Genomic DNA, 144,179 nt, shown 5'->3' with positions numbered 1-144,179 from the left:
AGAGACACATACAGACTGAAAGTGAAGGGCTGGAAAAAGATATTCCATGCAAATAGAGACTGAAAGAAGCAGGAGTAGCAATACTCATATCACATAAAATAGACTTTAAAATAAAGGCCATGAAAGGAGACAAAGAAGGACACTACATAATGATCAAAGGATCAATCCAAGAAGAACATATAAAAATTTAAAATATATATGCACCCAACATAAGAGCACAGTAATATGTAAGACAAATGCTAACAAGTATGGAAGGGGAAATTAACAATAACACAATAATAATGGGAGACTTTAGTACCCCATTCACACCGATGGATAGATCAAATAAACAGAAAATTAACAAGGAAACACAAACTTTAAATGATACAATAGACCAGTTAGATCTAATTGATATCTATAGGACATTTCATCCCAAAACAATGAATTTCACCTTTTTCTCAACTGCACACGGAACCTTCTCCAAGATAGATCACATCCTGGGCCATAAATCTAGCTTTGGTAAATTCAAAAAAAATTGAAATCATCCCGAGCATCTTTCTGACCACAATGAGGTAAGATTAGATCTCAATTACAGGAGAAAAACTATTAAAAATTCCAACATATAGAGGCTGAACAACATGCTGCTGAATAACCAACAAATCACAGAAGAAATCAAAAAAGAAATCAAAATATGCAAAGAAATGAATGAAAATGAAAGCACAACAACCGCAAACCTATGGCACACTGTGAAAACCATGCTAAGGGGAAGGTTCATAGCAATACAGGCTTATCTCAAGAAATAAGAAAAAGTCAAATAAATAACCTAACTCTACACCTAAAGCAACTAGAAAAGGAAGAAATTAAGAACCCCAGGGTTATTAGAAGGAAAGAAATCTTTAAAAATCGGGCACAAATAAATGCAAAAGAAACAAGAGAGACCATAGCAAAAATCAACAAAGCCAAAAGCTGGTTCTTTGAGACGATAAATAAAATTGACAAACCGTTAGCCAGACTCATCAAGAAACAAAGGGAGAAAAACCAAATCAATAAAATTAGAAATGGAAAGATCACAACAGACAATACAGAAATACAAAGGATCATAAGAGACTACTATCAGCAATTTTAAGCCAATAAAATGGACAACTTGGAAGAAATGGACAAATTCTTAGAATAGTACAACTTTCCAAAACTGAACCAGGAAGAAATAGAAAATCTTAACAGACCCATCACAAGCACAGAAATTAAAAGTGTAATTAGAAATCTTCCAGCAAACAAAAACCCAGGACTAGACGGCTTCACAGCTGAATTCTACCAAAAATTTAGAGAAGAGCTAACACCTATCCTACTCAAACTCTTCCAGAAATTTGCAGAGGAAGGTAGACTTCCAAACTCATTCTACGAGGCCACCATCACCTTAATACCAACACCTGACAAAGATGCCACAAAAAAAGAAAACTACAGGCCAGTATCACTGAAGAACATAGATGCAAAAATCCTTAACGAAATTCTAGCAATCAGAATCCAACAACACATTAAAAAGATCATACATCATGACAAAGTGGGCTTTATCCCAAGGATGCAAGGATCTTTCAACATCCACAAATCAATCAATGTAATACACAACATTAACAAATTGAAAGATAAAAACTATATGATTATCTCAATAGATGCAGAGAAAGCCTTTGACAAAATTCAACGTCCATTTATGATAAAACCCTACAGAATGCAGGAATAGAAGGAACATACCTCAACATAAGAAAAGCTATATATGACAAACCCACAGCAAACATTATCCTCAATGGTGAAAAATTGAAAGCATTTCCCCTAAAGTCAGGAACAAGACAAGGGTGCCCACTCTCACCACTACTATTCAACATAGTTTTGGAAGTTTTGGCTACAGCAATCAGAGCAGGAAAAGAAATAAAAGGAATCCAGACTGGAAAAGAAGAAGTAAAGCTCTCACTGTTTGCAGATGACATGATCCTTTACATAGGAAAACCTTAAAGACTCCACCAGAAAATTACTAGAGGTAACCAATGAATATAGTAAAGTTGCAGGATATAAAATTAACACACAGAAATCCCTTTCATTTCTATGCACTAACAATGAGAAAACAGAAAGAGACATTAAGGAAACAATTCCATTCACGATTGCAATGAAAAGAAACAAAAGACCTATATATAGAAAACTATAAAACACTGATGAAAGAAATCAAAGAGGACACAAATAGATGAAGAAATACACCATGCTCATGGATCATAAGAATCAATATAGTGAAAATGAGTATACTACCCAAAGCAATCTATAGATTCAACGCAATCCCTATCAAGCTACCAATGGTATTTTTCAGAGAACTAGAACAAATAATTTCACAATTTGTATGGAAATACAAAAAATCTCGAATAGCCAAAGTAATCTTGAGAAAGAAGAATGGAACTGGAGGAATCAACCTGCCTGACTTCAGCCTGTACTGTAAAGCTACAGTCATCAAGACAGTATGATACTGCCACAAAGACAGAAATATAGATCAATGGAACAAAATAGAAAGCCCAGAGATAAATCCACGCGCCTATGGACACCTTATCTTTGACAAAGGAGGCAAAAATATACAATGGAGAAAAGACAATCTCTTTAATAAGTGGTGCTGGGAAAACTGGTCAACCACTTGTAAAAGAATGAAACTAAAAGACTTTCTAACACCATACACAAAAATAAACTCAAAATGGAATAAAGATCTAAATGTAAGACCAGAAACTATAAAACTCCTAGAGGAAAACATAGGCAAAACACTCTCCGACATAAATCATAGCAGGATCCTCTATGACCCACCTCCCAGAATACTGGAAATAAAAACAAAAATAAACAAATGGGACCTAATTAAAATGAAAAGCTTTTACACAATGAAGGAAACTATAAGTGAAGTGAAAAGATAGCCTTCATAATGGAAGGAAATAATAGCAAATGAAGCAACTCACAAAGAATTAGCCTCAAAAATATACAAACTGCTACTCCAGCTCAATTCCAGAAAAATAAACCACCCAATCAAAAAATGGGCCAAAAAACTAAACAGACATTTCTCCAAAGAAGACATACAGATGGCTAACAAACACATAAAAAGATGCTCAACATCACTCATTGTCAGAGAAATGCAAATCAAAACCACAATGAGGTACCATTTCATGCCAGTCAGAATGGCTGCTATACAAAAGTCTACAAGCAGTATATGCTGGAGAGGGTGTGGAGAAAAGGGAACCCTCTTCACTGTTGGTGGGAATGCAACCTAGTACAGCCACTATGGAGAACAGTGTGGAGATTCCTTTAAAAACTGGAAATAGAACCGCCATATGACCCAGCAATCCCACTGCTGGGCATACACACTGAGGAAACCAAAATTGAAAGAGACACATGTACCCCAATGTTCATCGCAGCACTGTTTACAGTAGCTAGGACATGGAAGCAACCTAGATGTCCATTGGAGACGAATGAATAAGAAAGCTGTGGTACTTATACACAATGGAATATAACTCAGCTATTAAAAAGAATGAATTTGAATCAGCTCTAATGAGGTGGATGAAACTGGAGCCTATTATACAGAGTGAAGTAAGTCAGAAAGAAAAACACCAATATAGTTTATTAAGGTATATATATGGAATTTAGAAAGATGGTAACAACGACCCTATATTCGAGACAGCAAAAGAGACACAGATGTGAAGAACAGACTTTTGGACTCTGTGGGAGAAGGTGAGGGTGGGATGATTTGAGAGAATTGCACTGAAACATGTATATTACCATATGTGAAATAGATTGCCAGTCCAGGTTTGGTGCATGAGACAGGGGCTCAGGGCCAGTGCACTGGGATCACCCTGAGGAATGGTGTGGAAAGAGAGGTGAGAAGGGTTTTTAGGATGGGGAACATATGTACACCCATGACTGATTCATGTCAATGTATGGTGAAAACCACTACAATAGTATAAATTAATTAACCTCCAATTAAAATAAATAAATGTTTTGCCATATATCAACATGAATTGTGAAGTTAAAAAATAAAATTAAAAAATTAAAAATAAATGTAAAATTTTTTAAATCTGCTATTGTTATTTTAGTTCTTCTGTCCTTGTCTTTTTTTTACCTCCTTCTCACTATATTTCTTTTATTACTTGTTTTAAATGACTGAATTATGATGTGTCTGGTGTAGTTTTCATATTTCTTGTGCTTTAGTTGGTTGAGTTTTTCTATATGTGGGTTTAAAGCTTTCATCAATTTTGGAAACTTTTCAGTCAATAGTTCTTCAGCTATTTTCTCTGTTCTCTTGTCTCTCACTTCTTTGGGGACTCCAGCTACATATATTTTAGTATTCTTAAAGTTGCTTCAAAGCTCTCTGATGCTGTTTATTTTTTCCCCACAGTTTATTTTCTTTTTTTTTTAACTTATGGGTGTTTTGCATAGTTTCAGTCGCTATTTCTTCAAGTTCACTGATTTTTTTCTTTTGTTGTATCTAATTTGCTATTACATCCATCCAGTATACTTTTATCCATTTCTAGGTGTTTGATGTGGATCCTTTTATATTTTCCATGACTTTACTTAACATGCTCAATATTTTTTAGCTTCTTGAGTATATCTGCCATGGTTGTAGTAAACATTTCAATGTCTTTGCCTGCTAATTCTGTTATCTGTATTTTTGTGTGTGTTTCTACTGATTGATTGTTCCCCCTCGCTATGGAATATATTTTCCTGCTTCTTTGTACATCTGGAAATTTTTAATTGGATGTAGATTCTTAAGCGTCTGAGCCACCAGGGAAGCCAAATTGGATGTCTGATGCTGTAAATTTAACCCTGTTGAGTGCTTAATATTTTTATATTTTTATAAATATTCTTGCTTTGTTTGGGGACATTGTTAAGTTACTTGAAAGCAGTTTGATCCTTTGAAGGCTTGCTGTTCAGCTTTGTTAGCTGAGATCATACCAGCCTTTAGGCCATAGTTAATTTTCCCCACTACCACAGCAATATCCTCGTCAATGCTCTATTCATGTCATCTGAATTAGGAGGTAACTCCAATGGCACCCCACTCCAGTACTCTTGCCTGGAAAATCCCATGGACGGAGAAGCCTGGTAGGCCGCAGTCCATGGGGTCGCTAAGAGTCGGACACGACTGAGCGACTTCACTTTCACTTTTCACTTTCATGCATTGGAGGAGGAAATGGCAACCCACTCCAGTGTTCTTGCCTGGAGAATCCCAGGGACGGCGGGGTCTGGTAGGTTGCCGTCTATGGGGTCGCACAGAGTCGAACACGACTGAAGCGACTTAGCAGCAGCAGCTACTCCAGTAGGTGAGGACACAAATTAATCTTGGCTCAGTTTGAGGGTCAAGGATTGTTCTCTCTAAACCTGATCAGTATTGTCAACACTCAGCAGAAACTTGGAGGGGGTTGTCATGAAGATTTCCAGAGTTCTCTCTGTGTAGCTCTACCCTGTGACCTCTGGCTACCCAGGCCCAACTCTCTCTTCCCAACTTGGGAAGACTGTTGGGCTCTGGTTGGATACCCTGTCCCTATGCCATGTCCTGGAAATTTTGTCTAGAGTTGAGACAATCATAGAATTCACCTACAATTGAATCCCCAACACACACACACCAGAAATTCATCCTCTACTACCTGATGTCCAATGTCTGAACACTGTTTCATTTATTGTGTCTGGTTTGCAGTTGTTTGAGGCAGGAGAGTAAATCTGGTTCCTGCTCCTCTAAGTATGCTAAAACATGAAGGTCCCCCTTGCTGTCAGCACTCACTGAGCACCTCATGCATACTAGGCATTGACCTCAGTGCAAGGATGCTGACATACATGAGACATGCACTGGGTCCCTGGGGATTTCTCAGTCTTGCTGGAGAAACACGACGATTCCTATGTAGTAATTTTCATGTGGTGCTTACAGAGCATCACTGAAGAGTAGGATGAAGACTTTCAGAGAAGGAGCAAGTAACGCTTTCCGGATATCTGACAATGAAGGGTCAGTAGGCATTTTTCAAGTTGGAGAAGGTGTGGGGAAGAAATTGTAGCCCAGGTAGAGGAAATGGTAAGAGCAAAAACAGAGCAGCAGAGTGGTGAGCTCCCAGAGGACAGGATCCCCATTATATTGATCTTCATAGATGTGAAATATTTGTCAGGTGATTGGAAGTATGTTGTTTGTTCTGGGAATCAGTAGAACAGAGTGCTGGTGGAGTCCACAGCTCATAGGAGAGTAGACGGAGATTTCACTGAAAGAGTCAGCTCTGGGTACACGGGTGTAGAGTTTTGAATGCCAAACCAAGGAGTACAAGATTGAATGTGATACTAAACACTGGGTTTTAAAAAAATATTTTTCAGCAGTGTATGAGAGCTCTGACTGACTGTGTTCTCTGGATATTTCTGGGGGGTGTGGAAGAGGGCTGGAGAAGGCTGAGTCTGATAAAAGCAGGTGGGCAGCTGCTGGAGAGCCTGGCTTCTGGTGGATATTCTGCACTAGGAGCCCAGAGCTCACTGCAGCTCTAATACAGAACTGCCCCCTCTCACCTGTGTGGTAATGGCCTTTGTAGATTTCTGCCTAAGTCATGAGATTTGAGGAGGTTCTGGTCTGGTTTTCTCTTTTTCTGTAGCTACACTGTTGCCCCAACACACCCGCCTCTCCTGTACCTACAAGTTTATAGGGTCAGACATTACTAGCAGGTGTAGGATCTGGAGCTGCCCCCACTCTATAGCAGCCTAGAATGACCCCAGGTCAGCAAGAAGAGCAGTCTCATGATCTTGAACTTTGAACAGATACACTTGAGTGACCCTATACAGACTCCTGTTATTTGTCCTGACTGTGTCTTTGACTTGACCTTTGTATTGATACTTCCTTAAGGACGGTTGAATCTATTTCCTCAACTTGGTCTGCAGATGAGAAAGCGTGGTGTTGGGTGGAGACTGCCAGCTGCAGAGTGATATCCTTTCTGGGTCATCTCAACAGTTGGGATGGGATAAAAAGAAATGAAGTTCCACATGTAGTAGCTTAAAATGGCTTTTAAGTCAGAGCCAGAGGCCAGACAATGAAGAGACTTCTCTTAAATGGTGGAAGTGCATTTTACTCTCAGGAAGTTTCAGGGAGGGCTACATGTTAGATGACCTGTTTCTTGGCCTCTGTAGTGATTAAAGCTGAATGCTATGGATCTGAGTTCCATCCAGCCATCTGAGTCCTGTCATTCTCTTGACTGATGTGGTCTCTGAAGAATCTGAAGTTTTTTCTCCTTAGTGTCCATGTGAGAAGGGCTTGAGTTGCAGAGGTAGGAATGGACTGAGTGTGGAAGCTCAGCCATGGTGATGAAAATCATGACCCTTTATTGAGTCTGGCCTGAGAGCAGGGCATTAGTCTCCCCCAGAACTAACTCATTTCCTCCTTATAAACCCCCTACCAAAGAGAGTGACTGGAAAAAAAAAGAGAGAGAGAGGTATGCAAAGATGAAGTAAGCTGCCTCTGTACTTCCTTGCTCCCTCTCCCAAAGATTCCTCCTGCCCTCCCAGGTTCTCTGTAAGGACCACATAGCATTTACTATGCAGAGCCCTCCCTCCATCCCTCTGTGCCCTGCAGGTGAGGCATCACAACTGCAGGTGAGGAATCCTAGCTGGAGATGGGGGTGGGGGGTTCGAGCAGGAGGGAGGAGGAGGGTTGGAGTCAGCAGAGGTGAAGGATTAGGGCATTGGATTTCCAACTGCTCTTAGGGAAGGTCCCTTGGGAGCCCCCTTGTGGTCAAAGGAAAGACTGAGCTGGGAGAGAAGGGCTCTCCCCCTCCCCAACTCTCCCTCCTCCTCCCCCTAGAGCATGGCCTCTGTGATGTGTCCTGAGTGCTGAGGGGTTCAAAAGTTTGGAAAACAACAAGAGTAGGCACAGCATACACGTGGAAAAAGAGGATGGAGGGGCAGATCCTGACAGCACATCAGGCTGTGCTTAGACTGCTACCAGGTGGAGGGTGAAGGGAGTTTTAAGCAGAAGAGGGAGGGAGGAGATGGTGAGCTTCAAGAAAGGGTGGAGATGTGCTCTGCTGAGTTGCTCAGTCGTGTCCAACTCTTTGCGATCCCTTGGACTGTAGCCCGCCAGGCTCCTCTGTCCATGGAATTCTCTAGGCAAGAATACTGGAGTATGTTACCATTCCCTTCTCCAGGGGCTCTTCCTCACCCAGGAATCAAAAGTGGATCTCCTGTATTGCAGGTGGATTCTTTACCGGCTGAGCTACCAGGGAGTTAGCTGGAAGTAATTTTTTTTAATTAATCCTAAGTTTAGTGATTGTAGCCATGAAATTAAAAAACGTTTACTCCTTGGAAGGAAAGTTATGACCAACCTAGACAGCATATTCAAAAGCAGAGGCATTACTTTGCCAACAAAGTTCCGTCTAGTCAAAGCTATGGTTTTTCCAGTGGTCATGTATGGATGTGAGAGTTGGACTGTGAAGAAAGCTGAGTGCCAAAGAATTGATGCTTTTGAACTGTGGTGTTGGAGAAGACTCTTGAGAGTGCCTTGGACTGCAAGGAGATCCAACCAGTCCATCCTAAAGGAGATGAGTCCTGGGTGTTCTTTGGAAGGACTGATGCTAAAGCTGAAACTCCAATACTTTGGCCACTTCATGCGAAGAGTTGACTCATTGGAAAAGACTCTGATCCTGGGAGGGATTGGGGGCAGGAGGAGATGACTAAATGGCATCACCGACTCAATGGACATGAGTTTGGGTGAACTTCAGGAGTTGGTGGTGGACAGGGAGGCTTGACGTGCTGCAATTCATGGGTTCGCAACGAGTCGGACACAACTGAGTGACTGAACTGAACTGAACTGAAGTTACCTGGATATTGCAAGTATGAAGACCCATTTGGAGTTTGCGGAAGGGCAATGAAAGATGCATAATAGTTACCAAACCACAAGTTCATGTGCCCGATGTTCAGTGAGGCCAAACAATACCAAAACATCAGAGTTTGGAGCAGAGAAAGGTTTATTTCATGGCGCTGCAAGAAAATGGATGGCTCATGCCTTAAAAACCCCAAACTCCCGCAAAGCTTTCAGGAAAGCCTTTTCATAGGAAAAGGGATGGAGGGCCCTGGTTAATTGTTGCAAACTTCTTGATGTCTGATCATTTGTTCTTGAGGTCAGGGCATAGCAAAGTAATGACGTTCCTGTAAATCTCTACCAAAGTAATGTCATTATCTGTTCTGACAAGAAAGGGCAAGGTCCCAAGGTACCATTTTCTCCCTCTCAGGTCCCAGTCCTGGATGAAGAAACAGGTCTCAGTTGGCAGCTTCTTTAGGGCCAGGTTCTCAGACTCAGCCCAGCTGTTATTGCTGACAGAGGCAGGTGCCCAGGACCTAACCGGCCCTCAGGCTCCTCAGCCCACCAAAATGAATATGGTAGGGGGAGCGATGTGTGACTGGTGTCCTTCAGACTGTGACCCAGGCTAGCTACTGCTGCCATTAGGTTGAAGAGACAGGAATGGGGGAGAGTTTCACCATCACCTGAAAGTCTGGCCCAAGACTGCTGGGAGATGTTGGTGAGGGCTCTGGAGCCCTGAGGGATAGAGCACTTAACCTCTTCCCTGGGCTACCAGCTCATCTGCTGGCCTAAAGCTGGGGAGCCAGAGGACCCTATGTAGAACCGCAAGATCTGCCTCATACACCACTTCAGTCTGAGGACCACACTTGGGCAACTGTTGGCTGAATGGTCACTCACTGACAGTTGGTTGTTCAAGGGAGGGGCCCACTGTGGTACCAACCAGTGGCTGAACAGAACCCCTAATGGTCCAGGGGTAACTGATGCCTGATAACTACCTGAGGAGCAATTACTCACAGCAATGCCACCTCCTAAGGACTGTACTTCACAGCATTCTGTTACAAAATTAGTCCCATTTTACCATCAAGAAGCAAAGTTAAGAGGCTGAATAATTTGCCCAAGGTCACAGAGCCAGTAAAAGGTCAAGATAGGATTTTTTTTTTAAGTTAATAGTCTTTTTATTGGAAAAAAAAAAAAAGACTAGCATTTACAACTTGGAATGGACGTAAATTGTGAATTTCTTGAACAGCAATGTTGATGGTTGTGCTGAAGTCCACAGCCACAGCCTGCTCTGCCGGCTTCAAGTCATGGTTCGGAAGGTTTTAAAAACAGAGTCCAAAGATGCTCCCTTGATAAAAGTTTCTTTTTAAAAATTTGTATAAATGGTGATAGCCTGACACCCATTCCACTCAGCACAACGCGGACAACGCCGCAGACACAGACGGGCGCACCGCCAGCGCGTCACGGTCGCCAGGGGGCGGTAGAGAGGCCCACCCTGCAGCAGGGGCGCTCCGCCTGGACAGTTACCCACACGGCATCCTGAGGCGAACCAATTTTAAACGCCTCTTCTCAGTAAACCGGCTACAATTTACACTAACAATTTGAACTGGAACCCCTCTGAGTAGGTTTTGAATTTGTTTTTTCACTTTTTCATTTTTAATACAAACGCCTGACTGTGCTCAATTGTCAAGCTGCATGCATGAAAAACTGGCCAGCCCGAACAGTGTGATTAATCATGAGCAGACGGGCCTGCCAGGAGCCCACTAAGTGCTTCCTTATCCTTAAGGTAGGACAAGTATTTATATCGGAAAACTCATGTGTAGCTTGATCTTTAGGGGACAGGACCACCAACCAATACATGCAGATTTTGTGTGTGTGGACAGAAGGTACTTTTGACATTCAGTTTTGCTATATAGAAACAGAATGAGTAAATGAACTTTTTTTTTTTGCAAGAGGTAAGTAAAAGATTCAATTTGATTCTTCTAGAGGGGGGGGAAAGGAGTTGAAAGTAGGTCTTCATTTTGCAGTCATCATCTGTACGAATTCTTCGTAGTTGACCTGCCCGTCTCCGTCGATGTCTGCTTCTCTGATCATCTCATCTACTTCCTCATCTGTTAGCTTCTCTCCCAGGTTTGTCATGACGTGGCGGAGCTCTGTGGCGCTGATGTAACCGTTGCCATCCTTATCAAAGACTCGGAATGCCTCGCGGATTTCTTCTTCACTGTCGGTGTCTTTCATTTTTCTAGCCATCATAGTCAAAAATTCTGGGAAGTCAATGGTGCCATTACCATCAGCGTCCACCTCGTTGATCATGTCCTGCAATTCGGCTTCTGTTGGGTTCTGGCCCAACGACCTCATGACGGTTCCAAGTTCCTTGGTTGTGATGGTGCCATCACCGTCTTTGTCAAAAAGGGAGAAAGCTTCCTTGAATTCAGCAATCTGCTCTTCGGTCAGCTGATCAGCCATGGTGCGAGCGAGGCAGGGAGGCCGAGAGAGCGAGGGTGGCCGTGCAGGGGCCGGGACCGCAGGGCGCCTCCGCTACAGCTGCTGCCGGGGCCCCGTGTGCGCTGAGCGCTGTGCCGCCGCCGACCGCCGCTGCCGCCAACTGCGCTAACGGCTCCGCACCAGCCAGGCTCCCAGCACCGCCGCCGCCAAGATAGGATTTAAATCTAGAATCAGATTTAAATTAAATTTAAATCCCAATTTAACTGTTCGTTAAATTGGGCTCTGAAGCCCTGAACTCTTTACACTGTCTTTCAGACTGTCTTAACTATTTATCACTGGGGAGTGTGGAGGAATCTCCAATTTTAATCACAACCCCAGAAATTTGTAGAAAGAAAGAAAACTAAAAAAATTCTCCCTTCTGGAGTGTACTGGGCAACTTTTCAGATTGTCGAGGCAGGTCAATTGCATGGTGTTTGGGGGCAAGGGAAAAGCACATGATGGGTGGCTTGCTTTTGTCAAGTCCTGTGGAAAGTTAGGTTACTGAATATTTGGTTACATTTTTTTTAATTTTTACTTATGTATTTATTTTGGCTGTGCTGGGTCTGTGTTGCTGCGTGGGCTTTTCTCTAGTTGTGGAGATGAGGTCTGCTCTCTACTTGTGGTGCACGGGCTTCTCATTGCGGTTGCTTCTTTTGTCGTGGAGCATGGGTTCTAGGGCACGTGAGCTTCATTGATTGCGGTTCCCGGGCTCTAGAGCACAGGTTCAGTAGTTGTGATGCCTGGGCTTAGTTGCTACACATCATGTGGGACCTTCCCAGATCAGAGATGGAACCCATGTCTTGTGCACTGGCAGGTGGATTCTTCACCACTGAGCCACCAGGGAACCCCCATCTCTGGTTACTTGACTGAATGTTCAGAATCACCCTGGGGGGGAAAAAAAGCTAGATCAAGTCAACACATATCATCCTTAAGCAGCAGGCTTAGGAAGGTTTCTAAGACAGCAGTGAATGCTTTCAACATAAAGGGCAGAATGAGGTCAGTTCCACATAACCCTTGGAGACTGAACTGTGCAAGTTCCCATGGTAACAGCTTTTTGTGCTACCCTAAGGAGATGTGGGAAACTGACAAGAAACTGAAAGCCTTTACAACTCTCCTTACTGTGTGATTTCTGGCTTGAAGTACTTGGCAAGGAAAGGTTGGCTGGTAAGGGCGAGGAGGAGAGTAGTAGGAGCCAGTGTTTTAGCTCCTGGTGGAGTCAGGAAAATGGGAGCATCAGCTCAGTCAGAGGTCTGGTTATAGTTCAAAAACAGCAGTCACTATGCTTGACTCAATATTGAGGACTGGGGATGTCAGGAGTTACCTGTAATCACCACATTGACTCTGATGAGGCAGAATAATTAATATTTGTTCTGGACTCAGGAGCTCAAAAAGCCCTCTCAGGGTCTCTTGCTCCTCCCAGGCACACACCTCCCCAAGGTGGGATTATCGTCATGGTGCCCATTTTCCAGATGAGGAAACTAAGCTTAAGGGACTTGATCATAATGACACAGCTAAAGAGCTGAGGAGCCAAAGTGCAAACCCAAGACACTAGTCCCCATGTTTGTGTGTTTCTGCTATGCACTCAGTATGAGGGGAGAGCTGGCATTAACTGGTTATGCAGAAGCGAGGGAGGAGGGACATTACCAGCCATCTCCAGTGCTGCACACCTTACTCTGATCTAAGGGCCCTCATGCTTAGAAAATTCTGTGTTTTGCTTTCAGTCTTTCCTTCTTTTCCCCCTGAGTTTATGGTTGCAGGATCTGATATCAGTTGAAACTATTTGTTGTTGAGCTGAATAGTCCCAGGATAGATCCTTGTTGAGCAGGAGCCATCAGTACCTTCATTTTCACCCCAGTGATGTCAGATCTGGAGAGTTATACTGAGCTGAGCCCTCACCAACAGCCCCTTCACCTCCGGGATATTCTGCAGCCTCCCCTTTGAAGGTGGTGACCAAGGGCACCACACTGACCTCCATTCACCAGGGGTAGTATAGTCTCCTCTGAGCCTCATCATCTTCCACTAGATTGAGTTTCCTGTGTTCGAGGTATGTGAGCTGGATTTCATCAAGATAGAAAATAGTGGAAAGAAGTTGAGGGCAAGAGACAAAAACGGCAGGGGCCAGTGGCTGTATACTCCTCACCCCCTCCCCCATGAAGTGGGACTCAACAAGGGCCAGGGGCCACCTCTTGGTTTCAGCTGTCACTGCTCCAGTTTTGTCAGCCCCCACACAGGGCTCTGTGACAGAAAGTGGGCTCCCGGACACCTGAAAAATGTCGGTCTCCCCACCCCCTCCCCCCTCACCCCTTCCTCCCATAGACTCTGTCCTCCTCGCATGTGTCTCACATGGTGACAAACCACAGCTCACCCTGTGGTTTGGACAACTTGAACTGGTTACTGAAATTTAAAAATGGGGAGACAATCACGGCGATATGGGTTTCTAGCCTCCCTTGGAGACCAGGCAGGTCTGGCCACGCTGAGTCCACCTCTTACCTGCAGAAGGTGCCCGAGTCGGGATGGAGCTTTCAGAGGACATGGTTTCTGACCCTGTGTCCCTGTATGGCCTGTGTAGGCATCTGGGTTTGAGAGCTCTGTGGGGGTGAAAGCTCAGAGGAGACATCAAAACAGTGGAAAGAAGGAAAGAATGAGGGAAGGAGGAACGAAAGAAGGAAAGAAAACGTTTTTGTCCCTGGATTTGTCAGTGAGGAAACAGTGATGCGTTGTCTCTACTCGGTGGAGGGAATGCAGATCCGCACCTGTTCCTTTCCTGCCTTGGTCCCAGTCTGATCTCCTTAGAGTGGGAGGCATCACCCCGCAAAGAGCTTCTGTCCCTGTACCTGTGGATGCTGTGTGAGCACCTCCCCACTCCCCAGCCCTCCCCACCCTGTCTCGGGCCTCGTGGGTCTGCAGTGGCTCCTATGGTGGCCTTGCTGTCACCTGCCTCTGACCCTCTGACTCTTGTCCTGGGATTTGAACCCAGAGAGAAAAGCTTTAGCATATACATGCCTGGCGAGGATGGGTCACTGTCTTCCATGTGCTCTGCAAACCTGGGATCATGCTATTTTGTATTCTGTTCTTTGCTCTCAATGTCCTATTGTAATGATTTCTTTTAACACTAAATACAATTTTCAGGTGGTTGGTTGCATGATGAACTGTCTATGCTGTGGACACTTTACGTTGAATGGGCCTTGGGATGTCCCCAGATTTTCACTTTTGTAGGAGACTCTGAGGACTACATCCTTGCTTATTCATGTTTGCGGGTGCTTCTGATCATAGCATTAGCATAAAACTTAGAAGCAAAATTACTGGAACCAAGGCTATACATTTATTTAGGACAAATCATCTCCAGAAGATTGTATTAATTTGCACCCTTACAAGAAGAATTAAAGATCTTTTTCCTGTTTTTTCCACCTTTCCTTCTCACTAAAGGCTATAAAACTCTGGTTTACAATTTGCAAAGGATGAAAGTGGAAGGTAGTGGAAGATTGTTTCTTTAAAGATTAGAGTTTATCCTCATGTTGTTGGCATAGGCTACAAATATGAAGCCTCTAGACTGGGAGGAGGGGGTCCTATTAACAGACTCCAGCTCCATCCCCAGCCTTAGGCTGGTCTAGGGGAGCAAAGCTTGAAGTTTTCCAGTTCATATGATGGCAGTAGCTGTGCTGAAACCATGCATGTCTCCCAACATGGATGCAGCAGTGTGTTCTAGGGGAGGCATCTACTAATCCATGCATTAATTTACTCAATATGTATTTCTTAAAGGCCTACTATGTGTCTGTCACCAGTGCTGGAGCCAGAAGATCAGGGGAGACCTTTCACCCATATAGTGGGAGGTCATGCCTTGCCAGGGTTCGTGGGGAGACAGAGAGATAGCATATCAGATCAGATTAGATCAGATCAGTCGCTCAGTCATGTCCGACTCTTTGCGACTCCATGAATCGCAGCATGCCAGGCCTCCCTGTCCATCACCAACTCCCGGAGTTCACTCAGACTCACATCCATCGAGTCAGTGATGCCATCCAGCCATCTCATTCTCTGTCGTCCCCTTCTCCTCCTGCCCCCAATCCCTCCCAGCATCAGAGTCTTTTCCAATGAGTCAACTCTTCGCATGAGGTGGCCAAACTACTGGAGTTTCAGCTTTAGCATCATTCCTTCCAAAGAAATCCCAGGGCTGATCTCCTTCAGAATGGACTGGTTGGATCTCCTTGCAGTCCAAGGGACTCTCAAGAGTCTTCTCCAACACCACAGTTCAAAAGCATCAATTCTTCAGCCCTCAGCCTTCTTCACAGTCCAACTCTCACATCCATACATGACCACAGGAAAAACCATAGCCTTAACTAGACGGACCTTTGTTGGCAAAGTAATGTCTCTGCTTTTTAATATGCTATCTAGGTTGGTCATAACTTTCCTTCCAAGGAGGAAGCGTCCTTTAATTTCATGGCCGCAGTCACCATCTGTAGTGATTTGGGAGCCCAACAAAATAAAGTCTGACACTGTTTCCACTGTTTCCCCATCTGTTTCCCATGAAGTGATGGGACCGGATGCCATGATCTTTGTTTTCTGAATGTTGAGCTTTAAGCCAACTTTTTCACTCTCCACTTTCACTTTCATCAAGAGGCTTTTTAGCTCTTCTTCACTTTCTGCTATAAGGGTGGTGTCATCTGCATATCTGAGGTTATTGATATTTCTCCCAGTAATCTTGATTCCAGCTTGTGTTTCTTCCAGTCCAGCGTTTCTCATGATGTACCCTGCATATAAGTTACATAAACAGGGTGACAATATACAGCCTTGACGAACTCCTTTTCCTATTTGGAACCAGTCTGTTGTTCCATGTCCAGTTCTAACTGTTGCTTCCTGACCTGCATACAAATTTCTCAAGAGGCAGGTCAAGTGGTCTGGTATTCCCATCTCTTGAAGAGTTTTCCACAGTTTATTGTGATCCACACAGTCAAAGGCTTTGGCATAGTCAATAAAGCAGAAATAGATGTTTTTCTGGAACCCTCTTGCTTTTTCCATGATCCAGCGGATGTTGGCAATTTGATCTCTGGTTCCTCTGCCTTTTCTAAAACCAGCTTGAACATCAGGAAGTGCACGGTTCACATATTGCTGAAGCCTGGCTTGGAGAATTTTGAGCATTACTTGACTAGCGTGTGAGATGAGTGCAATTGTGCAGTAGTTTAAGCATTCTTTGGCATTGCCTTTCTTTGGGATTGGAATGAAAACTGACCTTTTCCAGTCCTGTGGCCACTGCTGAGTTTTCCAAATTTGCTGGCACATTGAGTGCAGCACTTTCACAGCATCATCTTTCAGGATTTGGAATAGCTCAACTGGAATTCCATCACCTCCACTAGCTTTGTTCGTAGTGATGCTTTCTAAGGCCCACTTGACTTCACATTCCAGGATGTCTGGCTCTAGGTCAGTGATCACACCATTGTGATTATCTGGGTCGTGAAGATCTTTTTTGTACAGTTCTTCTGTGTATTCTTGCCATCTCTTCTTAATGTCTTCTGCTTCTGTCAGGTCCATACCATTTCTGTCCTTTATCAAGCCCATCTTTGCATGAAATGTTCCTGAAAATCTCTGATTTTCTTGAAGAGATCTCTAGTCTTTCCCATTCTGTTGTTTTCCTCTATTTCTTTGCATTGATCACTGAAGAAGGCTTTCTTATCTCTTCTTGCCATTCTTTGGAACTCTGCATTCAGATGTTTTTATCTTTCCTTTTCTCCTTTGCTTTTCGCTTCTCTTCTTTTCACAGCTATTTGTAAGGCCTCCCCAGACAGCCATTTTACTTTTTTTGCATTTCTTTTCCATGGGGATGGTCTTGATCCCTGTCTCCTGTACAATGTCACGAACCTCACTGAGGCCAGAGGCGGTGGGCGGGAGGAGCTACCCCACACCCCCATGTCCGAGGCCAGGGGCGGTGGCCAGGAGGACCAACCCCACGTCCAAGGAGCCGTGGCTGCATGGGAGCAGGAGGGCCTAGAGGAGCTATCCCACGTTGAAGGTCAGGAAGGGCGGCAGTGAGGAGATACCCCTCGTCCAAGGTAAAGAGCAATGGCTGCACTTTGCTGGAGCAGCCGTGAAGAGATACCCCACGCCCAAGGTAAGAAAAACCCAAGTAAGATGGTAGGTGTTGCAAGAGGGCATCAGAGGGCAAACACACTGAAACCATACTCACAGAAAACTATTCAATCTAATCACACTAGGACCATAGCCTTGTCTAACTCAATGAAACTAAGCCATGCCCGTGGGGCAACCCAAGATGGGCGGGTCATGGTGGAGAGATCTGACAGAATGTGGTCCACTGGAGAAGGGAATGGCAAACTACTTCAGTATTCTTGCCTTGAGAACCCCATGAACAGTATGAAAAGGCAAAATGATAAGATACTGAAAGAGAAACTCCCCGAGTCAGTAGGTGCCCAATATGCTACTGGAGATCAGTGGAGAAATAACTCCAGAAAGAATGAAGGGATGGAGCCAAAGCAAAAAGAATACCCAGCTGTGGATGTGACTGGTGATAGAAGCAAGGTCCGATGCTGTAAAGAGCAATATTGCATAGGAACCTGGAATGTCAGGTCCATGAATCAAGGCAAATTGGAAGTGGTCAAACAAGAGATGGCAAGAGTGAATGTTGACATTCTAGCAATCAGCGAACTGAAATGGACTGGAATGAGTGAATTTAACTCAGATGACCATTATATCTACTACTGCGGGCAGGAATCCCTCAGAAGAAATGGAGTAGCCATCATGGTCAACAAAAGAGTCTGAAATGCAGTACTTGGATGCAATCTCAAAAACGACAGAATGATCTCTGTTCATTTCCAAGGCAAACCATTCAATATCACAGGAATCCAAGTCTATGCCCCAACCAGTAACACTGAAGAAGCTGAAGTTGAAAGGTTCTGTGAAGACCTACAAGACCTTTTAGAACTAACACCCAAAAAAGATGTCCTTTTCATTATAGGGGACTGGAATTCAAAAGTAGGAAGTCAAGAAACACCTGGAGTAACAGGCAAATTTGGCCTTGGAATATGCAATGAAGCAGGGCAAAGACTAATAGAGTTTTACCAAGAAAATGCACTGGTCATAACAAACACCCTCTTCCAACAACACAAGAGAAGACTCTATACAAGGACATCACCAGATGGTCAGCACCAAAATCAGATTGATTATATTCTTTGCAGCCAAAGATGGAGAAGCTGTATACAGTCAGCAAAAAACAAGACCAGGAGCTGACTGTGGCTCAGACCATGAACTCCTTATTGCCAAATTCAGACTTAAATTGAAAAAAGTAGGGAAAACCACTAGACCATTCAGGTATGACCTAAATCAACTCCCTTATGATTATACAGTGGAAGTGAGAAATAGATTTAAGGGCCTAGATCTGATAGACAGAGTGCCTGATGAGATAGCATATGTAGTCAAGCAAAGAATTACTCTTACTCTTATTGGTGTTTTCTCACCAACAGAAACATTATGGTTCTATGAAGACCGTTGGGAAAATAAGTTTGAGATAATGTTCAGTTGAGTCTCCACTTAGCCCACTTCAAGATTTTTTTTTTTAATATTTTGCATTTCATAAACATTCTATACATCACTGATGCATTAATATATTATTAATTTGTTCCACAATAACAGTTTATCAAGCCTCTTGTAATTCTTTTTCATTGCAGCTCTGATGAAGAAATTTAGACACACATCACTTCCGATATTTACTGTTGAAAAAAAGAAACAGTTACTTCTACTGTCACCTTGCCCCCTATATCAACTCTGCAATGGGTCCTCTTCCAGTCTCCTGAAACTGCTCATAATCCAGTGCCATCCCAAAGGGGCCAGGCACACGTAACCACACCCATGTTGCTGATTTGCACATGGATGGTAACTGCAGGGTGTAGAGATATGTTTCAGTGTGGGGTGGCAAGAGTGAAGTCAGTTCCCCTCCAACAGGCCTATGCCAGCCTTTCCTCGTCTCCCTAAAGAGGAAATCCCTCACTCCTTTGGCCTCCCACCAACATCTCTGTTGGTTTCTCCACCTGGGCCTGTCCTTTGGGGGTGGTCTCTTTATTGATCTCCATGACTTGGTGGTGGGTTCCTAAATCAGCCCTCTGTCTTGTGGGTCCACCACAGCACCTGGCATATAGTAAGTGCCCAGTAAATTTGTACTGAATGAATAGATGAGGAAGGAAAGAAAGAGACATTTCTTTTGCTGATGTATGTCTTGCCTGAGTAAAGGCCCATAGTATGCATTGTGTTGGGCTGTGTTTCCCCCTGATTCATTCATTCTTGCTCCTTTTCTCCTCTGGGCCTGCGTTCACCTCTGATTCTTGCTATACCCAGCCTAGACCTCTGTCTAGGGTCTCCAGGTAAGAACCTGTGATGCTTCCACTCCCAAAGTGCCAAACCATGGCAGCTCAAACCAAATGGTTTATACCTCTGCCCCTGGAGGAAGCCCAGAAAGGATGAAGGCTCTCTGTACCCTGGATCACCCGTTATATGAGTGGCATCCTCCCCAGAAGCATTGAAAAGGGTGCTATATGACAGGTGCTGTGGTAGGCCCACAGGATAGAGGGCTGATTTAGGAACCCACTACCAAGTCACGGAGATCAATAAAGAGACCACCCCCAAAGAGGGAAGGGAAGGGGCGTGCTGGTCCCTGGAAGAGGGGGATGGCTCAGGAGTCCACATGGGCCTGCCACATGGGAAATGGAGCTGGAAAGGACACAGTGGACGTGGGTGGAAGAGAGCTGACAGCTGGGATGGGGGACAAAAGGGAACCATCTCAGTGCGAAACTCTTCAATCAGAGCCCCCCGAGAGCAGAAGGCCACTGCCAATATGCCTCTGAGTTGGAAGGAAGAGAATCTATTTTTATTACCCTTTAACATCCCTCTGAATGAGGAGGTGGTGGAGTTGGTGGGGTAGTCATAAACTCTCCCATGGTCTAGAACATCCCCCAGCCACTACATTTGTTGACATTTCTCTCTGATTTCAACGTCATGGTTCTGGAGTAAACTGGAAATCACATTGCCTGTGGGGGCAGGGCCAAATGACAGTATAAAGCCAATCACAAGACCCTATGCCCTCACCAGGATGGTTGGTCCAGGGCTGGACACAAGATCTGAGGTAGACCAATCAGAGACCTCCAAGGTAAACTAATGTTTTCTGAACTTCTTTCCTTCCTGGTTAAATGCCCTAGAGATATAAAACCCTGGGACAAGATCCAGCCTGGTTATGATGCACCTCCCAGACCCAAAGAGAGGTACCCATTCATATCAACACCACTGAGATAAAATCCTTTATTCTTTACTGAGAAAAGGGTTTTGCAGAGCAACAAACACAGTTCCTCAGCATTCCTGGGAAGGAGTGCCCTACATGTGACTGAGTGTGTGCTTGGAGTGGGCCTGATTGATTTCTGTAGCAGGCCAGCATTTACACTGCGGGAGCCAGGCCAATTCTGTGGTTTCCTCGATCAAAAACCGAGAAATACCGCCTCAGGAAGGCGTCACCCAGTATCCAGGTCTCTGATTTGGTCACTTTCTCTGTGCCTCCTAGAAAAGCGCTGAAGCAGAGGTTGCAAGTACTCTGAGGGAGAAAGAAATGCACACCAGTCAGCTTGAGCCCTTACATGCCACCCCCCTCAATATGCAGAGCTGGTAGGTTCTCCGTTTTATTTCCCTCCTTGGTAAGAAACAAGTGGCTTTCTCCACAGCTGCAGAAAAGGGCATACATCCAAGACTAAGAAGGGTCAATACCTGTGATTTTCCTGAGGGAAGGGAGTGGAAGAGGGGAGGATTGGGAGTATGGGATTATCAGATGCAAACTGATAAAGTGAGGATGGATAAACAATAAAGTCCTACTGTATAGCACAGGGAACTGTATTCAGTATCTCATAATAAATTGTCATGGGAAAGAATAGGAAAAGTGTATATGTACACACATATATGTGTATGTGTGTGTGAAACTGAGTCATTTCTCTGTATGGCAAAAACTAACGTATCATTGCAAATCAACTATACTTCATTAAAAAAATTTTTAAAAGAACAAGAATGGTCTGTGGTTCCCCTTACACTGCTGTTTTCCTTCTGTCTTCTTTCCTTCTGACACTGGCTAGATGTTTTCTCTGCACAGAGCGCCTTTTCTTCTCCCCTTTCCCCACAACCCTTTTCTTTTAAGACTGTGCTCAGGCCCTCTAGGAAGCCTTCCTGAGCCCACAATCACTATCCTTGGCCACTCCAGGCTGGGTCGGGTGACTTACCCTGGTGCTCCCCTAGTCTCTAGGCTTCATCACCCCTAATCTGTCCCTGTCCCACCTTTGCACAGCCCCTAGGGGTGCCATGTGCATGGAATCCAGTATAGAGTTGTCTCAACACAAGCAGGCTTCCTCATTACTCCCTGAGGCTGATGGTTAGCCTTCTTTGAGCCCATCAGCCTGCTCTGAACTCCCGCAGGGAGCTGATGTGAAGCCTCCACCCTGTACCAGGACTGAGCAGTCACTGTGCACCCTTTATTCACCTTAGTATCCATCCTTCCCACAGAGGGGTCAGTACCCCAACTCACAGAGGAGGCCTTGGGGCTTAGCAAGGGGAAGTTGCAGCCAAGGATTAAGGCAATCATGTAATTTATCACCCCAATCTGGACACTTTCGAGATAGGAAGGGAGACTGCTAAACACTATGGTGGGACAGCACACTGGGACTGCCCTCAGCCAACCCACCTTGTCACATGGTCTATTTCAGGGGTTGCTAGAGCTGACTTTCCGTGTTTCTGCATCTGAGCTCTCTGGTTGAACTGAAGGTCTGTGAGGCCAGAGACCCTTAGTGTTCTCCTCTCCTGTAACTCCCACCATGCCAGCTAGTGTCTCTACATTTATTTCAGAAGGAGGGAGTGCCAGACTGCCCTTTACTCTCACGTGGTTGGTTTTGAGGGAGGCATTGGCCCAACCACAGGGCTCAGCAGCATCTGTAATGGTGCAACTGGGCCTGCAGAGGCCGCTGTCCTCTCAGCAGCAGCCCAAGGGTTCCTGCAAGTCCCAGATTTGAGAACTGGCCCCCAGGGTTGGCCCCTCACCGTCACAATGTAGTCTTCAGGGTGCATTGGGTAGTCAATGCCATTGATGGTGAAGATGATAGGAGGGATTGTAGTATGGACATGACATGAAATCAAGTACTGTAAGAGAAAGAGGGAGAGGGGTCAGCCCAGAAAATCCCTGTTGTATGGGCAGCCCTGGAGTGAACCTGTGGCATGATCCTTCACCTGGCAACCGTGGTAAGGCCTGGCGCGGACGAGTCTCTGAATGTTGGTGATCAGTCTTGTCGGGCCATGAACGAATGCGGTCCCGGTGTCCAGAATGGCCTGACATCTACTGGAACAACCAATCACCTTCCCATTCATGGAGATGCTGGGAGGCAGTGGAACAAAGCAGGCACCAGGGTCACTCTGAAGCCTCCCCCAGGAATGCCTCCTCTTTGACTATCTCCAGAACAGTCCTTCAGCTCTTGCCCTGACTCTGTTTCCCTTTGCTCTGCTCACATCACCTTCTTTGACTTCCTTTCAGTTCTTGGATGCACCAGGCTCTTCCTACCTCAGGTCGTGGGCTTGTGCTGGTGCCCTTCCTAGAAGATCCCCATCACCTCTGTATAGCTCATTTGTCCTCATCTTCCAGGTTCCACCTTAACTCTCCCATTCTGAAGGAAGTCTGAACTAGATCAGGCTCTGGTCTTGCTCAGTCTCTGTGGACTCTTCCTCATGTCTAGCATGTACCAAAGTGGTAAATCACTATATATGTAAGTTGTTTCATGTATGTTTGCCGTACTAGATGTAGGTCAAATTGTATCCTCAGTGCCTCCCTCAAGAACCTGGCATTTGTGGAATAAATGAATGAAAAATTTCAACTGGATACAGAGACCTGTATCTGGCCAATAATGGGTCAACTCACACATTGAAGATAGAGGTTCCCCCGGGTAGCAGATGCTCAGATTGTTGGTGGGGGAGACCAGACTGTCCTGGGAGTGAGTGTCTCCAGCACCACCCCTTTACCCAAATCAGACACTGAGGGCCCTGCCAGGCAATGCCTGAGTTAGCTCAGGGGACCTCCAAAGGGTACCCAAACTTTTTTCTGAGGATATCACCCAGAGTCCCATCATTATTGCCACTTGTTCTCATGCCTCTCCTGGATCCCAGCTTCCTGATTCTCTCAGCCCCTGCCCCACTGTGTGCCCAGGGTTGGGGGTGAGTAGGTGGTTTGTTTCTTTCTGTGAGTTGCTTTTAGGTCTCAAGAATGCAGACAAGGATTTCCCTAAACACTAATTCTAGTGGTTAGGAATTGCCCTTCCAAAGCAGGGGACATGGGTTGTTGGGGAACTAAGATCTCATATACCACCAGGCAACTAAGCTCAAATAGCCCAAAAAGAGCCTGCGTGCTGCAACTGCTGAGCCCAAGGCCTGCAAACAGCGAGCTCAGGCACTTTAGAGCCAGCAGTCCACAACAGCTGAAGCCCTCGCACTGCAACTAGGGAAGCCTCCATACGCCACAGCTAGAGAAAGCCTGTGCTCTGGAAAATGCAGCCAAAATAAAAGACACAAGGGAGCCAACCTCCCTTGTGGAGGGCAGCCAATCTCTCTCCACAGCTAGGTAGCTTCTCCCTAAAGAGACTAGTTTTTCCAGGTTTGTCCAGGACTTTGTTTCTGAAAATGAAAATGAAAGTGAAAGTCGCTCAGTCGTGTCCAACTCTTTGCGACCCTATGGACTGTATAGTCCAAGGCTAAACAGGCAATTTTGTGTACTGAGAATCCCCTCGGTCTCAGATAGCTACGGGCATCTTATCACAACCCTGTTTAGGCTGGTGAAATTCTCCTTCATCCTCTGTTCACTGCACATTAGGGTCCTCAAACCATGCTCCCTACCTCACAACATGGTAGGTACACCCCTCCCAGGGCTACACACATCTACCCGGACCCTGTTCAGGACCCTGGTCAGAGCCCTGGTCAGGAGGCCTGGGGCAATTATGGGTGGTGTGTGTATCTGTATTTCTGTGTCTGCTCATGTGCATCTGAATGTGTCTGTGTTTCTGTGTGTGTGTATCCGTGTGCCTTGTGCATGTTTATATGTGTGCCTATATGTGTGTTTCTGTGTGTGTCAGTGTGGGTCTATATGTGTGTCTCTGTGGGTGGAGAATAACTGTGTGTGACTAAGTGTCTGTGCGTGCATTTGTGTGTGTCTGCCTGAGTCTGTGTGTACATGTGGTAACATCACTTGGGGTGGCCCTTAGAGAGAGAGGCTTACCGATCCACAGTTATCTGCCAGTAGAGAGATTTGGACACTGGTACCCAGTTGAGTTCTCCTTTGTAATAGGAATGGTCCACCCCACCAAGCATCACCACGCTGCCATTCTTCTCCTTGCTGGAGAAAGAAGGGGGAGTGTCATTGGAGAAGAGTAATGCCAGGCAATGACTGGCATTATCCACACAATGACTGTGCTTATCCACACATCAGAGGCGCTGCTACTGTCCCCATTTTACAGATGCAAAAATTGAGACATGTAGGGACTGAGAACCTGACTAAGGTTGGTCATGGGCTAATCAGAGGCACAGAAGTGGTTAGAAGCTGGGCAGCTTGGCCAGGCTTTGACCACCCAGCCTTCTGAAGAGAGCCTGGTCCCCTCTAGTGCCATGGGTGCTCAAAGATACCATCAGAAGACTCCCTGCAGGAGGGATCTAGCTTACCCTTGTCTAAACTATCATTCTTCAAAAGAGCTCAGGCCAGGGGGTGCTAAAGGTGTGGGTTCAGGCTCACCCAGGGTTGGATTCACTGGCCTGTGACCTGTGCCATCCATGGGGCCCACACTCACAGATCCCACATTTTCATTTTTCACTGGTTCCTGCAAATTGTAACTAGCCCTGGGTTCCCGGTGAAATGTTATGAGTGGGGAAACATTCCTGCCATCCCTCTCCTTTTTCCACATCAAATCTATCAGCAAATCCTGTTGCCTTTTTCTCCAACCCATTTCCTGACACCTTCGGTTGCTCTCCCTCTTCCCTCCATCTCCCTGGACCAAGCTGCTGCCCTTGAGCCAATGAGCACGGCTCTGTTCCAATAAAACTTTATTTACAAAACACCAGTGTTGGGGATAGGTGGGGCCCTAAGGACATAGTTCTCCTGGGCCAGACTATCAGGAAACCTCTGAATCAGGTGGTCTATAATTGTTTATGCAACTGCAAGTATCTTAAAACTAATCTAAAGAGAGGGCTTGTCCAGCTAAGACTTACTTGTTCAAGTAGAAGGCAAACACGGGCTCAGAAATGACTTTTTGTAGCATCAGGCTGTCAAAGACAGGGATGATCCTGGAGGTGGCGAGGCTGGGGTAGCCCAAACCCAGGACTCCCTCAAAAGGTACAAATGGCAGGATCTTGCTAATCTGCCTGTAGGTCAGGGCAAAAGTCTGGTTCATGATGACAAGGTCCCCGATCTGTGAGAGAGGAGAGTGTTCCCACATAAAGTATTGTGAAGTGGGGCTGGGGAGGAGATACCATTAGTACTGCAGAGAAGAACTGAGGCCTGGCTGTGTCTTGAGTTGATCTCAGATAGTTAGACCAATCTGGGACAGGAACTTGGTTTCCATTGGTGTGGGGATGTGGATTTTAACACCACCTGCTTGTCCTGCAAACACCATCTGAGTGAGTCAAATTGGCCTCATGCCTTCTGTACAGGTTGGGTAACCAAGACTCAGGACAAGACCAAATGGTTCCCACCTGAGGAAAAAGTGGGTAGAGAGCAGGGTAGTCTTCTCTTTGGCATCACTGTGATCTGATAACAGAAGTGGACTGAATTCATTGCAATGCATCATGGATTCTGCATCTGCCCAGGAAGATGTAAGCCCATTATACAAGGTCACTGGCTAGGTTCTTATGAAAACTCTGCTTGGAAAACAGGCTTTGGGGGATGTGGGTGTATGTGTATGTGTGTAAGTGAGAGAGAGCAAGCTAGAGAAGGAAAATACTCAGGGACTTTGGTGGAAGTGGGCCATAGTTTTTATTTGACTCTCAGAGGCCCCCTAGAGTGAGAACCCTAACAGGCTCCTCCAATATGTGTGCCCACCTGCTTTCTCTGCCTGGATACCTGAAGCCCTCGGCTGCCCCTAGGGGCTCCAGATCAGTTTTATCCTCTCCCCAAATATCCAACACATGCTTGAATCCTGACTGACCAGCCCAGCTCCACCACCTACCACATGTGTGAACTTTGCAAGGCCCTTGCTTTCTGCACCTCAGTTCCCCTACCTGTATCATGAAAATAATACAAGTACCTGCTGCATGGTGTTGTTGCAGGGTTAAATAACTATTACCATGAAAGTGCCCGGCACATTCTGAGAAGATAAAAGTGATGATCTTCCCCCTTCTCTCCCTGCTCCCAGCAAAATAAACCTTGAGCTTCTCAAGGGCAAATGAGCTGCAAGGCCACACCCCAAGCCGCTCTCTGGGTTAGCCACTCTGAGAGATTCTGTTAGCAAGGATGCTCTCTCCCTAGGGACAGGGTTATTTGGGATGGCCTCAAATATCTAAGGGACTTTGGGGAGGATGGGTCCTGTCATCTAGCCCTGCATCTGTTTTATAAGCAGCAGTTGCTCCCAGGGCCGGTCCTGACTCTGCTTCTGTTTCCACTTTACCCGAACAATGTCACGGCCAAAAAACCCAGTGATGTCCCCAAGCTCATTGCAAAAGTGCATGTGACGGTCTGTCATCTGGAAGGTGGTAGACCCACGAGGGTTGAAGAGTCTGTGTTTACCTGCAGACACAAAAGATGAGGGTCTGTCATGTGCCAGGAACCAAGAAGGAAGTGCAAGGGGGAGTACAAGATGGGCAAGGGGAGGGAAATGGTACTCACTACAGCCTGGATCGTGGCAGAAGACAGAGGACACCCAGAGGTCAGAGGAGCCGGTGTCAAAGAGGACGCTGAACTGTTTAGGGGGTGTTCCAATGCTGATGTTTCCAAAGTAGAACATCTACAGGACCAAGCAGGGAAGGTTAGGGCAGGCCTGGCTGCAGTGTCCACCCCCGATTCTCAGACACTCCTACCCTCTGGGTGTTCCTTGTCTCCTGACATCATGTTATCATGTTCCAAACACCCCACATCACAGCCTCTGCTCAGACTGGAGCCTTCACTTTAGAAGCTCTCCAGTCTCCTCTTTGTATCCAGTATGAACACCTCCTTCTCCAGATGACCCTCCTAGGTCACCCCAGACCACTCACTCTAATCTCAGACCATGTCCAATCAACAGCATGCAGGTGACCCTTTCATTTGATGTGTGCTTACTCTTGCTCATTCTTGAAGAAGAGATGATACCTCTTTTTCAAATCAGTAATAGTAACTATAGTGTTAGATTTTTATGGCATCACATGCCATGGTGGCTCAGTAACTTTTTACCGCTGTCCTTCTTGGATCCATGGAAGCTGAACATCCTCTTCCTAGGGTTTCACACTTGACTGATCTTCTGATCAGCCATGATTGAGCCTTCATCTGTAACTCAATGGCTCACTTCATTCAGAAAGAAAAATCTACTTAAACTAATATCTTTAGCACAGAACTGGGGGTTTAATGGTCACCTGGTCATTGCTGGGCCCAGTCACCACAGACCAAGAGTTGAGGATGAGAATGCCTTCTCCTCTGGGAGTGGGGTCCCTGTTCCCACAGTGTTTCTGCCTCCTGCAGGAGCCCCAACCCCAACATCCTACCTGGTACCTCCAGATGAGCCCCAGTGCTAGGCCAGAGCACCAGGGGTGCTGGGGAGCACCATCCTCCCAATATACTTACATCCTTTAAGTTCCTCAGGGGATGTGTAGAGAATTTCTGGTCATTAGCAGAATTCTGGGACAGGCTGTAAGCGTGTTCTTCCAGGAAACTGTTCATCAAGTTTTTTCCCTTGAGAGTTTTTTGCATGGTGCTCATCTTCATTAGCGGGATTCTTTCACAGAGCAATGAGGAAGAGAAAACAAAGAGGAGGCTGCAGTCAGATGTCCATGTTAGAGTATAACTGTCATACCTGGCATTGTAATGACACTGTGTATTTTCCAAGCATTTTTGTGAGTGTCATGTTATTATCAAGATGCCATGGAAATACCATTGCAAAGACCTAGGTCTGAATACAGGTTCTGTCATGTAATCTTGGGTAAGGCATATGACCAGTAGAAGTCTCAGTTTCCTCATTGGTAAAAAGGTAGAATGTAATAATCCACACCCCCCATATAGAATGTTTTGTGTACTAACTGAAATTATATGATAGCTATATCCATTATATAGATGGATATAATGTACTTGATATATAGGATGTCTCAACAGTGACAGTCATTAGCATTGTTGTGGCCATCCCAGTGTATCTTTCTCAAAAAAATCTCTTGAGAGGGAGGCAGAAGAGGGATCATTATCCTCTTTTCACAGGCTAGAAATCTTAAATGCAGGGAGTTTGTGACTTGACTGTGATCACACTGCTTCTTGGAAGTAAAACAGCTTAGAAATAATCTTGCTGATCTTCCTTCCTCCAGGGTTCAAGCAGAAGAGTGGGTTGAGAGAAGACACCAGGAGATGGAGAACAAATTAAGGAAGTTAAGAGGCTAGAGAAGGAAGGAAGAATCAAAATAGAAAAGAATAAAAGAAAAGAAAAAAACGCAGAGTTCTGCATGCACAGAGACATCCAAAGAGATGGAGAGATAAAAAAGAAAGATGCGGTGATGAAGAAACAGACACATATATGCACAAGTAGAGAGAAAGCAGAGAGAAGACTGAGAAGCAAATGCACGAGAAATGCTATTACGCAGGACCACACCTACAGTTGCACAGGTTGTCTACTGAACAATTCCAAGGAGTGCCATTTTCATCTAGGTCATGATGTGACTGAACCCCCCTAGTTGTTAAACCCTGAAGGCTTACCCTAAAACCCTTGCGCCCCACGGTGCCCATGGCAAGGTACTCATCAATAAGTGAGAATTGAACTTTAAGACTGCCAGGAAAAAATAAACAGAAAAGAAACAAGAAGGACTGTCAGGGATTGATTTCATTCCCTTCTAACCCTGATGAGTGGAAGCGGAAGACAAGAAAAATCCAAGGAAGAGAGATGATGCCACATACGATCTCTGTACTTACATGACTATGCACTCTGAGAGGGCCACCAGCCCAAGGATCCCAAGCAATTTCATGCTTCCGTCTTGGGTCCAAGCACTCAGAAAAGATCAGGTTCTAAACAAGCAGTGGTGGTGATGATCACCTAGTTTTATATATTCTAATCTGTTGGAAGAGTCTCTATATGATAAGAAAAAAAAACCCTTGATAAAATCTTTAACTCCCTCAGTGTCTGTAAATTATGGGCTTGGAACATTCTCAGAATACAAGGGTTTTCACTGTAATCACTTCCTACGTGCTGGACTAAAAAACCAAATTGAGCTGCATAGACTAACTAGGAATGTGGAGACTCTTGCCATCTGGAGAGAAAAAAGAATACTAAGATTTTGATAAAAATTAATTATAGGGGCTCTGCTAGACATTTGTGATCTGATGTGGTCTTCATAGCAGCTTCATGAGATGAGATGTGCATTACTGTCCTTATTTGGAGAGGAGATTGCAAGAGGGAAAGAGGTTATATGGCAAAGTGAAGAATTTGGGGGCAGTGCAATGACTTACAAGTGGCTTTAGGTAGTGAGGCACAAGCACAGATCAGGGGCACCTTTGATGTCAGTCTGTGTCAAAGTTCTAGCCTGGAGCATTATTACAACTTCATGGTTTCAGTATTGGAAGTAATGTGATGTTGGCATTCACAAATACTTTATATCATCCAACAAACATATACGAAGGCTGGGGTCTAGATTCAGTTCAGTCAGTTCAGTCGCTCAGCCACATTCAACTCTTTGAGACCCCAAAGACTGCACAACACCAGGCTTCTCTGTCCATCACCAACTCCTGGAGCTTGCTCAAACTCGGGTCCATCGAGTTGGTGATGTCATCCAACCATCTTATCCTCTGTCATCCTCTTCTTCTCCTGCCTTCGATCTTTCCCAGCATCAGGGTCTTTACAATGAGTCAGTTCTTCCCATCAGGTGGCCAAAGTATTGGAGCTTCAGCTTCAGCTTCAGCATCAGTCCTTCCAATGAATATTCAGGACTGATTTCCTTTAGGATGGACTGGTTGGATCTCCTTGCAGTCCAAGTGACTCTCAAGAGTCTTCTCCAATGCCACAGTTCAAAATCATCATCATTGTCACTGACATCATTGTTATTCAAACTGCAAGCAGGGATATGTGTGATATTTGGAGATTTTAATTTACTACCTGTGTGTCCTTGGGCAAGTTACTTACCCTATCTGGTCTTCATGTTCCCCATTTTTAAACAGGGGATAATAACCCAACTACCCCATGAGTTAATATGAGTAGGGTGCTTCTATTCATGGTAAATGCTATATCCATTTTATAAAAAGTTGTCAAGTGAAACAAACAAACAATGTGTGAGTTGGGAGTTAAGTTCTATTTGGGACAAACAAGCACTATAGCCTGGGAGACAACCTCTCATGTAGCTCTGAGGAACTTTGCTGAGGAGGTGAGTGTGTGGGGGAGGTCAGTGGCTATGTGATCTGTTGAAGTGGGTAAGCAGTCAAGCACACATTTTGGCAGAGGTTTAGTGTTTGTTATGAAGAACAGATGTCTAGATTAACGATTCTAGTGCTTTTCTAGATATGAGAAGAAGAAAGAAGTAGGGTTCATAAAATCTGTTGAAAATATTTCTTTGAAGGCTCATTCTGTCAGTTTCACCAGAGCACAGAATACTGCATTCCTGACCTCCACCCTGAATTCTTTGCAGGATGTGTTGGAAGTCAGTGACATCTGTGTCTAATGACTGCATCCAGGGAGTGTCAGGTGGTGAGGAATAATGTGTAATTAGCAAAAGTAATCAGGTGTTTTGGATTCAAATTCATGCCTGTTCCACCTGCTGTATGTGAGGAACTTGTCTGGGCCTTGGGAGCTGCCTTGGGATCATGTCATGATGTGAGGGACCATCTGGTTCCATCTCTTGTTTTCAGATGAAGAATCAAGACCAAGAGAGCAGAAGGGGCTTGGCCAAGGTTGCTGTAGACCAAGGGAATTTCATGACAAGCCGGGGCCTGGAACTCAAGCAAGTTGGAGTTGGGGTATCAGTCCCTCAGGAGTTGTGTGATCTCAGTGTGAGGCTGTCCAGCTGTGGAATGAATCCTTGTGGGCCTCCAAGCCTGAGCTGGGTGAGTGGAGGCTTTCTGGACTCCAGCTGCTCTAGGAGCTGCTTTGGCACTGCTGCCTGGAGGAGAGGCAGTTTGCTCCATCTGACATGTAGCTGGCCCGAGGGCTTGAGCAGCTTCATTTGACCTCCTGGAATCTTATTACAGCTGATGCCAAGGTCAGCGGGGTCAAGTGTGAGGGGCTGCACTGTGACACCAAAGGGGACCCAAACTTGAGTTGGAGCTTGGCCTGAGAAGTTTAGAAACAATCACACCAGTCCTTGCATCTTCCTGATAACAATGTGTCTGTGTGTAATGCTATGGGGAAATGCTCTCTGTTCGGCTGAAATGCATTCCTCTCCAGGGAGTGGCCTGTCCAGGTTCATCAGAAATGCTTTCCTCAAAAGAAAGACAGATTCACAGACTTCAAAAACAAATTTATTGCTTCTAAAGGGGAAAAGTAGAGATCAGTTGAGAGTTTGGGATTAACCTCATTTGCCATTTCCTTCTCCAGGGATCTTCCCAACCCAAGAATCGAACCAGTGTCTCTTAGTTCTCCTGCAATGCAGGCGGCTTCTTTACCACTAGCACCACCTGGGAAGCCCCAACATATACCCATTATTAAATAAAAAATGGGGCTTCCCTGGTGGCTTACACAGTAAAGAATTTGCCTGCAATGCGGGAGACCCAGGTTCAATCTCTGGGTCGGGAAGATCCCCTGGACAAAGTAATGGCAACCCACTTCAGTATTCTTGTCTGAGAAATCCCATGGACAGAGGAGCCTGACAGGCTACCATGCACAGCCATGGACAGGAGCCTGAGAGGAACCTGACAGTCCATGGGGTCTCAAACAGTTGGACACAACTGAGCAAATAATGCACGCACGACGCACACACACACACACACACACATACAATAAATAATCAACAAAGACCTACTGCATAGCACAAGGAACTATGCTCAATTTTCTGAAATAACCTATAAAGGAAAAGAATCTTTATGGATACAAGTATATGTACAACTGAATCACTTTATACCTGAAACTGAAAAAAATGATCATAACTCAACTATGCTGCTACTGCTACTAAGTCGCTTCAGTCGTGTCTGACTCCGTGCAACCCCATAGACGGCAACCCACCAGACTCCACCGTCCCTGGGATTCTCTAGGCAAGAACACTGGAGTGGGTTGCCATTTCCTTCTCCAATCCATGAAACTGAAAAGTGAAAGTGAAGTCGCTCTGTCGTGTCCAACTCTTAGTGAACCCATGGACTGCAGCCCACCAGCCTCCTCCGTCCATGGGGTTTTCCAGGAAAAAATACTGGAGTGGGGTGCCATCGCCTTCTCCCAACTATACTCCAATGTAAAATTAAAATTAAAAAAGAATGCTCTAGAAACCAGAAGGAGCTCTTTGTTTGTGGAATTCGGATATGATCCTGGAGCAGGCAAAGGGGGTGTAGAGCACCTTGATATGATCTGAGGTTGCATTTTCCAAGGCTTTGGTGTGCTTAGGTTCTAATATCAATTTTGATTTGTCTTTGGAGGATCTAACACAAGGGCCCATAGATACCAGGTGGCCATTGGTTGAAGGCTGACAGGTAGGTGCTGGTGGGAGTGTAGAAGCCCAGCTCCCCCACCTTGGGTTGGGGCACTTTTGAGGCACAGCATAGGTTTCAGAGTTGCCTGTGGGAACAGGCTGAAGCTTCCCTCTCCAAGACTTGCATGAAATCACACCCAGGGTTGTGTTAAAAGGACCAACTGTCCAGGGCTACCCAGAGTCGAGGGTGTTCTCAGTACACAGAACAGCCAGTTTATAAACAAGGAAAGTCCAAAACAAACCAGGAAAACTGGTCTCCTGAGGAAGAAGCTACCCAGCAGTGGAGACAGGTTGACTGCAGTCTTGAGACCTCAAAGCAACTCCTAAGAAGAAACATTCCCCTAACCATCGTTCCCCACCCCCTATCCTGGACACACAGTGGGGCAGGGACTAGGACTGAGAGAATCAGGAAGTTGGGATCCAGGAGTGGCCTGAGAAGAAGGAACAATAATTGAAGGGATTCTGTGTGATAGCCTCAGAAAAAAGCTTACCTGCCCTTTAGAGTCCCAGGAACTAGCTCACGCTCCCCTTCCTGGGGCCTCAGTGTCTGAGCCAGGTGAGGGGACCATGCTGGGAGATGCCCTCTCCCAGGGCAGCCTGTGTCTCCCCCACCACCATTCTGAGCATCTGCTGCCCCAGGGAACCTCCCTCCTCACTGTGTGGGTTGACCTATTATGGGTCACATGACAGACACAGGTCTCTGGGTGTCTCTCATTCATTCAATCAACAAACATACACTTGCATCCCCCGTGTGCTTGGCGCTTGAGGGAGGCACTGAGGATACAAACTCCCCTCACATCTAGTGAGGCAGACGTGCATGAAACGACTCACACACACGGTGAATTCTCACTTTGGTACATGCAAGGCGTAAGGAAGTACCTACAGAGAGTGAGCAAGACAGGAGCCTGAGCTAGTCCTGGGTGAAGACTTACCTGACAAAGTGACAATTATACTAGAACCTTGAAGATGAAGACAAAGTCTCTAGACAACAGGCGGGGTCTTTTAGGAAGGACAACTATCCTTTGTCAAGGCCCTGAGGCACAAAGAAGCCTTGTACATTCAAGAATTGCGAGGAATTCAAAGAAGGAGATGTAACTAGAGCAAAGGAAAACAGAGCAAGAGCTGAAGGGCTGATCTGGAGATAGTCAGGGAGGGGGCAGTCGTGGGGGAGACTTCAGGTTGACCCTGGTGGGTTTTGTTTTGGTTTTAATATAAATTTATTTATTCTATTTGGAAGCTAATTACTTTACAATATTGTAGTGGTTTTCTCATACATTGACATGAGTACGCCACGGGTGTACATGTGTTCCCCATCCTGAACCCCACTCCTACCTACCTCCCCATCCCAACCCTCTGGGTCATCCCAGTGCACCAGCCCTGAGCATCCAGTATCATGCATCGAACCTGGACTGGAGATTCGTTTCATATATGATATTATACATGTGTCAATGCCATTCTTCCAAATCATCCCACCTTTTCCCTCTCCCACAGAGTCCAAAAGACTGTTATATACGTCTGTGTCTCTTTTGCTGTCTCACATACAGAGTTATCATTACCATTGTTCTAAATTCCATATATATGCATGAGTATACTGTTGCTGTCTAGGTTGGTCATAGCTTTTCTTCCAAGGAGCAAGCACCTTTTAATTTCATGGCTGCAGCCACCATTTGCAGGGATTTTGGAGCCCTCCAAAACTGTCTTTCACTGTTTCCATTGTTTCCCCATCTATTTGCCATGAAGTGATGGACTGGATGCCATGATCTTAGTTTTTTGAATGTTGGGTTTTGAGCCAGCTTTTTCACTCTCCTCTTTCATTTTCATCAAGAGTCTCTTGAGTTCTTCTTGGTTTCTGCCATAAGGGTGGTGTCATCTGCATATCTGAGGTTATTGATATTTCTCCCGGCAATCTTGATTTCAGTTTGTGCTTCATCCACCCCAGCATTTCGCTTGATGTACTCTGCATAGAAGTTAAATAAGCAAGGTGACAATATGTATCCTTGACGTACTCCTTTCCCAATTTGAAACCAGTCCATTGTTCCATGTCCAGTCCTGTTAGAACTGGAGTCTAAGTTAGATGCTCAAAAGTCAAAGTCCAGTAAGACACAGTTGGCCCTTATCTTCAGGGAGTTAGCAGTTTAGAGGAGTTCTCCAAAACTTATGACCCCGGAGGCAAGAGAAATGATGGGAGGGCTGGGCAGGTGTCCTGCACAAAGGGCAGCACAGACCCTACCACTTAGGGCAGCCTCTCCTCAGCTCCAACCAGAGGATGCCATGCTGGAAAGCTGGCTAGTTGGCCAAGTTTCCAAAAGAAGTCAGAAGTCTGGACATTTATATAAAATCCCCTGATGTTAAATTTTAGTAAGGATTACTAAATTGGTTTTTTGTTTGTTTGTGTTTTTCAAAAACCGTAGTGTGAGCCAAACTATTGGAGCCAAGCTCCAACATCTGTGTGATGGATTCATTCACCCTGCAGGCTGTGCAGGTTTTTATTTATGGCTTCGAAGTAAGAATAGAGAGCAGACAGAGAGGGGATTCAATTCATGTCAGTTGACTGAAAAAGACACTGAATGCATCTCAACTATTTATTTTTCCATCCATTTGTGAAGAAAGATCACCAGGGCCATAGAAACCAACAAATGTATTGATGTTCATTGGCTGAGCATCTGATGTAATTCCCCAATAGGATCAATGCCTTCAAACATCTTGGCTGCCAAACCAAACCTGCAAAGAAGTCTTTTTGAAGTGTGCTATCTGTCAAAGAAGACTATGAAGACTTTTAGAGCTTCTTCTCAGCCTGAGGTGAACAGGGCTACCTATTAAGCTGTTATTCCAGCCAAAGTACATAGAGTGGAGTTTCAAGGCTCCTTCCAGGACTCTAAGGGCCTGGGTGCTCCTGCATAAGATCCAGTCAGGCCTATCCCCTGGGTAGATCATCAGGAGACTTCATGGTCACCAGTTGTGTATAGATGGGACACTAGGCCTTATCTTTCATTTTGCACATTGTTAAAATTCTGTTTTCTTGGTTCAATCCCTAGGCAAGGTATTTGAAGCATCCTTTAGTAGTGCAATGTCAGTTTTAGGGATCTATCTCAAAGATACAGTGAAAAGAATGCAAAAAGCCAGATGTACAAGCTGTTAGAGGCAACATGGTTTGTAAATGCAAAAGATTAGAAACCTATCTGAAGTGACCAAGTGACCAAGACAGGGGAGTCTTGAATAAGGCACAGGGCATCCAAACAACTGGAAATAATGCAAATGGAAGGAGGAGTGGAAGAGAGGGGGAGATCTTCAGGGCACCCTGTTTAGTTTTTAAAAAGAAGGACCAGAAGTCTGCCTATAGCTGCTGCTCTTGCACACACACATATATTTTCTTTTTAAAAAATTATTTATTTATTTATTTATTTAACTGCCTCTGGTCTGAGGGGTGGCACATGAAATATTCCTTGGATCATGCAGGATCTTTTTTGTTGTGATGCACAGACTCTCCAGCTGTAGTGGGTGAACTCAGTAGTTGCTCAGTGGCATGTGGAAACTTAATGCCCCAACTGGGAATCGAACCTGCATTCTCTGCCTTACAAGGTCGATTGTTAACCAGTGTACCACCAGGGAAGTCCCAATATATGTCTAGGGCACCAACTCATCATTCTGGCCACTGAGAAAGGGAAATAATCATCAATATTTATGCACTTTTTGTTTGCATGAGGAATATTCCACATAACTATCAGTATTTGATGAAAGTATGTTCTTTCAATTGAATAATTCCAGGAATTAAATTCAGAAGCATTCTGAATTTAGGAATTCAGGAAAATACTGTTTTGCAACAACATCATGAAACAACGGATCTAGGCAGAAATCATCACTGGATGACTGGATGATAACACCACAAGATGAAAGGTCAAAGGGGAAGTTTACAATGGAACTATGTTTGGCAACATCAGCACCTGCAGATCAGTCTCTATCAAATAGCAGCAGCTATCAAAGCAGGACAGCTAGACATCATGAGTGTCTTGAAGGGGTGCCATAAAAAATCTGTGAAACTACATGTGAAATATTCCAATAATAAATTTGGGGCTCATATCTAGATCTAACTAATTTTCAGGAAAGAACCAGATTCCAGGAAATATATAAAGGAACAGAGAAGCCAGAATCTCCACCGAATATTTGGGACAATCTTTAAGACAAATGATCCCATCTCCTCTCATTTTTTAAACAAATACCTGTGACAAGAAAGGTGGGTGAGACTTACTTATTTAAAATCTTAAAAGACAGCAGACAACATATGTATACATGCTCTAGAGCCTGATTTGAACAAGTAAACTGTTAAAATACATGTTTTAGAGCATCAGGGAAATTTTAACTTTGCATATTAGATGTTCATTTTATTTGGAACAAAATAGCATTGTGGTTATATATGTATGTATATATTGTGACATGGTAGTCTCTCCCTTAAAACACTCCAGCAAAAATGAATAAACAGACAAAAAACTTTAAATGAGGGTCTAGATTTTTTTTTCAAGCAGATTTGTATAGTTGTTATGATTTGAATTGTATCCCTCCTCAAATTTAGGTGAAGAATCCCTAACTCCCAATTGTCTTTCGGAGGTAATTTGCCGAGATGAGGTTTTGAGGGTGGGGTTTTACCTCTTCAGAGCACCCCTTGGATCTAAGAGAGTGTCCCCTTGGCTGAAAGTCAATTCTCGACTTACAGGTTGTGCATTTTTTTCAGTCAACATTATCAAAGCATTTTCCTGGAGTAAACTGTATCACTGCTATCCACATTACGTGGTTGTAAACAAGCCACAGGGCCACGGTGAAGTTTGAGGAAGTGTGGAAGTATAATCCAGAGTGACTTTAGGACAAAGACTTCTAGGGTGGACAACAGCACTATAGAACCACAGGGCAATGTAGGAAAAGGAGAACCAACTCCAAGTCTAAGGGGAGGTGGGGGAGGCTCAAATATCACATTTAAAAGCTTGGGATTTATTCTGTGTATGATGGGGATCTCTGAGTAGGTGAGTGAGCTGTTAGTCTATGGAGGATGGAGGAGAAAAAAGGAAAGTAAGGGTAAAACATCACATGGGTACAAGAGATGAAAGATATTAGAGGAGGGAAGTACATTTGGAAAAAATATAAAACCCAAAACTGTAGAAATCAGGCCAAGGGAGCCTTTGGACACAGAGTGAAGGTCAGGGCCACTAGTTCTCAACGCTTCATTTTGTTGGAAAGCAGGGTCATGAACACATAGATATTTTGGAGGGTTTTTTACACTGGAGAATTAAGACTTTTGTGGGAGCATAAGAAACTACCTCACAGTCTCCCAAAGGTTTTCATGAAAATAAATGTCTAGACTTATTCTATGGAAAATTATCAAAGCGTAACAAGAACAACGTTTAAATGGGAGGAAGGCAAATCTCACTTTAAACTGATAGCAACTACTGTCATTAACATCAGTTCAGTTCAGTTCAGTTCAGTTGCTTGGTTGTGTCCAACTCTTTGCGATCCCATGGACTGCAGCATGCCAGACCTCCCTGTCCACCGCCGATTCCCAGAGTTTACTCACACTCATGTCCATTGAGTCAGTGATGCCATCCAACCATCTTGTCCTCTGTCATCCCCTTCTCCTCCTGCCTTCAATCTTCCCCAGCATCAGGGTCTTTTCCAATGTGTTAGTTCTTCGCATCAGGTGGCCAAAGTATTGGAGTTTCAGCTTCAGCTTCAGTCCTTCCAATGAATATTCAGGACTGATTTCCTTTAGGATGGACTGGTTGGATCTTCTTGCAGTCCAAGGGACTCTCAAGAGTCTGACATCATTGTTATTCAAACTGCAAGCAGGGATATGTGTGATATTTGGAGATTTTAATTTACTAGCTGTGTGTCCTTGGGCAAGTTACTTACCCTATCTGCTCTTCATGTTCCCCATTTTTAAACAGGGGATAATAACCCAAGTACTCCATGAGTTAATATGAGTAGGGTGCTTCTATTCATGGTAAATGCTATATCCATTTTATAAAAAGTTATCAAGTGAAAACAAACAAACAAACAAACAATGTGTGAGTTGGGAGTTAAGTTTTATTTGGAACAAACAAGCACTGTAGCCTGGGAGACAACCTCTCATGTAGCTCTGAGGAACTTTGCTGAGGAGGTGAGTGTGTGGGGGAGGTCAGTGGCTATGTGATCTGTTGAAGTGGGTAAGCAGTCAAGCACACATTTTGGCAGAGTTTTAGTGTTTGTTATGAAGAATAAATGTCTAGATTAACAATTTTAGTGCTTTTCTAGATATGAGAAGAAGCAAGAAGTAGGGTTCATAAAATCTGTTGAAAATATTTCTTTGAAGACTTGTTCTGTCAGTTTCTCCAGAGCACAGAATACTGCATTCCTGACCTCCACCCTGAATTCTTTGCAGGATGTGTTGGAAGTCAGTGACATCTGTGTCTAATGACTGCATCTGGGGAGTGTCAGGTGGTGAGGAATAATGTGTAATTAGCAAAAGTAATCAGGTGTTTTGTACTCAAATTCATGCCTGTTCCACCTGCTGTATGTGAGGAACTTGTCTGGGCCTTGGGAGCTGCCTTGGGATCATGTCATGATGTGAGGGACCACCTGGTTCCATCTCTTGTTTTCAGATGAAGAATCAAGACCAAGAGAGCAGAAGGGGCTTGGCCAAGGTTGCTGTAGACCAAGGGAATTTCGTGACAAGCCGGGGCCTGGAACTCAGGCAAGTTGGAGTTGGGGTATCAGTCCCTCAGGAGTTGTGTGATCTCAGTGTGAGGCTGTCCAGCTGTGGAATGAATCCTTGTGGGCCTCCAAGCCTGAGCTGGGTGAGTGGAGGCTTTCTGGACTCCAGCTGCTCTAGGAGCTGCTTTGGCACCGCTGCCTGGAGGAGAGGCAGTTTGTTCCATCTGACATGTAGCTGGCCCAAGGACTTGAGCAGCTTCATTTGACATTCTGGAATCTTATTCCAGCTGACACCAAGGTCAACGGGGATGAAAGTGTGAGGGGCTGCAGTGTGACACCAAAGGGAACCAAAACTTGAGTTGGGGCTTGGCCTGAGAAGTTTAGAAACAATCACACCAGTCCTTGCATCTTCCTGATTACAATATGTCTGTGCGTAATGCTATGGCGAAATGCTCTCTGTTCAGCTGAAATGCATCCTACTCCAGGGAGTGGCCTGTCCAGGTCCATCAGAAATGCTTTCCTCAAAAGAAAGACAGATTCACAGACTTCAAAAACAAATTTATTGTTTCTAAAGGGGAAAAGTAGAGATCAGTTGAGAGTTTGGGATTAACCTCATTTGCCATTTCCTTCTCCAGGAGATCTTCCCAACCCAGGAATTGAACCAGTGTCTCTTAGTTCTCCTGCAATGCAGGCGGCTTCTTTACCACTAGCACCACCTGGGAAGCCTCAGCATATACACACTGCTAATATAAAATGGGGCTTCCCTGGTGGCTTACACAGTAAAGAATTTGCCTGCAATGCGGGAGACCCAGGTTCAATCCCTGGGTCGGGAAGATCCCCTGGACAAAGAAATGGCAACCCACTTCAGTATTCTTGCCTGGGAAATCCCATGGACAGAGGAGCCTGACAGGCTACCATGGACAGCCATGGACAGGGGCCTGACAGGAACCTGACAGTCCATGGGGTCTCAAACAGTTGGACACAACTGAGCAAATAATGCACGCACACACACACACACACACACACACACATACAATAAATAATCAACAAAGACCTACTGCATAGCACAAGGAACTATGCTCAATTTTCTGAAATAACCTATAAAGGAAAAGAATCTTTATAGATACAAGTATATATACAACTGAATCACTTTATACCTGAAACTGAAAAAAATAATCGTAACTCAACTATACTCCACTGTAAAATTAAAATTAAAAAAGAATGCTCTAGAAACCAGAAGGAGCTCTTTGTTTGTGGGATTCGGATATGATCCTGGAGAAGGCAAAGTGGGTGTAGAGCACCTTGATATGATCTGAGGTTGCATTTTCCAAGGCTTTGGTGTGCTTAGGCTCTAGTATCACCGTTGATTTGTCTTTGGAGGATCTAACACAAGGGCCCATAGATACCAGGTGGCCATTGGTTGAAGGCTGACAGGTAGGTGCTGGTGGGAGTGTAGAAGCCCAGCTCCCCCACCTTGGGTTGGGGCACTTTTGAGGCACAGCGTAGATTTCAGAGTTGCCTATGGGAACAGGCTGAAGCTTCCCTCTCCAAGACTTGCATGAAATCACACCCATGGTTGTGTTAAAAGGACCAACTGTCCAGGGCTACCCAGAGTCGAGGGTGTTCTCAGTACACAGAACAGCCAGTTTATAAACAAGGAAAGTCCAAAACAAACCTGGAAAACTGATCTCCTGAGGAAGAAGCTACCCAGCAGTGGAGACAGGCTGACTGCAGTCTTGAGACCTCAAAGCAACTCCTAAGAAGAAACATTCCCCTAACCGTCGTTGCCCACCCCCAATCCTGAACACACAGTGAGGCAGGGACTAGGACTGAGAGAATCAGGAAGCTAGGATCCAGGAGTGGCCTGAGAAGAAGGAACAATAATTGAAGGGATTCTGTGTGATAGCCTCAGAAAAAAACTTACCTGTCCTTTAGAGTCCCAGGAACTAGCTCACGCTCCCCCTCCTGGGGCCTCAGTGTCTGAGCCAGGTGAGGGGACCATGCTGGGAGATGCCCTCTCCCAGGGCAGCCTGTGTCTCCCCCACCACCATTCTGAGCATCTGCTGCCCCAGGGAACCTCCCTCCTCACTGTGTGGGTTGACCTATTATGGGTCACATGACAGACACAGGTCTCTGGGTGTTTCTCATTCATCCATTCAACAAACATACACTCGCATCCCCTGTGTGCTGGGCGCTTGAGGGAGGCACTGAGGATACAAACTCCCCTCACGTCTAGTGAGGCAGACGAACATTAAACGACTCACACACACGGTGAATTCTCACTTTGGTACGCGCTAGGCGTAAGGAAGTACCTACAGAGAGTGAGCAAGACAGGAGCCTGAGCTAGTCTTGGATGAAGACTTCCCTGACAAAGTAACAATTAAGCTGGAACCTTGAAGATGAAGACAAAGTCGCTAGACAAAAGGCGGGGTCTTTTAGGAAGGACAACTATCCTTTGTCAAGGCCCTGAGGCACAAAGAAGCCTTGTACATTCAAGAATTACGAGGAACTCAAGGAAGGAGATGTAACTAGAGCAAAGGAAAACAGAGCAAGAGCTGAAGGGCTGTTCTGGAGATAGTCAGGGAGGGGGTGGTCGTGGGGGAGACTTCAGGGTAACCCTGGTGCATTTTCTTTTGCTTTTAATATAAATTTAGTATTCTAATTGGAGGCTAATTGCTTTAAATATTGTAGTGGTTTTGCCATACATTGACATGAATCCGCCACGGGTGTACACATGTTCCCCATCCTGAACCCCCCTCCTACCTCCCTCCCCATCCCAACCCTCTGGGTCATCCCAGTGCACCAGCCCCGAGCATCCAGTATCATGCATCAAACCTGGACTGGAGATTCGTTTCATATATGATATTATACATGTTTCAATGCCATTCTCCCAAATCATCCCACCCTTTCCCTCTCCCACAGAGTCCAAAAGACTGTTATATACGTCTGTGTCTCTTTTGCTGTCTCACATACAGAGTTACCATTACCATCGTTCTAAATTCCATATATATGCGTTAGTATACTGTATTGGTATTTTTCTTTCTGGCTTACTTTCTCTGTATAATAGGTTGCAGTCATCCACCTCATTAGAACTAATTCAAATGTATTCTTTTTTATGGCTGGGTAATACTCCATTGTGTATATGTACCACAACTTTCTTGTTCATTTGTCTGCTGATGGACATCTAGGTTGCTTCCATGTACTGGCTATTATAAACAGTGCTTCGATGAACATTGTGGTACACGTGTCTCTTTCAATTCTGGTTTCCTCGATGTGTATGCCCAGCAGTGGGATTGCTGCGTTGTATGGCAGTTCTATTTCCAGTTTTTTAAGAAATCTCCACACTGTTCTCCATAGTGGCTGTACTAGATTGCATTCCTACCAACAGTGTAAGAGGGTTCCCTTTTCTCCACACCCTCTCCAGCATTTACTGCTTGTAGAATTTTGATAGCAGCCATTCTGACTGGCATGAAATGGTACCTCATTGTGGTTTTGATTTGCATTTCTCTGATAATGAGCTGACCTCATGAGAAGAGTTGACCCATTGGAAAAGACTCTAGTGCTGGGAGTGATTGAGGTCAACAGGAAAGGGGATGACAGAGAATGAAAGGCTGGATGGCACCACAGACTCGATGGACTTGAGTTTGAGTGAACTCCAGGAGTTAGTAATGGACAGGGAGGCCTGGTGTGCTACAATTCGTGGGGTTGCAAAGAGTTGGACACAACTGAGTGACTGAACTGAACTGAACTGAACTGATAATCAGTGATGCTGAGCATCTTTTCATGTGTTTGTTAGCCATCTGTATGTCTTCTTTGGAGAAATGTCTGTTTAATTCTTTGGCCCATTTTTTGATTGGGTCATTTATTTTTCTAGAATTGAGCTGCAGGAGTTGTTTGTATATTTTTGAGATTAGTTGTTTGTCAGTTGCTTCATTTGCTATTATTTTCTCCCATTCTGAAGGCTGTCTTTTCACCTTGCTTATAGTTTCCTTTTTGTGCAGAAGCTTTCAATTTTACTTAGGTCCTATTTATTTTTGCTTTTATTTCCAATATTCTGGGAGGTGGGTCATAGAGGATCCTGCTATAATTTATGTCGGAGAGTGTTTTGCCTATGTTCTCCTCTAGGAGTTTTATAGTTTCTGGTCTTACATTTAGATCTTTATTCCATTTTGAGTTTATTTCTGTGTATGGTGTTAGAAAGTGTTCCAGTTTCATTCTTTTACAAGTGGTTGACCAGTTTTCCCAGCACAACTTGTTAAAGAGATTGTCTTTAATCCATTGTATATTCTTGCCTCCTTTGTCAAAGATAAGGTGTCCATAGGTGCATGGATTTATCTCTGGGCTTTCTATTTTGTTTTATTGATCTATATTTCTGTCTTTGTGCCAGTACCGTACTGTCTTGATGACTGTAGCTTTGTAGTAGAGCCTGAAGTCAGGCAGGTTGATTCCTCCAGTTCCATTCTTCTTTCTCAAGATTGCTTTGGCTATTCGAGGTTTTTTGTATTTCCATACAAATTGTGAAGTTATTTGTTCTAGCTCTGTGAAAAATACCATTGGTAGCTTGATAGGGATTGCATTGAATCTATAGATTGCTTTGGGTAGTATACTCATTTTCACTATATTGATTCTTCTGATCCATGAGCATGGTGTATTTCTTCATCTATTTATGTCCTCTTTGATTTCTTTCACCAGTGTCTTATAGTTTTCTATATATAGGTCTTTTGTCTCTTTAGGTATATATAGTCCTAAGTATTCTATTCTTTTCGTTGCAATGGTGAATGGAATTGTTTCCTTAATTTCTCTTTCTATTTTCTCATTATTAGTGTATAGGAATGCAAGAGATTTCTGTGTGTTGATTTTATATCCTGCAACTTTACTATATTCATTGATTAGCTCTAGTAATTTTCTGCTGGAGTCTTTAGGGTTTTCTATGTAGAGGATCATATCATCTGCAAACAGTCAGAGTTTTACTTCTTTTTTCCCAATTTGGATTCCTTTTATTTCCTTTTCTGCTCTGATTGCTGTGGCCAAAACTTCCAAAACTATGTTGAATAGTATAAGTGAGAGTGGGCACCCTTGTTTTGTTCCTGACTTTAGGGGAAATGCTTTCAATTTTTCACCATTGGGGATAATGTTTGCTGTGGGTTTGTCATATGTAACTTTGATTATGTTGAGGTATGTTCCTTCCATTCCTGATTTCTGGAGTGTTTTTATCATAAATGGATGTTGAATTTTGTCAAAGGCTTTCTCTGCATCTATTGAGATAATCATATGGTTTTTATTTTTCAATTTGTTAATATGGTGGATTACATTGATTGACTTGTGGATATTGAAGAATCCTTGCATCCCTGGGATAAAGCCCACTTTGTCATGATGTATGATCTTTTTAATATGTTGCTGTATTCTGTTTGCTAGAATTTTGTTAAGTATTTTCTCATCTATGTTCATCAGTGATATCAGCTTGTAGTTTTCTTTTTTTGTGGCATCTTTGTCAGGTTTTGGTATTAGGGTGATGGTGGCCTCATAGAATGAGTTTGGAAGTTTACCTTCCTCTGCAATTTTCTGGAAGAGTTTGAGTAGGATAGGTGTTAGCTTTTCTCTAAATTTTTGGTAGAATTTAGGTGTGAAGCCATCTAGACCTGGGCTTTTGTTTACTGGAAGATTTCTGATTACAGTTTCAATTTCCATGCTTGTGATGGGTCTGTTAAGATTTTCTATTTCTTCCTGGTCCAGTTTTGGAAAGTTGTAGTTTTCTAAGAATTTGTCCATTTCTTCCAAGTTGTCCATTTTATTAGCATATAGTTGCTGATAGTAGTCTCTTATGATCCTTTGTATTTCTGTGTTGTCTGTTGTGATTTTTCCATTTTCATTTCTAATTTTGTTGACTTTATTCTTCTCCCTTTGTTTCTTGATGAGTCTAGCTAATGGTTTGTCAATTTTATTTATATTCTCAAAGAACCAGCTTTTGGCTTTGTTGATTTTTCCTATGGTCTCTTTTGTTTCTTCTGCATTTATTTGTGCCCAAATTTTTAAGATTTCTTTCCTTCTACTAACCCTGAGGTTCTTCATTTCTTCCTTTTCTAGTTGCTTTAGGTGTAGAGTTAGGTTATTTATTTGACTTTTTTCTTGTTTCTTGAGGTAAGCCTGTATTGCTATGAACCTTCCCCTTAGCACTGTTTTTACAGTGTCCCGTAGGTTTGGGGTTGTTGTGTTTTCATTTTCATTCATTTCTATGCATATTTTGATTTCTTTTTTCATTTCTTATGTGATTTGTTGGTTATTCAGCAGCATGTTGTTCAGCCTCCATATGTTGGACTTTATAATAGTTTTTTTCCTGTAATTGACAACTAATCTTACCACATTGTGGTCAGAAAAGATGGTCAGAATGATTTCAATTTTTTCTTACTTTACCAAGGCTAGATTTATGGCCCAAGATGTGATCTATCCTAGAGAAGGTTCCATGTGCACTTGAGAAAAAGGTGAAATACATTCTTTTGGGATGAAATGTCCTATAGATATCAATTATTGTATCATTAAAAGTTTGTGTTTCCTTGTTAATTTTCTGTTATTTGATCTATCCATAAGTGTGAGTAGGGTATTAAAGTCTCCCACTATTATTGTGTTATTGTTAATTTCCCCTTTCATACTTGTTAGCATTTGTCTTACATATTACGGTGCTCCTATGCTGGGTGCATATATATTTTAAACTTTTATGTGTTCTTCTTGGATTGATCCTTTGATCATTATGCAGTGTCCTTCTTTGTCTCCTTTCATGGCCTTTATTTTAAAGTCTATTTTATCTGATATGAGTATTGCTACTCCTGCTTCTTTCAGTCTCTATTTGCATGGAATATCTTTTTCCAGCCCTTCACTTTCACTTTCAAGGTGGGTCTCTTGTCAGTTCAGTTCAGTTCAGTCGCTCAGTCATGTCCGACTCTTTGTGACCCCATGAATCACAGCACTCCAGGCCTCCCTTACATCACCAACACCTGGAGTTCAGCCAAACTCACATCCATCGAGTCAGTGATGCCATCCAGCCATCTCATCCTCTGTCATCCCCTTCTCCTCCTGCCCCCAATCCCTCCCAGCATCAGAGTCTTTTCCAATGAGTCAACTCTTCTCATCAGATGGCCAAAGTACTGGAGTTTCAGCTTCAGCATCAGTCCTTCCAATGAACACCCAGGACTGGTTTCCTTTAGAATGGACTGGCTGGATCTTCTTGCAGTCCAAGGGACTCTCAAGAGTCTTCTCCAACACCACAGTTCAAAAGCATCAATTCTTCGGCGCTCAGCCTTCTTCACAGTCCAACTCTCACATCCATATATGACCACTGGAATAACCATAGCCTTGACTAGACAGACGTTTGTTGGCAAAGTAATATCTCTGCTTTTGAATATGCTATCTAGGTTGGTCATAACTTTCCTTCCAAGGAGTAAGCATCCTTTCATTTCATGGCTGCAGTCACCATCTGCAGTGATTTTGGAGCCCCCAAAAATAGAGTCCGACACTGTTTCCCCATCTATTTCCCATAAAGTGATGCGACCAGATGCCATGATCCTGGTGTTCTGAATGTTGAGCTTTAAGCCAACTTTTTCACTCTCCACTTTCACTTTCATCAAGAGGCTTTTGAGTTCCTCTTCACTTTCTGCCATAAGGGTGGTGTCATCTGCATATCTGAGGTTATTGATATTTCTCCCAGCAATCTTGATTTCAGCTTGTACTTCTTCCAGCCCAGCTTTTCTCATGATGTACTCTGCATATAAGTTAAATAAGCAGGGTGACAATATACAGCCTTGATGTACTCCATTCCTTATTTGGAACCAGTCTGTTTTTCCATGTCCAGTTCTAACTATTGCTTCCTGATCTGCATACAGGTTTCTCAAGAGGCAGGTCAGGTGGTCTTGTATTCCCATCTCTTTTAGAATTTTCCAGTTTATTTTGATCCACACAGTCAAAGGCTTTGGTATAGTCAATAAAGCAGAAATAGATGGTTTTTGGAACTCTTGCTTTTTTGATGACCCAGCGAATGTTGGCAATTTGATCTCTGGTTCCTCTGCCTTTTCTAAAACCAGCTTGAACATGTGGAATTTCACAGTTCATGTACTGCTGAAGCCTGGCTTGGAGAATTTTGAGCATTACTTTTCTAGCGTGTGAGATGAGTGCAATTGTGCAGTAGTGAGCATTCTTTGGTGCTGCCTTTCTTTGGGATTGGAATGAAAACTGACCTTTTCCAGTCTTGTGGCCACTGCTGAGTTTTCCAAATTTGTTGGCATATTGTGTGCAGCACTTTCACAGCATCATCTTTCAGGATTTGGAATAGCTCAACTGGAATTCCATCACCTCCACTAGCTTTGTTCATAGTGATGCTTCTGAGGCCCACTTGACTTCACATTTCAGGATGTCTGGCTCTAGGTGAGTGATCACAGTATCGTGATTATTTTGGTTGTGAAGCTCTTTTTTGTGCAGTTCTGTGTATTCTTGCCACCGCTTCTTAATATCTTCTGCTTTTTGGGGTCCATACCATTTCTGTCCTTTATCGAGCCCATCTTTACATGAGATAGTCCCTTGATATCTCTAATTTTCTTGAAGAGAAAAATTTGTTTCCCATTCTGTTGTTTTCCTCTGTTTCTTTGCATTGATCGCTGAGGGAAGCTTTCTTATCTCTCCTTGCTATTCTTTGGAACTCTGTATTCAGATGCTTATATCTTTCCTTTTCTCCTTTGCTTTTTGCCTCTCTTCTTTTCACAGCTATTTGTAAGGCCTCCTCAGAAAGCCATTTTGCTTTTTTGGATTTCTTTTCCATGGGGATGGTCTTGATCCCTGTCTCCTGTACAGTGTCATGAACCTCTGTCCATAGTTCATCAGGATCTCTGTCTATCAGATCTAATCCCTTGAATCTATTTCTCATTTCCACTGTATAATCATAAGGGATTTGATTCAGGTCATACCTGAATGGTCTAATGGTTTTCCCCCACTTTCCTCAATTAAGTCTGAATTTGGCAGTAAGGAGTTCATGATCTGAGTCACAGTCAGCTCCCAGTCTCTTGTAGACAACATATACAAGTCTTGTTTTTGTATCCATTCAGCAGGTCTTTGTCTTTTGGTTGGGCATTCAACCCATTTACATTTAAGGTAATTATTAATAAGTATGATCCCATTGCCATTTACTTTATTGCTTTGGGCTCGAGTTTATACACCCTTTCTGTGTTTAATGCCTAGAGAAGATCCTTTAGCATTTGTTGGAGACCTGGTTTTGTGGTGCTGAATTCTCTCAGCTTTTGCTTGTCTGTAAAGCTTTTGATTTCTCCTTCATATTTGAATGAGATCCTTGCTAGGTACAGTAATCTGGGCTGTAGGTTATTTTCTTTCAGCACTTTAAGTATGTCCTGCCATTCCCTCCTGGCCTGAAGAGTTTCTATTGAAAGATCAGCTCTTATCCTTATGGGAATCCCCTTGTGTGTTATTTGTTGTTTTTCCCTTGCTGCTTTTAATATATGTTCTGTGTGTTTGATCTTGTGTCTTGGGAGGTTTCACCTTGGGTTTTTCCTGTTTGGGACTCTCTGGGTTTCTTGGACTTGTGTGATTATTTCCTTCCCCATTTTAGGGAAGTTTTCAACTATTATCTCCTCAAGTATTTTCTCATGATCTTTCTTTTTGTCTTCTTCTTCTGGGACTCTTGTGATTCAAATGTTGGGGCATTTAACATTGTCCCAGATGTCTCTGAGATTGTCCTCATTTCTTTTAATTCGTTTTTCTTTTTTCCCCTCTGTTTCATTTATTTCTACCATTCTATCTTCAAGGCAAACCATTCAATATTACAGTAATCCAAGTCTCTGCCCCAACCAGTAACGCTGAAGAAGCTGAAGTTGAATGGTTCTATGAAGACCTACAAGACCTTTTAGAACTAACACCCAAAAAAGATGTCCTTTTCATTATAAGGGACTGGAATGCAAAGTAGGAAGTCAAGAAACACCTGGAGTAACAGGCAAATTTGGCCTTGAAATATGGAATGAAGCAGGGCAAAGACTAATAGAGTTTTGCCAAGAAAATGCACTGGTCATAACAAACACCCTCTTCCAACAACACAAAAGAAGACTCTATACATGGACATCACCAGATGGTCAACATCGAAATCAGATTGATTATATTCTTTGCAGCCAAAGATGGAGAAGCTCTATACAGTCAACAAAAACAAGACCAGGAGCTGACTGTGGCTCAGACCATGAACTCCTTATTGCCAAATTCAGACTTAAATTGAAGAAAGTAGGGAAAACCACTAGACCATTCAGGTATGACCTAAATCAAATCCCTTATGATTATACAGTGGAAGTCAGAAATAGATTTAAGGGCCTAGATCTGATAGATAGGGTGCCTGATGAACTATGGAATGAGGTTTGTGACATTGTACAGGATACAGGGATCAAGACCATTCCCATGGAAAAGAAATGCAAAAAAGCAAAATGGCTGTCTGGGGAGGCCTTACAAATAGCTGTGAAAAGAAGACAAGCAAAAAGCAAAGGAGAAAAGGAAAGATATAAACATCTGAATGCAGAGTTCCAAAGAATAGCAAGAAGAGATAAGAAAGCCTTCTTCAGCGATCAATGCAAAGAAATAGAGGAAAACAACAGAATGGGAAAGACTAGGGATCTCTTCAAGAAAATCAGAGATACCAAAGGAACATTTCATGCAAAGATGGGCTCAATAAAGGACAGAAATGGTATGGACCTGACAGAAGCAGAAGATATTAAGAAGAGATGGCAAGAATACACAGAAGAACTGTACAAAAAAGATCTTCACGACCCAGATAATCACGATGGTGTGATCACTCATCTAGAGCCAGACATCCTGGAATGTGAAGTCAAGTGGGCCTTAGAAAGCATCACTACGAACAAAGCTAGTGGAGGTGATGGAATTCCAGTTGAGCTATTCCAAATCCTGAAAGATGATGCTATGAAAGTGCTGCACTCAATATGCCAGCAAATTTGGAAAACTCAGTAGTGGCCACAGGACTGGAAAAGGTCAGTTTTCATTCCAATCCCAAAGAAAGGCAATGCCAAAGAATGCTCAAACTACTACACAATTGCACTCATCTCACACACTAGTAAAGTAATGCTCAAAATTCTCCAAGCCAGGCTTCAGCAATATGTGAACCATGAACTTCCTGATATTCAAGCTGGTTTTAGAAAAGGCAGAGGAACCAGAGATCAAATTGCCAAAATCCGCTGGATCATGGAAAAAGCAAGAGAGTTCCAGAAAAGCATCTATTTCTGCTTTATTGACTATGCCAAAGCCTTTGACTGTGTGGATCACAATAAACTGTGGAAAATTCTGAAAGAGGTGGGAATATCAGACCACTTGATCTGCCTCTTGGGAAATTTGTATGCAGGTCAGGAAGCAACAGTTAGAACTGGACATGGAACAACAGACTGGTTCCAAATAGGAAAAGGAGTTCATCAAGGCTGTATATTGTCACCCTGTTTATTTAACTTATATGCAGAGTACATCATGAGAGACGCTGGACTGGAAGAAACATAAGCTGGAATAAAGATTGCCAGGAGAAATATCAATAACCTCAGATATGCAGATGACACCACCCTTATGGCAGAAAGTGAAGAGGAACTCAAAAGCCTCTTGATGAAAGTGAAAGTGGAGAGTGAAAAAGTTGGCTTAAAGCTCAACATTCAGAAAACGAAGATCATGGCATCCAGTTCCATCACTTCATGGGAAATAGATGGGGAAACAGTGGAAACAGTGTCAGACTTTATTTTGGGGGGCTCTAAAATCACTGCAGATGGTGACTGCAGCCATGAAATTAAAAGACGCTTACTCCTTGGAAAGAAAGTTATGACCAACCTAGATAGCATATTCAAAAGCAGAGACATTACTTTGCCGACAAAGGTTCGTCTAGTCAAGGCTATGGTTTTTCCTGTGGTCATGTATGGATGTGAGAGTTGGACTGTGAAGAAAGCTGAGCACCGAAGAATTGATGCTTTTGAACTGTGGTGTTGGAGAAGACTCTTGAGAGTCCCTTGGACTGCAAAGAGATCCAACCAGTGCATTCTAAAGGAGATCAGCCCTGGGATTTCTTTGGAAGGAATGATGCTAAAGCTGAAACTCCAGTAGTTTGGCCACCTCATGCGAAGAGTTGCCTCATTGGAAAAGACTCTGATGCTGGGAGGGATTGCGGGCAGGAGGAGAAGGGGACGACAGAGGATGAGATGGCTGAATGGCGTCACTGACTCGATGGATGTGAGTCTGAGTGAACCCTGGGAGTTGATGATGGACAGGGAGGCCTGGCATGCTGCGATTCATGGGGTTGCAAAGAGTCGGACAGGACTGCGCGACTGATCTGATCTGATCTGATCTGTTATATATGAAGTTTGCTTTAAAAAATAGGGTCTTTTTTTTGCAAAGTAATAGTAATTTATAAAAATGAAAATTAAAGGAGTAATAGAGGACTTAAATTTTTTTTAATTTAAAAAATGATAATAGTAAAAATATATCTAGGACTTTCTCTGGTGTTGTGGATTGTGTGGGGTCAGTTCATTTTCAGATAGTTCCTTGATCCGGCTTTTACTTCTCAAGGCCCTTTCCTATGTAGTCAGGGCTAACTACAGGGTTTTAATCTATTGTACCTGTCACTTCCAAGGCGGTTCCCTCTTGTTTGTTTTAGCTTCTTCTGTTTGCTGGTCTCTTCAGTGTCTAATTTCCACCCTGACCCAAGGGGGTGGTGGTGGACACTTTTTTAGGCTCCCTTGTTCAGTCGTGCTGTGGGAGGGAGGAACACTGCAAAAAAATAACACTGGCATGTGCTCACAGTGACTCAGCCACACTGGGTTTGCCCCCACTCACGGCGTGTCTGCTTTCCCTGTCTACACTGCTTAGGCTCTAGGTTGCTCTGCCAGGAACTGTCTGAGGCAGGCCCTGGGTTGTATGCACTTCCCAGGTCTAAGCCGCTCAAGTTCAGCTACTTGGGTACTCCTCAAAGGTGCAGACTCGGTTGGGCCTGCGTTTTGTGCCCTTCCAAGGTCCAAGCAGTTCAGGTGACCAGGTGCTTGGTGAGCACGGTCGCTGAGACTTATCACCTCCCCATCCCTGCCGCTCAGTTTTCTGGGTGTACAACCGGCGCACCTTCTCAGGTGTACCGTTTGTCTCTTCTGGGGAGCTGATCTCTGGCTGCGACCCCCTTAGCGGATGTCGACCGTCCAGAATCTCAAGAAGTCTTGGTTAGCAACGAAGCTTGCTTGCAGTTTGGTAGATGATGCCTCTATGGGGCCGCGATTGCCCCCTTCCAGCTCTGGCTGCCCTCGCCTGCCTGTCTCCTGCAGGGGATAAGCTGGCCTGCAGCTGACTAGCTCTGCTCAGTTCTTTGTTCTGTGAGCAGGCCTGGAGGTGTCTTAGGTTAGGGCCTTTCACGGGATAGCTATCCCACGATCTGGATTGCTACCTCAGGTTAGTTCCCTCGATTGCCCTAGGGGCATTAAGGCCCAGTCCTTACTCTAAGCAATGCAGCCCATGCCTCCCTGCCCAGCCCCCGCTTGCTAGTGGTGGATGCAGTCATCTGGGCTGCTTCTCCACTGGGAGTTACCGTTGGGCAGGAAATCTTTGGGTTTTAATTATTTATTTATTTTTCCTCCCACTTATGTTGCCCTCTGAGGTTCCAAGGCTCACCACAGACTCACCAGTTAGAGTGTTTCCTGGTGTTTGAAACTTCTCTCTTTTTTAAGACTCCCTCCCCAGATCAGATCTCCATCCCTACCTCTTTTGTCTCTCTTTTTATCTTTTATATTTTTTCCTACCTCCTTTCGAAGACAATGGGCTGCTTTTCTGGGTGCCTGATGCCCTCTGCCAGCATTCAGAAGTTGTTTTGTAGAATTTACTCAGCGTTCAAATGTCCTTTTGATGAATTTGTGGGGGAGAAAGTGATCTCCCCATGCTATTCCTCCACCATCTTATACGCACCTGGTGCCTGTTTTGTTCACTGTCTCTCAGCATCTCCATGAATGGGATGGTTATTGTTTGTTTCAGTGGATGTCAGGTCATTGCGAATATTGGGACCTCGTTGCTGCTTGGCCCAAGTAACCTGGTCACCAACATCCAGAGGTTCATTAATGCCTGGTCCTCCCAGGCGGTCAAGGTGAAGGGTCATGCCACAGGGTCACTCTGGGGCTCTCCACACACTGAGAATCAGCTGGGCCAACCTCTCTCCCTCTTTCTCTAACATATCTCAGTTTCATGTAACACCACCAGGACCTTGCCTCCTGTCATCTTTAACATCCATGGCATCAACTACCCTGTGCCCACTCAAGCCTGCTTCCAGGAGGTGAGAGGCCAACTCTGGTGTATGTGTGTGTGTGTGTGTGTGCACACGCACTCAGTCATGTCTGACTTTATGTGACCCCATGGCCCTTAGCTCATCAGACTCCTCTGTCCATGGGATTTTCCAGGCAAGAATACTGGAGTAGATGGCCATTTCCTCCTCCAGGGAATCTCCCGGACCCAGGGATCAAACCTATGTCTCCTGAGTCTCCAGTATTAGCAGGTGGATTCTTTACCAATGTGCCACCTACCTGGTTCTCAGATCTGGGACTTGCAGGAACTCTTGGGCTGCTGCTGGGAGGAGGGCGCCCTCTGCAGGCCAAGTCACACCACTGCAGATGCTGCTGAGCCCCTGTGACTGGGCCAGTGCCTCCCACAAAACCAACCACTTGAGAGTAATGGGCAGTCTGGGACATCCATTCTCCTGAAATAAATGTGGAAACACCACCCCATGCTGGCATGGTGGGAGTGACAGGAGAGGGGAACACTAAGGGCCTCAGCCCTCACAGAGCTTCAGTTCAACCAGAACCCTCAGATGGATGAAAATGAAAAGCCATTTCTAGCAGTCCCTGAAAAGGGCCAAATGACAAGTGGTGTGGCTGGTGAGAGTCTCAGTGTGCTGTCCCACCCTAGAGATTAGCAGTCTCCATCATGTAAAGATGTGAGAATTGGACTGTAAAGAAAACTGAGCACCGAAGAATTGATGCTTTTGAACTGTGGTGTTGGAGAAGACTCTTAAGAGTCCCTTGGACTGCAGGGGGATCCAACCAGTCCATTCTAAAGGAGATTAGTCCTGGGTGTTCTTTGGAAGAACTGATGCTAACGCTGAAACTCCAACACTTTGGCCACCTCATGCAAAGAGTTAACTCATTGGAAAATATTCTGATCCTGGGAGGGATTGGGGGCAGGAGGAGAAGGGGATGACAGAGGATGAGATGGCTGGATGGCAACACCGACTCGATGGACATGAGTTTGGGTGAACTCTGGGAGTTGGTGATGGACAGGGAGGCCTGGAGTGCTACAATTCATGAGGTTGCACAGAGTGGGACACGACTGAGCAACTGAACTGAACTGAACTGAACTGATTCCCATTTCAAAAGTGTCCAGGTTTGAATGATGAATTACATTGTTACCGTAGGCCTCGGCTGCAACTTCCCCTTGCTAAGCCCCAGCGCCCCCTCTGTGAGTTGGGGTACCGACCCGTCTGTGGGGAAGTTGGATGCTAAGGTGAATAAAGGGTGCACAGTGACTGCACAGCCCTGGCACAGGGTGAAGGCTTCATGTCAGCTCCCTGTGGGAGTTCAGAGCAGGATGATGGGCTCAAAGAAGGCTTTGAAGAAAACAGAAAACTTCAGTAAGTCTAAACCCCCAGACTCATGGAGGCCTGCTTGGATCAAGGCAAATCTATATTGTATTTCATGCAAATGGCACCCCTGCGGGCTGTGAAAAGGGGTTCCAGGGTCAGATTAGGGGTGATGAGGGGTACATACTGGAGAACCAGAGTAAATTGCCGAACGCAGCCAGGAGTGGCCAGGAGGGTTATCACAGGTACAGGAAGTTTTCAAAAAAAAAAGTTTTCCTAGAGGGCCTGAGCGTGGTAGAAAGAATGGGTTGTGGGCAGTGCTATTTAAAATGAGTAATAAACAATGACCTTATTGTGTAGCACTGGGCACTCTGTTCAATGTTATGTGGCATCCTGGATAGGAGGAGGACTTTGGGACAGAATAGATACATGTGTATGTATGGCTGAGTCCCTTTGCTTTCCACCTGAAATTATCACAATATTGTTAATCAGCTATGCTCCAATAAAAAATTCAACTTACAAAAAGAGCAGGTTGTGGAGAAGGGGTAGAACAGGCTTTCTCTGCAAAGAAAAAAGAAAGCAGGCATCAGAAGGAAAGAAACAGCAGAGTGTGAGGGGAACTACCAACCATTCTTGTTCTTCTTAAAAAAATTTTAGGTGGAGGTTACTGTGTGTAAGCAAATGGCGCCAGCTGGTGGCTGTGGTGTCTAGCTACTTCGAAAGATAAGCCGCTGGTCAGGGAATGTTCCCACTGGTTGGTTGAGTACCCCAGGGCCAGCCCCTGCCTCTCATGCACACAGAGTTTGAATTCTTTCTGGAGGTCAGACAGACCCAGGGCTGGTGTAGTTGTGGTCTTAAGTTTTAAAGTCTCGTTTCCTGCCCAAACCAAATGTTCAGAATCTGCACCTTTCAAAGCATGGTATAATGGCTTTGCAATTATCGCGAAGTTTGGTATCCATAGCAACAAAATCCAGGCTTCCCGAGGAAACTTCAGAGTTGTCAGAGGCCTTTTGGAATGTCCAAGTTACACATAGTCTGCTTTCAGTTGGCTAACAAGCTCTGGATCTCTTTTTGTAACTGGAATCCTAAGTAAGTCACTTGTCGTTGGCAGATTTGAGCTTTTTTTGCAAGAAGACTTAATAGCTGCAGCAGGCCAGGTGATCAAACACTGTGATAGTGTTAGACAAGCAGTGCTCTAAATCCAAGTTTACTATTAATAAATCATCCACATATATAAGGAAGACTGCTTGGTTTGAATGTAGTCCCTGTAAGTCTTTGGCTAGAATTTCATTGAAAATAGTTTGTTGTAGTTGTTCAGTCGCTCAGTCATGTCTGATGTTATGCTAATAATCACAGTAAATGTAAACAGTTTAAACATCACAATTAAAGGGCAGAAATTGTAAAATTGGATTTTACAAAATGCAAAACTCATCTCCATGCTGTCTACAAGAAATCCACTTTAAATATACAGACACAAATATTTTAGAAGTAAAAGTATGTAAGAGATACACCACACTATTCTTTTAATCCTTATCTATTTACTGATTATGACAAAACATACATAACTTAAAATTTACCATTTCATGTGTACAATTCTGTGCAATTAAATACACTCATACTATTGTACAACCATCACAGCCATCTACCCCCAGAACTCTTTTATTGTCCCAGACTGAAACTTTGTACCCATCAAACATTAACTGCAGTTCCTCCCTTCCCCCAGCCCTTGGCAGTCATCATTCTTCTTTCTGTCTCCATGAATGTAACTACTCCAGGAACCTTACATAATAAGAAGAAACTTGTGATGGAGTTGTTTCACTTAGCATTATTCCTTCAGATTTCATCCATGTTGTCAAAATTTTCCTTTATTTGTAAAGCAGAATAATATTCTATGGTGTGCATGTATCACATTTAGTTTACAGATTCATCTACTGGTGGACACCTGGGTTGCTTCTGCCTTCTGGTTTTTGTAAAGAATTCTGCAAATAACATTGGAGTACAGATATCTGTTTGAGTCTCTGCTTATACTTCTTTAGGATGTATACCCAAAATTGGGATTCCTAGATCATATGATAATTCTATATTTAATTTTTTGAGGAATTGCCATACTGTTTTCCACAGCAGCTGCACACTTTACATTCCCACCAGCAATATAAAGAGGGGTTCCAATTTCTCCACATCTTTGTCAATATTTCAGGTGTCTTTTACCAATAGTTATTCTAATGAGTATGAAGTGCTATCTTATTGTCATTTTGATTCACATTTCCCTAATGTCAAATGATGTTGAGTATCTTCATGTGCCTATTGGCCATTACAGAAGTAAGGATGGTGAGCAAGGTGGGTCAAAATGTGAGGTAACAAAGACAAGATATTTAAGAGGCTAGGAAATGAGAGAGATTTGGGATCTGAGTTGGAAAAGCAGTTTTCACAACAAGCTGGGCCATGTGGTATGTGTCATCTCCAGGTCAGTCCTCAGGAGATCTCCAGTGAAGACTTCATTTTTGTTTTATGGTGGGTTTTTGTTTTTTGTTTTTTTGTTTTTTGTTTTCAGGACACAAGTCAGATCCATCTAGCTATTTCTCAGTCCTGGTCCTTCCTCCTGGCTCCCACACAATGGCCAGCAGTTAGGTCTGATTAATCGAGAAAGTTTTGTTCTCTGAGCCTTCAACTAACCCGATGTCTATGGGCCCTTGTATTAGAATCCTCCAAAGTTGAGTCAAAGGTACCCACTAGAAGCCAAAGCACACCAAAGCCAGGAAAACACAACCTCAGATAATGTCGAGATTTCTACACCCGCTCTGCCCTCTCCAGCATCATATCTGGAATCCTGCAAGTCTAAAGAGCCCTATGGGTCTCTAGAGGTAAACTTTCCTTTTTATTTAATTTTTATTGTGTATTGGAGAATAGTTGATTTACAATACTGTATTAGTTTTAGCTGTAAGGAAAAGTGATTCCCTTGTGCAATTCATGTATCCATTCTTTTATAGATTCTTTCCCCATACAGGCTACTACAGAATATTGAGTAGAGTTCACTGTGCTATACAGTAGTTCCTTGTATAGTCGCATGTATATGTTAATCCCAAACTCTCAATTTATCTCCTCCCACATTTCTGCATTGGTAACCATAAGATTGTCTGAAGACTTTGAATCTGTTTCTGTTTTTAGGAAACCATTTCTGACGAACCGGGATGAGCCACCAGCTGGAGGCAGGGGTACATTTCACCCCAATGGAGACCATTTCACCCTAGCATTTAATCCCCCTTACACACACACACACACACACACACACACACACACACACAAACTGTGCTTTTAAGAGCAAGATGCAGAGACTGGTGGGATTGTTGATAAAGTGCTCAGCCAAGACAAGCCAGGCTCAATATTTAGTTGGGTCCCTGTGGTGTCACACCACAGCCCCTCACACTTTCATCCCTATTGACCACGGCATCAGCTGTCATAAGGCTCTAGGAAGTCAACAAAACTCTACAACCTTCAGGCCAGCTAGATGTCAGAAGGGAAAAAACAGGCTTGACTCCAAGCAGCGGTCCTGAGGCAGCCCCCAGAGCAGCTGGAGGTCAGATCTCCTCCACTTGCCCTGCTCAGGCCTGAAGGCCCACAAAGCTGCACCTTTATCCCCAGCTGGATGGCCCTGCACAGCAATCACACAGCTGGCAAGCAGCCGACACTCCACTCCAGCATGCCTCACTTCCACCACCTGAAATATCACTAAGGGCTTTCCAGGTGGCGCTACTTGTTAAGAACTCGCCTGCCAATACAAGAGACATAAAAGACATGGATGTGATCCCTGGGTCAGGAAGATCCTCTGGAGGAGAAAATCACAACCAACTCCAGTATTCTTGCTTGGGAAGTCCCATGGAAAGAGGAGCCTGGAGGGCTACAGTCGGTGGTGTCACAAAGAGCTGGACTCGACTGAAGTGACTTAGCACAAGCATGAGCATAAAGGCCGACAACCTCATACCCTGGGGGCCACTCTCTCCTTCTGAGATGGCCCTCAGGCTGTCTGAAGTGTGTTTCTCACTCTCCTTTGACCTACAGAGACTTGGGCCTGCAAAGCCAGAGATGGACCGATTGTCTCTCAAACCAAGACATGACCTTGAGGCAGCCCCCAAGGCCCAGACAAGCTCCTCACATCCAGCAGGTGGAACAGGTAAGAATTTGTCCCTCACCATTGGGCACAGTACAGATGGAGTCACCAGTCACTGGCATCAGTGATTTTCAACACCGCCTACAAGATCTTCAGGGCAGAGATCAGGAATGAGGCTCTTAGTGCTCTGGGAAAACTGAAAGAAACACTTTCAAAAAAAGATTTTATGAGCCTGGTATCTTGTACGTTCTTATAGCTACAAAATGGCGATATCTGTTCCTCGCGACAAGCAGCAAGCCTCTGCCAAATGTGTACTTGACTGCATGTACCCCCTTCACCAAAAAAAAGATATGCACTGGGCACACACACACACACATTTCTTTGGCAAAGTTCCTCAGACCTATGTGAGAGGCTGTCTCCAAGTCTATAGTCCTCATTTTGCCCAAAACAAAACTTCACTCACAGTTCTCACATTGTGTTTTTTATTAATAATCTACAACTTTAAAACAAACAAACAAACAAAAAAAAAACTGATATAGCCCTTACTATGAATAGAAGCACCCTACACACTTTAACTCATTTGGCTTTGTTATTATCCCCTATTAAAACATGGGGAACATGAGGCACCAGCAGAGTAACTTGTCCAAGAATCACACAGCTAATAGATGGTCAAACTGTGATTTGAACCCAAGTCATCTGGCTCATCATGAGTTCCTAAGTGCTATACTCTGCTCACTCTCATTTTGTAATTCATATCATATTCCTTCATCTTTAGCTCAAGTTCAATATTCTCTCCCCTCCAGACCAGAGAGAACTTATATCCCTTTCTTCCTTCCTCCACAGACTCCTTTGATATTTCCAGACTATGTGGTGTCAAAAGGAAAATGAAGTGTTGGGGTGTTTGTGCAGACGTTATGCTGTCCCCATCATATACCAGTTCCCTCAGCTGCATGGGGACAGTCAGTGCTCTCTGTGTCTGGGCAGATCACAGAGGGGCCCCTCCCAAGGCCCAGGTGGAGCAAGGGCCAAACCTAGGGGATCACACCATTTCCTATGAAGGCCACATGCTCAGCCATCAGGTTACGGTACACACCGATGTCCAGTCAGAAGTTCTGCCCCTTCCTACAGACCTCACAGGAGGGGAACCAGCCTCAGTGTGGACCACCTGTCTTTCCCCAGAGAGAGCTTCTGCCTCCTTTCCAACCAGGCACTTACTCCTTTGCTTACCTCTTCTTTTAACTTCATTTAACTGCCTACAAAACACAAGGAAGGGTGGGAGCTGGGAGCTTTCTTCAATGTAGTTGTAGAATACCACAAACCTTTGGTTTACCACCCCCTCCTAGCCAAGAGTATTACTTTTTCATTCCTTCTTCCCTAGGAACTGAGAACAAGAAGGAAGTCACCATTTTCAAATATCACCCATACCTCAGTCAGGCAAGGTGCTTAGCAAACAGTTTGAATAACAATGGTAAGTTAACAACAGAAGTTGTTATCAAGTTAAATCTGACACAAACACACACCCCCACCCCACCCCCTTTTAACCTCATGATGAAGGTGAAAGAGGAAAGTGAAAAAGCTGGCTTAAGACTCAACATTCAAAAAACTAAGATCATGGCCTCTGGTCCCATCACTTCATGGCAAATAGATGGGGGAAAAAAATGAAAACGGTGGCATATTTTATTTTCATGGGCCCGAAAATCACTGTGGATGGTGATTGCAGCCACAAAATTAAAAGACACCTGCTCTTTGGAAGGAAAACTATGACAAATTTAGGCTGCATATTAAAAAGTAGAGATCGCTTTCTCAACAAAGATCTGTATAGTCAAAGCTATGGTTTTTCCAGTAGTCACTTATGGATATGAGAAATGGACTATAAAGAAGGCTGAGCATGAAAGAATTGATTGTTTCAAACTGTGGTCTTGGAGAAGACTCTTGAGAGTCCCTTAGACTGAAAGGAGATCAAACCAGTCAATCCTGAAGGAACTCAGTCCTGAATATTTATTGGAAGGACTGATGCTGAAGCTAAAGCTCCAATATTCTGGCCAACTAATGCAAAGAACTGACTGATTGGAAAAGACCCTGATGCTGGGAAAGATTGAAAGCAGGAGGAGGAGGATGAGATGGTTGGATGGCATCATCAACACAATGGACATAGTTTGAGCAAATTCTGAGAAATAATGAAGGACAGGGAAGCCTCGCACTCTAAAGCCCATTGGGTCACAAACAGTCCAACATGACTTAGTGACTGAACAACAAGTTGTCATTCTACTCTGAAAATTCACCATAAAGTAAATGTAGTCTGCCAGGCGAGTGTATGCTCCTCAGTTCTGTCTCGTCACAACAAAGATTTGGAGTGACAGACATTAAAGCCCTCAGCGCGTCGCAGCTCTTGGGTCTTAGACAAACCATGTTATAGCTCTTAGACAAATCAGTGGTACAGCTCTATTTTACTTAGAAGATAGCAGGAGAATCCCTCCTCAAAGCGTGAGGGCATGCCAACCCAAAGACATGAAGAGAAGAGAGTGGAGGAGCGCGCCAGCGCCGGAGAGAGAGAGATAAAGAGTGCACGCACTCGGCGGGGGTGGGGGGAGAGAGAGAGAGCGCGCGCTTTGGCTTCTCCTTTTGTATGTTTTTTCCTCCCCCCTGGGCCTGCCCTATGCAAATTGGGATAGCCAGGAGTTTTGTTTGTTCTACCTGAGGTCTTCACTCTGGTCCTCGGACCTTCCTTTGACCTTCCTTTGTTCTACTTTTGCAGGCTTTTCCCTTCCTCATCTTTTAGCCACCGCCATTTTGGACTCCTATTTCCTATTCTAACTACCTAACATTCCCTCCTTAAGAGATGAGAAGTCCAGTTCTTTGAGAATAGGGGCGTCGAGGTCTTTCTTGCTACTTCCTGCTGAATTGGAACAGCAAGGGGTATTGGGCCTCCCCCTCTTGCTAGTCTCAGGCCTCAGAGTCTTCATAGTGGTGTCCATCTAAGAGTGAGTGATATTTTCCATGGTCGGCTGTAGTTTTGTATCTTTGTTGAACTGGCACTGCATGTTGTAGCTTGTTGACCTGGGCAGAGACAAAACAGGTTAGACAATTGACAATACATGCAACAATCATAAGCAGCATCAATATGGCTTAACAAGGACTAGTAGGGGCATTAGCCAATTCCAAATTTACTTCGCCAAGATGGCTCAAGTCCCTCCTTATTCAGGGATCAGAAGATTTATCTCCTGCCTGTTTTGGAGTACAGTCCCTACCAAGCTGTGTTGGCTCTTTAGAGCTATCCTGAGAAATCTTATCCTCAGAAACCAGATTTTGGGGTTGTTCATTAGAATGGCACTCATTTGTAGTTTTGAATAGGTATCTGAGACCTCCCAGGGGCTCACAGGTGTATTGAGTGTCCTCTTCTGTTTTCTTCCATGGCTTGACTCATGAGTAATGAATCCAGGAGTCATGTCCTGGTACCTTGACTGCTGGTGGCAAAGGCTTAGCCTCTATGATCTCAAAATTGGAGACTACTGCATATCCGGCTCTTCTTTTTCCATCTAAGACAAAGCTGCTTCCATCAGTGTACCAGATTTCCTCAGGATTGGTCAGAGGATCTTCCGACAATCCCTCTTGGGGTTTTGTCCAGTGGTCCAAGGTTTCTAGACAAGAGTGAAAGGGGAGAGAGCCCTCGGGGGTAGGCAGGAGGGTGGCTGGGTTAAGAACCTCACAAGGGGATATAGTGAGGCCTGGATTTTCCATCAGCATTACTTGATATCTGAGGATTCTTTGATCAGTTCAGTTCAGTTCAGTCGCTCAGTCGTGTCCGACTCTTTGCGACCCCATGAATCAGACATCTATAAATGGCCTCTCCCATTTAGGAGTTGTTTTACTTGGTGGCTGGTAAAAATAGTTTGCCCCCAAAGGAGAGTTTTAAAGCATCTTCTATCATGATTGCAATAGCTTCAAGATTTCGAAGGCAGGGGGGCCAGCCTCAGGCAGTTGGATCAAGCCTCTTGGATAAGTAAGCTACAGGCTGGGGCTCAGATTCCAGCCTTTGAGTTAACACTCCCAAGGTTATTCCCTCTCTTTCATGGACATAAAGTTGGAATGCTTTTTCTGGATCTGGCAACCTCAAGGCTGGTGCCTGAGTTAAGGTCTGTTTTAGTATAGCCTCTGCCTTCTTTTGAGGAGTTCCCCACATCAGTGGGATTGATTCATCCTGTCCCTTTAAGCTTTCATATAAGTGAAGTCGCTCAGTCATGTCCAACTCTTTGCGACCCCATGGACTGTAACCTATCAGGCTCCTCCATCCATGGGATTTTCCAGGCAAGAGTGCTGGAGTGGATTGCCATTTCCTTCTCCAGGAGATCTTCCTGACCCAGGAATTGAACCCAGGTCTCCTGCATTGTGGGCAGACGCTTTACCGGCTGAGCCATCAGGAAGCAAGCTTTCATATAAGGGCTGGGCAATTAGACCATAGTTGGGTATCCAGATTCTACAATACCCAATTAGCTCCAGGAAAGCTCGCAATTGTTTTCAAGTCGGGGGGGGGAGGGCAACTGGAGGATTCCTTGTACTAGATCAGAGGACAGCTTCCTAGACCCATGTGTAATCTGAACTCCCAGGTAAGTGATTTTTGTCTCGACCATTTGTGCCTTAGCACGGGAGACTTTATATCCCCTTTCTGCCAAAAAGTTTAGAACCTGAATTGCATGTTGTTGGGCATTTTTTCTCATCTGGAGAGCAGATTAGTAGGTCATCTATATATTGTAATATTTTCCCATTATGTCCCAGGCCCAGATCTAGGAGATCCCAGCTAAGGGCCTGTCCAAACAGGTGGGGGCTATCTCTGAATCCCAGAGGTAATACTGTCCAAGTCATCTGTTGGTGTTTTTCTCCTGGGGCCTCCCTCTCAAAGGCAAAAAGATATTGGGATTCTTTAGCCAGTGGTATGCAAAAAAAAAAAAAAGCATCTTTGAGATCCAAGACTGTAAACCACTTGGCACTGGGTGGGATTTCTCCCAAGATTATATAGGGATTGGGTACTGTGGGATGGAGGGGGACTACAGCTTCATTTATGATCTGGAGATCTTGAACCATTCGCCAGGTTCTGTTCTTTTTCTTTACTCAGAGGATTGGGGGGTTATATGGCGAACTGGTGGGGACCAATAGCCCACAGCAAGGAATTTATTTATTAAAAGCTGTAGTCCCTCCTGAGCTTCTCTTTTGAGGAGATGTTGTTTCCAGTTAGGAAACTGAGTGGGATCTCAGAGGACAATGATGACTGGTTCAGCTTGGTGGGCTCATCCAGGAATCCCCTAGTCCCACACCTGGGGGTTAACTTTGTCTTCCCATAGTTTTTTGACCCTCCCTATTGGAGAATGTGTAATGGGTTCTTCAGTAGTAACCAGGAGCTGTAGAGCTCTAGGGGCTGAAAAGCCTCCCATCACAAGGATGGTCCCCAGTTTAATGAGTATGTCTCTTCCCATTAAGGGAGTAGGACACTCAGGGACCACCAAAAACTGGTGGGAAAATATTTGTCCATCCTAGCAACAAAGAAGAGCTTGGGTGAATCTTCTAGTAGTTGTTTTTCCTGTAGCACCCAAAATGGTACCGATTGGGAGGAGACGGCTCCAGAGTAGGAGATCAAGACAGAGTAGGTAGTCCTCGTGTCAACCAAGAAATTCTTGGGCCTACCTACCACATCAAGTTGCACCCTTGGCTCCAGCCCCATGATGGTTATCTGTGACAGGCGGGCTGGCTGGAGCGGGCCGCTTCAGTCCTGTTGAACCATCATGAGGGAAGACTTGGCACTTGACCTTGAGGCTCTTAGGTCCCAAAGACAGAGTGCCGCCCAATGTCCCAGTTGATGGCATCTGTAGCAAGCCATTTTAGGAGACTTGTCCCAGTTTGGACACTCTTTGGCCCAATGCCCCTCCTATCTACAGATTAGGCATTTGCCTCGTGCCTTGTCCTTCAAGGACTCGGGGTTTGCCATAGGGCTTCCCTGGAAGGTGGCCAGCATCTAGGCATGCTTTGTCTCCTTCCTTCTCTCCCTCTTCTGGGCCTTGGCCTCCTTCTCCTGTTCTCTGTTATAAAAGATATTGGTGGCTGTCTGGACCATCTCATCTAAAGAGGAAGCAGGGTCCTGCTGCTGTAGCTGTTGTAACTTAATTCTGATATCAAATGCACATTGGGACAGGAATTTGTCCTTTAAAATCACCTGTCCCTCGTAAGAGTCAAGTCCAGATTGGTAAACTTTTGGAGGGCCTCTTTTTAGCCTTTCCAGAAAGGCAATGGGGTTCTCATTGGGCTCCTGAGTTATTGCTGAGACCCAGGCATAGCTAATTATTTTTTGTTGGGCTGCTTTCAGTCCTGCCTTCACACAGATTAGAAAATGATCCCTTTCCCAGATGTGCTCAGGGTCACTATAATTCCAACTAGGATAGGAGGGGGAGGACTGCAGTTTCCCCTACTGGGTATCTATCACTTGACATGTGAAGCCCCATTGCATACCTTCAGGCTTCCTTTAAAACCTTAGTATGTTCAGGGTCAGATAAAGTTTGACTAAATATGACCATGATGTCTTTCCACGTCAAGTCAAAGGCCAAGGTAATATGTTGGAAGGTATCTACATATTTGCCTGGGTCATCTGTATAGCTTCCCAGGTCTTGTTTGATCTGTCTTAGTTCTAAAAGGGAGAAGGGCTTATGGACCTGGGTTGGTCCAAATTCTCCTCCAGTTTCAACTAAGGGACATACTCGAGCTGGCTTTTGTGGAGGGGGTGTTCCCAGATATGGGGGCAAGTTTGGATACAAGGAAGAAGCACCAGACAACTCAGGAGCTGTGGGAGGCTCCAGTCTTTTGGGGGGCATGGGAGGTGAGCATTTACGGGGAATTCCTTCTCTTGGTTACCTGTGCCTAACACCATCTGCCTAGTAGGCTCACTTTTAGGGCGTACAACAATCCCATACTTACGACATAGTTCCTCCATATTGTTGTAGCCACGAGTTCCGGGAAACAAACTCACTCAGAAGGACAATGCAGATAGTGGAGTGCAGTTTATCACACCGACGGGCCCAAGGCATTGTCTCCTCTTAGCCAAGGACCCCGACCAGCATTTGTGAAAATCTTTTACACCCCATGTGTATGTGTCTGAACCCACCACTCCAAATTCCTTGAGACTTACATAAACCAAGGAAAATACAATCCCAATAACCCCATCATTCACCTGCTATGTGCTCATATGCTCAAACAGTCAAACAATTAGCCAATAATCAATAAACCCGAGGTTACACTCTGATAGATATGGAAAAATTTATGGCCTGTCTGGAGGAAGGGGTGATTAGTGTATGTTTTCTCTTAGGCGATGAGTAACCTAGATAGGATCTTCAAGGTTCCCCTGTCTGGAGGGGGTCTTATCCTTCTGTTGTTGTTTTCATAGGCACTAAACACAGAGTTCAGAGTCCATTGGAAAGGTGGCTGAGCATGATCAGCATGAATAGGCCTAAGATGGAGTCCAGGCCCTATGAATTCCTTCTTTAATATCTCTTAGTTGAAAGAAAATTTGGACATAGGGAATCTCTGTCCATTTTCCTTGTCTTTTGCAGAATAATTGTAGCTGCAGGATGGTATTGTAATTTAAACTCCCATCCTCAGGCCAGTGTTCCTCGTCCCCCAGTGGGTATTGTGGCCAAGCAGTGGCACAAAAGAATTTTAAGCAATTCCTCCTCAAAGTTAAAGGATCGAACAGCTTCCACTTATCAAGGATGCATCTCAAGGGCGTCTGCAGGAAGTGGATTGGTAATTCCCCATATGAAAGATAGTCATGACAGGGAGGAAAAGAAAAAGAAGAAAACTAATAGGCCTCCTTCAATTTCCATGGCTGGACTTCCTTAGGGGTGAGTCTTTCTGAACCTTTTCCTACCCAGTACTGTTGCAACCTGAGAGCCAGGCGTCCCAGGGTAAGGGTGCAGATCCCCAGGCAGGTCGAGGCGTGATGGCCTCCCTAGAATTGGGTTCTTGGGCAGGTCGAGGCATGACGACCACCTGGGACCCCTGGGACTGGCAGATCCCTGAGCAGTTTGAGGAGTGACAACATTTTGAGGACCAGATCCCTAGGCAGGTCAAGGAAGGTTGACCTCCTGGGACCCCTGGACTGGAGTTGGGCATCCCCAAGATCTCCAGTGTAACCAGTGCTAGGTAGGATTAAGGGGTTGTATATTATACAGTATTTCCCTCCCAAGGCAAGCTCTTTTCTGATTGTCCCTCCAGAAGATTGTAGAGGCAACATTGTGGGCCTGGATGGGGCTGAGGAAAGGAGCATGAAATAGGAGGGAAGGAGGCAGAGCACAACCTTTGAAAGAATGACATAGCACAAGGGTATAATGTAAACCAATTAAAATTAATTGGGTCCAAGATGACAAGTCAAATTCAAGTAAACCTTAATCCCCAATCTATAAGCCAACAGACACACCCAGAGGTAGCAGGATAGATCCAAGGCACTGTCAAAAGATGGAGGAGTGGGTGGTTCCCCAATGGCTGGGATGATGCTCCCACTCATTAGCATATGAATTCACCCCGCCAGCAAAACCTAGCCAGGCTGCATTCCATGGCCAGAGCCCTTGCCCTCAGCAATGGCCCACACCATGAAGAGTGTAGCTTCTCTCTGAATCCTAACAAACCCACCTCTTACTTATTGCTTTGTCTTTCAATGAATTTCTGCAATGAGATATCAGAGCCTGAGCTTCATTAGGTCCTGAAGCCAGGCATCCTGGGTTTTGTCTAGGCTTGAGTCCCAGGAGAGAGCTGAAGGACAGGAGGAAAAAGCAGTGGGGAAAACGTGTCAAGGAATCCCCTTCATAGCCTGCCAGAAAATCTACTAAATTCCTGACCTGTGCTCACAGTTTTCATTGGCCTGATTCTTGGCACAGAGAAGAGTAAGGACAGAAGAACCCCCACAAGCTTGGGTAACAGCTACTGGGGCCCAGCAGATAGTGCCTTTGGGACATACCAAAGAGTAGCCTCTCCAGAGTCCCTCAATTGCACCCACTGCCGCCCGCCTCTTCGCAGGGGGTTCAAGGAAACAAGAAAGGAAAGATTGTAGAGGAATTAAGATTTTGTTAGGCATGTCCCTCCAGCCATAGAAGTGAGGACCTCCTACCTTAACTGGAGGTCTTCTGGAATCTGAGGCTGAGCTGCATGAGCTTTCTGCTGAGTTCGTTTTTCGCTGTCCTGGTCTCCAGCATGATGGACCTCTTGGCACTTCCCTTGTGCTGGGTTTTCTTCGCTTTCTGCTTCAACCATGGGAGGTTTCGCTGAGTTGGGCTCCTGCTGTGCTTGGCCTGTTCCACGAGTCACGGCACCATAGATGTTAGGCGAGTGTATGCTCCTCAGTTCTGTCTCATCACAACAAAGGTTCGGAGTGAGGGACATTAAAGCCCTCAGCGCGTCACAGCTCTCGGGTCTTAGACAAACCATGTTAAAGCTCTTAGACAAATCAGTGTTACAGCTCTATTTTATTTAAAAGATAGCAGGAGAATCCATCCTCAAAGCGTGAGGCCATGCCAACCCAAAGAAATGAAGAGAAGAGAGTGGAGGAGCATGCCAGCACGCTGGAGAGAGAGAGAGAGAGAGAAAGTGCATGCACTCAGGAAAGAGAGAGAGAGTGCTTTGGCTCCTCCTTTTTTATGTTTTTTCCTCCCCCTGGACCTGCCCTATGCAAATTGGGCTAGCCAGGAGTGCTGTTTGTTCTACCTGAAGTCTTCACTCTGGTCATCAGACCTTCCTTTGACTTTCCTTTGTTCTATTTTGTGGGCTTTTCCCTTCCTTGTCTTTTAGCCACCGCCATTTTGGACTCCTGTTTCCTATTCTAACTGATGCTGGGAAAGATTGAAAGCAGGAGGAGAAGGATGACAGAGAATGAGATGGCTGGATGGCATCATCAACACAATGGACATAGTTTGAGCAAACTCCGAGAGATAGTGAAGGACAGGGAAGCCTTGCATGCTACAGCCCATTGGGTCACAAAGAGACCAACATGACTTAGTGACTGAACAACAAGTTGTCATTCTACTCTGAAAATTCATCATAGAGTAAATGTAATCCGTTTTCTGTGAAATACTTTTAGAGATTTGAAGGTTAGTCCTTATGCCCCCACCAAAGTCTTGATTCTTCAGTGTAAAGTGAAAGTCACTCAGTTGTGTCCGACTCTTTACAACCCCATGGACTATACCGTCCATGAAATTCTCCAGACCAGAATACTGGAATGGGTAGCCTTTCCCTTCTCTAGAGGATCTTCCCAACCCAGAGATTGAACCCAGATCTCCCACACTGCAGGCAGATTCTTTACCAGTTGAACCATAAGGGAAGCCCAAGAATATTGAAGTGGTAGCCTATCCCTTCTCCAGTGGATCTTCCCCACCCAGGAATCAAACCAGGGTCTCCTGCATTGCAGGTGGATTCTTTATCAACTGAGCTATCAGGGAAGTTGTTCTACAGTGTAAACAACCCTCCAAAATATCTGTCAACCTTCCCACTTCCCAACCAAATGGAGGATTGGAAGCTTGTGGCCATGACCTTCACTAAGTGTCCAATGGCTTCCCCACCCTGATTCTACAGCTTATCTTAATGTTCTTAACATCTTTCATTTCTTCTATTCACTACTATTGCACCTTCACCTTTCATTCTTCTCCTCCATTCTCTAACAACTCACTAACCTATTCAAAGTTCCCCACTGCAGAAAACATAAATCCCACACTCTTGAAATTAGACTTGACTGTCAAGCCCTCCCCACACCACCCCGGGAGGTGGTTTTGGTTACCCTCTTCTACACTGTCCTGTGTATCATTGGTGCTGTTGTCCAAATTATCAAGTCTTTGTCCTGAACACATGCTGGCTTACACTTCCATATTCCCTCAAAATTCACTGTGGCCCTGTGGCTTGTTTATGCCAACGAAAAGCAGGTAGCAGTGACACAGGTCACTTCTGGCAAATGATTTGATAGTGTCCACTGGAAAACAAAAAAAGCACAAACTAAGAGTTGACAATTCTGTTTTATTTGGAAAACTTTCTGAGGATTTCAAGCCTGGGGCAGCCTTTCAGATAGCTCTAAGGGATTTATCTGAAGAGGTAAAGGAGGAGGCAGGATATATAGGAGTTTTTGCAACAAAAACAGATATAGGTTACCATTCATTAAAGGAAGTCAGATTTGCAAGTTAAGGAAGTTAAGCTTTTTCAGTGTATGTGAAGATGCATGAGCCAGGCCTACTGAAATCATTCCTTTCATATGCAGCTTAGCTATCTAGAGAAGTATCCACTTTCTTCTCATCCTGAGTCCCCTCTACATACACAACTGATGGTTGGGGGGTTGGCTTCAGTAGCTGAGGGCTTGATGGAAGGCATGTTTTGCCCTCCTGAATTTCTTCTGGGCTGACCATTGAGAAGCAGCTATAATGTGATGCCTGGATGGCTGTTAATCCTTTGTTTAATGATATGGCAGGCCACAGTTTTCATTTGCGATAGTCAGTACATGAATTAGCACATGCTGTTCCCCCAGCCATGGCAACTAGTGACACTGCAGATGATGAAGCCTCCACCAGTCTGCATCCCCAGGAGAAGTCTCCAATCAGAGTCCCAGACAACTAGTGATGGACAGACAGATTTCTCTTTGGGGGCCCACAACGTAGTATGAAGAATCTTGGCTCCCAAACCAGAACTGAACCCATTCCCCTGCTGTGAAAGTGCAGAGTCTTAATCACTGGATGGCCAGAAAAGCCCCAGATTCTTATTTTTAAATTGTACATTGCTTTTATTGCCTACACTTTCCACACTGACTGATTTAATTTACACCTTTGGGTTAAGTTTCCTAGGTGACTGACGATCCCTGGAGTTTAGTACAATGTCAATGCTACTGTTTTTGATAGGCATTCCCTCCTCCCCACACTCACTCAGCAATGTCCTTTATCAATGGAGCCATGGAGAAACAGCTCAGTTGCCACCTTCACCACGAAGCCTTCCTAAAGTTCCACCCAAGGCAACATCAGGCACCAGCTTCCCAGGACACTGGGAGCAGGTCTCCATTAGAGGCTGCTCACATTTCTTTCTGACATTTGGATTATGAACTGTCATAAGTCCTAAGTGTTAGTTGCTCAGTCGTGTCCAACTCTTTGTGACCCTATGGACTGTAACCCAACAGTCTGTTCTGTCCATGGGATTCTCCAGTCAAGAATACTGGAGTGGGTAGCCATTCCCTTCTCCAGGGGATCTTCCTGACCCAGGGATCAAACTCGAGTCTCCTGCATTGCAGGCAGACTCTTTATGGTCTGAGTCCCCAGGGAAACCCAAGACCCCCACTAGCCCAAGCAGAAAAAGCCTGGACTCCAAGTATACAATCCTGGAGGGGACAGGATCTTAGAAAAACATTATGAAGTAGGTTTCAGGACATCTTCCCCTGGGCCCATTGTCTGTTTTCTGGTGTAGTCTGCATGGTGTTCATGCACTCAGGCTCCATCTATGCAGGGAACATTTTACATGCTAGGCTTAGCGCACCTTGGAGAAGTGTTCACGGAAAGAGTGAATATTTCCTAATAGATGAAATCCTTTCTCAGTTTCACCCTCCATCCCCCACCCTCTTGTCTTCTCTGCATTACTGGCTGGTCACTCAAGGAGCAGTTGGAATTAGCAGCTGAACAGACCTAGATTCAAATCTTGGCTCTACCACTCACAGGGAGATGCTAAACCTCTCTCAACTCAGTTTCCCATCTGTAAGTTGGGGACAATCTCAAACTCTCAAGGTGCCCATTAAAGGACATAGGGAAATGCGTTCAGTGTCTATGGTCTCCTCAAATGGATCAAGCTCTGTGCTTGGGACACTGGAGTGGCTAGTGAAAGCCTCCCTCTGGTGGAGATATTTGAGATGATGCTGAATTTTGAGAAAGGAGCCAGTCATGCAAAGAGCTGGTAGAAGGACATTCCAGATGTGGAAACATCCATTGCACATGTCCAAGGTGACCAAACTTAACAAATGGCTACTTTTCCACCTCCAATCTTCCTTCCACACTTGGAACTCAGCCACAAGTCACTCACCATGACCTCATCACATTCTTCACTTGTGAAATACCAGCAACAAGCCATCTCATCCTCCCCAGAAGGGAGACGCAGGGGCTGTCACAGGGCTGAGTTGGCTCTGGGCCCAGGGCCATGTAGATCAGCTGGTTTATCATCAGAGGCATCAGGTGCCAGGGATACCACCAGTGACTCTTATCCTATTCGTGTCCTTTTCCTCGGGGGTGGAACCCCCAAGGGCCCTGATAGAGCCAAGAGACAAGAAAAGGCTCTTGTCTCATCTTCCCTTGTATGGTCACAGCGACCCCTGAAGACACTGCTATCTGGGAAAAATCTCTTTCCTTCATTCCTTCTCGAAAGGTGGTCTGAGGCCAGCATCAGCACCTGACCCTGAAGCCTGGTGGCTGGAACTCAACTCACAATCAGCTGGGACCCAGGGATGCCTAGACTTGACCAGTATGTCTGTCCTTTGTCTCCAAGCAGATCCATAAAACAAAGTCCCCAAAGAACATGACTTGTTGCATCCTCCCTCAAGACCTTCAAAGCTCTAAGGTATTTTTTGAGCACCAAAGAGGGAACACATCCCTTGGTCCAGGCTTGTCTGAGCATCACAATTCTTGCTCAGCCCAGGGTTCCCAAGGAAACAGTAAGACACTGCATCAAAGTTTCCAGAGAGCTAAGCAGATAAAGCTCCTCACTGTGAAAGAAGGTCCATGTTACCCAGTCTCCAAGGGGTCGGTGTTGTATGAACTAGGAGCGGGAGCACTGGAGCTAATGAACTGGCAGTGAGTCTAGAAACACTTGCACAACTGCCTCGAGGGGCCACTCCAGCTGGGGCTGCCCTCACTGTGCCTGGAACCCAGCAGACCTAGCTCCCAATATTGTTTTTCTGCTGCTACAAGATGGTAAGTCTGCTGATAAAAGCTGAGCTGAACTTGAGAGGCACAGGGAAAGAACTTCCGCTCTGGCTCATGCAGACCACTGAGAGCTGTCCAGCAGTGGATACAATGGAGCTTTATCTGATCTTTCCCTTCTCAGACCTCGCCCACTCTGAGAACCAGAAGCCCTGGGTCCCTGTGCTTCACTAACATACCTGCAGCTTTTGGGTAAGTTATACATGCCAGGGTTCTGTTTCCCATCTCTTGGATGAGGGAGACTGGACTTGCTCCAGAACACTTGTTCCAGACTGAAGCTCAGTGTCAATCTGTGGACAAGTGGCTCAGAGATGCATGTTGCTGAGGACACAGAGGCCACATCTATTCATCATGATGCCATGATCCCCTCGCAGTGTCTGGTGATAATGAGCTCAGAACAGGGAGTGACAGACCAGTTGGAACACAGCTGCTATGAGACAGAGGACCTTGGATCTTTCCGCCACCTGGGTTCTGTGGGATGAGATCAGATAGTTATAAGACAGAAGTTACCAACTGGGAAGGTTGGAGATTCCTCAGCAGAAACCCACATTGGGCTGATGAATCACCTCTCAAAAAGGAACTCTGGGTGCAATTACATGCCAGGATACTTGGATAAATAGGAAGTACTTAAAATGCTTTGGATGACCTGCCATGGTACTGTCTAGCCTGGGATGATGCCCACAGTTAGAGTCAAATCAAATGACCCATGGGGAAGCTGTCTTTCTCCCCGTGACTTATTAGAAGTGAAGCCAGTTCTATCCCCTCCATGTCCAGAGCAGGAATTCCAGCAGGAAGGATGTGACCTCCAGCATGGTTAACCGGAAGACCTAGGTAGGTCTGGTCCTCTGGTAGGCACCATTTTTTTTCCCAGTGCTTCTTCCTTCCCTCCTGGGTCCTGAGCAAGATGTCTACCTCTTGGTTATTGGGTTATGAATTCCTCCTACCTTCCCTTCCAAATATCCCTGCAGTCCCACTTGTGGCTCCCCTCCTACCGAGGCCCTACCCCTCACCTGAAGATGGCACTAAAAAAGGGAAAACCAAGGAGGAAGATGCCCAGTTCATTCTTTCTAATAATGTCCATGTTTCTTCTACCTCCAGGCCCTGACCTGACTCATCAGAGTCTCCAGTTGGATGACATCCACCTTAGCTGGGGGAGGGGCAGGGTGGGATGGGAGTGAGTGGGGAAACAGTGATCATATGACAGGAGAACAGCTGGCCTAATGAGCTCTATGTCTGTAACCACTCACCCAGTGGTGGCCTTCCCAAGCCTGCTTTTCTTGTGCTATTCAAGGTATAACTAATGGCAGAAACTTCAAAACGGACAATTTGTAAACTTCTTATTACAAAAAGATTTCAAACATTGCAAAAATGTAAAGAATAGTAGCATGAACCTTGTTATTTCATCAGTCAGCATCTAGAACTACAACACTATTCTGTTAGTCTGTCATAGACTGGAGACTACACGTCCAAGATCAAGGTGCTGGCCAATTAGGTTCCTAGTGGGGACTTTCTTCTTGGACTGAAGACAGTTCTCATCTTGCTATGTCCTCACACGTGGTGGTGGAGGGGTCGGGAGGCAAGAAGGGGGCAGAGAGAGGGAGAATAAAAGAGAGAAAGATTGAGAGAGAGGAAGAGATCAAGGAATCTCTTAGGTGACTCTTCTTCTAAAGACACTAATGAAATCATGAGGGCCCCACCATCAAGAAAATTGTTGAGCAATCCTCTAAAGCAGCAGTCTCCAACATTTTTGGCACCAGGGACTGGTTTCCTGGAAGACAATTTGTCCAAAAACCAGAGTGGGAGGGATAGTTTCAAGATGATTCAAGGGTATTACATCTATTGTGGATTTCATGTCTATTACTTTTGCATTGTGATATATAATGAAATAACTATACAAGTCACTGTAATGCAAAAAGAGTGGAAGCCCTGAGCTTATTTTCCTAGAATGTGACTGTCCCATCTCTGGGTGATGGGAGAGCAATGGGGAGCAGCTGTAAATACAGATGAAGCCTCACTCACTGGCCTGCTGTGAATGAGGCTTTTCAGCAAAATTATCTCCCAAAGACTCTGCCTCCTAATACCATCACGTTGTGAGGTAGGGATTCCACAACTGACTCTGAGGGTATAAACTATTCAATCCATAGCAACTACACAGATCTGTTTCTTAAATCAAGACAGATCCTATTTATAATTATTCTTTGCTATTTATTCATTCTTGAATGAATAAATATTCATTTTAAGTATTTTAAGGAAGAGATTGCCATTTAACAAAATATATATACCCACAGTACTCTTTTGTTCCAAACAAAATTAACATCTAATATCCAGTCCATGTTCAAATTTCCTAATCCTCTAAAAACAAATGTATTTTAACAGTTTACTGATTAAAATCATGGACTAGACAATGCAAACATATGTTGTACTTGGCTGTTCTCAGACTTTAACTAGATATCAATCTCCCACTCACTAGCTTTTTGTGACATTTATTTAAAAAGTAGGAGAAGGCGGGGTAGTTTGTCTTATAGAATGTCCCAAGTATTGGGTTTAAAGCAGGGCTCCACAACACTTGTACCAAGACCAGTACCAGTCCTTGGTCTGTTAGGAACCAGGCAGCACAGCAGGAGGTGAGCAGCAGGCCAGTGAGTGAGGCTTCATCAGTATTTACAGCTGCTCCCCAGCGCTTCCCATCACCCAGAGATGGGACAGTCTCATTTCAGGAAAATAAGCTCAGGGCTCCCACTCTTTTTGCATTACAGTGACTTGTATAATTATTTCATTATATATAACTATGTAATAATAATAGACAAAATCCACAATAGATGCAGTACCCTTGAATCATCCTGAAACCATCCCCCACACCCTGGTTTTTGGGAAAATTGTCCTCCAGGAAACCAGTCCTTGGTGCCAAAAATGTTGGAGACTGCTGGTTTAGAGGATTGCTTCTCTATTCCTTTATCTATGTATTTCCCTGAAAACTGGAAGCTAGATCTAGAAATGAGTTCAACATCTCATCCATTCCACTCTTCCCTCCATCCATCTTATACCCAGTTATTGGGATGCTCTGTATCTTATTCCACACACCCCTGTGGATGGTCTTTTCTGATAACTTTCAAATCTTTTGCTTTTAAAAACAAAGTTGCAGTGAAAAGCTTGGGCATATGGTTTATTTGGTCTTCCTTGGTGTCTCAGCCGTTAAGATTCCACCCACCAACGCCTGAGACTCAGGTTTGATGCCTGGGTCAGGAATATCCCTAGAGGAGTGCATGGCAACCCACTCCAGCATTCTTGCCTTGAGAATCCCATGGACAGAGGAACCTGGTGGGCTTCAATCGATAAGGTCACAAAGGGTCGAACACAACTGAAGTGACTAAGCGTGCATGCAAGAGTGTTATTCGACTTTGAATTTCTAACATGTAACCCAGACCCCAGCACACAGGGTTCTCCTTATATGTTTGTTGGATAACATAAATTATCTTGTGGGTGCACATATCACATACTTTCCAATATGAAACCATGCAATTGTAATACTGCTCTGGTCTAGCTCTTTGATACAGATTGGCATCAAAGGTGCCTCTGATCTGTGCTATCTGTCCCACTAACTGAAGTCACTCACATGTTGCTGGCCTGCCCGTGGAGTCTTCACTTTGCCATTTGACCTCTTATCCTCCTAGCAAACTCCTCTCCAACTGAAGACTGCAATGCACATCTCATGACATGTCTAGGAAGACCACATGAGCTCAGGAATCTCTAGCTTGGCCCCTGGCATTTATTTTTATCACCTTATTAGCATAGGGTCACAAAGAGTCAGACTCAACTGAAGCGACTTAGCACAGCACTCAGCAATAGTGTTTTGTCTCCAAATTGGCAAAAGTCTCCCCATTCTTAGTTCAGTTTGGTTTTTCAGCCAAGCCACAAGGAAGAGATTACAGTAGAAACTCTGTATTCTGATAATTTTCCAAAGCAACTCCCCTTGGACACTGATGGAGGTAGAGCTTTTATGAAGAGATGGGTATATCTTATCAGATCCATTAGTGACCTAGTGAATAGAATAGTGAAGTCGCTCAGTCATGTCCGATTCTTTGTGACCCTGTGGACTGTAGCCTACTAGGCTTCTCCGTCCATGGGATTCTCCAGGCAAGAATACTGGAGTGGGTTACCATTTCCTTCTCCAGGGGATCTTTCTGAACCAGGGATTGAACCTGAGTCTCCTGCATTGGAAGCAGATGCTTTAACCTCTGAGCCACCAGGGAAGCCCCTATTAGTGGCCTAGAGGGGACAGTTTGGGCAGGTCAGAGCATATATAGCCAGGAGCTCCCGGCAACCTCTGCATGCTAAGAACCCAATTGTTTCTGAGCACTTTGGACCCTTGAAAGAACCATGAAGTGGCTTGGGCTCCTTGGGCTGGTGGCCCTCTCAGAGTGCATAGTCATGTTAGTATGGGGAGTATAAGTAGCATCATCTTTTTCTCTGGGATTTTTTTCCTCTTTCTCTTATTCTTTTACCCATCAAGGTTTAAAGAGAATGTAATCATTCCCTGACAGTCTTACAGTTCAAATTTCACTTATTGATAAGAACCTTGCCATTGGCAGCTGGGGCCCAAGGTTTTTGGGGTAGGCTTGCAGAATTGCACAACTCTGGGGGTGCAGTCACATCATGACATATGTGGAAATGGCACTCCTTGGAATTGCTCAGTGCACAACCTGTGCGACTGGAGGTATGGTCCTGTGGAATAGCATTTCTCTTGCATTTGTTTCTAGCTCTTCTTGTTTCCCTTTCTCCATTTCTGTGTATATGTGTCTGTATCATCATCTCCGTGTCTATCTCTCCATCTCTCTGGATGTCTCTGTGCATGGAGAACTCTCTGATTTCTTTTTTCTATTCTAATTCTTCCTTACTTCTCTAGCTTCTTAATTTCCCTAATTTATTTCCCATCTCCTGGCTTCCTCTCCTACTCCTCTCTTCTGCTTGAGCCCCAGAGAAAGATCTTCTACTTCTGATCTTTAAATTCTGATCTCTAAATAGCAGTGTGACCACAGCCAAGTCACAAACTCCTTGCATTTCAAATTCCTCCCTTGTAAAAAAGAGGATGATAAACCCACTTCTACCTTATTCCCTGTATTTCTTTGAGAAAGATACAGTAGGATGGCCACAGCTATGGTAAGTCACTGTTGAGACTTCATATATATCAAGAATATTACATCCCTCATTTCACTTAATAACCAAACATTCTATATTGGTGGGGTAGAGATTATTGCATTCTACCTTTTACCACTGGGGAAACTGAAGCTTCAATTGTTCATAAAAATGGAAAATACACTGCCATTACAATACCACGCATGACAGTCATAGTATAACAGACACCTGACTGCTGCCCCTTCTTTGCTTCCATTTCCCCATGCTTGGTGAAAGAATCCTGCTAACAAAGATGAAGACCATGCAAGACACTGTCCCAGAAAAAAAAGTGCTGAAAGATCTCCTGGAGAAACACGCTTACAGACTGTCCCACAATTCCACCAATGACCCAAATCCACTTCTCACCCCCTGAAAAACTTGCAGGATGTATTTGGGGAGGATGGTGCTCCACAGCGCCCCCTGGTGCTCTGGTCTAGCACTGAGGTTCACCTGGACTTTTCAGGTGGGATGTTTGGGGCTTCTGCAGGAGGCAGAGACAGTGGGGAACAGGGACCCCATTCCCAGAAGAAAAGACATTCTCATCCTCAAATCTTGGTCTGTGTTTACTGGGACAAGCAATGACCAGGTGGAGGTAAACATCCATTTCTGTGTCAAAGTTGTGGCATTAGTTTCAAGGAGACTGTTATTTCTGAACCAAGTGATCCATTGAGTTACAAATGAAGGGTGAGCCATGTCTGATCAAAAGCAAAGCTAACCGCAAATCAACTATGAAACCCCGGGCAGAGGAAGTTCAGCCTTTGCAGATCCAAGAATGACACCATTAAAAAAAAAAAAAGATACTGAACCATGGTGCTAGTGGAGACATAAGAGATGCAGGTTTGATCCCTGGGTTGGGAAGATATCCTGGGCATGGCAACCCACTCCAGTATTTTTTCCTGAAGAATTTCATGGACAGAGAAGCCTGGCAGGCCATGGTCCATAGAGTTGCAAGGAGTTGGACTTGACTGAATCACCTTAGCACGCATATAGCATGTGATATATAAAAGTCTAATGCTATAGCTATTGATTTGAAAAATGTCTCCTATCTTCTTCCAGAATATGCAGGTCACCCTGAGACATAGGCAAAGAGTAGATAGATGTCAAATGAAAGGGCCACCTGCACAGTATTGACAGGATATGGTCTCAGTTTAGAGAAAGTGACCCAGGGGGACCTCCAGGAGGACCACCTGGACAAGGCTGTGTTCATGCTGAACATGAGGAGGAGGCTGGAGTGTTTCTCAAATGAATGCACTAGTCTGAGCAGAGGCTGTGAGATGGGGGACAGGTGGAGGGGGTGGAGGGTTGGAAAGTGATTTTACAAGACATGGGAAACCCAGCAGGAGGCAGTACTCCAGGAATCAGAGGTGGCCAGGCAATGAGGTCTGCCCTAACCACCAACCTCCGGCCCCTGTAGTTCACCTACCTTGGAAAAATCACCATTGGAATACCTCCTCAAGAGTTTTGAGTCGTCTTTGACACTGGCTCATCTGACACGTGAGTGGCCTCCATCTACTGTGATGGTCTAGGTTGCTGTAAGTACCACCCCAGCCCCGACCATCCCAGACTCCCCATCCCACCTCCTTCTCCATCCTTGGCACCTGACACACTCATCTCTTTTGTCTCCAGCTGCACTATTTCACTTCAACCCGAATGCATCCAATACCTTCCACCCCTCAAACCAGTCTATCAACCTCATCTACGGCTTTGTGTGGATGACGGGAGTTCTTGGCTATGACACCGTTTGGGTAAGTTAGAAACAAGGAGCTGAGTCAGGACAGGCTTTGAGAGTGACTACTGCTCACAAAACAGACACAGGACCAGATGGCAAAGCCCTTCCTTCTGAAAGTCCATTAGTGACTGGCTGTCTGCCCCTCAGACCTGTCCCTGGAGAAATAGCACCTCTGTTGACACACAACCTCCCAGAAAGGCCAACGCAGAGAGTGGATTAGGGTGTGGACTTGCAGCTCCTTTGCCCATAAGCAGCTCAAGGTTCATTTTGCTGGAAGCAGGGAGAAAAGGGGAGAAGCACCCACATTTATTCTTAGACTATGCCGGGCACATTCATGGTAATAACTTATTTAATCCTACAACAATCCCACATAGCAGGTACTGTGATTAGCTCCATGATACAGGCAGGTAAGAAAACTGAAGTTCAGAGAGCAAGGACCTTGCCAAAGTCACACATCTGGTAAGCAATGGAGCTGGGCTGGCCAGTCAGGCCAGTCAAGCAGGTGTGGAGTGTTTCAAGAGAGGATAAAACTGATCTGGGGCCACTGGGGGCAGTTCAGGGCTTCAGTTATCCACACAGGGAAATAGGGAGCCACATATGCGGGTGGGGCCTGATAAATGGGTTCTCACTCTGGGGGACCATTGAGAGTCTAGTAAAAACTATGGCCTGTCTCCCCCAAAGTACCTGACTATTTTCCCTCTCTATCTCTCAGTCACTCACTCTCTATCTCTCTCCCTCACACACATACACATTCACACACACACACACAAAGGCCCAAACCTCTCCAAAAGTATGTTTCCCAGGCAGAGTTTTCGTAAGAATGGTGCCTGTATACAAGAACATTGTATAATGGGCTTCTGTCTTCTGGGGCAGATACAAAACCCACAATACATTACAATGAATGAATTCTGTCCATTTCTGTCATCAGATCACAGTGATGCCAAAGAGAAGGCTACCCTTGTCTCTATACATTTTGTCCTCAGGTGGGAACCACTGGGTCCTGTCCTGAGTCTTTGGTTGCCCCATCTGTACAGAAGGCATGAGGCCAATTTGACTCACACAGATGGTGTTTACAGGAGTAGTTGGTGTTAGTTAAAATCCACATCCCCACACCAATGGAACCCGAATTCCTGTCCCAGCTTGGTCTAAGAGTCTGAAGTCAATGCAGGACATAGTCAGGCCTCAGTTCTTCTCTGCAGTATTAATGGCATCTCCTCCCAGTTTCACTTTCCAAGCCTTTACATAGGAACGCTCTCCTCTCCCACAGATCGGGAACCTTGTCATCGTGAACCAGACATTTGGCCTGAGCAAGGTGTACAACAGACCCGTGGAATCCCAACCTGTTGATGGCGTCCTGGGCTTGGGCTACCCTAACTTAGCTATCAAAGGAAGCGCCCCCATCTTAGACAACCTGAAGAAACAAGGAGTCATTTCTGAGCCTCTCTTTGCCTTCTACTTGAGCACATAAGTCTGAGCTGGACAAGCCATGTCTCCAAGTTAACTGTAAGATTCTTTCAGCTGCAAGAAAAGTTATAGACAACCTGATCCAGAATATTCCTGAGAGATAGTCTATGCAAGGAGAAATGCTGCCCTAGGGACCCACCTGGCCCCATCACTTGTTTTTGCCAAGAAAATTTTTTTGGAACACAGCTATGCTCGTGGGCTCAAGGGGAGCAGTTTGGTCCAGAAGGGCTCAGGGAAGAGGAAGAGCAATAGGAGGTGTCAGGAAATGGGTTGGAGAAACAGGTAACTCGGTTTGCTGGTGGATTTGATATGGAAGATAGATGAAAGATGGTGAGAATGTTCCCTTCAACTAACAGTTCACCAGGAGCCCAGGACCAGTGACAGAATTTTCATGGAGTCAGTGCAAAATAAACATGTGGGACCCCTTGTTCAAAACATACTAGGAATCTCAAGGCAGGGAGAGCAAAGGTGGGGCCCTGCTGAGTGCAGGGCTTCATAGACAGCATAGGTCACAGGCAGGTGAAGCCAAACCTAGTTGACCCTGAACCCGAGTCCTTACCACCCTGGGGCCTTGGTCTTTCTGAAAAATGACAGGCAAAACAAGGAGGGGTGCTAGACCCCTCCAGCATGGTTCCTCTGAGGGTATCTGTAAGAACTCAGGCCACTGGAGGGGACCAGGCCCTCTTCAGAAGGCTGGTGGTCAAAGCCAAGTTGCTCAGATTCCAACCTCTTCAGTGGCACTCATTAGATGGTGACAGACCTGAGTCAGGTACTCAATCCCTCTGAGCCTCGATTTCTGCATCTGTAAATGGGGACCACAGTAGTGCCTCTGATGGCTGGGTAAGCACAGCCCTCAAATAGTTCCTGGTGTTACTGTCCTCATGGTGCTCCCCTCTTTCCTTCTCTCGACAGCCAGAAAGAGAACGGCAGCGTGGTGATGTTTGGCGGGGTGGACCACTCCCACCACAAGGGAGAGCTCAACTGGATACCAGTGTCATGAGCCGGCTTCTGGCAGATAGCCATGGAGCGGTAAGCCTCTCCCTCTGAGGACCACCCCAAGTGATGCTCCCACATGTGCACAAGGACACAGGCAGACACACACAAGTGCACGCACAGACACAGTCACACACAGACATACACACCCAGAAAGACACATAAAAACACATATGGAAACACATTTAAATACACACATGTAAACACACAGAGGCACACAGATAAACACAAACAGACACACACACACACAGAGGGAGACGTATAGACACACCCACAAACAAGCAAACACAGATACGGAGACCATCCATGGGTTTAAAATCACCCCAGGCCTCCTGACCAGGCCTCTGGCCAGGGTTCTGAAAGGGTCCAGACAGGCCTGTGCAGCTGGGGGAGGCGGGAGGGGAGCACCTGCTGTGCTATGAGGTGGGGAGCAGGGTTTAGGACCCTATACTGTGATGAAAAGTTGATCAGGGAGAATCTCACTAGTCTGAACAGGGTTGTGTTAAGATGTCCAAATGACCAGGGCTACCTGGGAGGGCGGTACTTCTTAGCACACAGAACTGCCACTTGAAAAACAGAGCAAGTCCTAGACAAACTGAGAAACCTGGCCTCCTCAGAAAGAAGCTCCACAGCAGTGGAGACAGGTTGGTTTCAGTGGGGAGAGGCTGTGACAGAGAGAATCAGGAAGCTGGGATCCAGGTGTGGCCTGAGAACAATGGGCAATAATCAATGGCATTCTGTGTGATACCCTCAGACACAGCTGATGTGCCCTTTTGCATCCCATGAGCTAACTTGGGCATCCTCTAACCACAGCCTCAGTCTGAGCCAGGTGGGGTGTTGCTAGGAGACAACATCTCCTGGGGAGCCTGTATCTCCCCCACCCCCTCTCTGAACATCTGCTTCCCCAGAGAACCTCCATCTTCTCTGTGTGGGTTGAACTATTAATGGTCAACACCAGATACAGGTTTTTGACTGTTCCTCATTCGTTTCTTAATTCATTCATTCAAAAAAAAAAAATGCGGGGGAAGGGGCGGCAGGCGCCATGTCGGGCCACGAAGGTGGCAAGAAGAAGCCCCTGAAGCAGCCCAAGAAGCAAGCCAAGGAGATGGACGAGATAAGGCATTCAAGCAGAAGCAGAAGGAGGAGCAGAAGAAACTTGAGGAGCTAAAAGCAAAGGCCGCGGGGAAAGGCCCCCTGGCCACTGGTGGAATTAAGAAATCTGGCAAAAAGTAAGCTGTTCCTTGTGCCTGAGGCAATGATGACCCTTAGTTCCATTCCTGATTAAACACCTGGATTCCCTGCCGTAATATCTGTTGCCACCTATAGCTAGAATGAAGTGTTGTCTTGGAACCTATTGTACATTTAAGAATAAACTTTTGTAAGAAAAAAAAAAGTAAAAAAAAAAAAATGCATCGTGCATCTGCTGTGCTCTGAGAGGCACTGGGGTCAAACTTGCCCTCTCATCTAGTAAAGCAGTCATACATGAAACAAGTCACATACATAGTGAATTACCACTTTGTTACTTGCTAGATACAAGGAAGGGTCTACAGAGAGTGAGCAAGACAGGAACCTGATCTAGTCTGGTGGGAAGATTCCCTGACAAAGTGACAATTAAGCCTAAACCTGGAAGATGAGGACAAATTAACGCAACAAAGGGTATGGTCGTTGTGTGGGAAGGGCAATGGTACATGCCCAGGCCCTGAGGCATGAAAGACCTTGGTGCATCAAGAAGTGCAAGGAAGTCAAAGAAGGTGACATGATCAGAGCAAAGGAAAACAGACTCAGGGAGAGAGCTGAAGCCCTGACTATCCAGGAGACATTCAGGGAGGCAGCAGTTGTAGGGGAGGCTACATAGTGACCCTGGTGCCCGCTTTGTCCCACTGTCTCCCAGCATCTCCAGGAATGGGACGGTGATTGGTTGTTCCTGTGGACGTCAGGCCATTGTGGACACCGGGACGACGATGCTGATTGGCCCAAGTAACATGGTCGCCAAAATCTGGAGGTTCATTCACCCCAGGCTCAGTGGGAAACCCGAGGTGAAGGGTCATGCCACAGGGTTCCTCTCTGGCTCTCCACACCCCAAAGATCAGCTGAAGCCAATCTCTCTCCCTATTCCTCTAACAGATTCAGGTTCCATGTGATGTCATCAGTAAGTTGCCTCCTATCATCTTCACCATCAATGGAATTGACTACCCTGTGCTTACATCCAGAAGGTGAGGGGCCAATCCTGGGGGCTGGTTCTCAGATGTGGAACTTGCAGGAACCCCTGGGCTGCTGCTGGGAGGAGGGCAGCCTCTGCAGGCCAAGCCACGCCATTGCAGATGCTGCTGAGCCCCTGTGGTTTGGCCACTGCCTCCCACAAAATCATCCACTTGAACATAATGGACAGTCGGGGACATCCATCCTCCTGATATAAATGTGGAGACACTACCCCATCCAGGCCTGGCGAGGGGCACAAGGAGAGGGGAACACTAAGGGCCTCTGCCCTCAGAGACCTCCAGTGCAACCAGAACCCTCAGATGCATGAACAAGGAAAGTCAGCTCTAGCAATCCCTGAAATAGGACATGTGACAAAGGCAGGGGAGTGACTGAGGACAGTCCCAGTGTGCTGTCCCACCCTAGTCTCCCTTTCCTTCTCAAAAGTGTCCTGGTTTAGATGATAAATTATATAGTTACCCCGGTCCTTGCTACAACTTCCCCTTGCTAAGCCCCAGGGCCTCCTCTTGAGTTGGGGTACCAACCCCTCTGTGGGGAGGTTGGATGCTAAGGTGCATAAAGCATGCACAGTGACTGCTCAGCCCCGGCACAGGGAGGAGGCTTCACGTCAGCTCCCTGCGGGAGTTCAGAGCAGGCTAATGGGCCAAAGAAGGCTTTGAGGAAGAGAGGGCATTTCAGGAATTCTAAAGCCCCAGCATCATGGAGGCATGAGGAGGCCCACTTGGGTACAGGCAAATCTACATTGATTCCATGCAAATGCACCCTCCCCTTGAGGGATCTGCAAAGGAGTGCTGGGTCAGATTAGTGGGTGCGGGCTACACCAGGGGAGTACCATAGTAAGTCATCCAGCCCAGCCTGGAGTGGCCAGGGCGGGTTCCTAGAGGCCTGAGCACGGTACAAAGAACCAGGTGTGGGCACTGCTATTGAAAATGGAGAGCCAACAATGACCTCCTCTGAGGCACCGGTGTAGCTCTGCCCAGTGTGATGTGGCAGCCTGGATGGGAGGGCATTTGGGAGGAGAATGGATATCTGCATGTGTATGGCTGAGTCCCTTTTGCTGTCCACCGGAAACTATCACAGTATTGTTAATCGACTATACTGCCATACAGAATAAAAATTTTAAAAAGAAAACACAGGTTATGGGGAAGGGGGAAAAGAACAGGCATTCTCTCCAGAGAAGACAAAGAGCAGGGGTGGGAAGGAACGAAGCAGTAGAGTATGAGGGGAATTACCAGCCATTTTTGTTCTTTTTTTTTTTTTTCTCACAAATTTTATTGATTTACAAAATATAGTTGATTTACAATGTTATGTTAATTTTTTATGCAGCAAATTCACTCAGTTACATGTATATATTTACATTTTTTCCATATTCTTATCCACTATGGTTTATCATAGGATACTGAATATAGCTCCTTGTGCTATACAGTAATACTTTGTTGTTTATCCATCCTCTGTATATTAGTTTGCATTTGTTGATCCAAAGCCCCAATTCTCCCCTCCTTCTGTCCCTTCCCTTATGAAAACCACTCTACCTGAGCCCTCTTGTTCTGGGATGGGCCCCCATTTCTGCACCTGCAGAGAGCTGTGGAAAGACCCACTTGATTCTCAACAAAGGAGGGAAATAAAAGCAAGAAACTGCCAGCTCTGGATGTCGAAGGCAGTGACAGGTAAGGGCTCAGGCTGACTGGTGTGTATTTCTGCCTCCCCCAGATTTATGAGAACCTCTGCATTAGCAGCTTTGCAGGAGGCTCAGAAGGCTTTAAAGGGCCAGAGACCTGGGTCCCTGGGTGATGTCTTCCTGAGGTTGTATTTCTCTATTTTTGATCGGAAAAAACAACAGGATTGGCCTGGCTCCTGCAGTGTAAATGCTGGGCTGCTTCAGGAGTCAATCAGGCCCACTCCAAACACACACTCACACCTAGGGCACTCTGGCCCAAGGGAGTAGGTGATGAAACTGTGTTTGTTGCTCTGCAAAATCCTATTCTCAGTTAAAAGTAAAGGATTTCATCTCAATGGGGCTGATATGAATGGATACCTCTCTTTAGGGTCGAGGAGGTGCATCATAACCAGGAACAATCTAGAATCAAGTCTCAACCACAAGTGAAAGGAGCCCAATTACAACTGGCTTCAAGGAAAGAGGAGACTTATTGGAAGGACCCTGGGGATCTGGGACACAGGAACCAGAGTAAATCCAAAGATCGGTGATTGGATCCAAGAAATCAGAAGCCATCAAGCTCACTCTTTCTCTCCCTCGTTCTTTCCATTCTTTCATCTTTGATAATCTAAGCCGGAAAACTTTTTTCCCTCAGACTACTACACCTAGTGAGGGAGTCTGAAGGTGCCTACCACAGGGTTCTGTATCCATAAAGTATCTAACCCAGAAGGAAAGAAGTTCTGAAAAATCTGGTTACCACAGAGGTCTCTGATTGGTCCACCTCAGGTCATATATCCAGGCTGGACCAACCAGCCTGGCAGGGCAAGTGGTACTATGGCTTTACTTGATCACGTGGCCCTGTCCCGCCCCCATTGCCTCACCCCCTCACCCCACGTTGGGTAGAGAGGAGAAAGACATTATTTGGGGACTTATGCTTTCGGTTTGCACTTTGGCTCCTCAGCTCTTTGCCTGTGTGACCTTGATCATGTCCCATAACCTCAGTTTCCTCATCCAGAAAATGGGTGTCGTGATGAATCCCCACCTGGGGATTGCATGTGTGCCTGGGATTGGCAAGTGGCCTGGGTGAGCAGGCCAAATATTAATTATTCTGCCTCCTGGGGGACAATCTGATGATTTCAGGGGACTCCTGACACCCACGGGGCTTAGTACTGAGTCAAGCAAATAACTGCTACTTCTGAACCATAACAGGGAATTCTGACTGAGCCGGGGCTTCTGTTTTCCTGGTTCCACAAGGAGCTAAAGCATAGGCTGATTACTCCCCTCCTCATCCTTACCAGCCAACCTGTCCTTGCCAACTACTTCAAGCCTGAAATCACACTGCAAAGAGAATTGCAAAGGCCTTTGGTTTCTTCTCAGTTTCCCACATCTCCTAGGGTAGCATAAGAAGCTGTTACCATAGCAGCCTGCACAGTTCAATCTCTGAGTGTTATATGGAACTGGACCCATTTCTCCCCTTGTGACAAAAACATCTGCGGTTGTCTTAGAAATCTTTCTAAGCTTTCTGTTTAATGAGGAAATATATGTTGACCTGATCAAGTTTCTCTTCCCAGGATAATTCCAGCCACACAGTCAAGTACCCAGACATTCAGTTGCCTAACTTCCCACAGATCAGATCAGATCAGATCAGGCACTCAGTCGTGTCCGACTCTTTGCGACCCCATGAATCGCAGCACACCAGGCCTCCCTGTCCATCACCAACTCCTGGAGTTCACTCAGACTCACGTCCATCAAGTCAGTGGTGCCTCATCCTCTGTCATCCCCTTCTCCTCTTGCCCCCAGTCCCTCCCAGCATCAGAGTCTTTTCCAATGAGTCAACTCTTCGCATCAGGTGGCCAAAGTACTGGAGTTTCAGCTTCAGCATCATTCCTTCCAAAGAAATCCTAGGGCTGATCTCCTTCAGAATGGACTGGTTGGATCTCCTTGCAGTCCAAGAGACTCTCAAGAGTCTTCTCCAACACCACAGTTCCCACAGCATATGCCAAAAGCAAACCACCCATCATGCACTTCTCACTTGGCCCAAAGCACTATCGAATTGACCTGCCTAAACAATCCCAAAAGTTGGCATGTGTGCCCCAGAAAAGAGCCTTTCTTAGGTTTCTTTCTATGGATATTCTGGAGTTGGGATTAGAATTGAAGATGCCTTCATGCCCCCGGTGCTTAATAGTTAAAAGAGTGTGAAAGGCAGTGGAAACAGTTCAGGGCTTGAGAGTCTAATATTCTTCATTTAAATCCCAGCTATGTGACCTTGGGCAAATTATTCAGCCTCTGAATTCTTTTCTTCTTGGTAACAAGGAACTAACTCTACCAACCTCATCGGGTGGTTGTAAGAGTTTAACAAGAAATAAACATGAAAGTTTCTGGAGGTGCTAGAAAAATCACTAGACCAGCGCTAGATAGCACTAACTCATGCACTCTCACAGGTTTTGAAAATCTATTATTGTAAAATGCTGCCTGACAACCCTGAACTCTGAGAGAACAGGTCCTAGAAGACAGCAAAGGATGTGGCTTTCTTTTTTTTTTTTTATTTTTTTTTTTTATTCCTGAGAATCATGTGTCCTCTCAAGTGATGACTACGTAGGAAAACTGATACTGTTGATTCTGCCACCATCTTCCATAAAACCAGAAAATAGTCTTCATAATGTATGGCAATTCCTCATTATTGTATTGCAACAGACACTCCCTGTAGATCATAAAAACAGGCTGAGAAGGCTCAAATTTAAAGGGTGATATTGGAGAGAATTGTAACCAGGTATGTGGACTGTTTTCATTGTTGCTATTGGACTGAATCTCAGGAGCTTGAATGATGGAGACATTGTTACACAAAGAGGCTCAGGACTTTGTAATGTCAAAGCTTCATTTCATTGCTCCCAGAAGTATTAGTGCATATATTTAAAATTTTCATTTATCACAGGGAAATTTAAAATTGATTCATAAAAAACACAATTTTAAAGATTTCAAAGGATATGGAAAATTTTAAGTGTAACATTTTACTTCTTAAATGCTGTTTTTCCTCCTCTGATTCTCCCACCTCTGTGTTATCTACTTATTGATGAAATTTTGTGCACTTCTTGTGGGTTTATTGATCAGTTAACACTCATGGCATTTTGGGGGATCTGTATATACTAGCCACAGATTTTTCTATGCAGTAAGCATTGTTTATATATAAATTGTAAATTTATCCAACTAATTTGTTGAAATAATTCCAATGAAACTGTGAAGACTAAGGATACCCAAAATTTATAGTTTCGAGTCCAAAGTAAAATAGATTTTCCCCCATTATATAGACAGGATTTCATCAATCTTATCTACAAGTGTTTATGTGGATATATTTCCTAAAACTGTATAAATATTACATTTTTATTTTTTGGCAATATGATGTTACAAAGAAATTGCCTTTCTTCTGTAACTGTTCAGTCTGTCGTCTTCATATATGCTTAATCCTTACAGTCTCTTGCATTATTTCATTTTGCTCTGTTTTTTTTTTTTTTTCCTTTCATTTGCTCTGTTTTTTTTTTTTTTCCTTTCATTTTCCTTGGTATATCAATGTCTAAGTGTAGTGCAAATGAAATACCATATTTTATTGCTGTCAATTTACTGTGGTGTTTTGTATTTTGGTTGTGTATTAAAATATAATCATACTATGTTTTAAAAAAATAAATAAATAAAGTATTTCATGTCGAGCCCCCGCTTTTTTTTTTTTTTTTTTTGGTACATATACACAATGGAGTATTACTCAGTCATTAAAAAGAATACATTTGAATCAGTTCTAATGAGGTGGATGAAACTGGAGCCTATTATACAGAGTGAAGTAAGCCAGAAAGAAAAACACCAATACAGTATACTAACGGTTGTGGCTTTCTGAAACAGGCTCCAGACCAATCTGAACAAAGTTCCACAAACATAAGGGGGACCAAGGTGCCTGGTACAGTTCGAATAACAATGGTAAGTTAACAACAGAAGTTGTTATCAAGTTAAAGTTAAAGCTGACTTCCCTACATTTACTTTTGTCCGCATTCTGCTCTGAAAATTCACCAGAAAGTTAGTCCCTTTTTTGTGAAAAACTTTTAGAGACTTGAAGGTTGGTCTTTATGCCCCCACCAAAATCTTGATTCTCCAGTGTAAACAAGCCTCCAAAATATCTGCCCACATTCCCACTTCCCAGCCAGATGGAGGGTTGGAAGCTAGTGGTCATGACCTCTTCATTCAGTGTCCAAATTCTTCCCCACCCGGTTTCTAGAGCTTCCAGGTTCTCTTAAGGCACTTCCTTGCTCATAACATTTTTCATCTCTTCTATTCGTTGCTGTCTAGTCTTCACTTTTCATTCCTCTCCTCCATTAGCACAGTCTATCTCTGTGATCTCCATCACACACAGCACAAATCCCACACTCTTGAAATTAGGCTTGACTGCCAAGCCCTCCCCACACCACCCTGGGAGGTGGTCTTGGATTCCATCTTCTACATGGGCCTGTGTATCATTAGTGCTGTTGTCCAGATTTTCAAGTCTTTGTCCTAAATTTAGGCTGTATCACACATCCATAACTCCTTCATAATCCACTGTAGCCCTGTGGCTTGTTATATAAAGCAGGTAGCAGTGACGCAGCTCACTCATGGCAAATGCTTTGATAGTGTCACTAGGAAAAAAAAAAAAACAGCACAAACTAAAAGTTGACAATTTTGTTTTATTTGGCAAACTTTCTGAGGACTTCAAGCCCGGGGGCATCTTCTCAGATAGCTCTAAGAGATTTATCTGAAAAAGTAAAGGAGGAGGCAAGATATAGAGGAGTTTTTGCAACAAAAACCAGATAGTCAGAACATTAAAAGATTGCTGTTCATTAGAGAAGGTCAAATATCTCAGATTAAGGAATTTAAGCATTTTTCAATATATGGGAAGATGCAAGAGCCTGGGTTCATTGAAATCATTTCTTTGATATGCACCTTAGCTGTCCAGGGAGTGTATTCACTTTCTTCTCATCCTGAGGCCCCTCTAGATACACAGCTGGCAGGGGGTCAGGCGGCTTCAGAGGCTGGGGGCTTGACGGAGGGCATCCTTTGCCATCCTGAATTCCTTCTGGGATGACCTTTATTGGCAGCTATGTGATAGCTGGATGGATATAGCATCCTTGGTTTACTGATATGGCAGGCCACACTTTTCATTCACAATAGTCAGTACATACATTGGCACATGCCCTTCCCCCTGCCACAGCAACCAGGGACACTGCAGATGGTGAAGCCTCCATCAGTCCTCATCTGCAGAAGTATCCAGTCAGAGCCCCAAACAACTTGTGATGGACAGAAAGATTTCACTTTGGGAACCTACCACTTGGCATGCGGAATCTTAGTCTGTGACCAGGATTGAACCCATTTTTGCAGCTGTGAAAGTTAAGAGTCTTAACTACTGGATGACCAGAGAAGTCCCGAGTTCCTATTTTTAAACTGTGCATTCTTTGTACCACTGCACAGACTGCCCAGACTGATTGATATAATGTATCTCTTAGGGCTAAGCTTTCAAAGTGACTGACAATCCCTGGAGTTCAGTAGGATGTCAGTGCTGCCCTCTTTAATAGGCATTCCCTCTGCCCACACTCACTCAGCAATGTCCTTTATCCATGGAGACACAGCTCAGTAGCCACCTCCACCAGGAAGCCTTCCAATGTTTCACCCAAGGTGAGAGAGTTAAAGCTTAGGGCCCTTTAAGAAGGAGATGAACATTCAAGCCCACGCTTTCCTTAAATATACATTGTGCAACAATGTATCTTGCCTGAGAACTGATCTTTCTTTACCTCTGGAACTAATGATCACAGAGCACAAAGTCTTACTCATGGAAATGCTTTTCTGAGGCTCTGTGTTAATGATCATAATTGTAACATATCTTGCCTGGAAACCAATTTCTCAAGACTTGTACCCCTGATTACACAGCCAACAGTATATCTCTCCCAGAGACCAGCCCAGAAGCCTGTCTCCTTAGTTAATCTTGTGCCAAAGTTATCTCAGGATATATGCCTTGGGAAAGGGTCTGCTGGAACTCTTACAACCTTGAGGTATTCTTTTTATCTATTCTCAGTAACCAGTTGAGAAGTATATAGTGAGTAAGTGAAGCTGCTCAGTCATGTCCTACTCTTTGTCATACCATGGACTGTAGCCTGCCAGGCTCCACCATCCATGGGATTTTCCAGGCAAGAATACTGGAGTGGGTTGCCATTTCTTTCTCCAGGGGATCTTCCCAACCCAGAGATCAAACCCAGGTCTCCTGCATTGCAGGCGGATTCTTTACCATCTGAACCACCAGGAGAAAAGTATACATGGCCTTGCTTAATAAACTAGTGAGGTGGGTACTCTCCTGCTCCCTTCTGATGTCTCTGTCAGAAGCTTTTTCTGTCACTTCCACTTTTAATAAAAATGTACATAAAGCTCTGAGTGACTGACTGTCTTTGGTCCTGGAGTTAAATCTTCTCCTTTGGAGACCATGAATCTGGTGGCACCGTTCATCACATGCTATCAAAGGCAACTTTAGGCTTCAGCTTCCGAGGACTCCAGGAACATGTCTCCATTACAGGCTGCTTACATTTCTGTTCCGACATTTGGATTCCTGGACTACAAGGCCCTTGCTAGTCCACATAGGAAAAGCTGGCACTCCAAGGATACAAGCTCTGGAGGGAACAGGTTCATGGAAAAAGATTATGAACTGGGCTTCAGGCCATCTTCCCCCTGGGCACAGTGTCTGTATTGTGGGCACAGTCTGAATGGTGTTCCTGCACTCCAGGCTCCATCTATGCAGGGAACATTTTCTGTGTTAGGCTTTGAGCGCTTTGAAGAAGTGTTCACTGAAAGAATGAATATCCTAAAAGATGAGATCCTTCCTCAGTTTCCCCCTCTATCCCCTACCCTCTTTTCTCTGCATCACTGGCTGGTTCCCCAAGCCCAGGACTAGGAACAGCTGGAATTAGCAGTCAGACAAACCTGGATTCAAATCTTGGATCTATGACTCACAGGCCCTATGGCCTCCAGGGTGATGCTTCAGTTCAGTTCAGTCCAGTCACTCAGTCGTGTCCAACTCTTTGCAACCCCATGAATCGCAGCACACCAGGCCTCCCTGTCCATCACCAACTCCCGGAGTTCACTGAAACCCACGTCCATCAAGTCGGTGATGCCATCCAGCCATCTCATCCTCTGTCGTCCCTTTTTCCTCCTGTCCCCAATCCCTCCCAGCATCAGAGTCTTTTCCAATGAGTGAACTCTTCGCATGAAGTGGCCAAAGTACTGGAGTTTCAGCTTCAGCATCATTCCTTCCAAAGAAATCCCAGGGCTGATCTCCTTCAGAATGGACTGGTTGGATCTCCTTGCAGTCCAAAGGACTCTCAAGAGTCTTCTCCAACACCACAGTTCAAAAGCATCAATTCTTTGGCGCTCAGCCTTCTTCACAGTCCAACTCTCACATCCATACATGACCACTGGAAAAACCACAGCCTTGACTAGACAGACCTTTATTGACAAAGTAATGTCTCTGCTTTTGAATATGCTGTCTAGGTTGGTCATAACTTTCCTTCCAAGGAGTAAGCGTCTTTTAATTTCATGGCTGCAGTCACCATCTGCAGTGATTTTGGAGCCCTAAAAAATAAAGTCTGACACTGTTTCCACTGTTTCCCCATCTATTTCCCATGAAGTGATGGGACCAGATGCCATGATCTTCGTTTTCTGAATGTTGAGCTTTAAGCCAACTTTTTCACTCTCCACTTTCACTTTCATCAAGAGGCTTTTTAGCTCGTCTTCATTTTCTGCCATAAGGGTGGTGTCATCTGCATATCTGAGGTTATTGATATTTCTCCCGGCAATCCTGATTCCAGCTTGTGCTTCTTCCAGCCCAGCGTTTCTCATGACGTACCCTGCATATAAGTTAAATAAGCAGGGTGGCAATATACAGCCTTGACGTACTCCTTTTCCTATTTGGAACCAGTCTGTTGTTCCATGTCCAATTCTAACTGTTGCCTCCTGACCTGCATATAGGTTTCTCAAGAGGCAGGTCAGGTGGTCTGGTATTCCCATCTCTTTCAGAATTTTCCACAGTTTATTGTGATCCACACAGTCAAAGGCTTTGGCATAGTCAATAAAGCAGAAATAGATGTTTTTCTGGAACTGTCTTGCTTTTTTGATGATCCAGTGGATGTTGGCAATTTGATCTCTGGTTCCTCTGCCTTTTCTAGAACCAGCTTGAACATCTGGAAGTTCACAGTTCGCGTATTGCTAAAGCCTGGCTTGGAGAATTTTAAGCATTACTTTACTAGCGTGTGAGAGGAGATGCTTTCATTTCATTTCATTCAGTTGTTCAATCATGTCCGACTCTTTGTGACCCCATGAATCCCAGCACACCAGGCCTCCCTGTCCGTCACCAACTCCCAGAGTTCACTCAGACTCACGTCCATTGAGTCAGTGATGCCATCCAGCCATCTCATTTCAGTTTCCTCATCTGCAAATTGGGGACAATCTCAAACTCTCAAGGTGCTCCTGAAAAGCATGTAGGGAAATGCAATCAGTGTCTAAGGTCTCCCTGAATGAATCAGGCCCTGTGCTTAGGACATTGGAGTGGCAAGGGAAGGTTTCCCTGAGGAGAAAGACATTTGAGATGATGTTGAATATTGAGAAGGAACCAGCCATGTAAAGAGTTGGGAGAAATTCAATGCAATCCCTATCAAGCTACCAACGGTATTCTTCACAGAGCTAGAACAAATAATTTCACAATTTGTATGGAAATACAAAAAACCTCGAATAGCCAAAGCGATCCTGAGAAAGAAGAATGGAACTGGAGGAATCAACCTACCTGACTTCAGGCTCTATTACAAAGCCACAGTTATCAAGACAGTATGGTACTGGCACAAAGACAGAAATATAGATCAATGGAACAAAATAGAAAGCCCAGAGATAAATCCACGCACATATGGACACCTTATCTTTGACAAAGGAGGCAAGGATATACAATGGATTAAAGACAATCTCTTTAACAAGTGGTGCTGGGAAATCTGGTCAACCACTTGTAAAAGAATGAAACTAGAACACTTTCTAACACCATACACAAAAATAAACTCAAAATGGATTAAAGATCTCAACATAAGACCAGAAACTATAAAACTCCTAGAGGAGAACATAGGCAAAACACTCTCCAACATACATCACAGCAGGATCCTCTATGACCCACCTCCCAGAATATTGGAAATAAAAGCAAAAATAAACAAATGGGACCTAATTAAACTTAAAAGCTTCTGCACAACAAAGGAAACTATTAGCAAGGTGAAAAGGCAGCCTTCAGAATGGGAGAAAATAATAGCAAATGAAGCAACTGACAAACAACTAATCTCAAAAATATACAAGCAACTCCTACAGCTCAACTCCATAAAAATAAATGACCCAATCAAAAAATGGGCCAAAGAACTAAATAGACATTTCTCCAAAGAAGACATACAGATGGCTAACAAACACATGAAAAGATGCTCAACATCACTCATTATCAGAGAAATTCAAATCAAAACCACTCTGAGGTACCATTTCACGCCAGTCAGAATAGCTGCAATCCAAAAGTCTACAAGCAATAAATGCTGGAGAGGGTGTGGAGAAAAGGGAACCCTCTTACACTGTTGGTGGGAATGCAAACTAGTCCAGCCACTATGGAGAACACTGTGGAGATTCCTTAAAAAACTGGAAATAGAACTGCCTTATGATCCAGCAATCCCACTGCTGGGCATACACACTGAGGAAACCAGAAGGGAAAGAGACACATGTACCCCAATGTTCATCGCAGCACTGTTTATAATAGCCAGGACATGGAAGCAACCTAGATGTCCATCAGCAGATGAATGGATAAGAAAGATGTGGTACATATACACAATGGAGTATTACTCAGCCATTAAAAAGAATACATTTGAATCAGTTCTAATGAGGTGAATGAAACTGGAGCCTATTATACAGAGTGAAGTAAGCCAGAAAGAAAAACACCAATACAGTATACTAACGCATATATATGGAATTTAGAAAGATGGTAACAATAACCCTGTGTACGAGACAGCAAAAGAGACACTGATGTATAGATCAGTCTTATGGACTCTGTGGGAGAGGGAGAGGGTGGGGAGATTTGGGAGAATGGCACTGAAACATGTATAATATCATGTATGAAACGAGTCGCCAGTCCAGGTTCGATGCACAATACTGGATGCTTGGGGCTGGTGCACTGGGACGACCCAGAGGGAGGGTATGGGGAGGGAGGAGGGAGGAGGGTTCAGGATGGGGAACACAGGTATACCTGTGGCAGATTCATTTCGATATTTGGCAAAACTAATACAATATTGTAAAGTTTAAAAATAAAATTAAAAAAAAAAGAGTTGGGAGAAGAACATTACAGAAGGCCCAAGGTAACCAAGGTTAATAAATGGCTACTTTTCCACCTCCAATCTTCCTTCCACACTTGGAACTCAGCCACACCTCACCCACTCTGACCTCATCACATACTTCACTAGTGAGATACCAACAATGAGCCATCTCATCCTCCCCAGAAGAGAAACCCTGGAGCAGACACAGGGCTAAGTTGGCTCTGGGTCTTGGGGCCATGTAGGCAAGATAGTTATTACCAGGGGCATCAGGTGCAGGGGCACCACCAGTAACTGACCATCTCTGTATGCTTGTCCTCAGGGGTAGAAACTCCAGGGAACAGATAGAGCAAAGAAACAAGCAATCGCTCTTGTCTCATCTTGCCCTGTGTGATCCCGTGGCCCCCTGACCGCTCTGCTCTCTGGACAAAATCTCTTTCCTCTACTCCTTCTCCAAAGGTGGCCTGAGACCAGTATCAGCACCTGACCCTGTAGTCTGGTGGCTGGAAGTCCGTTCACAAGTACTTTGGACACAGGAATGCCCAGCCTTGCCCTGTTTGTCCGTCCTTTTCCCCCAACAAGATCCATAAAGCAAAGTCCTCAAAGAACATGACTAGTTGCATCTCCTCTCAAGGACTTCAAAGCTACAAGCTCTTTTTTGAGCATCCAGAAGGGAATGCATCCTTTGCATCCAGACTTGTCTTAGCCCTACCAACCCCCCTCAGCCAGGGGTTTCCTGAAAAAGAGTAAGACACTGCATCTTAAGTTGCCAGAGAGCTGAGCAGGAAAAATGCCCCTCACTGTGAAAGAAGGTCCATGTTACCCAGTCTCCCAAGGGTCTGTGTTGTGTGAACCAGGAGGAGGAGATATGGGGCTGATGAACTGACCTTGAGTCCAGCAACACCTGGATGTGCCTCCTGGGGCCACTCCAGCTGGGGCTGCCCATACTGTACCTGGAACCCAGCAGACCCAGCTCCTTGTTGCTTTCCTGCTGCTATAAGATAGTAGGTCTGCTGATAAAAGCTGTGCTGGATTTGAGGGGCAAGGGGAAAAGACTTCTGCTTTGGCACCTGCAGACCTCTGAGAGCTGTCCAGCAGTGGATACAGTTGAGCTTTCTCTGCTCTTTCCCTTCTCAGAGCTCTCCAAGCCTGAGAACCAGAGGCCCTGGGTCCCCATGCTTCACTAACTTACCTGCAGCCTTTGGGTGAGTCATACACTCCAGGTTTCAGTTTCCTGATCACTTGGATGAGGGAGATTGGACTTGCTCCAGAACACTTGTTCCAGACCGAAGCTCAATACCAATTAGTGGACAAGTGTCTGAGAAGTACATGTTGCCAAGGACTTGGAGGCCACATCTGGTCATGAGGGGGCCGTGACCCCCTGGCCGTGTCTGGTGATGATGGACTCAGAACAGGGAGTGACAGACCAGTTGGCACACAGCTGCTGTGAGATGGAGGATCTTAGGGCCTTGCCCAGTAAAGTTTTTGCCACCTGGGTTCTGTGGGATGAGATCAGGTAGTCATAAGACAGAAGTTACCAACTGGGAAGGTTTCGATTCCTCAGCAGAAACCCGAGATAGGGTGATGAATCACCTCTCATAAAGGAACTCTGGGTACAATACATGCCAGGACACTTAGATAAATTAGGGATTATTTTAAATCTTTGGATGACCTGCCATTTTACTGTCCAGTCTGGGATGATGCCCACAGTTAGAGTGGAATCAAAGGGCCCCTGGGGGAGGCTGTCCCTCTCTCCATGACTCATTAGCAGTGAAGTCAGCTCTATCCCTTCCATGTCCAGAGCAGGAATTCCAGCAGGAAGGATGTGACCTCCAGCAAGGTTAACCAGAAGACTCAGGTGGGTCTGGCCTCTGGTTGGCACCTTTCTTTTCCCAGTGCCTCTTCCTTCCCTCCTGGGTCCTGAGCAAGCTGCCCTCGTCTTGGTTAGTGGGTTGGAAATTCCTCTTCCCTTCCAAATATCCCTGCAGCTCCACGCCTTCGCTCCCTCCCTACCCAGGCCCTGCCCTCACCTGCAGATGGCACTAAGGAAACTGGGGAGAGGATGCCCAGTTCATTCTTTCTAAAAGTATCCTCATTCCTCTACCTCCAGGCCCTGACCTGGCTCATCAAAGTCCCAACTGGATGACTATTGGGTCCTTTAATGGACTGGAACCTGGTGGTCTGGAGTCGACGATGAGAAAGTGAAAGAGAGAGCCAGAGGGAGGGAGAGAAAGAGAGAAAAAGACACGGGACCCAAGCTCTGATGGAGGAAAGGTGCTTTAATGATCTTTCTGTGAGTATATATAGGCTGTTGTACAAGAAATTTCTTTCGATAATGGTAAAGATCAGAAAACCAAATGTACAGTAACCCTTACCAAGGGAACAAGAGATTAATAATGCTCACAAGGCCAGGAGATAATCCATATCTCAAGAAAGAAGATCGAGACTAAGCAGTTTTGTCATAAGGAGAATGTTTACTGAAGGAGATTCAAGCCTGTCTCATACTATGACCTCAGTCCTGGGAGCAGCGTGCCATTCCACTGGTTTCTGGCAACAGAAACTGATAAGGAACAGAGGATTTATGAGAAACAGCACATAGGAATCCTCCTGTTAAACATTCCCTGACAGATGACCAAGCAGCTTAGCAGTAGGGGAGGCAGGAAGGGGTGGGCGGTGATCATATGACAGGAGAATGAGCAATCTGTAAACTGCTGATTACAAAAAGATTTCAAACATCACAAAATAAAAAATAATAGTAACAAGAACCCTATATTTCTTCACACAGCATCAAGAACTACAACACTCTTCTGTTAGTCTGTCATAGCCAGGAGGCTACATGTCCAAGATTAAGGTGCTGGCCAACTGCATTCTTAGGACCTTTCTTCTTGGCTCACAGACAGTTCTCATATTACTGTGTCCTCCCAATGGTGGTGGACGGGGCAGGAGGTAAAGAGGGAGGCAGAGGGAGGGAGAATGAAAGACAGAGAAGAGATTGAGGAAGCTCTCAGGTGGCTCTTCTAATAAAGGCACTAATCAAATCAGAGGGCCCCACCATTAAGACCCCATCTCAACCAAGTGTGTATTAGTCACTCAGTCATGTCCAACTCTTTGCAACCCCATCGACTGTAGCCCACCAGGCCGCTCTGTCCACGGACTTCTCCAGGCAAGAATACTGGAGTAGATTGCCATTTCCTTCTCCAGGGGATCTTCCTGACCCAGGAATTGAACCTGGGTCTCCTGCATTGCAGGAAGATTCTTTACCATCTGAACCACCAGAGAAGCCCCCAACCAAAATTTCAACCAAATTACCTCCCAGAGGCCCTGACTCCCAATACCATCACATCAGGAGTTATGCATTCAACATCTGAATTTGGGGGTGGACACAATGCAGTCCATACCAACTACACAGGTCTTTTTTTTTAATATAAATTTATTTATTTTAATTGGAGGTTAATTACTTTACAATATTGTATTGGTTTTGCCATCCATCAACATGAATCCGCCACAGGTATACACGTGTTCCCCATCCTGAACCACCCTCCCTCCTCCCTCCCCGTACCATCACTCTGGGTCATCTCAGTGCACCAGCCCCAAGCATCCAGTATCATGCATCGAACCTGGACTGGCAATTCGTTTCATACATGATATTATACATGTATCAATGCCATTCTCCCAAATCATCCCACCCTCTCCCTCTCCAACAGAGTCCAAAAGACTGTTCTATACATCTGTGTCTCTTTTGCTGTCTCGCAAGAGACACATGTACCCCAGTGTTCATTGCAGCACTGTTTATAATAGCCAGGACATGGAAGCAACCTAGATGTCCATCAGCAGATGAATGGATAAGAAAGCTGTGGTACATATACACAATGGAGTATTACTCAGCCATTAAAAAGAATACATTTGAATCAGTTCTAATGAGGTGGATGAAACTGGAGCCTGTTATATGGAGTGAAGTAAGCCAGAAAGAAAAACACCAATACAATATACTAACGCATATATATGGAATTTATAAAGATGGTAACGATAACCCTGTATGTAAGACAGCAAAAGAGACACAGATATATAGAACAGTCTTTTGGACTCTGTGGGAGAGGGAAAGGGTGGGATGATTTGGGAGAATGGCATTGAAACATGTATAATATCATATAAGAAACGAATCACCAGTCCAGGTTCGATGCATGATACAGGATGTTTGGGACTAGAACACTGGGATGACCCAGAGGGATGGTACGGGGAAGGACGTGGGAGGGGGGTTCAGGATGGGGAACACGTGTATACCTGTGGTGGATTCATGTTGATGTATGGCAAATCCAATACAATATCGTAAAGTAATTAGCCTCCAATTAAAATAAATAAATTTTTAAAAAATAAAATAAACAGCACCAGTCTTGCCCATTGATACAATTCAAATTTTACTTTTTCAGTTCTTGGTCTACAAGATGATCATGGAAAACACTGCAAATCAACAGGTTCTGACAGTAACAAAGAACAACATGAGGCTGAGATTTGAAAAGAGAAAATAAGCCAAGGGCAGACAAATCATACAATTTTTTTTTTAACTTAAACTTATTTAATCGGAGGCTAATTACTTTACAATATTAAGTTAAATGCTATCCCTGAAAATAAGCAGAACAGTTTCAAAAGTCACAAGTAGAGGGGAGGCCTTGTTACTTATTTTTTAAAATGTTCATTAGGCTCCAGTGATTGTTTGCTACTATTCTTTTCTACAGTCATGCCGAGTAAAGCTATAGCTAAAGGGAAGTTAAACTGTGTTCATGAAGTGTTAATGTTTTTTTATCTTTTTATCTGCAGTCTCTCAGAGAAAGCAAAGTAACTACAAATAGCACTGCACCAGAAACGAGTTTCTGGACCAACAATGTCGCTTCAGCACGCGATGAACTGGTTCACCCTAAAGTGGTCACGGCTGTTGAAGACAAGAGGTTTTGTATTTTTATATGGCACATCTTTTTGGTCCCTGTGAAAACAAGTTTTCTTGAATGTGAACTATCCTCTGACACTTGTGGAGTTACTATCACTCTTCCTATATCCATTAGATCGATATATGGCTCATGGCTGCACAAGTTTAAAATTTCATTACAGGGCAATGAGCAACATGTGGCTTGCCTCTGTGAGCGGCTGGGTCAATCTGCAAGAAAGAGTATTTTAGAGTATCATCAAGTTCCAAGATTGCAGCTTGGTTACCACAACGATAACAATATTTTGGAGCACTGAAAATCGTTACTGCATTTCAGGCAAAACACCAGTTATATCCCTCCATCACCAACCAATGAGCTCTACACACCAACAGGAGGCCATTGGCATGATTAAATGTCTCAGAAACATCCTGCCCAAAGGTGTAGTCAGCTCCTTGAGGAGATATACCCCAATCTCCATGGTCCCTCTGGATCTGACCACAGCAAGTGATACGTTGGACCCTCGCGGGGAACTTCTCGTAAGTGATCAAGAGCTCTGATGTGATCCAGTGTATCTATGGATGGTGAGAGGCCACCATGTAGACAGAATATCTGCCCAGCCACTGAGGCAGTGAGAGGAAGATGGTCAAAAAGATCTATAAAATATTTCCAGACATGCGTTTGCATATTTCCTGAAATATTCATCACAGAAACCACATACTTATGTAATCTGTCTCCTTCTCTCATGATTTCCTTGAAGAATGGTGATGTGTTCACTGATAAGGAATCACAAGAGCTACAAGCAGAGTAACTGTTTCCACTGAATAATACCCTCTGTCAGCATAATCGCCCATAAACAAGTAATTTGTATCAGGAGATTTACCACCAATTCTAAACAGTTCCATGAGATCATGAAATTGCCCATTCACATCTCCACAGATGGTTACTGGACATCAAACTTCTTGTACATTGGATTTTTTTTGTCAGCATTTCTTTAGCCTTCTTGCAGAGGCTCTTGACCTGGGATGCGGACAGCTGCTCCATCCACTTGTCCAGCTCCTTGGTGAATACCTTCTCGTCCATGATGTCAGCTGCCTGAACCGGCTACCGCTCCTTGCTCCTCCCGCTGGTAGCTGGTTCCTGATGAACTTGTGCCTGTACTGGTGGTTGCTCGGCACTAGCGCTGGCCCTCTGGCTCATCCCTCTGTGCTCAGCCACTGGCCGCTGCCCCCCTCCACTCACTCTAGGCCTGACACTCTGCTCTCTGTAATCTCCCCCTTCCTTTCTATGCCACTTATTTGTTTAAAAGGTGGGAGGAGGTGGAGTTGTCTTATAGAATTTTACAAGTATTGGGTTTAAAGCAGGGGACTGCAACACCACTACCAAGGGCCAGTAGGGTCTTTGACCTATTGAGACCCCGGCTGCATGGCAGGAGTGAGACTTCATCTGTATTTACAGCTGCTCCCCATCACTCTCCCGTCCCCCAGATGGGACACTCTTGTTCCAGGAAAACAAGCTCAGGGCTCCCACTGACTCTTCATTAAGATGAGTTGTATAATTATTTCATTATGTATCACAATGTAATAATAGAAATAAAGTACACAACAAATGCAATACCCTTGAATCATCCAGAAACCACTCCCCTCCACCACCACCTGTAGAAAAATTGTCTTCCAGAAAACCAGTCTCTAGTGTCGAAAAAGCTGGGAACCGCTAGTTTAGAGGATTGCTTCTCTGTCCCTTTATCTATGTAATTCCCTGAAAACTGGGAGTTAGATCTAGACTTGAGTTCAACAAGTTTCATTGGAATATTTTATACATATTTCCATATATTTCTTATGCCACCACTTCAAGAGGTTCATAATTTCCCCCACTCCTATGACAGATGCTGAGATGCAGCAGGTCCTGATGGTGCCAACCTCATGCATTCATTGTAAAACACTTCAGCCTTTCATCTTATGGTTTTAGCATCCATTGATGACCTTTGCGTAGATCCATTGATTCATCAGGATGTTGCAAAACAGAGGATTTATGTTTCTACCACTCCTTCTGAATTTAATTCCTAAAATTCTTCAATTAAAGATCATTCTTTTAACTGTTTGTAGTTACATGAAATATGCTTCATATAAACAAAAATAGCATAAATGTTGATGATTACTTCCCTTTCTCAGTGCCCATGTTGGTGAGTTGGTGCCCTACCAATGTGTCACTGTGACAAATTAGATGTTATCTATTAGCATTTGGATCTCCTGGCTTTTTATATATTTAATTTATTTCAGCTGATTTGATCTGATGCTAAAATTGTCCCAGTTTTAGCCTCTTTATATGGATTACTAAACTTTTTGTCCAGCCCTCACTGGTCTTTGAAGGCTCAACTTTCTGGCCCTTCAAGATTTCCAGGCTTATCTTGTACAATTTTTGACCCAGTCCTGAAATCAGCCATCTCCTCAAGAATCCATAGATCCTCTGGTGGAAAATGGTATTTAGAGGTCACAAGTTAGACCTCAGGATAACCACTATAAGCAAGCTGCCATCGCTAGCAGGTTTTTTAACCATCAGAGTGATGAAGTACACGATTCTTAAAAAAGAAAATAATTAAAATGTTACAAACTTAAGCTTTCAAGTTTTAAGACTGCAAGGTTTTACTTAAGCTTTTTTGTTTTATACTTGAACCTCTTTCCTCTATACACTGATTGTCTTACTTTAGAATAATATTAGCTTTAATTACTTACTTGCTTTAACCTATAACACACATGTGATACTTTCACAATAGCAGAAGCAATATCACCAACAATAAGGTGTTGGATACAGTCTCAAATTTCTTTGCTTTTTTGTTTTTGGTTTTATTTTGGGTGTGGGGGCATGTTTTTGTTTCTCTTTGTCCTTAGAAAACATTCCACTCTGAATGCTGCTGCTGCTAAGTCGCTTCAGTCGTGTCCGACTCTGTGCGACCCACCAGGCTCCCCGGTCCCTGGATTCTCCAGGCAAGAACACTGGAGTGGGTTGCCATTTCCTTCTCCAATGCATGAAAGTGAAAAGTGATAGTGAAGTCGCTCAGTCGTGTCCAACTCTTAGCGACCCCATGGACTGCAGCCTACCAGGCTCCCCTGTCCATGGGATTTTCCAGGCAAGAGTACTGGAGTGGGGTGCCTACAAAGTCAAAATTCTGCATTTTAAAGCCACTTACTTAGGTAATGTTTTGTTCTGGGCAGTTATGTCATCAACTTGATACAATTAGGCTCGTTAATCTTAGTTTGTTCTCAGCTTCTACAGATGTGTTTATCTATTTTTTGATCCTGTAACATATATATTGTTGCAAATTCAAACTATAAAATAATAAAAATCACTTCCTTCTCTGCCCCTCATCCATAAATTATATTTTTAGTACTTTTTGACTTATTCTTGCCCTCTTTATTATTGAAAATAGACATACGTGTGTGTAAAAGTAACAAATTATAAGCACTTTTTCAGTCTGCTTTTTTAAAAAAACTGAACAAGGTACCCTGAAGAAATCACCCATCCCACTCCTCCCTCCACCCGCATCCTCCCCAGGTGTTGGGACGCCCTGGGCCTTATTCCACAGTCCCCCACAAGTGGTCACTTCAGGTATGTTTGTAATCTTTTGCATTTACAAATGGTTCAGGATGAGGAACACCTGTAAACCCATGGCTGATTCATATCAATGTATGGCAAAAACCACTACAATATTGTAAAGTAATTAGCCTCCAACTAAAATAAATAAATAAGTAAAAACAGTTGTTGTAGTGAACAGCTTGTGCACATGGTGATTTCTACTTTTGCTAGTGTATCTTTGGAACAGATCCCTAGAAGTAGAATTGTTGAGTGAAGGGCATATGTGTGTGGCATTTGTTAGATGCTGTCAAATCCACTCTGTGGAGATTGAACAACCAATAATGAATGTAAACAATGTACAAAAATATGGGTTAAGACATAGCACCCTATCTATACACACCTGGTAACCGGGGAGCCTCTCGATGTTCTACCCAAGGGTCAGAGTCAGACCTCGCTAGACCTCACGCAGGAACACCCAGGCTCTGGGAGTCCTGGGAGGAGCCATGAGGCACCATTGTCTTTACTTTGGCTGAAATAGCAGTTTAACAGGCAGCCCTGTTCATCTCAGGCTGAGCAGGAGCTCTGCATGATTTGTTTGGTGTTTTGTTTTTTTTTTTGGTCCTCTATGATTGATAAAACACTTCAAAATTATCTCTTTCTATGTTTGGTTTAGCAGTTAAAATGTTTCAAGGCATGAATTTTATTAGGGAATTAAATCAGAATTCTATCCATTTGTCCTTAGCAAATGGATATTATTAAATTCACTGGTTTATATGACACTGCTGATCTTTCTTCACAAATGGAAGGAAAATTGACATAGTTAATATGTATTCAGTCTCTTACTCAGTCAACCAACTTGAATTGGATCCCCCCTCTGTCCCCTCTGTACTCATACCTCTAGGCGAGAAATAAAAATCTGCACAGTCTGAAGGCCGAATCCCTCCAGCCTTTGAATCCCTTCAAATGAACAATGTATGCACATTTGTTGGAGAATCGGTTCACACTATATTTTCTGGACAAAAAAAAGTTTAGTTGCTAACATTCAAAAATCAGGAGATTACACATAGATTTACAGACCTCTGACTTCTCTTGGAAACTCGGCCAACCAGCCTGCTTTCCTCTGTGGCAGTCCCTGGTTGGAGCAGAGGCAAGGCTTCCCCCAGTGGTAGGACCTGTGCTGCCCAGTGTCCAGAATATCTACCCAGCCCTTCCATTCATTTCTCTTGCCTCCTGGGCCACAAATCTGTGAGAACTGACCTAGACTGCTAGCCTCTGAAGATACGGACCACCTGTGTGTTACTGGACTTTGACTTTCCAGCATCCTACCCAGACTCCAGCACACAGGGCTCTCCTTATATGTTTGGTGGGTGATATGAAGTATCTTGTGGATGCCTGTATCACCTTTCTTCCGATACTAAAACCATGTGATTGCAATACTGCTCCAGCCGAGATCTTTGATACAGACTGGCAGCAAAGGTGCCCCTGATCTGTGCCAATGTCCCACTACCCAAAGCCACTCATATGTCACTGGGCTGCTCCTAAAGTCTTCACTTTTCTGTTTGATCTCTTTTCCTCTTAGCAATCTCCTCCCCAACTGAGCACAGCCATGCACATCTCATGTCATTTCTAGGACAACCACATGAGATCGCGAATGTATAGCATGGCACCCAGCATTTCTGTTTATCACATTCTTAGCAGCGTTTTGTCTCCAAGTTGGCAAGAGTCTCCCCATTATTAGTTTAGCTTAATTTTTCAGCCAAGCCTCAAGGAAGAGATTACAGTAGAAATTTCTGTAATCTGAGAATTTTCCAAATCCTATGTGCAGAGACTTACAGAGGTAAACATTTTATGGAAATTCCTGTGGTGAAGTGGTAAATAATCTGCCTGCAATGTAGGAGATCCAAGTTTGATCCCTGGTCGGGAATATCCCCTGGAGGATGAAATGGCAACCCACTCCAGCATTCTTGGCTGGAAAATTCTGTGGACACAGGAGCCTGAAGAGTCCATGGGGTTGCAAAGAGTCGAAATGACTGAGCACGCACACATGACCTTATCAGAGCCATTGGTGGCCTAAAGGGGCAAATCAGAGCATATATAATTAGGAGCTTGTGTTCACCACTGCAAGCTCAGAACTTAATCTTCCCTGGGTCCTTGGAGCATGAAGGACCTTGTGAAGGTCCTTCACTTCATGAAGCATGAAGTGGCTTGTGCTGCTTGGGCTGGTGGCCCTCATGGAGTGCATAGTCAAGTAAGTATGGGGACAGTTAGTGGCATCATCTCTCTTTCTGGGATTTCTCTTGTTGTCCTCTTATCCTTATACCCATCAGGGTTAGAAGAGAAAGCAATTCTCTAGCAGTCCAAAGATCAACTCTTACCTATTGATGAGAACCTTGTCATGGGCACTGAGGGGCAAAAGCATCTTGAGGTAGGCCTGCAGGGTTGCACAGCTCTGGGGGTGCCAGTCACATTAGGACCCATGCAAGAACAGCACTCCCTGCAATTGTTCACTGCACAGCCTGTGCAACTCTAGGTGTGGTGCTGTGGAAACCCATTTCTCCTGAATTTGCCTCGGGGGCTTGTCTCTGCTCTCTCTCCTATTTTGGGTGTATGTATTTATGTCTTCATCTGCGTAGGCGCCAAATGGTCATCTGGTTTACCCAAGATTACACAACAGAACCTGTATGCAGACCTAGGTTTTTGACATGTCTTTGCATGGCACCCTGATAAAAGATGACACTCATAAGAATGCTTGGAAAATACACAGTGCCATTACAATGCCAGGTATGACAGTCATACTATAATACAGACAGCTGATTGCTAACCCTTCTTTGTTTCCTTTTCCCCGTGCTCAATAAAAGAATCCCTATAAAGAAGAAGCAGGCCCTGCAAGAAATCTTCAGGGTAAAAATCCTGACAAAAAATTTCCTGCAGGCAAAAGCTTACAGTCTGTCCGACAATTCTGGTCTTTACCAGAGTTTCTCATCTCATCCCCTGAGGAACATCTTGAACATGAGTGTTGGGAGGATGGTGCTCCACAGCGCCCCCTGGTGCTCTGGCCTAGCACTGGGGCTCATCTGGAGGTGCCAGGTGGGATGTTGGGGCTGGGGCTCCTGCAGGAGGCAGAAACAGTGGGGAACAGGACCCCATTCCAAGAGGAAAAGGCATTCTCATCCTCAACTCTTGGTCTGTGGTGACTGGACCCAGCAATGACCAGGTGGCAGGTAAACATCCATTTCTGTGCCAAAGACATTAGATTGAGGGAGATTGTTCTTTCTGAACGAAGTGAGCTACTGAGTTAAGATGAAGAGTGAACCATGACTAATCAAAAGATAGCCAACTGCAAACTAGTGTGAATCCTCAGGCAGAGAAAGGTCACCCTCTGCAAATCCAGGAATGATACCAGAAAATAGTTACTGAGTCCCAAAGACATGTGAGGCCATAAAAGTCCAAGACTATAGTTATTGTTTCTGTTATTGTTTTTTTTTTAAGAGTCTTATCTCTTCTTTGAGAATGCACAGGCCAGGCTGAGAGAGAGGCAAAGATTGAATACGTGTCAAGTGAAAGGGCAACCTGCGCATTGCTGACAGAAGTTTAGAGGGAGTGGCCTGGGGTGACTTAGGAGGCCCACAGTCTGGGGCTTGAAGAAGAAATTGGAGAGCTTCTCAAATGAAGTGACTAGTCTGAGCAGAGGCTGTGAGGAGGAACGGTTGGAAAATGATTTCTGGAGACCTGGGTTGCCCAGAGGGAAGCAGTACTCTGGGAATCAGGGGTGATCAAGAAGACTGGCCTGCACTAACCTCCCCTCCCCGACCCCTGTAGATGGCCTACATCAGCAACATCACCACTGGAACACCCCCTCAACAGTTCCAGGTCATCTTTGACACCAACTCATCTGACTTGTGGGTGCTCTCTGTCTACTGCCCAAGTTCCAGCTGCTGTGAGTACCTGCTCCCCCGACCCATCTTGTCCTCCCCTTCCCACCCCCTTTTCTATCCTTGGAACCTGACAGATACGCATCTCTTGTGTTGGCAGCTACGAATAGCAAATTCAACCCTAGTCAATCCAGCACCTTCCAGGACATGAGGAGGACAATCAACCTCAGCTTTGGCTCTGGGAGAATGAGTGGATATCTTGGCTCTGACATTGTTTGGGTAATGTGGGAACCAGGGGCTCAGTAAGGGCTGGCCCTGGGAGCAACTGCTACCTGCAAAACAGATACAGGACTAGCTGGCAGAGACTGTCCATCCCTAAATCCCCTAGTGGCCACCTGCCCAGCAGGGCCTTGTCCCTGAGGAGGCAGCTCCCCTGCTGACACACAAACTCCCAGAACAACTAACCCAGAGAGTGGCTTGACATGTGGATTTGTAGCTCCTTTACCCATGAGCAGCCCAGAGCTCATTTTGCTGGAGCAGAAGGAGGGGACAATAAAGCACCCACTTTTATATTCTCAGACTCTACAGGGTACAGTTATGGTAATAACTTGTTTGATTCTGAAACAACCCCAGGAAGGAGGTATTATTATTAGCTCCATGATAAGGATAAGGGACATGAGGTGCAGCGAGTCAGGGCCTTGCCCAGGTCACACATTTTTCAAGGAGCTTGGCTGTCCTTCAGGACTCAAGTAGGTGTGGGTTTGGGAGAGAGCATAAAACTGATCTGGGTCCCCTGGACAGCACAGGGCTTCAGGTATCCAGGCAAGTAAAGCAGGGCTCACAGATGTGGAAGGGGCCTGATAAATGGGATCTCACTCCAGGGGACCTTTGAGACTAATAAAAACTATGGCTTGCCTCCCCATAAGTGCCTAGTATACTCTACCTGTGTCTCTCTGTCTCTCTTCCTCTCATACATACACTCACACACAGGTATACACATCAGCAAAAGCCTCTTTCCCATGCCAAATTTTCATAAGAACCCTGCCAGTGACATTGTATAATAGGATTTCGTCTTCCTGGAGAGATACAGAATCCACGATGCATTGCAAGGAATTCAGTCCATTTCTGGTATCACATCATAGTGATGCCAAAGAGAAGACTAGCCTGCTCTCTATTCATTGCATGCTCAGGCAGGAACCATTTGGTCCTGTTCCAAGTTTTGGTTGCCCCACCTGTACAGAAGGCTGAGGTCAATTTGACTCACTCAGATGGTGTTTTCAGGAGAAGCAGATGTTGTTAAAATATACAGCATCACACAAATGGACCTGAATTCCTGTGCCAGCTTTGTCTAACCATCTTACGTCCAGCCAGGGTGCAGCCAGGCTTGTTTTTCTCTGACATGCTAATGATCTGCACTCCAGCCCAATCCCACTTCCCAGACCTTTATGTGGGAACTCTCTCTTCCCACGGATCGGGGAACTTTTTGTCCCGTGGCAAGCATTTGGCCTGAGCACGAATCTGTCCAGGGAGGCCATGGAATATGGGCCTTATGATGGCATCCTGGGCTTGGCCTACCCCAGCTTTCCCACCGATGGGACCAGCCCTGTCTTCGACAACCTGAATAACCGAAGAGTCATTTCTCAGCCTGTCTTTGCCTTCTACTTGAGCAGGTAAGTCTGAGCTGGACAAGTCTTCTCTCTAAATTAGCTGTGCTTACAGTTGCATGAAAAATTATAGACCACCAGATCCAGAATATTTCTGAGAGATAGTCTAGCCTAGGAGAACTATGGCCCCAGGATCACATCTGGCCTCACCACTGGGTTTTGTCAATAAAGTTTCACTGAAACACAACCGTGCTGTTGGGCTCAAGGACAGTAATTTTGCCCAGGATGGGGGGTGGGGCGTGGGTACAGATAAGAGAGAGAGCAATAGAAGGTGTCAGGATATTGGATATTGGAGGAAAAGGCAACAGGATTTGTTGATAAATTTGATATGGAAGGAAGGAGTGGGATGGAGAGAATGTTTCCTTCCTCAGTAACATCTCACCAGGAGCCCAGGACCAGCTACAGAGTTTGCAAGAGCCAGTCCAAAATGAAAATGTGGAACACCTTATTCAAAACATATTAGGAATTTTAAGACAGGGATATTAGAGTTGGAGGTCTGCTCAGCTGTAAGCCCCATGGACAGCACTGGTCACAGGCAAGTGAAGTTAAATTGAAACCATGCCCTTAGCTCCCTCGGGCCTTGGCTTTCCAGAATAATTATAGATTAAACAAAGAGAAAGCCAGACCACACCAGCATGGAGACCTCTGAGGGTATCTCTAAGCACTCGGGTGGCTGGAGAGGACCTGGCCTTCCGCATAAGATTGGGTGGCTGAACCAGGTCAGGCTGCCCAACTTTGAACTTCTTTGGCACTCAGTATATGGGGACCAACCTTGGTCAGGTACTCAGTCCATCTAAGCCTCAATTTCTGCATATGTAAAATAAAAACTACTGTAGTAGCGCCTCTGATGGGTGAAGAAGCACAGCCTGCAGACAGTGCCTGGTGTTACTCTCTTCCAACAAGCCCCTCATCCTTCTCTATTTGGCCAGCTGGATATCACCAGCATGGTGATGTTTGGTGGAGTCGACAATTCCTACTTCCACAGAGATCTCAAGTGGATACCAGTGATTCAACCACGCTACTGGCAGATAATGATGAATCGGTGAGCCTCTCCCTCTAAGGGTCACCCCAATGACATTTCCACACATGCACACAGACAGACACACACAGTCACACACAGACACTGGCTCCACCCACAAACATACATAAAAACACATATGAGACACATATAAACACACTCATAGGCACAGATACAGACACGCACAGCACACAGATATGCACAAACACAGACACACAAATATAGACACACACATCACCCATGGGTTCATAATTGCCTCAGGCCTCCTGTCCAAGCCTCTGACCAGGGTCCTGAAAGGATCCAGAGAGGTCTGTGCAGCTGGGGGAGGGCTGCATTCCTGTGCTGTGAGGTGGGGAGCATGGTTAGAAGACCCTACAGTGTGGTGAAAAGAGGATCAGGGGGAATTTCACAAGTCTGGACAGGGTTGTGTTAAGATGACCTACTGACCAGGGCCACCCAGGACCTAGAGTGTTCTCAGTACACAGAATTGCCAGTTGAAAAACTGAGAAAGTCCTGAAAGTCTGGGAAAACTGATCTACTCAGGGAGAAGCCATCCAGCAGTGGAGAGAGGTTGGCTGCAGTCTTGAGACCTAAAACAATACATAAAAAAGAGACAACCCACCTAAACAATGCTACCAACCACCCAAACTGAGCACACAGTAGGGCAGCAGCTGTGACTGAGTCAGGAAGCTGGGATCCAGGAGTGGCCTGAGAACAAGGGGCAATAATAGATGAGATTCTGCGTGATACCCTCAGGCCAAAGCTTTCCTGTCCTTTGGAGGACCCTGGGTCTGCTCACACTCCCCTGGCAGGGGCCTCAGTGTCTGAGCCGGGTGAGGGGGTGGTGCTGGGAGACAAGCACTCCCAGGGCAGCCTGTGTCTCCCCCACCACCACTCAGAACACCTACTGCCCCAAGGAACCTCCATCTTCACTGTATGGGCCGACCCATCATTGGTGAGACACCAGATACAGGTCTCTGGATGTTCTTCATTCAACAAACATACCTCATGCATCCATTGTGTGCTGGGCACTTGAGGAAGGCTCTAAGGATACAACTCGCCTTCACCTCTAGTGATGGAGACGTAGATGAAATGACTCACACGGTAGTCCAATAGTGAATTACCACTTTGGTACATACTAGACATGAGGAAAAGGCCCTGGCACCCGACTCCAGTACTCTTGCCTGGAAACTCCCATGGACGGAGGACCCTGGTAGGCTCGCTAAGAGTTGGATACGACTGAGAGACTTCACTTTCACTTTTCACTTTCATGCATTGGAGAAGGAAATGGCAACCCACTCCGGTGTTCTTGCCTGGAGAATCCCAGAGACGGTGGAGCCTGGTGGGCTGCCGTCTATGGGGTCACACAGAGTCGGACATGACTGAAGCGACTTAGCAGCAGCAGCAGACATGAGGAAAGACCTACAGAGAGTGAGCAAGACAGGTGCTCGATCTAGTCTGGGGTGAAGACTTTCCTGAAAAAGTGACAGTTAGGCTGGGACCTGGAAGATAAGGAGAAATTAACTATAGAAAGGGGATGAGGGTCTTCTAGAAAGGGCACCAGCACAGGTCCTGAGACATGAAACAGCCAGTTTATTCAAGAAAGGAAGTCCAAAAGGTGATGTGACCAGAATAAAGGTAAACAGAGTCAGGGCAAGAACTGAATGTCTCTTCAGGAGACAGTCAGGCAGGGGGCAGTTGTTGAAGAGATTTCGGAGTGACCCTGGTGCCTGCTTTGTCCTTCTGTCTCTCAGTGTCTCCATGAATGGAAAGATTATTGCTTGTTACCACGGTTGTCAGGCCATTGTGGATACTGGGAGCTCATTGCTGATTGGCCCAACTGATCTGGTCAGCAGCATTCAGGGGCACATCAACCCCAGTCCCATCAGGGATAGCGAGGTGAAGGGTCATGCCACAGGGTCCTTCTTGGGCTCCCCAAACACCAAGGATCACCTGGGCCAACCACTCTCCCTCTTTTTCTTATAGCAAATGATGTCATGTAATGATGCCACGAACCTGCCTCCTGTTATCTTCACCATCCATTGCACTGACTTCCCAGTGCCCCCTAAATACTACATCCAGAAGGTGAGGGTTCATCCCTGGGGCTGGTTCCCAAATCTGGCAATTGCTGGAAACCTTGGGCTGCTGCTGGGAGGAGGGCGCCCCCTGCAGGTCAAGCCACACCATTGAAGACGCTGCTGAGCTCTGTGGCTGGGCCAGTGCCTCCCACAAATTCAACCACTTGAGAGTAAAGGGCAGTCTGGTAGATCCATCATCCTGAAATAAATAGAGAGACACAAGCCCGTTCCAGCAGTGTCGAGGCAAAGGGGGAGGGGAACTCTAAGGTCCTCAGACCTCAAAGAGCTTCAGTTCAACTGAAGCCCTCAGATGGATGAACACAGAAAGTTTCAAGCAACCCTTGAAATAGACAGGGGACAATGGGGAGTGACTGGGGATGGTCCCTGTGTGCTGGCCCACCCTAGTGATTGACAGTCTCCCTTCCCTTCTCAAAAGAGGCTGATGGGCTCAAAAAAGGCATTGAGGAAGAGAGGGAATTTCAGTAATTCTAAATCCCCAGCCTCATGGAGGAGTGAAGAAGCCTGCTTGGGTTGAGGGATATCTACACCGAATTCCATGCAATCCATTGCATGGAATGGTTGGTGCAAAAGGGATCTGGAGGCAGATTAGGGATGATGAGGGCTACAGACCAGGGTTGCACCAGGGGAAATCACTCAACCCAGTCTGGAGTGGCCAAAGAGGATGAGTATGGGTCCAAGGAGGCTTCCCAGTCAGCCTAAGTACAATATAAAGGGCAGATTGTGGGCACTGCTATTTAAAGTGGATAACCAACAATTACCTACTGTGTTGAACATGGAACTGTGCTTGATGTTATGTAATAGCCTGGATGGGAGGGGAGCCTGGGGGAGAATGGATTCATGTAGATGTATGGCTGAGTCCCTTTGCTGTCCACCTGAAAGTGTCACAATACTGTTAACTGGCTACACTGTGATACAAAATCAAAATCTTTTAGAAAAAGAACGGGTTGTGGGGAAGGATGAGAAGAATAGGCATTTTCTACAGAGCATAGAGCAAGCAGGAGTTGGAAGGAAAGAAACAGAAGAGTGTGAGGGGAATTATGGGACATTCTTGTTCTTTTTTTAAAAAGTATTTTGAAGTATAGCTGCTTTACAACGTTGTGTTAATTTCTGCAGAACATCAAAGGCACTCAGTTTCATGTATGTACAAACATATACATATTCCTTTTCATGTTCTTTTCCATTACAGTGTATCACAGGATACTGAATACAGTCCCTGTGCTATACAGTAGGGCTTTGTTGCTTAACCATCCTTTCTATATTTGTTTGAATCTGATAATGCCAAACTCCCAATCCTCTCCTCCTCCCTTCCTCATGACAACCACGTATATTGGCCCTTCTTGTTCCTGTACCCCCACTTCTGCAACTACTGTGAGAGCCACTTGATTCTTCCCACAGGAGGGAAAAAATGGAAAAGCTGTCTGCTCTGGATATTGAGGGGGATGGCAGGTAAGGGCTTAGGCTGACCGGTATGTATTTCTGTCTCCCCCAGATTTCAAAGAGCCTCGGCTTTAGCAGTTTTCAAGGGGGCACAGAGAACATGGTCCCCTTGGAGACCTGGATCCTGGGTGACGTCTTCCTGAGAGCATATTTCTCAGTTTTCGATCGGAGTAAAAACAGGATTGGCCTGGCTCCCGCAGCATAAATCTGCACTGCTATAGGAATCACTCAGGCCCACTCCAAACACACATACCCAGGTAGGGCCATCCCACCCAGGGATGCTGAGGAACTGTGTCTGATGATCTGCAAGGCCCTATTCTCGGTAAAGAATAAACAGCTTCACTCTTAATGGTGCTAAAACAGATGGGTATCTCTGTTTGGGTCCGGGAGGGTATAATGATTAGGAAGGAGCAGGAACCAAGTCTGAACCACAAGTGAGAGGAGACCAAGTCCAACTGGTTTCAAGGAAAGGGGGGCTTATTGGAAGGACACTGGGGATCCAGTGACAGGAAGATGTTCTAGACCATGGAAGTGTTTATGACTGCACCACCAACTCCACCATTCCCCATCCAGAGGGACAGGGCTGTTGTGCCTGCATGCTCAGTCACATCTGACTCTATATGACCCCATGAGCTGTAGCCCCCCTAGGCTCCTCTGTCCATGGGATTCTCCAGGCAAGAATACTGGAGGGGCCATTTCCTTCTCCAGGGGATCTTCCCAACCCAGGAATCAAATCCATATCTCCTGCATTTCAGGTGAATTCTTTAACTCTTGAGACATCGGGGAAGCCTGCTTTCAGAGGGATTGTAAGGGGTAATAAAAATAGCTTCTATCCATCCTCCGCATCTCAGAGGAACATTGGCAGTGAATTTCTGCCCTAGGGGGATCTCTGTGAGGCCCTTCAAGTTGAGGTGATTCCTGTTTTCCTTCCACCCCAATCACCAGCTCTCTGCCACCCACACCAACTGTGTCCTTTCCAGTCCCATTTGCCAAGTTTTGGGCCGTGTGGATCCCTGAGCCATCCCTCTCCTCCAGGGCAAAGCACACCCCTTCCTTTGGCCCCCAGTGCTGCTGGGGGGAAGCCATTCATGTCAAAGGAGAACTCAGGATGCACAGAGCGTTCAGCCTGTCTGAGCTTCCTTCAGAGGCAGAGCTGCAAACCATTTGGTTTGAGCTGCCATGGTTTGACACTTGCAAGTGAAAGCATGACTTTGTCCCACCTAGAGATCTGAGATAGAGAGCCTGGCTGGGGATGAGGGGTCAGAGGCAGGGGGAGACCCAGATAAGAGAAAAATAAATAAGTAAACAAATGAGTGAACTAGTAGATGCTCCCACCAGACCACACTGCTGTATTCATGTTGGGAGACATAGATGGTCTCAGCATGGGTACTGCCATGAAATCAACTGGGATTTGTAGACTTCAGTGAGAGAATAGGCAGGAGAAAATAGCAAAAAGATAAGTCTTGAACACTTCTTTTTTTTAATTATTTATTTATTTTTACTTTACAATATTGTATTGGTTTTGCCATACTTCAACATGAATTGGCCACGGGTGTACACGTGTTCCCAATCCTGAACCCCCTCCCACCTCCCTCCCCATACCATCAAGTATAATTTATTAAATCTTTTTGGAGATGTTTTGTCCTAAACATACATATGACCTTTGTCACAACAATTTTGATTCTAACATTTATTTTAAAGCAATGAACAGAAGCACCAGCAAATATAAATAAGCAAGAATGAAGTCCTCAGAATCTCCTACAAAAGAGAATATCTAGGACTTCCCAAAATTCATTCAGCATAAAAGAGTCCACAGCATAAATAGGCCATCACACAACGAACTACCTGATAATTGTATTTAATGTTATGGGAAATCCTTCCAATAGGACACTGAGAGAAAAGAACAGAATACAAAACAGCATGATTCCAGGTTTGCAGAGCACGTGGAAGACAGTGCAGCAACCTCACCAGGCATGTGCATCCTGGAGCTTTCCTCAGTTCAGTTCAGTCGCTCAGCCGTGTTCGACTCTTTCTGACCCCATGGACTGCAGCACACCAGGCTCTCCTGTCCATCACCAACTCCCTGAGCTTACTCAAACTCATGGCCATCGAGTCGGTGATGCCATAAAACCATCTCATCCTCTGTCTCCCCTTCTCCTCCTGCTTTCAATCTTTCCCAGCATCAGGGTCTTCTCCAATGAGTCAGTTCTTCGCATCAGGTGGCCAAAGGATTGGCGCTTCAGCTTCAACATCAGTCCTTCCAATGCATATTCAGGACTGATTCCCTTTAGAATTGACTGGTTGGATCTCCTTGCAGTCCAAGGAACTCTCAAGAGTCTTCTCCAACACCGCAGTTGAAAAACATCAATTCTTTGGCCCTCAGCTTTCTTTATGGTCCAACTCTCACATCCATACATGACTACTGGAAAAACCATAGCTTTGACTAGATGGCCCTTTGTCAGTAAAGTAATGTCTCTGTTTTTTAATATCGTGTCTAGGTTGGTCATAGTTTTTCTTCCAAGGAGCAAGCATCCTTTAACTTCATGGCTTCAGTCACCATCTGCAGTGATTTTGGAGCCCCCAAAATAAAATCTCTCACCTTTTCTACTGTTTCTCCATCTATTTGCCATGAAGTGCTGGGACCAGATTCCATGATCTTAGTTTTTTGAGTGTTGAGCTTTAAGCCAACTTTTTCACTCTCCTCTTTCACTTTCATCAAGAGCCTCTTCAGTTCCTCTTCACTTTTTGCCATAAGGGTGGTATCATCTGTATATCTGAGGTTATTGATATTTCTCCCAGCAATCGTGATTCCAGCTCGTGCTTCATCCAGCCCAGCATTTCTCATGATGCACTCTGCATATGTTAAATAAACAGTATGACAATACACAGCCTGCCGTACACCTTTTCAATTGAACCCCCTCCCTGTCTATCCCTACTCCCACCTCTGTCCAAGAACTAAAAGCCTGCACAGCCTTAAGCCTGAATCCAGCACACAGTTGTTGGAGATTTGGCTGTCATTATGCTGTTTGGAATTTTTTAATTAAAATCAGAAGATTGTACATAAATATTCAGACTTCTGACTTCTCTCTAAACTGGGCCAATCAGCCTGCTTTCCAGCATGGCAACCACTAGTTGGAGCTGAGGAGAGGCTGCCCCAGGGGTAGCACCTGTGATGCTGGATGCCCAGGACACACTTCTACCGTTTCTCTTGCCTCCTAGGCCATGAGTTTGTGAGAACTGCCTTAGACTGCTAGCTCCCTGAAGATAAGGACCACCTGTGTCTTACTCAACTTTGACTTTCCAGCATCCTACCCAGACCCCAGCACACAGGCTCTCCTTATATGTTTGTTGGATGATATAAAGTGTCTTGTTGATGCATGCATCACATTTCTTCCAATACTGAAACTGTAATTGTAATAATGCTCCAGCCTAGATCTTTGACACAGACTGGCATCGAAGGTGCCCCTGATCTTTGCCATCCATCCACTACCTAAAGTCACTCACATGTCACTGGGCTGCCCCTAAAGTGTTCATTTTGCCATTTGAACTCTTTTCCTCTTAGCAATCTCCTTTCCAACTGAGGACAGCAATGTACTTATATGACATGTCAAGGAAGACCACAAAAGATCACGGATGTGTGGCATGGCCCATAGCATTTACACTTTTCACATTATTAGGAGTGTTTGTCTCCAAGTTTGCAAGAGTCTCATCACTTTTATTTTAGTTTAACTTTTCAGCCACACCTCAAGGAAGAGATTAACAGTACAGACTCACTGTCAAAGGGACCACAACCATCCTGGATAACCTGAGGAATCATAGCCATTTCTCAGCCTGTTTCTGCTTTCTGCTTGAGCTCATGTCTGAACTGGACAAGCCCTTTCTATAAATTAGTTATAAGATGCTTTCAGTTGCATGAAAAATTGTAGACCACCAGATCCAGAATATTCCTGAGAAACAGTCTAGCCTAGGAGAACTGTGTCTCAAGGATCATATCTGGCCCCACTATTGGGTTTTTGTCAATAAAGTTTTATTGGAACACAACCATACTCATGAGTTCAAGGACAGCAGTTTGGTCCAGAGGAGTGGAAGTAAGAAGGATAGCAATGGAAGGTGCCAGAAAATGGGTTGGAGGAAAAGGCAGCAGGATTTGCTGATGGATTTAATATGGGAAGAAGGCAAAAATGTTTCCTTCATCACTAACATTTCACCGGGAGTCCAGGACCAGTGACAGAATTTGCAGAAGCCAGTGCAAAATGAACATATGAGACCTTTTGGTCAAACATATTAGGAATTTCAAAACAAGGATAGCAGAGATGGGGAGTCTGCTCAGCTGTGAGCCCCATGGACAGCACTGGTCACAAGCAAGTAAAGCCAGTCATGGGTGTGCCTGAACCCCCACGCTCAAAGCACCCTCTGGCTTTGGCTTTCCTGAAAAATGACAAGCTAGATGAGGAGGAAGCCTGACCCCTCAAGCATGGTGTCCTCTGAGAGTGTATCTCAGCAGTCAGGTCGCTGGAGAGGACCAGGCACTCTTCAGAAGGTTGGGTGGTCAGAGCCAGGCCAGGCTGCTCAGCTTTGAACCTCTTCTGTGGCACTCATTAGACAGTGACTGACCTCAGTCAGGTACTCAATCCCTCAGAGCCTCAATTTCTGCATCTTTAAAATGGGGACTGTAGTAGTGCCTCTGATTTGTGGAGAAGCACAGCCCTCAGACAGTGCCTGGCATTACTCTCCTCCAACCAGCCCCCTTCTTCCTTCTCTCTTCAGCCAGCCAGAGAACAGCAATGTGGTCATGTTTGGCGGGGTGGATCATGCCTACTACAAGGGAGATCTCAAGTGGGTACCTGTGACCCAAGCCTGCTACTGGCATATGCTCATGGGCCAGTAAGCCTCTCCCTCTGAGGGCCACCCCAAGTGATGTTCCCACACGTGCATGTGTACACATGCAGACACATATAACTTCATGCACAGTCACAAACACATGCTCCACGCATAGAGACACATATAAACACACTTATAGGCACACAGATATAAACGCATATACACAGAGACACAAACATAGGTACGCATCACCCACAGGTTCATAATTGCTCCCTGGAACCTAACCAGATCTCTGACCAGGGTCCTGAAAGGGTCCAAAGAGTCCTGGGCACCTGGAGGAGGGCTGCATCCCTATGCTGTGAGGTGGGGGCCATGGACTGAGAAACCTATGTTGTGCTGAAAAGAGGATCAGGGGGAATTCATCAGCCTAAACAGGGTTGTGATAAGACCTACTGACCAGGGCTATCCAAGACCTTGGAGGTTCTCAGTACACAGAATTGCCAGTTGAAAAACTGAGAAAGTCCTAGACAATCCAGGAAAACTGGTCTCCTCAGGGAGAAGTTACCCAGCAGAGGAGAGAAGTTGGCTTCAGTCTTGAGACCTGAAAGCAATGTGTACAAAGAGACATCCCACCTAACCAATGCTACTTACCGCCCAAACCGAGCACACATTCTCTCCCATGACAGAGAGAATCAGGAAGCTAGGACCCAGGAGTGGCCTTGGAAGGAAGGGCAAAAATTGATGGGATTCTGTATGATATCCTCAGACAAAAGCTTTCTTGTCCTTTGGAGTCCCTTGGGCTAGCTCTAGCATCCCCTGGCCAGAGCTTCAGTGTCTGAGTCCAGTGAGGGGGCAGTGCTGGGAGACATGTTCGCCAAGAGCCGCCTGTGTCTCCCCCGCCACCACTCTGAGCATCTGCTACCTGGAGACCTCCATCTTCACTGTGTGGGTTGACCCATCATTGATGAGACACCAGATACATGCCTCTGAGTGTTCTTCATTCATTCAGCAAACATACATTATGCATCCACTATGTGTCAGGCTCTAGAGGGAGACAATGAGGATACAACTTGCCCTTGCTTCTGCTAAGGCAGATGTATGTGAAACAACTCACACACATAGTGAATTACCATTTGGGTACAAGCTAGACTTGAGAAAGTGCCTGCAGAGAGTGACTAAGACAGGAACCTGATCTCGTCCGGGGTGAAGGCTTTCCTGGCAATATGACAATTAACTAGGAACCTGGAAGATGAGGAGAAATTAGCTAGACAAAGAGGATGAGGGGTCTTCTAGGAAGGGCGCCAGCACAAGCCCAGGCCCTGAGGTACAATACAGTGTGCATTCAAGAACTGAAAGGAAGTCAAAAATGTGATGTGACCAGAGAAAAGGAAAACGGAGTCAGGGCTAGAGCTGAAGGGCTGCTCGGGAGACATTCAGGGAGAGGGTAGTCACAGGGTAGACTTCAGAGTGACCCTGGTGCCGATTTTTCCCATTTTCTCTCAGCATCTCCATAAATAAATAATAAATGGAATGGTTATGGCTTCTTCTGATGGCTGCCAGGCCTTTGTGGATACCGGGAGCCCATTGCTGGTTAGCCCAAGTGAGCCGGTCAGCAACATCCAGAGGCGCATCAACCCTAGGCCCAACCAGGATGACCAGGTGAAGGGTCATGCCACGGGGTAATTCCCAGCTCCCCACACACCAAGGATCACCTGGGCCAACCTCCTTCTTTCTCTACAGCAAATGATATCATGTAACAATACCAAGACCCTGGCTCCTGTTGTCTTCACCATCTACAGCATCAACTACCCAATGTCCCCTCAATACTACACCCAGGAGGTGAGGGGACAACACTGGGAGCTGGTTCGCAAATCTGTAATTTGCAAGAACCCTTGAGAGTCCCTTGGACTGCAAGGAGATCTAACCCGTCCATTTTAAAGGAGATCAGCCCTGAGTTTTCATTGGAAGGACTGATGCTAAAGCTGAAACTCCAATACTTTGGCCAAAAGACCCTGATGGTGGGAGGGATTGGGGGCAGGAGGAGAAGGGGACAACAGAGGATGAGATGGCTGGATGGCATCACTGACTCGATGGACGAGAGTCTGGGTGAACTCTGGGAGTTGCTGATGGACAGGGAGGCCTGGCGTGCTGCGATTCATGGGGTCGCAAAGAGTCGGACACGACTGAGCAACTGAACTGAACTGACTGAACTTCCGACTGCTGCTGAGAGGAGGGAGCCCTCTGCAGGCCCAGTCACCTCATTGCAGCTGCTACTATATAGAGTGTAAAATTTCTCCAGAAAAGGTAGAAGTCGAGTCAGTATGGACATAATTGAGTGAAAATTTTTATGGAAAGATGACTTCTGTCTAATACTAAGGTAGAGGTTCTGAAGTACAATCTTACAGAATTCAGCAGGTCTTACAAATGAAAAAAAAAATAGGAGTGGGGAACTCTAAGATAACAATAGCTGTGAGGACCATGAGGGTGTGTACTGGCTGAGCACAGGCATTGGCTGGGCCAGTGCCTCCCACAAAACTAACCTCTTGAGAGTAAAGGGCAGTCTGGGACATCCATCCTCCTGAAATAACTATGGAGACACCATCCTGTGCCTGCATGGTGGGAGTCACAAGGAGAGGGGAACACTAAGGGCCTCAACCCTCACAGAGCTTCAGTTCAACCAGAGCCCTCAGATGCAGGAACACAGAAAGTCAGCTCTACCAATCCCTGAAATAGAACAAATGACAAGGTGGGTGACCAGGGACAGTCCCAGTGTTCTGTCACACCATAGAGTTTAACTGTCTCCCTTTCTATCTCCAAGGTGTCCGGGTTGGGATCATAAATTACATGCTTACCCTAGAATTTCGCTGAAACTTCACACTCTGTGAGTTGGGGAACCCGGGGATGCTAAGGTGAATAAAGGAGCACAGTGACTGCTCAGCCCCGGCACAGGGTGGAGGCTTCATGTCAGCCCCCTGTGGGAGTTCAGAGCAGGCTGATGGGCTCAAAGGAGGCTTTGAGGAAGAGAGGGAATTGCAATAATTCTAACCCTGCAGACTCATGGAGGCATGAAGAAGCCTGCTTGCTGCTGCTGCTGCTAAGTCGCTTCAGTCGTGTCTGACTCTGTGCGATCCCATAGACGGCAACCCACCAGGCTCCCCCGTCCCTGGGATTCTCCAGGCAAGAACACTGGAGTGGGTTGCCATTTCCTTCTCCAGTGCATGAAAGTGAAAAGTGAAGGTGAAGTCACTCAGTTGTGTCTGACTCCTAGCGACCCCATGGACTGCAGCCCACCAGGCCCCTCTGTCCATGGGATTTTCCAGGCAAGAGTACTGGAGTGGGGTGCCATTGAAGCCTGCTTGGGTTGAGGCAAATTATACTGGATTCTATGCAAATGGCCCCCTGGGGGCTGTGCAAAGGGAGACGGGGGCATATTAGGGGTGATGAGGGCTGCAGATCAGGGAGAACCAGGGTAAGTCGCTCAACCCAGCCTGAAGTGGCCAAAGAGGGTGAGTGTAGGTTAAGGTAGTCTTCCTAGAAGACTGAGAATAGTATTAACAATGGGTTGAGTATACTGCTATATTTAAAATGGGCAATCAACAGGGACCTACTGTGTAGCACAGGGAACTCTGCTCACTGTTACATGGCAGCCTGGATGGGAGGGGAGTTTGGGGAAGAATGGGTACCTGTATATATATGGCTGAGTTCATTTGCAGTCCACCTGAAACTATCACAATACTGTCAATTGGCTATACTCCAATACAAAATTAATTAAAAAAAGAAAAAAAGAAAGGGCTGTGGGCAATGGGGAAAAGAAGAGGCATTCTCTGCAGAGAAAAGAACCAGCTGGGATCAGAAGGAATGAAATAGCAGAGTGTGAGGGGAACTATGGGCCATTCTTGTTCTTTTTTTAAAAAATTTATTGAAGTATTGTTACTTTACAATATTATGCTAATTTCTTCTCTCACTCAGTTTTGTATATGTGTGTGTGTGTGTATCAATTCAGTTCAGTTTAGTCTCTCAGTCATGTCTGACTCTTTGTGACCCCATGGACTGCAGCACGCCAGGCCTCCCTGTCCATCACCAACTCCCAGAGTTCACTCAAACTCATGCCCACTGAGTTGGTGATGCCATCCAACCATCTCGTCTTCTGTCATCCCCTTCTCCTCCTGTCTTCAATCTTTCCTAGCATCAGGGTCTTTTCAAATGAGTCAGCTCTTTGCATCAGGTGGCCAGAGTATTGGAGTTTCAGCTTCACCATCAGTCCTTCCAATGAATATTCAGAACTGATTTCCCTTAGGATTGACTGGTTGGATCTCCTTGCAGTCCAAGGGACGCTCAAGAGTCTTCTCCAACACCACAGTTCAAAAGCATCAATTCTTCAGTGCTCAGCTTTCTTTATAGTCCAACTCTCATATCCATATGTGATTACTGGAAAAACCATAGCCTTGACTACATGGACCTTTGTTGGCAAAGTAATGTCTCTACTTTTTAATATGCTGTCTAGATCATAACTTTCCTTCCAAGGAATAAACGACTTTTAATTTCATGGCTGCAGTCACCATCTGCAGTGATTTTGGAGCCCAAAAAAATAAAATTTGCCACTGTTTCCACTGTTTCTCCATCTATTTGCCATAAAGTGATGGGACCAGATGCCATGATCTCTGGATGCCATGGAACCAGGTGTGTGTGTGTGTGTGTGTGTGTGTGTGTATACACATATTCTATTTTATCACAGGGTATTGAATATAGAATCCAGTACTATATATTAGGACTTAGTTGATTATACATCCTCTATATATTAGTTTCTGTATGATAATCCAAAACTCCAAATCCTTGCTACCCACCCCCCTCCGTCATGCTAATCATATATTTTTTATAATATAAATTTATTTATTTTAATTGGAGGCTAATTACAATATTGTATTGGTTTTACCATACATTGACATGAACCCACCATGGGTGTGCATGTGTTCCGCATCCTGAACCCCCTTCCCGCCTCCCTCCCCATCCTATCCCTCTGGGTCATCCCAGTGCATCAGCCCCAGCATCCTGTATGTGAAATGAATCGCCAGTCCAGTTTCGATGCATGATACAGGATGCTGGGAGCTGAAACATTTCTAAGTAAGCATTTCTGGTGAATTGCTTAAAGCCATCTCAGAAGAAAGGAATCTAGAACTCTGTGACTCCAATCAGCTGTTGAGCTTTCTTTTCTCATTCCAAATAAAACAGTTGATCTTCCCACCTAATTTTGTTTTGTAATTGTGTATTCTGTTTTAAAAGAATGTAAGTTTCAGCAACATACTTAACCACTGCTTTATTAAGCAGTACATTTAGTAAGGTGCAATATTGTATCCTTACCTTAACCTATGTGGCTGGCTTCTATAGAAGAGGGCTTTAACTTTTCTATGGCTCCAATTCAACACTAGCAAGCAGGATGGATCCAAGTGTATGAATCCTGCTTGATTATATTTTAGTAAGTTGAATTTTGCAACCATTAACTGCAGTTCGACAAGCAAATTTAAGAAACTCGTCTTCATTTGGCCTGCTTTCTCTGCTGCTCCCTTTTTAGCCTGCATCTCTGTAGAACCCTACCACTGTCCAACATACCCTAAGCTGGTTTTATCCCTTCTTGTTCTCATAATCCCCATCTCTGAAGCTGCTGAGAGAGCCACTTGATTCTTCCCAAAGGAGGGAAAAAAATTGGAAAAGTTGCCTGCTCTGGGTATGGAGGTGGTGGCAGGTAATTGCTCAGGCTGACTGGTGTGTATTTCTATCTCTCCCAGATTTCTCAGGACCTCTGCTTTATCAGCTTTCAAGGGGGCCCAGAGCTCATGAGCTCCTCAGAGACCTGGCTCCTGGGTACCATTTTCCTGAGAGCATACTTCTCAGCTTTTAATCAGTGAAACTACAGGATCAGCCTTGCTCCCACAGTATAAATGCTGGCTGCTTCAGGAATCAGTCAGGCCCACTCCAAACACACTCATACGCAGGGCCATCCCACCAGGGATGCTGGTGAACTGTATTTGCTGTTCTGCAAGCCCTATCCTCAGTAAAGACTAAAGGATTTCATCTCAATGGAGCTAATACAAATGGCTGCCTCTCTTTGGGTCGGGGAGGTGGATCATAATTGGGAAGGATCTAGAATCAAGCCTGAAGCACAAGTGAGAGGAGCCCAACTCCAACTGGCTTCAAGGAAAGGGGAGACTTATTGGAAGGACACTGTGGATTTGGGACACAGGAACCAGAGTAGATCCAAAGAGCTCAATGACTAGACCTGAGAAATTAGAAGTCATCAGTCAGTCTTTCTCTCCTTCCCTCTATTCGTTCTCTATTCTTTGCTTCTCTTAGCCTGACAGCTTTCTTCCCTCAGGCTTCTGCAGCTGCTGAAGGACTCTGCAGCTGCCTGCCCCAGGGCTTTACATCTCTAAAGCATCTAGCCAGTATGGAAAGAAGCACAGAGGGCATCAGGGTTCCTGGGATGGATATGACTGGCCCAACTCAGATCATATGTTCAGCCCTGGACCAACTATCCTGTCAGGGGCACGAGGTTCTATGATTGGCTTTACTTAGTCACATGCCCCTGTCACCTCTGTTCTCAGCAAACAAGATTAACAGTTTCCTCCAGAACCACATGGCTGGAAGTGGAGAGAAGCCGTCCCAGAGGAACTGTCAGGGGGATGTTCTAGATTATGGAAGAGTTTATGATAGCCCCACCAAGTCCACCACTTCTTCATTCAGACAGATGGTAAGGGGTATTAAAAATAGATTCTATTCTTCCCATCTCAGAGGAACACTGCTAGTGGCTTTCAGTTCCAGGGAGGTTCCAGGTGAGGTCCTTCAAGCAAGAATGGTTCCCTTTTGTATTCTCACAACAGTCACCAGCTCTCTGCTGCCCACACCTGCTGTGTCCTTTCCAGTCCCACTTCTCAAGTGACAAGCCCATGAGGATCCCTGAGCCATCCCCCACCCTTTCAGGGCCCAACACACCCCTTCCCTTGGCCTCCAATGATGCTGGGAACGATGCTATTCATGTAACAGGGGACCCACGATGCAATGAGCATTTCAGTCTTTCTGAGCTTCCTCCAGGGGCAGAGCTACAAACCATTTCATTCGAGCTGCCATGATTTGGCATTTATGGAGTGGAAGCAGCACTTCTTACCTGGAGATCTTAGTATAAAATCCAGGCTATGGAACAGCAGGTGTCAGAAGTGGAGTGAGACCCAGGTGAGAGAAGAAACAGGAAGGAATAATAGCGATGGAAAACACTCCCCAAGACAACACATAATATGGACCTTTACTCAGGCAAGACAAGCATCAGCAGAAGCAATGTCTCGCTCCCTTCCTTCCTCATCTTTCATACAGTACAAATTTACTGAGCATCTACTATGTGCTAGGTGCTGTGGAGGACCCCAGGGTTAGAGGGCTGGCTTAGGAACCACCACCAAGGAAACAGATAAAGAAACCACACCGAGGGGCAGGGTCAGATAGAGAAAACAATAAACATGTGGGGGGGAGGGCAGAGGAGTGAGGGGTTTCCTCTTCAAGGGGACAGGGAAAGTCTGTCATAGGGTGACGAGAAGGGCACTGACTTCAGTCTTGCCACCCCAAACCCTGTGAAAGACACCCCTAAACCCTGCAATTACCATCTGTGTGCAGATTGGCCTTATGTCCACAGTTATGTGTGCCTAGACCCTTTTGGATGGCCCTGAATTATGATCAGTTTGAGGAAAGAAAGTGGACAGTGGCTGAGCTGATAAGGGGAGAAATATGAGAGCAGAACCAGTTTTTCTTTTTTAACAGTATATGCCAACAAAGGTCCATCTAGTCAAAGCTATGGTTTTTCCAGTAGTCATGTATGGATGTGAGAGTTGGACTATAAAGAAAGCTGAGTGCCAAAGAATTGATGCTTTTGAACTGTGGTATTGGACAAGACTCTTGAGAGTCCCTTGGACTGCAAGGAGATCAAACCAGTCGATCCTAAAGGAAATCAGTGCTGAATATTCATTGCAAGGAGTGATGCTGAAGCTGAAACTCCAATACTTTGGCCACCTGATGCAAAGAACTGACTCATTTGAAAAGACCCCAATGCTAAGAAAGATTGAAAGCGGGAGAAGTGGAAGACAGAGGATGAGATTGTTGGATGGCATCACCAACTCGATGGACATGAGTTTGAGCAAGCTCCGGGAGTTGGTGATGGACAGGGAGGCCTGGTGTGCTGTAGTCCATGGGGTCGCAAAGAGTCAGACATGACTGAGCGACTGAACTGAACTGATCTCTAAGCGAGCTAAATGGAGACTCAGTGAACAGTTTCTCAAACACATTTTCACAGTGGTCTTCACGGAGTCATAAGCAATGTTTCTGTTGGTGAGAAACCACGACCAAGAGTAAGAATAATGGCTCTGATTAATTACATATGCTACCTCACTGCCTCCCCATGAATCCCGGCAAAAAATGACCTTCTTTGTACAGATGAATGAAGTTTTCCTCTGATCTTCTGGCTCCACCACTAGTAACAGGCACTTAGTAGGCCCCCAAGAAGTACATGCTGACTAAATGAATGTGTGAATTAGCAGATGCTTCCACTAATACATAGGTGCATCCATGTCGGGAGACATGCATGATCTCAGCATGCTACTGCCATGATAAAACCTGGAGAAGGTCAGGCTGTACTCCCGTAGACCAGCCTAAGGTAGGGGCTAAAGCTGGTGTCCATTAATGAGACCCCTGGTCTAGAGGCTCCATACTTGTAGCCTGTGCCACCAACATGAGTATGAATTCTGATCTTCAAAGCAACAATCTTATCCCACCTTCCACTTTTATCCTTTACAAATTCTAATTCTAAAAAATTATAGCCTTCAGTGAGAGAAAAGGTAGAAGAAAAAAAAAAAAACAGGAAAACGCTAGGTCTTGAGCACTTCTGCTAAGTGTGTGAATTTCTTCAATCTCTTTGGAGATGATTTGTCATAAATATACATATGACCTTTGTCCCAGCAAATTTGCTTCCAACTTTCTGCTAAAGCGATGATCAGAAGCAGCCGCAAACATAAATAAGCAGCAAGGCATAAGTCCTCAGAGTCTCTAAAAAAAGAGAAGATCGGTAACATCCCAAGGCCTTTCAACATCATAAACTTCAAATGTCCACAGCACACAGGCCATCATGCAACCGACTATCTGAAAATTATATTTAACATTATGAGAAATCGTTCCACTAGGACATTGAGAGAAAAGAACAGAATACAAAACAGCATGATCCCAGGTTTGCAGAGCACATGGAAGACAATGCAGCATCCTCACCAGGCATGTTCATCCTGGAGCTTTTCTGCCTAGGATCAGATCCCAGGACAAGAGGCAGAGGGTCAGGATCAAGCAACAGCAAGGCCACCATACGAGCCACTGCAGACCCGTGAGGTCCGAGACAGGGTGGGGAGGGCTGGGAAGTGGGGAGGCGCCCACACAGCATCCACAGGTACAGGGACAACAGCTCTTTGGGGGGTATTACCTCCCATTCTAAGGAGATCAGACTGGGATGGAGGTGGGAAAGGAAGGGGTGCTGATCTGCATTCCCTCCACCGAGTAGAGACAATGTATCACTGTTATTTCACTAACAAACCCTGAGAAAGAAACTTTCTCTTTTCCTTCTTTCTTTCCTCCCTTCTTTCCTTCTTCCTTCCTGTCTTTCTTTTGTCTCCTCTGAGTTTTCAACTCCACAGAACTCACAAACCCAGATGCCGACACAGGAGGCCGGCGTGTCAGAGACCGTGTCCTCCGAAAGCTCCATCCCAACCAGGGCACCTCCTGCAAGCAGGAGGGCGGGCCCAGCATGACCAGACCTGCCTGGTCTCCAAGGGAGGCTATAAACCCACATCGCTGTGATGCCTCCCCATTTTTAAATTTCAATAGCAAGCTAAAGCTGTAACAAACATGAGGTGCGCTGTGGTTTGCTACCTGACATCAACACCACACCCTCCATGAGAGATACACACAGGGAGGACAGAGTCCATGGAAGAAAGGAAGGGTTAGAGGGGTGAGGAGACAGACATTTCTCAGGTGTCCTGGAGCCCAGCTTCTGTCACTGAGCCCTGTGTAGGGGCTGACAAAGCTGGAGCAGTGCCTGTCAGAACCAAGAACACAGTTTCCAGGTACAGACCCTGGGCCTTGCTCCCACAGCATGGGGAGGGGTCACGAACTCTCCAGCTACTGACCCTACTGCTTGAGTTCTTGCCCTCAACTCCTTTCCACTACGTTCTATTTTGATGAGATCCAGCTCACATACCTGGAACATGGGAAACTCAATATATGGGAAGATAGTGAGGCCCAGAGGAGACTACACAATATCTGGTGGACGGAAGCCAGACTGGCACCCTCAGTTACCACCCCAAAGGGGAGTCTGAAGAATGTCCCTGAAGGGGAGGGATGCGGGCGAGGACTAGCTCAGGATAACTCTGAAGGTCTCACATCTGTGGGGTGAAAAACGTGAGGCATTGTTGGCTCTTGCTGAGTGAGGATTTATCATATGACCATTCAGCTCAACAACAAATAGTTTCAACTGATATCAGATCCTGTGCAAGGTTGAGGCATTTGCTAAGCATGAGGGCACTCAGATTAGAGTAAGGTGTGCAGCCCTAGAGATGGCTGGCGGTGCCCCTTGCCCCCTTGCTTCAGCATAAACAACTAATGCCAGTTCTCCACTCTCCCCACACTGGGTGCAGAGCAGAAACATACAACATTGGGACTGATGTCCTGGGTTTGCACTTTGGCTCCCCAGAACTTTACCTGTGTGACCTTGATCAAGTGGCATAACTTCAAGTTCCTCATCTGCAAAACATGTACCATGATGATAAATGGGGATCACCATGGGGATCACATGTGTTACTGGGATGAGCAAGGGTCCCTGAGAGGGCTTTGCAAACTCCTAAGTCTGGAACAAATATTAATTATTCTTCCTCTTCTGTTTCTGTTATGCATCCGGTCCCATTACTTCAAGGTAAATAGAAAGGGGGGAAATGGAAACATTTTTTATTTATTTTATTTTAAATAAAACACAAGACTTTATTTTCTTGTGCTCCAAAATCACTGCACACATGACTTCAGCCATGAAATTAAAAGACATTTGCTCCTTGTAAGAAAAGCTATGACAAACCTAAACAGCTATTACAAAGCAGAGACAGCACTTTGCCAACAAAGGTCTGGATAGTCAAAGCTATGGTTTTTCTAATAGTCATGTGCAGATGTGAGAATTGGACCACAAAGAAGGCTGCTGCTGCTGCTGCTGATGCTGCTGCTGCTAAGTCACTTCAGTCGTGTCCGACTCTGTGCGACCCCATAGACGGCAGCCCACCAGGCTCCCCCATCCCTGGGATTCTCCAGGCAAGAATACTGGAGTGGGTTGCCATTTCCTTCTCCAATGCATGAAAGTGAAAAGTGAAAGTGAAGTCACTCAGTCGTGTCTGACTCTTAGCGACCCCATGAACTACAGCCCACCAGGCTCCTCCATCCATGGGATTTTCCAGGCAAGAATACGGGAGTGGGTTGCCATTTCCTTCTTCAGGGGATCTTCCTGACCCAGGTATTGAACTCTGGTTTCCTGCACTGCAGGTGGATTCTTTACTGACTGAGCTACCACTTACCATTCTAAACATTTAAAGTGTATAAATACATTCACACTGTTGTACAAGCATCATCACCATCTACCTCCAGAATTCTTTCCTTATCCAACTGAAACATTGTACCCATTAAACATAAACTCCCTTTCCTCCCTTCCCCCAGTCCTTGATAACCCTAATTCTTCTTTCTCTTTCTATGGGATAGATTCATAAAATTGGCTCTTAAGGATATCTATTTGAATATCTGTCCTGCCAGCCTCTCCCTGAGCCCAGCGTGTCTCATTTCTGCTCTCCACCCTGAACTCCTTTCAGGTGAGTTGAAAATCATCAGCTGCTGCAGCAGGATTTATTCCTGGAAAAGGTATATGTCAAGTGCCCATGGCAAGTGCCAATTTTCAGCAGATGGAGCCCCTCAGGGTTATAAATTCAACCATATCTTGAGAGGCATTTCATGACCATTTTATCCCACGGTGCTAGGAAGCTTCTTTCCAAGATCAGGCAAAGAACTATGGATTGGTCAGTGATGCTGGGAAAAGAATACAGGCCAGGAGCAGACCCAAGGTTGAAAAGCCATATCTTCACTACCCTGGAGAAAGTGCACAGCTCAAAGTGTTGCAGACCAGAACATCCCTCGGAACCCACTCAGTTGCTAGACTCCTGCTGGTAAGTCAGACCCCACTCTTACCTTTCTTTCCAAATGTATACTATGGGCAACTTGGCTCTAGGATCACCAGAACTGTAACTAGCAAGATGCTCAAGCACAGGGAGGAGGGTAAAGGTGACGGTGATGAGTGCAGGAGACGGGTGGCACGACCTGTATGGGGAGCTCAGGTGGAGCTCCCACACCCACACTCCCACTGCAAGGGGCCTGAGCCTGATGGGACTCACATGCTCCTCATGACTAATCACCAGCCTCTGCAAGGTGAGGTGTGCAGGAGTGGTCATGCAAGGAGAGGTTGCCAGTCCTCGTCCCAACCAATGCCAGGACTCCACAGCTGCCACCACCGCTATCTCCAGTTAAATCACAACCCAAGCCCACACCTCTAGGGACCACAACCACCACCTTCCCACCAGGATATGACCCCCTTCCAATATCCAGGCCCTGGGAGCTGGGGCTCAGGCCACTTATGAGAGGCAGATGACATTGGAAAAGGGTGCTCATTTCTAACCTCCAACCTCATTTCCTCCTATTTTCCACTTCAGGCTATTTTCAGCCTCCCCACCCTCTATGAGCCTTGTCCCCTATCAGTTGCTCCTATGTCCTCATACACCATGCCTCGACTAAACACAATGTCATTCCTATTCAGACTGACTCTGATACAGGCAAAAATGAGAGAGGAAGAGAAGGCAGCTCCTTACTTTCTTCTCTTGTTAATTCACTCCAAATACATTGACTGAATCCCTGTACTGCTAAGATCTGTGGATACAAAATTGAACACACCATCCCCAGGTTCAAGGAAGTTACCTTCTCGGTTGGGATTTTACAGTAAATAAGAGATCTCCATATTCTAGCCAACTCAGTCCTTCAGATGACTTTGATCAGGAAAAAAAAAAAATAATGCAGTGGGAATGGTCATCCTGTTTCTACCCACTTCTAGAAGGTATTGTTTATCTCCTCAGTACTGTATCTTGTTATGCTAGAGGACTAGATGGAGATGTGATATGAACAGAAGTAAGGAAGATGAGACAGGTAGGTCAGAATGTGAGGTAACAAAGATAAAATATTTAAGAAGCTGAAGTATTGAGAAAGATATGGGACTGGAGTTGGAAAATAGATTTTCAAGAGAAGTTAGTCATTGTGGTATGTATAATCCCCAATTCAGTGCTCAGGAGATCTCCAGTGAAGACTTGGTTTTTTTTTTTTTTTTTGGAACACAAGTCAGATTCATCTAGCTGTTTCTCAGTCCTGGGCCTTCCTCCTGGCTCCAAAACTATGTCCAGCAGTTCAGCCCAGATCAACTGAGAAAGGTTTCATTCTCTGAGCCTTCAACATACCCAGTTTATAAGAGCTCTTGCATATGAACCCTTTGATCCTCCTTAGACAAGTTAAAGACAACCCATCAGGATCCTCTGTCCATGGGATTTTACAAGCAAGAATTCTGAACTGGGTTGCCATTTCCTTCCCCAGGAAAATGTCCCAACCCAGGGATCAAACTTGGTTCTCCCACATGGCAGATAGATTCTTTCCAGACAGAGCCAACAGGGAAGCCCAACTATTAAAAGAAGCAAGAGGAAACCAACGTGAAGGAAAATGTAACCTCAGATAATGAAACGTCAGATAATGTCAAGGTGTTCTCTACCCAGTCTGCCCTCTTCAGTGTCACATCAGGAATCCCACAAGGGGAAAGAGCCCCTTCTGGTCTCTGCAGGAAATCTTTTTAAATTTTATTTTTCTTTTATAATGAAATTTAGTTGATTTACAATGCTGTATCAGTTTTAGCTGTGTGGGAAAGTGATTCTATTACACATATTCATGAATCCTTACTTTTTTAGATTCTTTTCCCATACAGGTTATTACCAAATATTGATTAGAGTTCCTTGTGCTACACAGTAGGTGCTAGTTGATTATTTATTTTATAGATAGTCAATTTTATACATTAATCCCAGATTCTCACTTTATCCCTCTCTCCCCACCTTTTCACTTTGGTAACCATAAGATTGATTTTGAAGGCTCTGAATCTGTTTCTGTTGTCAAGAAACCATTTGTGATGAACCAGGATGAGTCATCAGCTGGAGGTAGGAGTATTTTTCATAGCAATAGAGGCCATTTCACACTAGCTTTTCATACTGCCCCCCTCACCTACACACACACACACACACACACACACACACAATCTATGCTTTTAAGAGCAAGATGAAGGAACTAATGGGATTGCTGATAAACTGCATAGCCGAACAGGTCGGGCTCAGTCTTCAGTTTGGGTCCCCTTTGGCGTCCCACTGCAGCCCCTCACACTTGTGTTCCCACTGACCTTGGCATCAGCTGTGATAAGCTTCCAGGAGGTCAAACAAAGCTCTCCAAGCCCTCAGACCAGCTAGATGTGAGAGGGAAAAACCAGCCTCTCCTCCAGGCAGTCCAAGGCAGTCCCCAGAGCAGCTGTAGGCCAGTCTCCACTTGCCCCACTCAGGCCTGGAGACCCACAAAGCAGCACCTTCATTCCAGAGCTGGATAGCTCCTGACAGCGATCACACAGCTCATGAGAGGCTGACTCACAACTCCAACTTGCCCAAGTTCCAGTCCCAGTTTTGTCACAAAATTTCCTGGGTGTAGAGCAACCATGGTCAAGTCCTGGCTGCTCTCTTGGCCTTGATTCCTCAACTGCAAAGACAGAGTTGGGACCAGATACTCCCTCAAATCATGACATGACCTGAGGCAGCTTCCAAGTCATCAACAAGCTCCTCACATACAGCAGGTGTAACAGGTAAGAATTTGACTCCAACACACCTGATTAATTTTGCCAACTACACACTGTCCCTCACCATCTGGCACTACCAGGATGGAATCATTAGCCACTGACATCACTGACTTTCAACACACCCTGCAAAGAGGTCAGGGCAGAGGTCAGGAAGGAGGCACTCGGTGCTCTGGGAAAACTGACAGAACAAGCCTTCGGAGAAATATTTTCAAAAGGAGATTTTATGAGCCCATTTTATTGTATATTCTCATATATAGAAAAGCACTAGCATCATAAACAGAGACATCTGCTCCTCATAACAACCAGTGGCCTCTGCCAAAGTGTGTGCTTGACTGCACATCCCCCTGCACCAGATCACGTATACACTGACCTCTCCCACACACGAGCCTCTTTAATGAAGTTCCTCAGGGCTATGTGAGAGGCTCTGTCACAGGCTATAGTTCTCACTTTGCCTCAAACAAAACTAAGCTCACAAGTCTCATATTGTGCTCTTATTTATTTGACAATTTTATTTAAAGCTCATATAGCACTTACCAGGATTCGAAGCACTGTACACACTAACTCAGTTGGTTCTGTTATTATCCAGTGTTTAAAGATGGGAAAACCTGAGGCACAGACAGACGAAGAAACTTGCCCAAGGACACACAGCTAGTAGATGGGCAAGCTGGGATTTAAACCCAGGACATCCTGGCTTCCCTGGTGGCTCAGGTGGTAAGGCATCTGCCCGCAATGCAGGAAACCTGGCTTCGATCCCTGGGTCGGGAAGATCTCCTGGAGAAGGAAATGGCAACCCACTCCAGTATTGTTGCCTGGAAAATCCCATGGACAGAGGACCCTGGTAGGCTACAGTTCATGGGGTCGCAAAGAGTTGGACAAGACTAAGCGACTTCACTTTTTTTCTTTCATCTGGCTCCAGCACTATGTTCTTAAGTGCTCTGCTCACTCCCATTTTGGAAGGATGTCATACACCCTTATCTATAACTCAAGTTCCATCTTCTCACTCATCAAGCCAGAGAAAACTTATACCCCACTCTTTTTCCTCCTCCATAGAATCCTTGGCAATTTGTGGTGTCAGAAGGAAAATGAAATGAGGTGGTGTTTGTGCAGACACCATGAGGTCACCCTCATATAGCAGTTCCCCCAGCCACATGGTGGCATGCCACTGGACTCTGCATCTGAGAAGGCCACAGCGCCGCCTTCCCAAGGTCCAGGCAGAGAAGCGGTCAGTCCTAGGGGATCACAGCAATTCCTCTGAAGGCTACATGCTCAGGGATCAGACTACATTACCCACCGACCTCCAGTAGAAGTTCTGCCCCTTCCTGTAGTCGTGACAGGAGAATCAGCCTCAGCGTGGACCACCCCACTTTCCCTAAAGAGGGCTTCCTCCTCCTTTCCACCCCACCAATTACCCTTTTGTATTTCTCCTCTTCTAAATTCCTTTAACTTGCCATCAAACCACAAGCAAGGGTGGGAGCTGGGAGCTTTCTTCAATGCAGTTGTAGAACGCCAAAAGCTCTTGACTCTCACTCCGTTCCTAAGCCTGGAGTATGACCTTTCCGTGCCATCTTTCCTAGGGTCTGAGAACAGGAGGGAAGTGAACATTTTTGGATATCACACACACAGCCCAATCTGTGTGAGATTCTTCTAAACAGTTTGAATAACAAGGGTAAGTTAATGACAGAAGCTGTTATCAAATTAAAGTGACATCTGCCTTCCTCCCATCTAACATTTGTCCTCATTCTACTCAGAAAATTCACCACAGAATAAATGTAGTCCTTTTTTGTGTGTGAAAAAACTTTTAGAGACTTTCAGTTGTTCCTTGTACCTCTACCAACGTCTTGATTTTCCCGTATGAACAACCCTTCAACATTTCTGTCCACAGTCACCTTCCTCAAGGAAAGGAAGGAATGGAAGCTAGAGGTCATGGCCTTCACTCACTGTTCAAAGGGTCTTCTCCGCCCATCTCTATAGCTTCCAGTTTCTCTTAATGTACTTCCTTTCTCTTCACATCTTTACTCTCTTGTATCCATCTTATGTTTTAGCCTCATTTTCCCTTGTTCTCCTCCATTATCACAATCTAACATCTCAGTCACCTACTCAAAGATCCCCATCACCCCCAGGATAAATCCCACACTCTTGAATGTGGATTTGAACATCAAGCCCCACCCCAACCCACCCTGGGACCTGTTCTTGGTTACCGTTTTCTATATTGTCCTGTGTATCATTAGTGCTGTTGTACAGATATTCAAGTCTTCATCCTAAACTCAACCTGGATTACACATCCATATTCCCTCATATTTCATTGTGGTCCTACGGCTTGTTTATACCAACATAATACTGGTATCCGTGATACAGGTCACTCCTGACAAATGCTTTCATAGTGTCCATTGAAAAAAATGCACATACTAAAAGTTGACGATTCTGTTTAATTCGGCAAACTGTATGAGGACTTCAAGCCAAGGGCAGCCTCTCAGATCTCAGGTACCACTCTGAAGAGGTAAAAGAGGAACCAGGATATATGGGAGTTTTGCAACACAAAAGATAATTGGAACATTAAAAATTGCTATTCATCAAAAGAAATTAAATATCTTAAAGAATTTAATAGTATTTCAATGTATGGGGAAGGAAATGGCAACCCACTCCAGTGTTCTTGCCTGGAGAATCCCAGGGATGGGGGAGCCTAGTGGCCTGCCATCTATGGGGTTGCACAGATTCGGACACGACTGAAGCGACTTAGCAGCAGCAGCAGCAGCAGCAGCAATGTGTGGGAAGATGCAAAAGCCTGGGCACATTGGAATCTTTCCTTTGATATGCACCTTAGCTATTTAGGGCAAGTATCCACCTTCTTATCATCCTGAGTTTCCTAGATACACAGTTGGTGGGGTGTGGGAAAGGTGGCTTCTGTAGCTGAGACTTGATGGAGGGCATCCTTCTGCCATCCTGAATACCTTTCCGAGTGACCACTGGGAGTGGATGTGATGTGATCGCTGGATGGCGGTACAGCATTTGTTTACTAATCTGGCATTCACAGTAGTCAGCATACACGTTGGCACATGGCTGGCCCCCTGCTGTGACACCAGTGACACTGCCGATGGTGAAGCCCCCATCAGTGTGCATCCCCAGAAGTCTCCACTCGGAGTCCCAGACAACTTGTGATGCTTGGCATGCCTCCTAGCTTCATTGAATTACACACAGCTGTGATCCAGGTGACCATCTTGCTTAGTTTTCTAAACTTGTGGTTTTCATTCTGGAAGCTGTATATTGTAGTTCTTCCTTCTTCTGTCTGCACTCTGATGGATGAGGATAAGAAGCTTATGCAAACTTCCTGATGGGAGTGACTGACTTGGGGGAAACTGGGTCTTGTTCTGGTGGGCAGGGCCATGCTCAGTAAATCTTTAATCCAATTGTCTGCTGATGGGTGGGGCTGTTCTCCGTTGCTATTAGTTGTTTGAACTGAGGCAGCCCAGTCCTGGAGTCTATAGGCTTTATAGTACAGTTAAAGCTACAGTCCAAAAGAACTTAAGCCAACACACACCTCGCAGGACTGCTGCTACCAGTGCCCCTGTGCATGAGGCAGGCCACTGCTGACACAAGTTGCCACAGGAGACCCTCAAAACTCAAGACTCTGGCTCAGTCTCTTGGGGGTCACTGCTCCTTCCCCCGGGTCCTGATGCATGCAAGGATTTGTTTGTATCTTCCAAGAGTCTCTGTTTCACCCAATCCTGTGGAAGTTTTATAATGAAATCCCACTGACCTTCAAAGTCAGATTCCTTAGGGATTCTGAGTCCCTTTGTCAGATCCCCAGGTCGGGAAGTCTGATGTGAGGCCTAGAGCCTTCGCAAAAGTGTGAGAACTTCTCTGGCATTATTATTCTCCATTATGGGTCATCCACCAGGTGGGTATGGGATTTGGCTTCAACGTGATTGTGCCCCTCCTACAATCTCCTTGTGGCTTCTCCCTTGTCTTGTGACATGGGGTGTCTTTTTTTTTTTTTTTTTTTTGGTGGGTTCCAACATCCTCCTGTCAAAATCTGGGAGATAGTGAAGGACAGGGAAGCCTGGCATTCTGCAGTCCACGGGGTTACAGTTGGACGCGAATTAGCGACTGAACAACAACGAAAGTACTGAGTCTTGCTCCTCCTAGAAGGCTTCACGTCCAGATCCGCCTTGGCTGAGGGTGCATGCACACCCAGGGGAGGTTCCCAGGGTGAGTCAGGTATGGAAAAAGAGATCAGATAATTGGCCTGAAGGAAGACAAAGACCCTGAAGAACTGACCTGTATAAATAACTTTACTGCCTCTTTACTGCACTCCTACTCACTAGGCAGTTGCCCACACCCTTTCTCTCCAGGTGGCCTCGCTTCTAGCTCATCTGTACAAACCATTTCTCTGTGGGCTTTCCCGCTTGTTGTGCTATGTCTCTCACAATAAACTTTGTACCTCCATCTATAGTTTCTGCCTCTGTGATAAATGCATTTTTCACTAGGGACAAAGATCCAGGGGAAAATAGATTCTAGCCTCTAGCCCTTGCTGGTCTGGTGGCTAGGATTCCTGGTTTTCATCCAGGCTACCAGGTTCAATTCCTTGGCAGGGAATCAAAATCTTGCTTCACACCACATCTCACTGCTGCCTCACCGAGATCAGAACTACAACACTACTCTCTCAGTCCACCCAGGGTGTCAGAGACCTGAGGCTACATGTCCAAGATCAAGGTGCTGGTCAATTGTGTTCCTGCTGGGAACCCTCTTCTTGGCCCAGACAGTTTTCTCCTTGCTGTGTCCTCACACGTGATGGGGAGGGATATCGAGGGAGGAGAGAAGGAGGAGGGAGAGGAAGGAGGGAGAGAGAGGAGAATGAGAGAGAGAAAGAGAGGAAGTTCTCAGGTGCCTCTTCTTATAAAGGCCCTGATCCCATCATGACAGCCCCACCATTAAGACCTCATCTCAGCTGAATAACCTCCCAAAGGCCCTGCCTCCTAATACCATCACATCAGTAGTTAAGGATTCAACATTCGAATTTGGGGCTACACACAATTCAATCCATAGCAACTACTCAAATCTGTTCCTTTAAAGCAAAACACACCCTCCTTAAAATTTTATTTTTTTACCATTTATTCATTTTTGCTGAAGTATTTAAAGGAAGAGACTGTTGTTGGTCTTGTTTAGTCCAACTCTTTTGTGGCCCCATGGATTGTAGTCTGCCAGGCTCCTCCACCCATGGAATTTTTCAGGGAAAAATACTGGAGTGGGTTGCAATTTCTTTCTGCAGGGGATCTTCTCCACCCACAGATCAAACTGACATCTCCTGCATTGCAGGCAGATTCTTTACCACTCAAGATGCCTGGGAAGCCCAAGTAAGAGTACCATTTTACGAAATGTACATAACCAAAAATGCTATTTTGTTGCAAATAAAATTAACATTTGATACCCAGCCCATGTTCAAATTGCCCTCAGTTCAGTTCAATCACTCAGTCATGTTCGACTCTTTGTGACCGCATGGCTTGCAGCACACCTGCCTTCCCTCCATCACCAACTCCCAGAGGTTGCTCAAACTCATGTCCGTCGAGTCAGTGATGCCATCCAACCATTTCATCCTCTGTTATCCCCTTCTCCTCCTGCCTTAAATTTTTCCCAACACCAGGGTCTTTTTAATGAGTCAGCAATAGATGGCCAAAGTATGGGAGCTTCAACTTAAACATCAATCCTTTCAACGGATATTCAGGATTGATTTCCTATAGGATGGACTGGTTTGATCTTGAAATCCAAGGGACTCTAAAGAGTCTTCTCCCAATACCGCAGTTCAAAAGCATCAATTTTTTGACTCTCTGCTTTCTTTATGGTCCAACTTTTATTTATTTTTTTTTTTGAAAGAAACTTCCACATGTGTTCCCAGAGTGGCTTACACGTCTTACATTCCTACTGGCAATGTGTGAGTAATGCAGCTTCTCTGAACCCTCACCAGCATTTGATTTTATCATGTTTTTTAAAATTTAGTCAATCTTATAAGTAAATAGTGAATCAGCTTGTTCTAGAGAAGAAATGATGACAGAAGAAGAATCCTATGAAAGCAGGGTCTGTCCCATGTAAACTTCAATGTGGTCCAACTTTTAATATGTGACTACTGGAAAAACCAGAGCTTTGACTATATGGACCTTGTCGGTAAAGCAATGTCTCTGCTTTTTAATATGCTATCTAGGCTTGTTATAGCTTTCTTCCAAGGAGCAAGCATCTTTTAATTTCATGGCTGTAGTCACCATCTGCAGTGATTTTGGAGCCCAGAAAAATAAAGTCTGACACTGTTTCCACTGTTTCCCCATCTATTTACCATGAAGTGATGGGACCAGATGCCATGATCTTAGTTTTTTTAAATGTTGAGTTTTAAGCCAGCTTTTTCACTCTCTTCTTTCACTTTCATCAAGAGACTCTTTAGTTCCTCTTCACTTTCTGTCATAAGGGTGGTGTCATCTGCATATCTGAGGTTATTGATATTTCTCCCAGCAATCTTGATTCCAGCATGTGCTTCATCCAGCCTGGCATTTTGCATGATGTACTCTGCATAGAAGTTAAATAAGCAGGGTGACAATATACAGCCTTGATGTACTCCTTCCCAATTTGGAACCAGTATGTTGTTCCATGTTCAGTTCTAACTATTGCTTCTTGACCTGCATACAGATTTTTCAAGAGGCAGATGAGGTTGTTTGGTATTCCCATCTCTTGAAGAATTTTCCACAGTTTATTGTGATCCACACAGCCAAGGCTTTGGCATAGTCAATGAAGCAGAAGTAAATGTTTTTCTGGAACTCTCTTGCTTTTTCTATGATCCAACTGATATTGGCAATTTGATCTCTGGTTCCTCTGACTTTCCTAAATCTAGCTTGAACATCTGGAAGTTCTCAGTCACATACTTCTGAAGCCTAGCTTGGAGAAGTTTGAGCATTACTTTGCTAGCATGTGAGATGAGTGCAATTGTGCAGTAGTTTGAACATTCTTTGGCATTGCCCTTCTTTGGGATTGGAATGAAAACTGACGTTTTCAGGTCCTGTGGACACTGCTGAGTTTTCCAAATTTGCTGGCATAGTGAGTGCAGCACTATCACAGCATCATCTTTTAGGATTTGAAATAGCTCAGTTGGAATTCCATCACCTCCTATGAGCTTTGAGCGCAAAGGAGCTCAAAGGAGCTCTATCACCTCCTATGAGCTCACCTCACTATGAGCTTTGTTCATAGTGATGCTTCCTTTTATCCTTTTCCATCAGAGGGCAGACAGAATGAAAACCACAAATGTCTCCAATCTTCTAAAAAAAATCTTTAGCAGTTTATTTATTCAAATCTAGATCTAGAGGATGAACATTTGTATGTTACATTTGGTTGTTCTAGGACACTCAGTAAATGAAAGTCTCCTCCTTCCTTTTTAAACCATTTATTTGTTTAAAATGTGGGAGGAGTTAGGTGGTTTGTCTCATAGAAAGTCCCACATCTTTTGTTGAGAGCAGGAGTCCATAACACCAATACCAGGACCAGGACCAGAACTTGATCTATTAGGACCCAGGCCGCACAGCAGGTGGTGAGCAGCAGGCCAGTGAGTGAGGCTTCAGCTGTATTTACAGATGCTCCCATCGCTTTCCCATCACCCCCAGATGGGACAGTCTAGTTCCAGGATAACAAGCTCATGGCTCCCACTGATTCTGCATTATGGACAGTTGAATAATTATTTCATTATATATCACAACATAAGAAATAAAATTCAAAAGAAATGTAATATCCTTGAATCATCCAGAAATTACCCCTTCCACCCAGGTCTCTAGAAAAATTGTCTTCCAGGAAACCAGTCCGTAGTGCTGAAAGAGCTGGGGACTGCTGATTTAGAGGACTGCTTTTCTGTTCCTTATCTGCTGCTGCTGCTGCTGCTGCTAAGTTGCTTCAGTCATGTCCGACTCTGTGAGACCCCATAGATGGCAACCCACCAGGCTCCCCCGTCCTGGGATTCTCCAGGCAAGAACACTGGAGTGGCTTGCCATGTCCTTCTCCAATGCATGAAAGTGAAAAGTGAAAGTGAAGTCGTTCAGTCATGTCTGACTCTTAGCGATCCCATGGACTGCAGCCTACCAGGCTACTCTGTCCATGGGATTTTCCAGGCAAGAGTACTGGAGTGGGGTGCCACTGCCTTCTCCAGTTGCAATTCTTAAAAACTGGTAGTTAGATGCAGACTTGAGTTCAACAAATTTTATTGGAATATTTGTAGTTCCAATTGGAATATTTGCATTGGAAGATTTGTAGTTCCATACATTACTTATGGCATCACTTCAAGAGACATAATTGCTAGTTGCCTCACTTTGATGTATGCTGAGATACAGAGGGTCCTGATGTTGCCAACCTCATGCATGCATTATAAAGTTCCCATTTGACCTTTCATCTTGCATTATAAACTTCCCCTTTGACCTTTCATCTTAAGGCTTTTGTCTTATGGTTTTATGGGCTTCCCTGGTAGCTCAGCTGGTAAAGAATCTGCCTGCAATTCAAGGGACCCTGGTTTGATTCCTGGATTGGGAAGATCTGCTGAAGAAGGGATAGGCTACCCACTCCAGTATTCTGTGGCTTGCCTGGTAACTCATCTGATAAAGAATTTGCCTGCAATGTGGGAGACCTGGGTTCGATCCCTGGGTTCAGTAGATCCCCTGGAGAAGGGAAGGCTACCCACTCCAACATT

At 45.1% G+C, this 144,179-nt stretch overlaps 3 protein-coding genes and 3 pseudogenes across 3 annotated transcripts; 3 read left to right on the top strand and 3 right to left on the bottom strand.

Annotated features, from left to right (window-relative positions):
- Positions 1 to 10,346: 10,346 nt before the first annotated feature.
- Positions 10,347 to 11,448, bottom strand: LOC102287375 (calmodulin-1). The gene has a single exon (XM_070360474.1). The coding sequence runs from the start codon at positions 11,264 to 11,266 to the stop codon at positions 10,817 to 10,819; it is 450 nt and encodes a 149-aa protein (XP_070216575.1). The 5' UTR covers positions 11,267 to 11,448; the 3' UTR covers positions 10,347 to 10,816.
- A 9,260-nt stretch (positions 11,449 to 20,708) lies between these two features.
- On the bottom strand, positions 20,709 to 29,461 carry LOC102265282 (pregnancy-associated glycoprotein 2). The gene is made up of 9 exons (XM_005888409.2): positions 29,409 to 29,461; positions 28,083 to 28,233; positions 27,156 to 27,273; positions 26,938 to 27,056; positions 25,544 to 25,743; positions 24,561 to 24,677; positions 22,532 to 22,676; positions 22,346 to 22,444; positions 20,709 to 20,861 (listed from the first exon to the last, which is right to left on the bottom strand). Exons 1-9 carry the CDS (start codon positions 29,459 to 29,461, stop codon positions 20,709 to 20,711), a joined length of 1,155 nt encoding a protein of 384 aa, XP_005888471.1.
- Positions 29,462 to 77,834: 48,373 nt separating this feature from the next.
- Positions 77,835 to 86,897, top strand: LOC102282141 (pregnancy-associated glycoprotein 2-like; annotated as a pseudogene).
- On the top strand, positions 83,858 to 84,223 carry LOC138984773 (translation machinery-associated protein 7-like; annotated as a pseudogene).
- Positions 86,898 to 102,142: 15,245 nt separating the features above from the next.
- Positions 102,143 to 103,055, bottom strand: LOC102282420 (serine/threonine-protein phosphatase 2A catalytic subunit alpha isoform pseudogene; annotated as a pseudogene).
- A 4,648-nt stretch (positions 103,056 to 107,703) lies between these two features.
- LOC102282699 (pepsin F-like) lies at positions 107,704 to 115,840 on the top strand. Its single transcript, XM_070358992.1, has 8 exons — positions 107,704 to 107,793; positions 109,365 to 109,482; positions 110,916 to 111,087; positions 111,586 to 111,603; positions 112,025 to 112,123; positions 113,854 to 113,998; positions 114,086 to 114,184; positions 115,688 to 115,840. The coding sequence occupies exons 1-8, from the start codon at positions 107,704 to 107,706 to the stop codon at positions 115,838 to 115,840; spliced, it is 894 nt and encodes a 297-aa protein (XP_070215093.1).
- Positions 115,841 to 144,179: the final 28,339 nt, after the last annotated feature.

Source organism: Bos mutus, chromosome 22 (assembly GCF_027580195.1).
Source record: "Bos mutus isolate GX-2022 chromosome 22, NWIPB_WYAK_1.1, whole genome shotgun sequence".
Lineage (NCBI taxonomy): Eukaryota > Metazoa > Chordata > Mammalia > Artiodactyla > Bovidae > Bos > Bos mutus.
The sequence above is the reverse complement of the archived record's forward strand: the minus strand, read 5'-3'. Positions and strand labels throughout refer to the sequence as shown.

Excerpts from the sequence above, each read along its gene's own strand:
- LOC102265282 (XM_005888409.2), bottom strand. The coding sequence starts at position 29,461 with ATGAAATTGCTTGGGATCCTTGGGCTGGTGGCCCTCTCAGAGTGCATA. Across the intron at positions 27,057-27,155 it reads CTGCCACGATCCAGGCTGTA|GTAAACACAGACTCTTCAAC; the intron begins GTGAGTACCATT and ends TTGTGTCTGCAG. Across the intron at positions 24,678-25,543 it reads TTTGCCTTCTACTTGAACAA|CAAGGAGAAGAATGGCAGCG; the intron begins GTAAGTCTTAGC and ends TTCTTTCTCCAG.
- LOC102282699 (XM_070358992.1), top strand. The coding sequence starts at position 107,704 with ATGAAGGACCTTGTGAAGGTCCTTCACTTCATGAAGCATGAAGTGGCT. Across the intron at positions 107,794-109,364 it reads CTCATGGAGTGCATAGTCAA|ATGGCCTACATCAGCAACAT; the intron begins GTAAGTATGGGG and ends CGACCCCTGTAG. Across the intron at positions 113,999-114,085 it reads GTCCCATCAGGGATAGCGAG|CAAATGATGTCATGTAATGA; the intron begins GTGAAGGGTCAT and ends TTTTTCTTATAG.
- LOC102287375 (XM_070360474.1), bottom strand. The coding sequence starts at position 11,266 with ATGGCTGATCAGCTGACCGAAGAGCAGATTGCTGAATTCAAGGAAGCT.